The sequence below is a fragment of the Oncorhynchus tshawytscha genome, linkage group LG06 (assembly GCF_018296145.1).
Source record: "Oncorhynchus tshawytscha isolate Ot180627B linkage group LG06, Otsh_v2.0, whole genome shotgun sequence".
Taxonomy (NCBI): domain Eukaryota; kingdom Metazoa; phylum Chordata; class Actinopteri; order Salmoniformes; family Salmonidae; genus Oncorhynchus; species Oncorhynchus tshawytscha.
The window spans coordinates 3,535,727-3,668,050 of NC_056434.1; the positions used below are offsets into that span (position 1 = coordinate 3,535,727).

Consider the following 132,324-nt stretch of genomic DNA (forward strand, 5'->3'; position numbering starts at 1 on the left):
TGCTATCCTATCATTTCACACCAACACTCTGCTATCCTTTCACACCATCACTCTGCTATCCTATCACACCATCACTCTGCTATCCTATCACACCATCACTCTGCTATCGTATCATCTCAAACCATCACTCTGCTATCCTATCATCTCAAACCATCACTCTGCTATCCTATCATCTCAAACCATCACTCTGCTATCCTATCATCTCACACCATCACTCTGCTATCCTATCATCTCACACCATGACTCTGCTATCCTATCATCGCACACCATCACTCTGCTATCCTATCATCGCACACCATCACTCTGATATACTATCAAACCATCACTCTGCTATCCTATCATCTCACACCATCACTCTGCTATCGTATCATCTCACACCATCACTCTGATATCCTATCATCGCACACAATCACTCTGATATACTATCAAACCATCAATCTGCTATCCTATCATCTCACACCATCACTCTGCTATCGTATCATCTCACACCATCACTCTGATTACCTATCACTCCATCACTCTGCTATCCTATCATCTCACACCATCACTCTGCTATCGTATCATCTCAAACCATCACTCTGATATCCTATCACACCATCACTCTGCTATCCTATCATCTCAAACCATCACTCTGCTAACCTATCATCTCACACCATCACTCTGCTATCCTATCATCTCACACCATCACTCTGCTATCCTATCATCTCACACCATCACTCTGATATACTATCAAACCATCACTCTGCTATCCTATCATCTCAAACCATCACTCTGCTAACCTATCATCTCACACCAACACTCTGCTATCCTATCACACCATCACTCTGCCATCCTATCACACCATCACTCTGCTATCCTATCATCTCAAACCATCACTCTGCTAACCTATCATCTCACACCAACACTCTGCTATCCTATCACACCATCACTCTGCTATCCTATCATCTCACACCAACACTCTGCTATCCTATCACACCATCACTCTGCTATCCTATCATCTCAAACCATCACTCTGCTATCCTATCATCTCAAACCATCACTCTGCTATCCTATCATCTCAAACCATCACTCTGCTATCCTATCATCTCACACCATCGCTCTGCTATCCTATCATCTCACACCATCACTCTGCTATCCTATCATCTCACACCATCACTCTGCTATTCTATCATCTCACACCATCACTCTGCCATCCTATCACACCATCACTCTGCTATCCTATCATCTCAAACCATCACTCTGCTATCCTATCATCCCACACCATCCCTCTTCTATCCTATCATCTCACACTTTCACTCTGCTATCCTATCATCTCACACCATCACTCTGCTATCCTATCATCTCAAACCATCACTCTGCTATACTATCATCTCACACCATCACTCTGCTATCCTATCATCTCACACCATAACTCTGCTATCCTATCATCTCACACCATCACTCTGCTATCCTATCATCTCACACCATCACTCTGCTATCCTATCATCTCACACCATCACTCTGCTATCCTATCATCTTATACCATCACTCTGCTATCCTATCATCTCACACATCACTCTGCTGTCCTATCATCTCACACCATCACTCTGCTATCCTATCATCTCACACCATCACTCTGATATACTATCAAACCATCAGTCTGCTATCCTATCATCTCAAACCATCACTCTGCTATCCTATCACACCATCACTCTGCTATCCTATCATCTCAAACCATCACTCTGCTATCCTATCATCTCACACATCACTCTGCTATCCTATCATCTCACACCATCACTCTGCTATCCTATCATCTCACACCATCACTCTGATATACTATCAAACCAACTATCATCTCAAACCATCACTCTGCTATCCTATCACACCATTTCTAAATCTCAAACCATCACTCTGCTATCCTATCATCTCACACCATCACTCTGCTATCCTATCCTCTCAATCCATCACTCTGCTATCCTATCATTTCACACCAACACTCTGCTATCCTATCACACCATCACTCTGCTATCCTATCACACCATCACTCTGCTATCGTATCATCTCAAACCATCACTCTGCTATCCTATCACACCATCACTCTGCTATCCTATCATCTCAAACCATCACTCTGCTATCCTATCATCTCACACCATCACTCTGCTATCCTATCATCTCACACCATCACTCTGCTATCCTATCATCTCACACCATCACTCTGCTATCCTGTCATCTCACACCATCACTCTGCTATCCTATCATCTCACACCATCACTCTGATATACTATCAAACCATCAGTCTGCTATCCTATCATCTCAAACCATCACTCTGATATCCTATCACACCATCACTCTGCTATCCTATCATCTCAAACCATCACTCTGCTATCCTATCATCTCACACCATCACTCTGCTATCCTATCATTTCAAACCATCACTCTGCTATCCTATCATTTCAAACCATCACTCTGCTATCCTATCATTTCACACCATCACTCTGCTATCCTATCACACCATCACTCTGCTATCCTATCACACCATCACTCTGCTATCGTATCATCTCAAACCATCACTCTGCTATCCTATCATCTCAAACCATCACTCTGCTATCCTATCATCTCAAACCATCACTCTGCTATCCTATCATCTCAAACCATCACAACATTCTTAGCTAGCAGAAATAGTTTCATGCTGTTTTGGGATGTCTCAGAGACAGAGGAGTTTGTACATGTGAGGAATAGGCCGACAGTACCGCTGGGCCGTGTCCGCTTGCATCCCTTTCATGGTTATGTGGCTCTAAAAGAGCATCAGTGAAACACAAAGTACACATACCTGTGGAAGGTGTAAGGACAATCAGAGAAATAGCACTTCTCTCCTAGCAGAGGATTACGTTGTGTGACCTGTAACATAAGCAACCCATAAGGCAGTGGTTCCCAACCAGGAGTACTAGGAACCCTGGGGGTACCTGCCCTATCCACAGGGGACACTTAATGGCTCCTCCAGACAGAGGGTACCTGCCCTATCCACAGGGGACACTTAATGGGTCCTCCAGACAGAGGGTACCTGCCCTATCCACAGGGGACACTTAATGGGTCCTCCAGACAGAGTCAAATTCAGTTGATGGTACAGTAACCGAAAAAGGTTGGGAACCACTACCATAAGGTTACAATGAGTTATGTCAACCCACACCAAATCCCCTGCCGTCCCCCCACACCAAACCCCTACCGTCCCCCACACCAAATCCCCTGCTGTCCCCACACACCAAACCCCCTGCCGTCCCCCCACACCAAACCCCCTACCGTCCCCCCACACCAAGCCCCCTTTCGTCCCCACACCAAACCCCCTGCCGTCCCCCCACACCAAACCCCCTACCGTCCCCCCACCCCACACCAAACCCCTGCCGTCCCCCACACCAAGCCCCCTGCCGTCCCCCCACACCAAGCCCCCTGCCGTCCCCCACACCAAGCCCCCTGCTGTCCCCCCACACCAAAGTGGGACGGCAGGGGGCTTGGTGTGGGGGGACGGCTGGGGGCTTGGTGTAGGGGGCATAACTGATTGATTAGGAGAGGAGGGTGCAGCAGGTATTGATTAGGAGAGGAGGGTGCAGTAGGTATTGATTAGGAGAGGAGGGTGCAGTAGGTATTGATTAGGAGAGGAGGGTGAAGTAGGTATTGATTAGGATAGGAGGGTGCAGTAGGTATTGATTAGGAGAGGAGGGTGCAGTAGGTATTGATTAGGAGAGGAGGGTGTAGTAAGTATTGATTAGGAGAGGAGGGTGCAGTAGGTATTGATTAAGAGAGGAGGGTGCAGTAGGTATTGATTAAGAGAGGAGGGTGCAGTAGGTATTGATTAGGTAGTCCCCCCCATCACCTTCCTCCATCTCCATCTTATCTAAGTGGGTCATTTATTTTCGTGTAGAATTGGTTGAGTAAAAGTTTGCCAAGGTCTTGCAGTAATTATCTCCATGGCTGTATCGCTATACCCAGCAGGGGGGCCTTCTTGTGTTCTCTCTATAAAGCATCAGCCCCGTGTTGGAGGGAGCGCCTTAAACATCCCCCCAGTGGATTGGAATCAAGTTGACGCTGCTCTTTGTTTGGAGCAGAGACATATTAGTGTCTTTATTTGGCAGTGCGGAATCGGAGATTGTTGTAATTATTTTGTAGTGGTTGGTTTCTCCCTGTTGGATTGGGAACACCTGGGATGCTTTTAGTGGGAAACCGCGGCGGCATGCCCAGATAGATGGCCGGATGGAGGAGAAGAACTCCACAGGGAGAAAGAAGTATTTTAAAACGGGGTACATACCGTCACATAAAGGTTGAGAAAAACAGCAATATCTTTTAATAGAATGAAAGTCAAAGAGTTCACCATTGGATTCACTTACTGCTTCCAAAACAAAAGCTTTGAATGACGATATAAACACGATGTCATTATTATCTTTGATTATAAAGTTATAAACACGATGTCATTATTATCTTTGATTATAAAGTTATAAACACGATGTCATTATTATCTTTGATTATAAAGTTATTAACACGATGTCATTATTATCTTTGATTATAAAGTTATTAACACGATGTCATTATTATCTTTGATTATAAAGTTATTAACACGATGTCATTATTATCTTTGATTATAAAGTTATTAACACGATGTCATTATTATCTTTGATTATAAAGTTATTAACACGATGTCATTATTATCTTTGATTATAAAGTTATTAACACGATGTCATTATTATCTTTGATTATAAAGTTATTAACACAATGTCATTATTATCTTTGATTATAAAGTTATTAACACGATGTCATTATTATCTTTGATTATAAAGTTAACACGATGTCAATATTATCTTTGATTATAAAGTTAACATGACCACATTCTCTAAATCTAACTGAAAGTTTTGAAGCCCTGGCCAGGATGTGTGTTGATGTCCACGAAGTAGGGTGTGTTTCAAATGGCCACCTATTCCCTACATAGTGCACTACTGGTCATAGGCTCTGGTCTAAAGTAGTGCACTACTGGTCATAGGCTCTGGTCTAAAGTAGTGCACTACTGGTCATAGGCTCTGGTCTAAAGTAGTGCACTACTGGTCATAGGCTCTGGTCTAAAGTAGTGCACTACTGGTCATAGGCTCTGGTCTAAAGTAGTGCACTACTGGTCATAGGCTCTGGTCTAAAGTAGTGCACTGCATAGGGAATAGGGTGCCATTTGGAAAGTACAGATACAGTAATGACCTCAAGAGAGCACATCTCGTTCCGCACCACGGTCCCAATCATAAATTAATATAGTCAACAGTAACATAACTTGGTTAACCCAGAACTAAAATCTTGCAATATTTAGTCAGATGCCTGATGTTTATGTAGTCTATCCACGAGATATTTCAAGTTACACAAACGGGTCATTCCACTGATTCAGTGCCTTTTGAGAAGAAGTGTATCTTTCACATCATTTTAACACATTCATAAAGAGTACATGTTCAACTTGATCAACAAGCATGTTTTCAATCTGAAGGTCAAATAAAACATGACTACAATAGGTGCCAAATAAAGTAACAAGTTGAATGTAACAGAGTTGATGACAGGATAGATGACAGAGTTGATGACAGGATAGATGACAGAGTTGATGACAGAGTTGATGACAGGAAGATGACAGAGTTGATGACAGGATAGATGACAGGGTTGATGACAGGACAGATGACAGGACAGATGACAGGATAGATGACAGAGTTGATGACAGGACAGATGACAGGGTTGATGACAGGGTTGAAGACAGGAATGATGACAGGCTTAATGATTTCTTCTAAAATCAGCCATTAATCCCCTTGTGACAGGAGGACTAGAAGCTTGTATTTAAAGTAATAGGTTCACCACATTAAAACTAGAGGTCAGTTCTAGTAACAGAGGTTGACCTTAAAATGAGGGACAGACGTAAATGAATCACATTAAATAATATTCTTCAGAAATTACTTTGTCAAAGCAACAAAATAAGTAGGGCTTTACAACGATAGTGAAATTTTGAAAAATGATGGGATTAAGAACTGTAAAATCTTCCTAGAAGTGACACAGGGTTGAGGGTCTTTAGTAAGCCTTATTATTATTATTGAATTCTCCATGTGGTTTATATTGAAGGAAACATCATTCAATAGGCTTTTACATTTAATATTGGTGCACAATAAAAGGCACGTTTATTTTTTTTACCCAGGAATGTAATTATTTACAAAAATAAAGTTTAGGTAACCTATAATTAATATCCAAATAAGTCTAAAGTATTTTATCAGCTTAATTTTTCAGTACTTAGTACTCTTTTGAATAGTTTCTGACATTAACGTTGACCTAAATAATAATTTATAATAATTTGTCAGTTAAATATTATTAGTTGTGTGTGTGGGGGGGGTCATTCCTCTGGCTTGTAAAATATGGACGTCGCTGATGCTCTAAACGTGAGGCATTGGAGTCAGGGAATTCTATAGATACAGCCTTCAAGCTTTTGTTTGTAAAATTAGTTTTTTTTTTTTTTTTTTTTACACGACAGTAGATTTGTCACCGTCGATCATTTCTGTAGGCAGATTGTGTGTGTGTAGTTTACTAAAGGTTATAACCTCTCTGGCTCATGTATCAACTCCACTCTACATCTACACAATGAACCGATACTGAGAGAGAGAGAGAGAGAGAGAGAGAGAGAGAGGCTGAAGCGGAGCAGAGATACACACTATTTATAGAACCAACTCTTTTCCTGTCTTCACTTTCTCATCTACCTCTTGGGCCCGCTTGTTACAAAGAGAAAGTATCAAAACGTCTCCATCTTGTTTTGGGTGTGTGGGATTTACTGTAGAATGATACATAGTGATATCTGTGTAACTTTTAGTTTCATTGTGTTACTTTTAATTTATACAACTGTGTCAAACATTACATTGTAGAATAGATTATAGACATTGTGTAAATATCTCACATATTTCATGAGATTGTGTTGGGAGTATAAGACCTTTCTGAAATGATAGGGGAGTGATACGTCTCCTGGTCCTCTGGTCTTTCTCAAGGTTACTTCCTGCCCTGGATCTTGCTATTGTCATTTGAAAGGAAATGTACAACCATATCCCTTTAAATGTTATGCGTTTAGCTCTATCACGACCATGGACCAAAAGCTAATAACGATGTCCTAGTTTTCAGAACAACATTTATCCTCACCTTGGTGGTCTATGCACCACACACGTTTTGTTTAGAGATGAGATTCCAGATGTTTACATATGTCACCTTGTCTCCCCAGCCCAGCAGATGCTCCTCCTATGGCAGGGAGTGAACCGGATGAGAGAGGAGGCAGCAGGACAGTCCATGATGTGGAGCCACCACAGACACAGCTACCCAGGTGAACTAAAGAGTCATAGCCTGGTCCCAGGCCCGGTTTGTGCTATCATGTTTGGTATGACAAGGACAGGCAAGAAGTGACATGATAACACAAAAGAGATTGGTATCCAGGCTAATAGAGTCCTCCTTACAGCCCTCATTAAAACTCAGGTCCCCAAACTACATTCAGAAATATGTAACTAAGACACTTCATATAGCGACCAGACACTAAGACACTTCATATAGCGACCAGACACTAAGACACTTCATATAGCGACCAGACACTAAGACACTTCATATAGCGACCAGACACTAAGACACTTCATATAGCGACCAGACACTAAGACACTTCATATAGCAGACACTAAGACACCAGACACTAAGACACTTCATATAGACCAGACACCAGACACTAAGACACTTCATATAGCGACCAGACACTAAGACACTTCATATAGCGACCAGACACTAAGACACTTCATATAGCGACCAGACACTAAGACACTTCATATAGCGACCAGACACACTAAGACACTTCATATAGCGACCAGACACTAGCGACCAGACACTAAGACACTTCATATAGCGACCAGACACTAAGACACTTCATATAGCGACCAGACACTAAGACACTTCATATAGCGACCAGACACTAAGACACTTCATATAGCGACCAGACACTAAGACACTTCATATAGCGACCAGACACTAAGACACTTCATATAGCGACCAGACACTAAGACACTTCATATAGCGACCAGACACTAAGACACTTCATATAGCGACCAGACACTAAGACACTTCATATAGCGACCAGACACTAAGACACTTCATATAGCGACCAGACACTAAGACACTTCATATAGCGACCAAAAATAGATACTTAAGAGTATCATCACTAGGATATACGGTAGTAAATAGAGGATGTACAGTAATAAATAGAGGATATACAGTAATAAATAGAGGATATACAGTAATAAATAGAGGATATACAGTAATAAATAGAGGATATACAGTAATAAATAGAGGATATACAGTAATAAATAGAGGATATACAGTAATAAATAGAGGATATACAGTAATAAATAGAGGATATACAGTAATAAATAGAGGATATACAGTAATAAATAGAGGATATACAGTAATAAATATATTATATAATGTGGGAAATAGAGTGTCATCACAGTCTTGGATGGACTGTGACCAAAAATCAGACCAATTTCTTTCTTGACTATCCAATTATTAGCCAAATGGGCCCAGGTGCACTATATAGTGAATAGGGTACCATTTGAGTCACTGAAATAATAGAGTATGATAACTGTGCTGCAGGGCTGCATACCAAACAACCAATGAATGCTGCTGCCAATACATGCTCCACTCCCATCCCCCAAAAAACACACAACACATTCATTTAATTAATTTAATTTCAGTCGCCTGCTGGTACAGCAACTCTCTCCGTTTGCTTTAGAGGATGTTGTGTTGTCCACTCCACACACTAGGACAAAAACCAAGAAAGAAAAGTGAGGCTGGAGAAGATGCAGAATCTCTTATTCTATATGCCACATGGCTGGAACTACAAATAAACATCAGAAGGAACACATTTATCAAAGTTCTGTTTAGTTTATTATTTGGTTTTCATTCCAAACATACATTTTCCAATTCTAAGATTGTGTAAAGCAAAAATAAAAAAACAATTTTATATATATAATTTATTAAATAACCTAAATAAATAAATATTACCCTTAAACTGTCCTCCATACATTGGCATACACCTTATAGGCTACTTTTAATTAGTACTTTTAATAACTTTGAATAACTTTAAAAGTACTTTCTCAAAATAAACGTTTTAAAGCTATATCAATTGCACAAAAAAGAGTGAACGGGTTAAGGTTACAGACGTGCAACCCTCCCTCTATTTGCTCATAGTTCAGACAGACAGGTAAACAGACAGGCAGACAGACAGGTAACTAGGAGTGGGAGTGGCTGGCTGAAAAGATCCTCAAGGAAATAGCTCAAAACATTACAAGTTTATTACGGAAATGGCAACGCGATGAATGCCCTTCGCGCAAAGTTAGTTATAGGTTAGGTTATTATCGTAAAGCACCGGGTTACTTGCTGTATAGCACGTTGTGACCACGGCTAATGTAAAAAGGGTTTATAAAATAAATGGTTATTTCGAGGCTATGTCTATTTGAAAATGAATACAAAGTGACCTAAATTAGACTTAAGGGAGATGATTTTTTAAAAATAAAAAACTGATTATTAGATTTGAAATCATGAGGCATAATGTTCCGTGCAAATGGGCCCATATGTATTTTATTTAGGCCTAACGTCAATAACCTCATACTCATCATTCAAATGGGAGATAAAAGAAAGAGACGTGACACACAGTGTTTACTTTTATGCACCGTGACGCAGTAGCCTGTATTTTTGGAAAGCTGCACGTCTTTTCAACAACAACAAACACAGATCTTATTTCGATAGGTATTGAGCCAGGCGCATTTCATGTTAACATGCACTTACGCGTTGCACACTTGATTTAATTTGGGGGGCTATATAGCCGGGCTACTGTCAGTTTGACATGTAGGCCACAATTCATCGCACAGGTGACTTAATGGCAAATTGATACAATCCATCTCGATCCATTGTAAAGCTTAGGGCCTTTCACTGCACTTCAACCGTAAATTATTTGCAGTGTTAGATCCACATCAAAATATTATTTAAATTCCACGAGTAGGCTATTAGAGTTGCCTAAAAAAAAAAAAAAAGAAGTCACCTTCTGAGAGAGCTTTGCAGTGCACTTATTTAGGAGCGCTTAGTGTTCATTGCATTAAGGGGTTTGAAATTCAGGGTTAGCCTCGACCTTGACAAAACGAACTGAGTGGTTCACACTTCAAACAGTATGCTAACTGGTTAAAATCTCTCTGATTTGGAGTAAGAACAAGGGCCAATGAAATATGTGTCCTGTTAGAATAACTAATATTAGGCAAACAGGAGTCGATAAACGTTCTGCGCTGTGCGGGGTTAAGAATGTTGGCCCCACGGCCTTTACATGTGATACGCCGCAGGTGGCGATGTGTCTGTGTATTAGTCATTAACAAAAACAAATATATAAGCTATCCTAATTGCAGTCTATTTGTCTTCATTCATTTGAAGGCTAATGAGAGTCGTAAAGGGCATGTAGACTACTTCTGTGTGGCATTTTAAATAATACCTTATACCAATGTTATTCCAATACTATGCCTAGTGTTTTTCATTCGTAATTTGAACATTTTTGGGGTGTAAGATTACGTAATTGAATTTGGGAAGTTTGCTGTGGGGTATATTGCCCAACATTGGCTGCTGACGGATGTCAGAGAGAGAGAGAGAGAGAGAGCGTAAATAGTTAATGCATTGCATAGCAGCGGACGGCAGCGATTATATAGGACAAACTGCAGAGCGTTAAACCAGTTGTTAGCCTATAGAGGTTATGGTCAAAATGACCGCAATAACCTAAATGACTAAACAAATGTAACCGATTATAAAACGGCCAACATACCAAAGCTTTTCCGATGTCAAGGGGATATTTTTTTGTTTTTATCACCAAAAAGAAGAAGTCCGATTACAATGATTATTTTCTATTTATTAAATGACATTATAGATGATTTATTGCACCCACAACAGAATGCATTATGTTCTCTATGGTGCGCAAATAGCCCGTTTCTAGTAGATTCAAGCTAATTATCACAGCAAATAGGCTAACATCACAGCTTCCTTTCTCACACTGTAGGCTACCACTGTGCCAAACATATAGTCAGATAAACCTGGCAACAAAAAGGCTACAGCAATGGAGAATCGCAGTGATTAAAAGAGAGTTTTCAAGCAAAATGTATTTGATTCACAAATATAATCTAATCCTAAACAAACCCTTGTGATGATTTGCCAGCAGTCCAGAGCAATGAAGGTGGAAACAGGGATGGGATGGGGGTGGGGGTTAAAAATGAATATTCTCTGCAGGGAGAAGCAAAAAAAAATGTAAATACTATCACAACAAATAGGCCTGTACAACGCGTGTCCGTGTGAATAAGCAGTCCAGTTCGGTTCTGTGTAGGTAATGTCTGTGGGTTTCATAAAGGGAAAGGCGACGAATGGACAACTTCGCTTATGTCACGGAATAGCAAATTAGTTCTGTGAATTTAGGGGCTGGACTAAGAGGCAGGGGTTTTACGTAGGCAACTCTTCTGCCCATGTGACCGTCTAGGTCTGGGAGAATCCAAAAGTAGGGGGTATAAAAATAAAATACTCCATTTCTTTTAAAATATAGAAAAATAGTATAAAATGTACAATCATTTTAGCTTGCTTTTGTAATACACTTGTTCCATAAGTCATGTTGTATAATACGCACGGAAATCAAAATCTCAGAAAGATGATTTCTCAGGCAGCATTAAAACCTGACTCTCCCCTTCCCTCGGAAAGTGGTATCGCCACAAGCTCAAATTCTGAGAATTGAGCTCCTCTGATTCTTAGAACTGGGGTTCTTAGAAGTGGTGATGCAAGAAGTTTCTAGGAAAGCAATATCAGGTGATATTTTTTAAACAATTATTTTTTTTCCCTATGTAATTTGGCGCGAAGTTGTACTCTTCGTTGCAGGTGATGGCGTAGTGCTGGCTGTGTTTCTGAATGTGTTTTATAATGTAAATCTAGGTGATTTGAAGGTGTTTTTGGTGGACTGTTTTAGAGCGCACGGTTTTTGCCGGGTGACAGTGCTCTTGACATATCTGTTTCTATAATAATATTCCGCTGTCTTCACTTCACTATACGGCTCTCGGTTCGCCTTCTGTCGGGTTTGACAGTGGAGGCGTTTTGATACTGTAACTGTGCTGATCGCGAAACAGACATGAGATGACGTGGTTATTCTGTTAGATCTGACTTTACTGCTAATAATGAACAAGGGAGTTCAGTGTAACTAAATGCTGCCTTCTTTATTTTAAGCAAAACTTGGTTTAGATCTGACCTGGCTGGATTTTGTGTATTTTGTATTTACTATCAACGGCGTTGCACAGAAAGGATTTCAGTGGTTAATATAACGTGATTCCCATCCGCATAACTAAGTAACTTGCACAGTGTGTTTGGGCTTGTGGCAGATGGGCAGGGGTAGGTGTGTCAGTGTTGTTATACTACATTGTTTTAGATATCCTGACAGTCTTGGAGAAAATAATCACATCTAACATCGGGATCTGGTTGCACGAGATATTGATTGTCTTGTTTCGCAGTGTTCCTGCCCCCCCCCACACACACACACACACACACACACACACACCTCACGGAAATATGGTTTTTAGTTTGTAGCTTTCCACAGCCTAGTTTACGAGTGCAAGTTTGTACCTGCGTGCTATCTGTCTGGAGCCAGGGATGGATGATTTTAGGCAACATGACAGGAAAACGGAACAATGTCGTAGTTATAGTATTTTGAATGGTTAACATATACAATGTTGCAGCATTAGAATGTATTTGTTTGCTAAGCTTCCATGCAAGAAGTCTGATTTAAAAAAATAAAATTAAAAAAAGTAGATTTGAAGTGTAGTTAAGTGTCTGAAAGTAGTACCTTTGAATCTCTTCATCTGTCAATTTGATTTGAAAAGTGAATAACCGAGAAAAAAAATCATTTTTACCAATTGGAAAATACTGAAGCAATAGTCGTAGGTGGGTTGTAGCCTCTGTTGACCGCTGAGAAGAAGTCTGTTTACTTGTGTACATGATTCATTTCGGGTGGTGTCGAGTGTCAGCCTGAGACTCGGCATTGAGTCAGAGTGATAGTACTTGTTCCAATGTGTTATTGAACGGGCTGGCTCAACATACTATTCCACGGGAAGAAACTGTCCTTTTAAAAACATTTGATTACAATGGGTTGGACGGGGGGGAAATGACGTGGTAGTAAGTTAGGATACCGGTTAAAAAGCAGACTGTAGCCTAAACAAACCAACTTTGACAAGTGTTCTCAAAATATGCTCAAGTCTTGTTGTGCGTTGCAATTACATTATGTTATTGCCAGAACACAGCGTTTCCTAACCTCGGTCCTGGGGACATCCCTGTGTGCACGTTTTTATCTTTGCCCTAAAAATAATAACAACATGATGATTCATGAGATGATTTGAATAAACTGAGTAGTGCTAGGAAAAACCCCAAACTTGCACACATTGGGGTCCCCGGGACCGAGTTTGGGAAACACTGCCATAACGCGCTCTCTTGCGCCTGACTACCCGCTATTTATATTGCGGAAGAGCACACGCATACATTTCTAGGCTAGCTTAATATATTGATGACATCTTGTGGTGAATCATATTTAAATATTCATGGAGCAGTTTTGCCCTGTAATCTACTTTTTGATTACATTAAATATTTAAGTGTAGTTGTGTTATTATTGTTAATAATAGTCAATCATTCTGTCTTCTGTCAGTGCACAGTAAAGTTAAATCTGGCAACTTTTGTCTGTCGCATTCATACAAACTTGACATGCTAAAAAAAAAAAAAAAAAAAGTTTCTCTCCATCTCAGATTATGTGTGAATAAATAGTGGTACGGTAGTTCTTTTTTAAATTAACGATATCGCCGGGAAAATGTAACTCTGGAGTGTGTCGTTGATTCGGATGGAAAATGACTTCGAATCCCGACACAGAATGTTCAATACGTCAGAAGTGCCCCGATGATGGCACACGCGTTATCATTTAAAAGACGCACCTCTTTTATCATTTGCCGTAGCCGGTGTGTGAACCAGACAGGTGTATGGTGTAGTATACTGTACTCTTGGGAAGAAGTTTCCAACACCTGGCGTCTTGTATTTCTCTACTTTATACTGTCCTGTTTCCATGCTGAATGTGACAGTGTTGCTACGTGACATTAAATGATAAGCTGCCACCTAACCACGGGCGTTGACTGCCTAACGCAGGGCTAGACTTTCTGAATAAGGGTGCCGGGGCTATCATTCATCCTCGAACATTCACGTTTGTGTGGCAACAATACAGAAATCAAGTGTTCTCCCACTTGCTGAACAGAAAATGTTACTTGAATGCTCCATACTTTATGCTGTTCAATGGCGCTGCCTATTGGCTGCAAACCTCTACTGCAATCAGGGATATGATGAGAAGCGACGAGGGCAATTTCCTATATTAAAATAACCAATATTTTTAAAAGAGCCCGATGCACCCAGCCTTCCTGCCATGCTTTCTCTGGTATATCTTAATATCTCATTAAACCACTGCCTCGGGACCAGGGCTCTCCATACCCTGTAGATGTTGGCTCCAACCCCAGTTGTAACTAACCTGATTTCATTTGATCAATCAGATGTGCTAGATTAGGGTTTGTGCAATAACCTACAGGAGGGTAACTCTCCAGGAACAGGGTTGGAGAGCCCTCCAGGTTGAACCACGTACCACCGGTTCTCTCCTTCAAAATAGCAGGTATTTGATGAATAACCTTGTGTATATCCACGGCACTGACCATGGGGAATTTATTTTGTATTTTTCCAGAGCTCGACAAGATGACTTGCGCAGCAGACAGCTGTATCCAATTCACGCGTCACGCCAGCGACGTGCTGCTGAACCTCAACCGGCTACGGAGCCGGGACATCCTCACAGATGTCACCATCCTGGTCAACAGACAGCAGTTTCGTGCTCACAAGACTGTCCTCATGGCCTGCAGGTGTGTTGACTCCCAAGTCCCAGTATGTCTACCAGTCTGTGTCATCATGCCTTGTCCTTGTCATGCCAAAACAGTGTTTCTGGTGTTGACATACTAGCACAAACAGATCTAGCACCAGGCTCTGTCCCACTTTTGCCCCCCCCCACACACACACACACACACACACTTTCTGTCACGCTTGAACCCTAGTTTTGCATGTTGCTGTTCTGTACTTGGCATGATATTTAAAGTCCCTTTCCTGTCCCTGTCTCTCTCACACACTGTTCTCCATGGAACTTATGCTTACTAGTGTTTTAACGATGCAGCTTTCCTACAACGGCCCGAAGACGTAACATCAAATCAAATCTATTTATAAAGCCCTTCTTACATCAGCTGAAATCTCAATGTGTTGTACAGAAACCCAGACCTAAAAAAATAAATAAAATAAAAAACAGCAAGCAATGCAGGTGTAGAAACATGCGTTTCTTTTCCAAAACACAACGCGAGAGAACGTTCACTAAGTGTGTCGTTGAGGCATAGTGTCAATGTTGATAGGCTGGAAAGGAAGCACTGCTCTCAGATCAGAGTTCTCCCTTTCCAGTCTTACCTTAACCTTGAGAATTATTCCACAATACTGACGATGGATCAGCTCCTAGAGAGATATTACCACCCATGGCTGAAAAGATTGACACGATTTATTCCAATACCCTATAATAATGCACTGAATCAAGACTTGTCACACACATTTGCTGGTTCTACTTGATTTTACTCTTATCTATCCTGATGTCTAGTCACTTTACCCTGCCTTCATGTACATATCTACCTCAAATACCTTATTATTATCTATCCTGATGTCTAGTCACTTTACCCTGCCTTCATGTACATATCTACCTCAAATACCTTATTATTATCTATCCTGATGTCTAGTCACTTTACCCTGCCTTCATGTACATATCTACCTCAAATACCTTATTATTATCTATCCTGATGACTAGTCACTTTACCCTGCCTTCATGTACATCTCTACCTCTAATACCTTATTAAAAATATAAATGCAACATGCAACACTTTCAACGATTTTACTGAGTTCCAGTTCATATTAGGAAATCAGTCAATTGAAATAAATTCATCAGGCCCTAATCTATGGATTTCACATGACTGGGTAGGGGTGCAGCCTTGGCTGGTCCTTGGTGGGCACTGGGGAGCCAGTCCCAGCCAATCAATGAGGTTTTCCCCCCACAAAATGGCTTTTTTACCCGACAGAAATACTCAGTGTATGGCGTCGTGTGAGCGAGTGGCCATCACCTCATGTTTCAGCATGATAATGCACGGCCCCATGTCATAAGGCTCTGTACACAGTTCCTGGAAGCTTAAAAAATGTCCCAGTTCTTCCATGGCCTGCATCCTCACCAGACATGTCACCCATTGAGCATGTTTGGGATGCTCTGGATCACCGTGTACGACAGCGTGTTCCAGTTCCCTCCAATATCCACCAACTTCACACAGCCATTGAAGAGGAGTGGGACAACATTCCACAGGACACATTCAACAGCCTGATCAACTCTATGTGAAGGAGATGTGTTGAGCTGCATGAGGCAAATGGTCACACCAGATACTGACTGGTTTTCTGATCCACGCCCCTACCTTTTTCTAAGGTATCTGTGACCAACAGATGCATATCTGTATTCCCAGTCATGTGAAATCCATAGATTTGTTCCTTAATAGTTGGTGCTATTGCCATATACACCTGTCAAATCCACTCCGATCCCCACATCCACACTTCCAGGATGATTGATTTCTAACTGCCTAGGTTACTCTGAGGCAAAAGGGAAGGAATTCAATGATGCAGAGTGATCATAGTGACATTCATTTATTAATTGTTTTAAAATGTGAGGGAAAAAAGTGTGAAGATGCAACAAAACAATTAGATCATAATTTGAAAAGAAAAGATGCAGCACATATAAAAATTAAAAATATATATATTTTTTAAATGTTAAACTTGACGTTTTTGGCCTTTGTCAATGGCTTTCGTCAAAACAATGACCAACTGAATGCGACCACTACATAGGCCACATGGATAAGGGAAGACAATTAGCGTTGGACATTAGTCACCTGGCGGTGTCAATGAGATGTGTCTATCAATACAAGTAAGAGCCACAGGGTTAAGAGGTACTGTGGTCAATGGCGCCACCTAGTGGGCAACAATTATAGAAACAAATCACAAGAGAACGATCGAATGGAGACCTAGGTGGAAATTAGTGATTTAAAAAAAAATGATCGTGTCAAGTCGTCATGACGGCCAACTCACATGGAAACCGTTGTATCCTGATAAAATGATCATACCGATGATAGTTACACACCTAGCTACGTACATTCCTACTGAAACGCAAAACAAAAACATTTTAAGTGTTTTATAACTTATCTCATGGCTTCTTCCAAGCTTTGGAAATAACATTTGCATACCAGGAAAACAACTTATTTTCTGAATAGTCTTTCAAGTTTTTCAAAAGTACTACTACAGGATAGTTCTGTTTTTTAAAATTTTATTTTATTTTTAAACAAGTTCTCTTAAATCATAAAGTGCAGTTCATTCTTGATCTCCCCTAAATCAGACTATATACAGCCACTCTTGTTAACCTAAATCAGACTATACACAGCCACTCTTGTTAACCTAAATCAGACTATATACAGCCACTCTTGTTAACCTAAATCAGACTCTACACAGCCACTCTTGTTAACCTAAATCAGACTATATACAGCCACTCTTGTTAACCTAAATCAGACTCTACACAGCCACTCTTGTTAACCTAAATCAGACTATATACAGCCACTCTTGTTAACCTAAATCAGACTATATACAGCCACTCTTGTTAACCTAAATCAGACTATATACAGCCACTCTTGTTAACCTAAATCAGACTATATACAGCCACTCTTGTTTATCTATGGTGTTGAACCTCCCTATTTATATTGCCAGAGGCAGTATCCCGGTTCTCATCACAAGGATATTTGAATTTTTGTTAGGTGACGGGTGTCAGGGTTCGAGATGTGTTTTGAAAATAGTTTTTAAATCTGGTTAGAAGTTTGAGTTCAGTTCTTTTGTCGCTAAAGCGTTAACTTGTGTTTTGATCATGTTGACGTCGCATCATAACTTGATTCTAAATGTGTTGTAGAGCAAATTCCTTTGTCCAAAAGGGTAATTGTATGTTTTATCCCCGTTGAAAACCTCTATGCCATTAACACTGTTCCAGAACCTTATTTCACTCCTCTGCCTTGAGACTGGGCTCCCAACCCATGTCTCCTTGAATAGCAAGGCTTGGGGAACGCTTATTACACTCCAAGGAAACATCTTGTAGCTCTGTTTTGAATAGTTAGCCTTATTTCACAAAATAAAATAAAAACATTTCATTATTAAGTCTATTATTAATTCTCCCAATTTCACATATTTCCAACATATATATATTTTCACATTTTATACTTGACAAGTATCTCCCTCATTCCAGCTCTTGGCACTGTGTATACAGATGGTCACGGCTCTGTGTCAATTTCCGTGCGTACTCAAAGCAAACGTTCATATTGATAAATCTCACATTTTTGATTTGATATTATCCCACACATGATTGACGACTACACACGATTGATAAATCAGTCCCCAAGTGTGCAAAGCTCTTAGACTTACCCAAAGGTGATTCTAACTAATGTGTAATAAACTGGGTGGTTCGAGCCCTGTTTTATAACAGCAATAAGGCACCTCGGGGGGGGGTTTGTCGTAAATGACCAAGCACTCCGCGTGGTGTCGTGCCTAAGAACAGCCCTTAGCCGTGATATATTGGCCATATACCACACCGCCCTCGTGCCTTACAGCTTAATTGACAGGGGTGTGAAATACTTATGCAAAATGTGATTTTTATGTATTTAATTTTCAAGAAATGAATTTCATTTCTAAACCATCTTTTGACTTTGTCATCATGAGGTATTGTGTTTTTAGATGGGTGAGAATCCATCTTGAATTCAGGCTGTGGACTAAGTCGAGGGGTGTGAATACTCTGTGACGGTTCTGTAGATCTGACCTGGGGTTTCGCTGGAAGCACATTCCTCTCCTTCTCTTGTAATGGAAAGAAATGGGCATCTGATCATTTATCACTCCAGCATCTCTACCTGTACATGACCATCTGATCATTTATCACTCCAGTATCTCTACCTGTACATGACCATCTGATCATTTATCACTCCAGTATCTCTACCTGTACATGACCATCTGATCATTTATCACTCCAGTATCTCTACCTGCACATGACCATCTGATCATTTATCACTCCAGTATCTCTACCTGTACATGACCATCTGATCATTTATCACTCCAGTGTCTCTACCTGTACATGACCATCTGATCATTTATCACTCCAGTATCTCTACCTGCACATGACCATCTGATCATTTATCACTCCAGTATCTCTACCTGCACATGACCATCTGATCATTTATCACTCCAGTATCTCTACCTGCACATGACCATCTGATCATTTATCACTCCAGTATCTCTACCTGTACATGACCATCTGATCATTTATCACTCCAGTATCTCTACCTGCACATGACCATCTGATCATTTATCACTCCAGTATCTCTACCTGTACATGACCATCTGATCATTTATCACTCCAGTATCTCTACCTACATGACCATCTGATCATTTATCACTCCAGTATCTCTACCTGCACATGACCATCTGATCATTTATCACTCCAGTATCTCTACCTGTACATGACCATCTGATCATTTATCACTCCAGTATCTCTACCTGTACATGACCATCTGATCATTTATCACTCCAGTATCTCTACCTGCACATGACCATCTGATCATTTATCACTCCAGTATCTCTACCTGTACATGACCATCTGATCATTTATCACTCCAGTATCTCTACCTGTACATGACCATCTGATCATTTATCACTCCAGTATCTCTACCTGTACATGACCATCTGATCATTTATCACTCCAGTATCTCTACCTGCACATGACCATCTGATCATTTATCACTCCAGTATCTCTACCTGCACATGACCATCTGATCATTTATCACTCCAGTATCTCTACCTGTACATGACCATCTGATCATTTATCACTCCAGTATCTCTACCTGTACATGACCATCTGATCATTTATCACTCCAGTTCACACCAATATCTCTACCTGTACATGACCATCTGATCATTTATCACTCCAGTGTTAATCTGCTAAAATTGTAATTATTCACCTACCTCCTCATGCCTTTTGCACACAATGTATATATGACTCTCTTTTTTATTTTTTTCTACTGTGTTATTGACTTGTTAATTGTTTATTCCATGTGTAACTCTGTGTTGTCTGTTCACACTGCTATGCTTCATCTTGGCCAGGTCGCAGTTGTAAATGAGAACGTGTTCTCAACTAGCCTACCTGGTTAAATAAAGGTGTTCTCAACTGGCCTACCTGGTTAAATAAAGGTGTTCTCAACTAGCCTACCTGGTTAAATAAAGGTGTTCTCAACTGGCCTACCTGGTTAAATAAAGGTGTTCTCTACTGGCCTACCTGGTTAAATAAAGGTGTTCTCTACTGGCCTACCTGGTTAAATAAAGGTGTTCTCAACTAGCCTACCTGGTTAAATGTGTTCTCAACTAGCCTACCTGGTTAAATAAAGGTGTTCTCAACTAGCCTACCTGGTTAAATAAAGGTGTTCTCAACTAGCCTACCTGGTTAAATAAAGGTGTTCTCAACTAGCCTACCTGGTTAAATAAAGGTGTTCTCAACTAGCCTACCTGGTTAAATAAAGGTGTTCTCAACTAGCCTACCTGGTTAAATAAAGGTGTTCTCAACTAGCCTACCTGGTTAAATAAAGGTGTTCTCAACTGGCCTACCTGGTTAAATAAAGGTGTTCTCTACTGGCCTACCTGGTTAAATAAAGGTGTTCTCAACTGGCCTACCTGGTTAAATAAAGGTGTTCTCAACTGGCCTACCTGGTTAAATAAAGGTGTTCTCAACTGGCCTACCTGGTTAAATAAAGGTGTTCTCAACTGGCCTACCTGGTTAAATAAAGGTGTTCTCTACTGGCCTACCTGGTTAAATAAAGGTGTTCTCTACTGGCCTACCTGGTTAAATAAAGGTGTTCTCAACTGGCCTACCTAGTTAAATAAAGGTGTTCTCAACTGGCCTACCTGGTTAAATAAAGGTGTTCTCAACTGGCCTACCTGGTTAAATAAAGGTGTTCTCAACTAGCCTACCAGGTTAAATAAAGGTGTTCTCAACTAGCCTACCTGGTTAAATAAAGGTGAAATAAAAAAAGTCACTCACAATCGTTCTGAAGTTATCGGCAGAGATAAAACATCTTTATTTAAAAATCTTTTTTTTGCATTTAGCTGAGATCTCCTGTGTGACGGGGAAGGGCGACATGGCATCTAACAGTGTACTGTTCTACAAGTGGTCTGAGACAGATGTTAAATAAGTGTTTTCAGGAGCAACTTTAGGTTTGGTTTAGGGAAACCGCTCTGATGCTCCTACGAACGTTCTAATGCTGAATGTAGCCTTAAGATGCTTTTAGGAAGCAGCTCGGAGAGCTAACGATTGGTCCCCCTGTGTGTCTGTCTCCCATGTCTCCACCCCCCTCCTGTGTGTCTGTCTCCCATGTCCCCCCCTGTGTGTCTGTCTCCCATGTCCCCTCCCCCTGTGTGTCTGTCTCCCATGTCCCCCTCCCCCTGTGTGTCTATCTCCCATGTCCCCCTCCCCCTGTGTGTCTGTCTCCCATGTCCCCCCTGTGTGTCTGCCTCCCATGCCCCCCCTGTGTGTCTGTCTCCCATGCCCCCCTGTCAGTTTCCATGTTGCTGTTATGTACAGCACATGGTATTATATCTTTGTCCTCTCCTCTCCTCTCTCTCTAGTGGGTTGTTCTACACTATATTTACGGACTCCCTGAAGTGTAACCTGAATGCCATCAGTCTGGACCCCAAGGTGGACCCCGAGGGGTTTGCCATCCTCCTGGAGTTCATGTACACTTCTAGACTGACGCTGAAGGAGAGTCTGATCATGGCGATCATGAACACAGCCATCTACCTACAGATGGATCACGTTGTGGACACCTGCCACAGATTCATCAAATCCAGGTACATGGACAGGGAATGGATGTAAAACCATCTATCTTTTTAATTGAAAGGGGGTGGGGGTGTAGAGGGGGGGTTAATCAGAAAGAAGAGGGTCTAAATGTGGTGGAGTCAGATGACTAACCTGTACGCCAGACTCCGGTACAGTTAACAACCGTCTTATTTGCATATTACGACCTGTGAAGAGGCGTGCACAGCGACAATTAGCAAGTGTGGATTTAAAAAAAAAATTTAAATAACCAATTTATCACAAAGTTTGTGTAATGTAAACTCTGGTGTCCGGTGTCCGGTGTCTGCCGTGTTCAGGTTCCGTTGTCTCATCTTTCCTCTTCATCTATCCTCCTCACAGTGACCCTGGCCAGGCCAACAAGCTGCCCAGAGATGAGTTCTTGGTCAGCCCCTTACTTTTACCTCAGGGCGTCCATGCATACCGGCCCCACGATGTGGTCGACAACCTACCCGGCCGCGTCGGCCCCTTCAGAGACGGGAGGCCCTACGGCTCCAGCATGTTCAACGGGGTCAATTCCCCCAGCAACTACCACCTCTACGGTCAGTTCCCCGTCCAGGGGTTCCCTTTCCCTCTCTGCAAGCTGACAGACGCTAAAAACACATTCGCTGACTTCTCTAAAGGCGGGATCCACCACAAGCACTGTTCCCCCCCGGACACGGGCAGCGCCATGAGGGTTGATTACAGCCGAGCGGTGAGCGGGGGCTCGGCCAGCATCCACCATACAGCCAGCTACGTCTCCTCCAGGGAGGAGGAGATGAGGAAGGAGAGCTATGAGGGAGGGGTTAGCCAGACTGGTGGGGTGGGAGGCTCCAGGAAGAGAGGGTTTGCCGCCGCGGCCCACGAGCAGCAGAAGGTGGTTCTGGGTAAGGAGCACGGTCCTCAGACGACAGAGGAAGACATGAGCCAGCAGCACTACCCTCTGGGGATTTCCTCAGCTGGACGGAAGGGCCTGATGAGCAGTCCTCAGAGCCCGCTCAAATCGGACTGCCAGCCTAACTCCCCCACCGAGTCCAGCAGCAGTAAGAACGCAGGCCTCTCCCTCTCCCTGGCCGGCCGGTGTGGTGCCCTGCCCCTACAAGGCAGCCAGGATCCCAAGGCACGCAACTGGAAGAAATACAAGTTTATCGTGCTCAATCAGAGAGCCACCAAGGAGGAGGATGTTGGGCTGCAGGAGCCGGTGGTCTGCTCCCCCCAGCGCCTGGGTCTGCCCCCCTACCTCCACCCCTCAGACTCAGAGCACCTGGACCCGCAGGCCAACACCAAGATCAGTGAGCACGGAGAGGACCTGCCGGTTCCACAGGCCTCCCGACTCCACAGCATCAACAGGTAAGCCCTACAGTCATATCGATAGTAAAACTAAAGCGTAACTGTAGCTCGAATGCTTGATTGTTCCCAATTTGATGTGAGCAACGTCTAGGCCTTTATGGCCTTTTGTCTCTTTGCAATCTCCACATGAAATGAACAGGAAGTGATATTTTTTGTTGTTGCCAGTATCACTTAATAAAACTCTCCAGTTAAGCTGTTTTATCCATCAAACCCAATTCACAAGATTTAAGAGCAAATATAAGTGATAATTCACACTACCCTAGTTAACGGCTTTCCACTGGTCGCCTGCCCGTAGCGTTTCTCTCTCTCCTCCTCTCTTACGGGTTGTGTTGTCGTGTGGAGGAATGATGTCTGACACGCAGCCGTTTGTGTCTCCAGAGCTCTGGAGGGATCACAGAGGAGCGCTGACAGCCACTCCTCTGTCTACATCAGCCACTTAAAGTGCACCTCCTGTGGTGCCCCGCCCCCGCAGCACTCTGAAGTGTGTCCCAACACCCCGGCTTCCTGTTTAGCGGAGGACATGATGTCAGAGTTACACTCGGAGTACTCCGACTCCAGCTGTGGTGAGCACAAGCTGCTTTTTAAACATGGGCTGTGTTCCAAATGACTGCTTGTATAGTGCACTATATAGGAGATATAAGGAAAGTAGTGCACTATATAGGAGATATAAGGAAAGTAGTGCACTATATAGGAGATATAAGGAAAGTAGTGCACTATATAGGACATATAAGGAAAGTAGTGCACTATATAGGGGATAAAAGGAAAGTAGTGCACTATATGAGGAAAGTAGTGTACTATATAGGGGATAAGAGGAAAGTAGTGCACTATATGAGGAAGGTAGTGCACTATATAGGGGATATAAAGAAAGTAGTGCACTATATGAGGAAAGTAGTGCACTATATAGGAGATATAAGAAAAGTAGTGCACTATATTGGAGATATAAGGAAAGTAGTGCACTATATGAGGAAGTAGTGCACTATATAGGAGATATAAGGAAAGTAGTGCACTATATAAGGAAAGTAGTGCACTATATAGGAGATATGAGGAAAGTAGTGCACTATATAGGGGATATAAGGAAAGTAGTGCACTATATAGGAGATATAAGGAAAGTAGTGCACTATATAGGGGATATAAAGAAAGTAGTGCACTATATGAGGAAAGTAGTGCACTATATGAGGAAAGTATTGCACTATATAGGAGATATAAGGAAAGTAGTGCACTATATAGGGGATATGAGGAAAGTAGTGCACTATATAATTAAAGTAGTGCACTATATGAGGAAAGTAGTGCACTATATAGGGGATATGAGGAAAGTAGTGCACTATATAGGGGATATAAGGAAAGCAGTGCACTATATAGGGGATATAAGGAAAGTAGTGCACTATATGAGGAAGGTAGTGCACTATATAGGGGATAAAAGGAAAGTAGTGCACTATATGAGGAAGGTAGTGCACTATATAGGAGATATAAGGAAAGTAGTGCACTATATGAGGAAAAGTAGTGCACTATATAAGGAAAGTAGTGCACTATATAAGGAAAGTAGTGGACTATATAAGGAAAGTAGTGCACTATATAAGGAAAGTAGTGCACTATATAAGGAAAGTAGTGCACTATATAGGGATATGAGGAAAGTAGTGCACTATATAAGGAAAGTAGTGCACTATATAGGGATATGAGGAAAGTAGTGCACTATATGAGGAAAGTAGTGCACTATATAGGGGATATGAGGAAAGTAGTGCACTATAATAAGGAAAGTAGTGGACTATATGAGGAAAGTAGTGCACTATATGAGGAAAGTAGTGCACTATATGAGGAAGGTAGTGCACTATATGAGGAAGGTAGTGCACTATATGAGGAAGTAGTGCACTATATAGGAGATATAAGGAAAGTAGTGCACTATATGAGGAAAGTAGTGCACTATATAGGAGATATAAGGAAAGTAGTGCACTATATAGGAGATATAAGGAAAGTAGTGCACTATATAGGGGATATAAGGAAAGTAGTGCACTATATAAGGAAAGTAGTGCACTATATAAGGAAAGTAGTGCACTATAATAAGGAAAGTAGTGGACTATATGAGGAAAGTAGTGCACTATATGAGGAAAGTAGTGCACTATATAGGAGATATAAGGAAAGTAGTGCACTATATAGGAGATATAAGGAAAGTAGTGCACTATATAGGAGATATAAGGAAAGTAGTGCACTATATAGGAGATATAAGGAAAGTAGTGCACTATATAGGAGATATAAGGAAAGTAGTGCACTATATAGGAGATATAAGGAAAGTAGTGCACTATATAAGGAAAGTAGTGCACTATATAGGGGATATGAGGAAGGTAGTGCAATATATAGGGGATATGAGGAAAGTAGTGCACTATATGAGGAAAGTAGTGCACTATATAGGAGATATGAGGAAGGTAGTGCACTATATAGGGGATATGAGGAAAGTAGTGCACTATATGAGGAAAGTAGTGCACTATATAGGAGATATGAGGAAGGTAGTGCACTATATAGGGGATATGAGGAAGGTAGTGCACTATATAGGGGATATGAGGAAAGTAGTGCACTATATGAGGAAAGTAGTGCACTATATAGGAGATATGAGGATGGTAGTGCACTATATAGGGGATATGAGGAAAGTAGTGCACTATATGAGGAAAGTAGTGCACTATATAGGAGATATAAGGAAAGTAGTGCACTATATAGGATATATAAGGAAAGTAGTGCACTATATTGGAGATATAAGGAAAGTAGTGCACTATATAGGAGATATAAGGAAAGTAGTGCACTATATAGGGGATATGAGGAAGGTAGTGCACTATATAGGGGATATGAGGAAAGTAGTGCACTATATGAGGAAAGTAGTGCACTATATAGGAGATATGAGGAAGGTAGTGCACTATATAGGGGATATGAGGAAAGTAGTGCACTATATGAGGAAAGTAGTGCACTATATAGGAGATATAAGGAAAGTAGTGCACTATATAGGAGATATAAGGAAAGTAGTGCACTATATAGGAGATATAAGGAAAGTAGTGCACTATATAGGAGATATAAGGAAAGTAGTGCACTATATAGGAGATATAAGGAAAGTAGTGCACTATATGAGGAAAGTAGTGCACTATATAGGAGATATGAGGAAAGTAGTGCACTATATAGGAGATATGAGGAAAGTAGTGCACTATATAGGGGATATAAGGAAAGTAGTGCACTATATAGGGGATATGAGGAAAGTAGTGCACTATATGAGGAAGTAGTGCACTATATAGGGGATATAAAGAAAGTAGTGCACTATATGAGGAAAGTAGTGCACTATATAGGAGATATAAGAAAAGTAGTGCACTATATTGGAGATATGAGGAAAGTAGTGCACTATATAGGGGATATAAAGAAAGTAGTGCACTATATGAGGAAAGTAGTGCACTATATGAGGAAAGTATTGCACTATATAGGAGATATAAGGAAAGTAGTGCACTATATGAGGAAAGTAGTGCACTATATGAGGAAAGTAGTGCACTATATAGGGGAAATGAGGAAAGTAGTGCACTATATAATTAAAGTAGTGCACTATATGAGGAAAGTAGTGCACTATATAGGGGATATGAGGAAAGTAGTGCACTATATAGGGGATATAAGGAAAGCAGTGCACTATATAGGGGATATAAGGAAAGTAGTGCACTATATGAGGAAGGTAGTGCACTATATAGGGGATAAAAGGAAAGTAGTGCACTATATGAGGAAGGTAGTGCACTATATAGGAGATATAAGGAAAGTAGTGCACTATATAGGAGATATAAGGAAAGTAGTGCACTATATAGGAGATATAAGGAAAGTAGTGCACTATATAGGAGATATAAGGAAAGTAGTGCACTATATAAGGAAAGTAGTGCACTATATAAGGAAAGTAGTGCACTATAATAAGGAAAGTAGTGGACTATATGAGGAAAGTAGTGCACTATATGAGGAAAGTAGTGCACTATATAGGAGATATAAGGAAAGTAGTGCACTATATAGGAGATATAAGGAAAGTAGTGCACTATATAGGAGATATAAGGAAAGTAGTGCACTATATAGGGGATATGAGGAAGGTAGTGCACTATATAGGGGATATGAGGAAGGTAGTGCACTATATAGGGGATATAAAGAAAGTAGTGCACTATATGAGGAAAGTAGTGCACTATATAGGGGATATGAGGAAAGTAGTGCACTATATAGGATATATAAGGAAAGTAGTGCACTATATTGGAGATATAAGGAAAGTAGTGCACTATATAGGGGATATGAGGAAGGTAGTGCACTATATGAGGAAAGTAGTGCACTATATAGGAGATATGAGGAAGGTAGTGCACTATATAGGGGATATGAGGAAAGTAGTGCACTATATGAGGAAAGTAGTGCACTATATAGGAGATATGAGGAAGGTAGTGCACTATATAGGGGATATGAGGAAAGTAGTGCACTATATGAGGAAAGTAGTGCACTATATAGGGATATGAGGAAAGCAGTGCACTATATGAGGAAAGTAGTGCACTATATAGGAGATATGAGGAAGGTAGTGCACTATATAGGGGATATGAGGAAAGTAGTGCACTATATGAGGAAAGTAGTGCACTATATAGGAGATATAAGGAAAGTAGTGCACTATATAGGCGATATGAGGAAAGTAGTGCACTATATAGGAGATATGAGGAAAGTAGTGCACTATATAGGGGATATAAGGAAAGTAGTGCACTATATAGGGGATATAAAGAAAGTAGTGCACTATATGAGGAACGTAGTGCACTATATAGGATATATAAGGAAAGTAGTGCACTATATTGGAGATATAAGGAAAGTAGTGCACTATATAGGAGATATAAGGAAAGTAGTGCACTATATAGGGGATATGAGGAAGGTAGTGCACTATATACGGGATATGAGGAAAGTAGTGCACTATATAGGAGATATGAGGAAGGTAGGGCACTATATAGGGGATATGAGGAAAGTAGTGCACTATATGAGGAAAGTAGTGCACTATATAGGAGATATAAGGAAAGTAGTGCACTATATGAGGAAAGTAGTGCACTATATAGGGGATATGAGGAAGGTAGTGCACTATATAGGGGATATGAGGAAAGTAGTGCACTATATGAGGAAAGTAGTGCACTATATAGGAGATATAAGGAAAGTAGTGCACTATATAGGGGATATGAGGAAGGTAGTGCACTATATAGGGGATATGAGGAAAGTAGTGCACTATATGAGGAAAGTAGTGCACTATATAGGAGATATGAGGAAAGTAGTGCACTATATAGGAGATATGAGGAAAGTAGTGCACTATATAGGAGATATGAGGAAAGTAGTGCACTATATAGGAGATATAAGGAAAGTAGTGCACTATATAGGGGATATAAAGAAAGTAGTGCACTATATGAGGAAAGTAGTGCACTATATAGGAGATATAAGGAAAGTAGTGCACTATATAGGAGATATAAGGAAAGTAGTGCACTATATAGGAGATATAAGGAAAGTAGTGCACTATATGAGGAAAGTAGTGCACTATATAGGAGATATAAGGAAAGTAGTGCACTATATGAGGAAAGTAGTGCACTATATAGGAGATATAAGGAAAGTAGTGCACTATATGAGGAAAGTAGTGCACTATATAGGAGATATAAGGAAAGTAGTGCACTATATAGGGGATATAAGGAAAGTAGTGCACTATATGAGGAAAGTAGTGCACTATATAGGAGATATAAGGAAAGTAGTGCACTATATGAGGAAGGTAGTGCACTATATAGGGGATATGAGGAAAGTAGTGCACTATATGAGGAAAGTAGTGCACTATATGAGGAAAGTAGTGCACTATATAGGGGATATGAGGAAAGTAGTGCACTATATAGGGGATATGAGGAGAATAGTGCACTATATAGGAGATATAAGGAAAGTAGTGCACTATATGATGAAAGTAGTGCACTATATAGGGGATATGAGGAAAGTAGTGCACTATATAGGAGATATAAGGAAAGTAGTGCACTATATAGGGGATATAAGGAAAGTAGTGCACTATATGAGGAAAGTAGTGCACTATATATATATACATACAGTGGGGCAAAAAAAGTATTTAGTCAGCCAGCAATTGTGCAAGTTCTCCCACTTAAAAAGATGAGAGAGGCCTGTAATTTTCATCATAGGTACACTTCAACTATGACAGACAAAATGAGGGAAAAAAATCCAGAAAAACGCATTGTAGGATTTTTAATGGATTTATTTGCAAATTATGGTGGAAAATAAGTATTTGGTCAATAACAAAAGTTTATCTCAATACTTTGTTATATACCCTTTGTTGGCAATGACAGAGGTCAAACGTTTTCTGTAAGTCTTCACAAGGTTTTGTCCTAACAGTCTTAATGGCCAGTCTCTCTGGCTGCTTATAAAACAGTCCTAATGGCCAGTCTCTCTGGCTGCTTATAAAACAGACCTAATGGCCAGTCTCTCTTAGATGCTTATAAAACAGACCTAATGGCCAGTCTCTCTTAGCTGCTTATAAAACAGACCTAATGGCCAGTCTCTCTTAGCTGCTTATAAAACAGACCTAATGGCCAGTCTCTCTGGCTGCTTATAAAACAGACCTAATGGCCAGTCTCTCTGGCTGCTTATAAAACAGACCTAATGGCCAGTCTCTCTGGCTGCTTATAAAACAGTCCTAATGGCCAGTCTCTCTGGCTGCTTATAAAACAGACCTAATGGCCAGTCTCTCTGGCTGCTTATAAAACAGACCTAATGGCCAGTCTCTCTGGCTGCTTATAAAACATACCTAATGGCCAGTCTCTCTTAGCTGCTTATAAAACAGACCTAATGGCCAGTCTCTCTGGCTGCTTATAAAACAGACCTAATGGCCAGTCTCTCTGGCTGCTTATAAAACAGACCTAATGGCCAGTCTCTCTGGCTGCTTATAAAACAGACCTAATGGCCAGTCTCTCTTAGATGCTTAAAACAGACCTAATGGCCAGTCTCTCTGGCTGCTTATAAAACAGACCTAATGGCCAGTCTCTCTGGCTGCTTATAAAACAGACCTAATGGCCAGTCTCTCTTAGCTGCTTATAAAACAGACCTAATGGCCAGTCTCTCTTAGATGCTTATAAAACAGACCTAATGGCCAGTCTCTCTTAGCTGCTTATAAAACAGTCCTAATGGCCAGTCTCTCTTAGCTGCTTATAAAACAGACCTAATGGCCAGTCTCTCTGGCTGCTTATAAAACAGTCCTAATGGCCAGTCTCTCTGGCTGCTTATAAAACAGTCCTAATGGCCAGTCTCTCTGGCTACTTATAAAACAGACCTAATGGCCAGTCTCTCTGGCTGCTTATAAAACAGTCCTAATGGCCAGTCTCTCTGGCTACTTATAAAACAGACCTAATGGCCAGTCTCTCTGGCTGCTTATAAAACAGACCTAATGGCCAGTCTCTCTGGCTGCTTATAAAACAGACCTAATGGCCAGTCTCTCTGGCTGCTTATAAAACAGACCTAATGGCCAGTCTCTCTTAGATGCTTATAAAACAGACCTAATGGCCAGTCTCTCTGGCTGCTTATAAAACAGACCTAATGGCCAGTCTCTCTGGCTGCTTATAAAACAGACCTAATGGCCAGTCTCTCTTAGCTGCTTATAAAACAGACCTAATGGCCAGTCTCTCTTAGATGCTTATAAAACAGACCTAATGGCCAGTCTCTCTTAGCTGCTTATAAAACAGTCCTAATGGCCAGTCTCTCTTAGCTGCTTATAAAACAGACCTAATGGCCAGTCTCTCTGGCTGCTTATAAAACAGTCCTAATGGCCAGTCTCTCTGGCTGCTTATAAAACAGTCCTAATGGCCAGTCTCTCTGGCTACTTATAAAACAGACCTAATGGCCAGTCTCTCTGGCTGCTTATAAAACAGTCCTAATGGCCAGTCTCTCTGGCTACTTATAAAACAGACCTAATGGCCAGTCTCTCTGGCTGCTTATAAAACAGACCTAATGGCCAGTCTCTCTGGCTGCTTATAAAACAGTCCTAATGGCCAGTCTCTCTTAGCTGCTTATAAAACAGACCTAATGGCCAGTCTCTCTGGCTGCTTATAAAACAGTCCTAATGGCCAGTCTCTCTTAGCTGCTTATAAAACAGTCCTAATCCTGATTGATTGTTTCCGATCTGTCTTACAGAAAATGGTACGTTCTTTTGCAACGAATGTGACTCCAAGTTTGCAGAAGACGAAACCCTGAAGCGCCACGTGCTGCAGGCCCACAGTGACAAGCCATACAAGTGTGACCGTTGTCAGGCTGCTTTTCGCTACAAAGGAAACCTCGCCAGCCACAAGACTGTCCATACAGGTTCATACAGGCTTTCAAGATGGCTTTCTCAATCACTGTGCTTAGTTTATTTTGCTTATTTAGTTTATTTTGCTTACTTAGTTTATTTTGCTTGCAGCCCCCTGGCCACAGATGCTAAATTTGCCAGCTTGCTAAATCCAACACGTAATTTTGATCTGTCAAATAACCCATAAGTCCATTTCAGTAAAGTTTGGTAGCTAACGGTTTGTTCTGTATGTTGTTGCGTTGCAGGAGAGAAGCCGTATCGCTGCAACATCTGTGGTGCTCAGTTCAACAGACCAGCTAACCTCAAGACCCACACTCGTATCCACTCAGGAGAAAAGCCATACAAATGTGAGACGTGCGGAGCTCGATTTGTGCAGGTGAGCCGAGTCTTTCTGTCAGGTTTCAACAAGTTACAGAGGGAATCAATGCAGTTTTTTGTTTGCTACTGCCTGAGGCTGGCACAGTGTGGGTACGACCCCCCCCCACGCTACATGACCCTCTTTCTCAGTTTCCCCCATTAATCTCATACTATTCCTGAAAATAAAATGTAACCCCCCCCAAAATGGCTTGGGATAGATGCTGTGATCACTCACCACCACACCGACCCAGTTGTCTCATAATGTTGTTGTCAGGTTGCCCATCTCCGTGCCCATGTGCTGATCCACACCGGGGAGAAGCCATACCCGTGTGAGATCTGTGGAACGCGCTTCCGTCACCTACAGACGCTGAAGAGTCACCTGCGCATACACACAGGAGAAAAGCCCTATCATGTAAGTACACTGTGTGTGTGTGTGTGTGTGTGTGTGTGTGTGTGTGTGTGTGTGTGTGTGTGTGTGTGTGTGTGTGTGTGCGTGTGTGTGTGTGTGTGTGTGTGTGTGTGTGTGTGTGTGTGTTATACCTGTGTGCGTGTGTGTTGTACCTGTGTGCGTGTGTGTTGTACCTGTGCGCGTGTGTGTTGTACCTGTGAGTGAGAGTAATGTACCTGTGAGTGAGAGTAATGTACCTGTGTGAGTGAGAGTAATGTACCTGTGTGAGTGAGAGTAATGTACCTGTGTGAGTGAGAGTAATGTACCTGTGTGAGTGAGAGTAATGTACCTGTGTGAGTGAGAGTAATGTACCTGTGTGTGTGTGAGTGAGAGTAATGTACCTGTGTGTGTGAGTGAGGGTAATGTACCTGTGTGTGTGTGAGTGAGGGTAATGTACCTGTGTGTGAGAGTAATGTACCTGTGTGTGTGTGAGTGAGGGTAATGTACCTGTGTGTAGGAGTAATGTACCTGTGTGTGTGAGTGAGAGTAATGTACCTGTGTGTGTGTGAGGGTAATGTACCTGAGAGAGTAGTGTGTGTGTTGAAATCCATATGTGTCTGCTATTAAACCAGAGAACATTTTATAGACACAGGACAGAAAACGGAGCAAATAATTGTTCTTATATATTTTTTTCAGTGTGAGAAATGCAACTTGCACTTTCGCCACAAGAGTCAGCTTCGATTGCACCTCAGACAGAAACACGGAGCGATTACCAACACCAAGATTCAGTACCGCACGTCCACCACAGAGCTGCCAACAGACCCGACCAAGGCGTGCTGAACCCGAGCAGGCAGATAGTCTAACAGACGGGCCAATCTTGACCACGGCATTCAATGACCCCCACACCAACGCGTACAATCATCCCAAAATTGTAGTGCCACACTGTGTCGATCGGGTGATGGTGCAGTTACATAGCAGTGTAAGTGCCAATCGAAACGGGTGTCCTCTAACATGTGAACATAGAACCATCTATGGTATCTTAGTCAATTTGATTGTTTCTATATAAAAACTTATAGATATATAATTGTGCTGGGAGTGTTGTTGTTTTTTATATATAAGATTTATTTTGTTGAGAGAGAAGAAAAGGATGTTACATGAATCCAGTTAGAGGATACAGTATTTTATATTAAATCACTTTTCTGAAAAGTATTGACATTTTCGATTGGATGGGTGGTAGTATATTTTTAAGGTAAATGGTATTTCTGGCTGTAATAAAGATCAACAATTTTTCTATACATTTTTTTCTAATTTAGATGTACATGTTAGTCCATGTATATTTGCCCCTTTTCATGTCTAAACAACAAAAACAACAACAACAAACAACAACAATTCTGAACTCAAGAAGGACTGGTGATCTAAGTGGACAGAATGACGCATAATGACATAGTTACTACTCTGACCAATAGTTACCAATCAATGAAGTGGGAAGTAGCGTAATAAATTTGAACTATATCCACTGGGTTGACCTCTGCTGGCAGAGTCCATCTAGAATTAAAATGTTAAAAACAATGCATTTCGAGGTACTGCTTTGGGTATGGACCAAGAAGATATTTTTGCTTCAAAATGTATTTGTATGGATGTGTTAGTTTATTGTTTAAGTAAACGTCTCCAGTTGTCATTGTACTAGAAGCTACAGTAAAACAGGTGTATCAGATGTTGTTTGTACATACACTGTGTACTGAAGGTGCCTTCTCTATGGTGACTGAATTCATTTCTATTCAGCCCAGTTCTGTTTATGAAAAGGTACAACTCAAGGACAGCACTAGTAGTCCTAGTTTTTATTTTGTGTGTGTTTAAAAAATAAAAAAAAAGATTTTAAAAAATTTAAAAACTTTTCACCTTCTTGACATAAATTCATCATTGCTCGAGCTGTAAATCTTCAGGACTTGTTTTAGGATTGGGCTTTTTTTTTCTAGTTTTAAAACTGCATTCAACTTGTTGTACAGTTATAGATGTATGCATGTAAAATAAAGGTATTGCATTTCTATGTATTTAAATAACGAGTGAATTGTATTCATTTTAATAGAAGACTAGCATGTTATGTTACCAGAAACATAGAATGCACATTTTTAATTAATTTGTCATACGCAAGACTATTCTTCAAATGTTACCTAATGTGGTAGACAATTCTTATTTTACAAGTAGCAGATCACAAGGCATCTTGTCAATCGCCAGAAATATTCCTTCAGTGGTTTTCACATCATGGTACCGTATTGAAACAACACTATGGAATTGTATTTCATGTCAAAACCCCCTTAACTGCTGATGTTTCATGAGTTGAATTGAAACAGAGACAAATATACTGAACAAAAAATATGCAACGAGCAACAAATTCAAAGATTTTACTGAGTTACGGTTAATATGAGGAAAATCAGTCAATATAAATAAATTCATTAGGCCCTAATCTATGGATTTCACATGACTGGGAATACAGATATGCATCTGTTGGTCAAAATTAAAAAATGGGCCTCAAGATTTCATCGAGGTATTTTGGTGCATTTAAATTGCCATCGATAAAATGCAACTGTGTTCGTTGCCCGTAACTTATACCTGTCCATACCTGTCCAACGTGGTACACTTTGTTCACAACGTCGACATCAGCATACCGCTCACCCAACATCATACACATGCAGTTGTGAGGCCGGTTGGATTCTAAAATGAGTTGCAGGCGGCTTATGATAGATAAATTAACATTAAATTATCTGGCAACAGCTTTGGTGGACATTCCAGCAATCTACTAACAATACCCCATAATGACAATGCAAAAACAGGTTTTAAGAAATGTATTAAAAATAAAAAACCGAAACTTATTTACATAACTATTCAGACCTTTTGCTATGAGACTTTGAAATTGAGCTCAAGTGCATCCTGTTTCCATTGATCATCCTTGAGATGTTTCTACAACTTGATTGGCATCTATCTGTGGTAAATTAATTTGATTGGACATGATTTGGAAAGGCACACACCTGTCTATATAAGGTCCCACAGTTGACAATGCATGACAGAGCAGAACCCAAGCCATGAGGTTGAAGGAATTGTCTGTAGAGCTCCGAGACAGGATTGTATCGAGGCACAGATCTGGGGTAGGGTACCAAAAAATGTCTTCAGCATTGAAGGTCCCCAAGAACATAGTGACCTCCATCATTCTAAAATGGTAGAAGACTCTTTCTAGATCTGGCCGCCCGGCCAAACTGAGCAACCGGGGGAGAAGGGCCTTGGTCAGGGAGGTGACTCTGACAGAGCTCTAGAGTACTAAGTGAATGTGGATGTGGATGTGAGCATTGTGTGATTCACAAGCCCGCAGGGCCAGACGGATTACCTGGACATGCGCTGACCAACTGGCAAGTGTCTTCACTGACATTTTAAACCTCTCCCTGTCCGAGTCTGTAATACCAACATGTTTTAAGCAGACCACCATAGTGCCAGTGCCCAAGAACACGAAGGTAACCTGCCTATATTACTACTGACGTGGAGCACTCACGTCTGTAGCCATGAAGTGATTTGAAAGGCTGGTCATGGCTCACATCAACACCATTATCCCAGAAACCCCTAGATCCACTCCAATTTTCATACCGCCCCAACAAATCCACAGGAACTCTTTTGCACTCCACACTGCCCTTTCCCACCTGGACAAAAGGAACACCTATGTGGGAATGCTATTCATTGACTACAGCTCAGTGTTCAACACCATAGTGCCCTCAAAGCTCTTCAATAAGCTAAGGACCCTGACACTAAACACCTCCTTCTGCAACCTCTGGATCCTGGACTTCCTGACGGGCCGCCCCCAGATGGTAAGGGTAGGAAACAACACATCCGCCATGCTGATCCTCAACACGGGGGCCCCTCAGGGGTGTGTGCTCAGTCCCTTCCTGGTACTCCCTGTTCACTCATGACTGCACGGCCAGGCACGACTCCAACACCATCATTAAGTTTTCAGATGACAACAGTGGAAGGCCTGATCACCACCAACGACGAGACAGCCTATAGGGAGGAGGTCAGAAACGTGACCATGTGATGCCAGGACAACAACCTCTCCCTCAACGTGATCAAGACAAAGGAGATGATTGTGGACAACAGGAAAAAGAGGACAGAGCACGCCAACATTCTCATCGACGGGGCTGCAGTGGAGCAGGTTGAGAGCTTCATGTTCCTTGGTGTCCACAGCACCAACAAACGAACATGGTCCAAGCACACCTTGACAGTCGTGAAGAGGGCACGACAAAACCTATCCCCCCTCAGGAGACAGAAAGAATTTGGCATGGGTCCACAGATCCTCAAAAGGTTCTACAGCTGCACCATCTACAGCTGCACCATGGTTGCATCACTGCCTGGAGAGGGTAGTGCAAACGCCCCAGTACATCACTGGGGCCAAGCTTCCTGCCATCCAAGACCTCTATATCAGAGGAAGGCCCTAAAAATTGTCAAAGACTCCAGCCACCCTAGTCATAGACTGTTCTCTCTGCTACAGCACGGCAAGCTGTATCAGAGCGCCAAGTCTAAACTTCTAAACATCTTCTACCCCCAAGCCATTAGACTCCTGAACATCTAATCAAATGGCTACCCAGACTATTTGCATTGCCCCCCCCCCCACACTCTCTTTTACACCACTGCTACTCTCTGTTATCATCTATGCATAGTCACTTTAATAACTCTACCTACATGTACCATGCTGTAGTGTCCCTCTAGTTTCATTGATGCTGACCATACTGTAGTGTCCCTCTAGTTTCATTGATGCTGACCATACTGTAGTGTCCCTCTAGTTTCATTGATGCTGACCATACTATAGTGTCCCTCTAGTTTCATTGATGCTGACCATACTATAGTGTCCCTCTAGTTTCATTGATGCTGACCATACTATAGTGTCCCTCTAGTTTCATTGATGCTGACCATACTGTAGTGTCCCTCTAGTTTCATTGATGCTGACCATACTGTAGTGTCCCTCTAGTTTCATTGATGCTGACCATACTATAGTGTCCCTCTAGTTTCATTGATGCTGACCATACTGTAGTGTCCCTCTAGTTTCATTGATGCTGACCATACTGTAGTGTCCCTCTAGTTTCATTGATGCTGACCATACTATAGTGTCCCTCTAGTTTCATTGATGCTGACCATACTGTAGTGTCCCTCTAGTTTCATTGATGCTGACCATACTGTAGTGTCCCTCTAGTTTCATTGATGCTGACCATACTGTAGTGTCCCTCTAGTTTCATTGATGCTGACCATACTATAGTGTCCCTCTAGTTTCATTGATGCTGACCATACTGTAGTGTCCCTCTAGTTTCATTGACGGTTCTCCCTCATGTTAGATTACATTAAATGAAAGATACCTCATTATCAGAGTACACCTCGTCTGATGATGAAATTAATAGGGTATCACGTGTGTTGCAGTCTACCACCAACTAGAAAACAGACAACAAAAGCTTCAGGACTTCAGTCTAATATATGTTACATATTACCATGGGCTGCGTTTAGGCAGCCCAATAATTTTTTTCCACTAATTGGTCTTTTGACCAATCAGCTTTGAAAAAGAGCTAATGTGAAAAGATCAGATGTGATTGGTCAAAAGACCAACTGGTGGAAGAAATATCAGAATTGGGCTGCCTGTCTAAACAAAGCCCATGTGTCATCGAACACATCTAATTCAAGTAACCAGTAATTGTTATTCAAATTGGTGTGATTGAAAGCAGATGGAATCATTGGATGGTGTACCTCATTGGAGATGACATCATCCACAGGCCGAACATTCCAAATTCCACATGATTAGTAGGAGGTAAAAAAATGTACGAACAGCCCCCCCCCCCCTACTGTGACCGTCACCCTCCTATTGGCCAGAGGTATAAGGTGCTTCAGTAAATGCTTTAAAGTACAACCTAAGTTTTTTACATTCATAAAGAAACTAATGTACTTTTTTACTCCATACAATCTCCCTGACATTCATAAGGACTCGTTACATTTTGAGTGCTTAGCAGGACAGGAAAATGATCGAATTCACACACTTATCAAGAAAACATCTTTGGTCATTCCAACTGCCTCTGATCTGGAGGATTCACTAAACACAAATGCTTTAGTTTGTAAATTATGTCTGAGTGCTAGAGTGTGCCCCAGGCTATCAGTAAATTATGTCTGAGTGCTAGAGTGTGCCCCAGGCTATCTGTAAATGTCTGAGTGCTAGAGTGTGCCCCAGGCTATCAGTAAATTATGTCTGGGTGCTAGAGTGTGCCCCAGGCTATCTGTAAATGTCTGGGTGCTAGAGTGTGCCCCAGGCTATCAGTAAATGTCTGGGTGCTAGAGTGTGCCCCAGGCTATCTATAAATTATGTCTGAGTGCTAGAGGTGTGCCCCAGGCTATCTATATATTATGTCTGGGTGCTAGAGTGTGCCCCAGGCTATCAGTAAATGTCTGGGTGCTAGAGTGTGCCCCAGGCTATCTATATATTATGTCTGAGTGCTAGAGTGTGCCCCAGGCTATCTGTAAATGTCTGGGTGCTAGAGTGTGCCCCAGGCTATCTATAAATTATGTCTGAGTGCTAGAGTGTGCCCCAGGCTATCAGTAAATTATGTCTGAGTGCTAGAGTGTGCCCCAGGCTATCTATATATTATGTCTGAGTGCTAGAGTGTGCCCCAGGCTATCTATATATTATGTCTGAGTGCTAGAGTGTGCCCCAGGCTATCTGTAAATGTCTGAGTGGGTGCTAGAGTGCCCCAGGCTATCTATATATTATGTCTGGGTGCTAGAGTGTGCCCCAGGCTATCTATATATTATGTCTGAGTGCTAGAGTGTGCTCCAGGCTATCTGTAAATGTCTGGGTGCTAGAGTGTGCCCCAGGCTATCAGTAAATTATGTCTGGGTGCTAGAGTGTGCCCCAGGCTATCTATATATTATGTCTGGGTGCTAGAGTGTGCCCCAGGCTATCTATATATTATGTCTGGGTGCTAGAGTGTGCCCCAGGCTATCTATATATTATGTCTGGGTGCTAGAGTGTGCCCCAGGCTATCTATATATTATGTCTGGGTGCTAGAGTGTGCCCCAGGCTATCTATATATTATGTCTGGGTGCTAGAGTGTGCCCCAGGCTATCAGTAAATTATGTCTGAGTGCTAGAGTGTGCCCCAGGCTATCTATATATTATGTCTGGGTGCTAGAGTGTGCCCCAGGCTATCAGTAAATTATGTCTGAGTGCTAGAGTGTGCCCCAGGCTATCTGTAAATTATGTCTGAGTGCTAGAGTGTGCCCCAGGCTATCAGTAAATTATGTCTGAGTGCTAGAGTGTGCCCCAGGCTATCTATATATTATGTCTGAGTGCTAGAGTGTGCCCCAGGCTATCTATATATTATGTCTGGGTGCTAGAGTGTGCCCCAGGCTATCAGTAAATTATGTCTGAGTGCTAGAGTGTGCCCCAGGCTATCTGTAAATTATGTCTGAGTGCTAGAGTGTGCCCCAGGCTATCAGTAAATTATGTCTGAGTGCTAGAGTGTGCCCCAGGCTATCTATATATTATGTCTGAGTGCTAGAGTGTGCCCCAGGCTATCTATATATTATGTCTGAGTGCTAGAGTGTGCCCCAGGCTATCTATATATTATGTCTGGGTGCTAGAGTGTGCCCCAGGCTATCTATATATTATGTCTGAGTGCTAGAGTGTGCCCCAGGCTATCTGTAAATGTCTGGGTGCTAGAGTGTGCCCCAGGCTATCTATATATTATGTCTGAGTGCTAGAGTGTGCCCCAGGCTATCAGTAAATGTCTGGGTGCTAGAGTGTGCCCCAGGCTATCAGTAAATTATGTCTGAGTGCTAGAGTGTGCCCCAGGCTATCAGTAAATTATGTCTGAGTGCTAGAGTGTGCCCCAGGCTATCAGTAAATTATGTCTGAGTGCTAGAGTGTGCCCCAGGCTATCAGTAAATTATGTCTGAGTGCTAGAGTGTGCCCCAGGCTATCTGTAAATGTCTGAGTGCTAGAGTGTGCCCCAGGCTATCTATATATTATGTCTGAGTGCTAGAGTGTGCCCCAGGCTATCTATATATTATGTCTGAGTGCTAGAGTGTGCCCCAGGCTATCTATATATTATGTCTGAGTGCTAGAGTGTGCCCCAGGCTATCTATATATTATGTCTGAGTGCTAGAGTGTGCCCCAGGCTATCTATATATTATGTCTGAGTGCTAGAGTGTGCCCCAGGATATCTATATATTATGTCTGAGTGCTAGAGTGTGCCCCAGGCTATCTATATATTATGTCTGAGTGCTAGAGTGTGCCCCAGGCTATCAGTAAATTATGTCTGAGTGCTAGAGTGTGCCCCAGGCTATCTATATATTATGTCTGGGTGCAGAGTGTGCCCCAGGCTATCTATATATTATGTCTGAGTGCTAGAGTGTGCCCCAGGCTATCTATATATTATGTCTGGGTGCTAGAGTGTGCCCCAGGCTATCTATATATTATGTCTGAGTGCTAGAGTGTGCCCCAGGCTATCTATATATTATGTCTGAGTGCTAGAGTGTGCCCCAGGCTATCTATATATTATGTCTGGGTGCTAGAGTGTGCCCCAGGCTATCTGTAAATTATCAAATAAAAAATGAAATTGTACCGTCTGGTTTGCTTAATATAAGGAATATGACATTATTTATACTTTACATTTTGATTCTTAAGTATATTTAAAACCAAACACTTTTAAACTTTCACTCAAGTCATTTTCTATTAATGTACATCACCTGTACTTTTACTCAAGTGTGACATTTCGGTTTATTCCACCTCTGGCTACTAGGTAGATGTTCCTGTTGCATTTGGGTTTATTCCACCTCTGGCTACTAGGTAGATGTTCCTGTTGCCTGGACACAGTAGTGCCTGCCACTAGGTAGATGTTCCTGTTGCCCAGACACAGTAGTGCTTGGCAAGCGGGAGTGAAGGGCGCTGTTTCCCAGTGGGGTTGTTGTTCATGCCCTCCCCATTGAGCCGATGTATCAAGGTGACATCTAGATGGTTATCAATATTAGTTATTTCTTCTGTAGGCTGCCTTCCGACTTGAAATCAAATCAGGGGGGGGGGGATTCCTAATAAACCCCAGGAAGAGTAGCTGCTGCCTTGACATGAACTAATGGGGATCCCTAATAAACCTCAGGAAGAGTAGCTGCTGCCTTGGCAGGAACTAATGGGGATCCATAATAAACCCCAGGAACTAATAGGGATCCATAATAAACCCCAGGAAGAGTAGCTGCTGCCTTGGCAGGAACTCATGGGGATCCATAATAAACCCCAGGAAGAGTAGCTGCTGCCTTGGCAGGAACTCATGGGGATCCTGTTAAACCCCAGGAAGAGTAGCTGCTGCCTTGGCAGGAACTAATGGCGAACCATAATAAACCCCAGGAAGGGTAGCTGCTGCCTTGGCAGGTTAATGGGAATCCCTAATAAACCCCAGGAAGAGTAGCTGCTGCCTTGGCAGGAACTAATGGGGATCCATAATAAACCCCAGGAAGAGTAGCTGCTGTCTTGGCAGGAACTAATGAGGATCCATAATAAACCCCAGGAAGAGTAGCTGCTGCCTTGGCAGGAACTAATGGGGATCCCTAATAAACCCCAGGAAGAGTAGCTGCTGCCTTGGCAGGAACTAATGGGGATCCCTAATAAACCCCAGGAAGAGTAGCTGCTGCCTTGGCAGGAACTAATGGGAATCCTAATAAACCCCAGGAAGAGTAGCTGCTGCCTTGGCAGGAACTAATGGGGATCCTAATAAACCCCAGGAAGAGTAGCTGCTGCCTTGGCAGGAACTAATGGGGATCCCTAATAAACCCCAGGAAGAGTAGCTGCTGCCTTGGCAGGAACTAATGGGGATCCATAATAAACCCCAGGAAGAGTAGCTGCTGCCTTGACAGGAACTAATGGGGATCCCTAATAAACCCCAGGAAGAGTAGCTGCTGCCTTGACAGGAACTAATGGGGATCCATAATAAACCCCAGGAAGAGTAGCTGCTGCCTTGGCAGGAACTAATGGGGATCCCTAATAAACCCCAGGAAGAGTAGCTGCTGCCTTGACAGGAACTAATGGGGATCCCTAATAAACCCCAGGAAGAGTAGCTGCTGCCTTGACAGGAACTAATGGGAATCCATAATAAACCCCAGGAAGAGTAGCTGCTGCCTTGGCAGGAACTAATGGGGATCCCTAATAAACCCCAGGAAGAGTAGCTGCTGCCTTGACAGGAACTAATGGGGATCCCTAATAAACCCCAGGAAGAGTAGCTGCTGCCTTGACAGGAACTAATAGGGGATCCATAATAAATAAATACAAATAAAAAGACTGTATAAAATAATAAATAGAAACGTTAGTGACCATCCCTCAGGCGCATTGTATTCAAACGAGTGGACAATAAGAACAGGATTTAAACAAGGTTTATTTACACATCAAAAATGTGCGATGTAAATAACATGAGTCTTACAAAACTCAAAACTGGTTTTTAGAAAGGAAAAAGAGCAGAGAATATTCTCTTCAGAAGGAGAACATATTCATTCTGGACACCGCTTCTCAAGGACATCAATAAAATAAAAACAGGCAGAAACTGGTCGTTTCTGACATCAGCAGATAGCTGTATAGAACAGAGAAATTAAAGTATTGGAGGTCCAAATGTTTACAAAACAGGAGGGTAAAGCAAAGTGCTGGGAGACCTTAGTCGGTATTTGAGGTAAGTGACACTGCAGCACTGCAATACCAATGTGGCAAAATAAGGTTAAAAAATAGGTTCGACAAGGAACACATCAGGGACTTCTATGCAAACAGATTTAATTTTGATACCCGAATGATTGTTTACACCGAACTAAAACATCTGTCCACCCCCCCCCCCCATGATGTCATGTGCTAAAGCATCATTGCTTCTGCTGCAGTGCCTCCTTGCGAGCAGCGTCCTGTAACAGCTGAGTGTCAACCTCATCTGCAGGCAGTTGGACGTACCGCACCACAGAGCCTCGGATGAAACAGTTCTTCACTGATAACTGGTGACAGAAGATAACAGAACAGGATTAGACAAACAGGCTGGATCGATCACTTTAGAGAGGGGGGAACAACAGGCTGAATTGATCACTTTAGAGAGAGGGGGACAACAGGCTGAATTGATCACTTTAGAGAGAGGGGGGAACAACAGGCTGGATCGATCACTTTAGAGAGGGGGGAACAACAGGCTGGATCGATCACTTTAGAGAGGGGGGAACAACAGGCTGGATCGATCACTTTAGAGAGAGGGGGGAACAACAGGCTGGATCGATCACTTTAGAGAGAGGGGGAACAACAGGCTGGATCGATCAGAGAGAGAGGGGGGACAACAGGCTGAATTGATCACTTTAGAGAGGGGGGGAACAACAGGCTGGATCGATCACTTTAGAGAGGGGGGAACAACAGGCTGGATCGATCACTTTAGAGAGAGGTGGGGGGGAACAACAGGCTGGATCGATCACTTTAGAGAGGGGGGGAACAACAGGCTGGATCGATCACTTTAGAGAGAGGGGGGAACAACAGGCTGAATCGATCACTTTAGAGAGGGGGGAACAACAGGCTGAATTGATCACATTAGAGAGAGGGGGGGACAACAGGCTGAATTGATCACATTAGAGAGAGGGGGGGACAACAGGCTGAATTGATCACATTAGAGAGAGAGGGGGGACAACAGGCTGAATTGATCACATTAGAGAGAGGGGGGACAACAGGCTGAATTGATCACATTAGAGAGAGGGGGGACAACAGGCTGAATTGATCACATTAGAGAGAGGGGGGACAACAGGCTGAATTGATCACATTAAAGAGAGGGGGGACAACAGGCTGAATTGATCACATTAGAGAGAGGGGGGACAACAGGCTGAATTGATCACATTAGAGAGGGGGGACAACAGGCTGAATTGATCACATTAGAGAGGGGGGGACAACAGGCTGAATTGATCACATTAGAGAGGGGGGGAACAACAGGCTGAATTGATCACTTTAGAGAGAGGGGGGGACAACAGGCTGAATTGATCACTTTAGAGAGAGGGGGAAACAGGCTGAATTGATCACTTTAGAGAGAGGGGGGGACACACACAGGAGAACAGTCAATAATCCCTTATTGATTTATTTCACAGCATCATCTGTTCTGAAGATCGTGAGATGGTGATGTGAAGGAAGGAATTGGGGTTTTACAGTGCATCCAGTCAATGTCAGAAGCAGAGCTTTTAGTTAAGGGCTGGTTTCCTAGACACGGATTTAAGCCTAGACCTGGACTACACCTTCTGAAAGTATTCTGAACCCCCCTCACAGTTTGTTACAGCCTTATTCAAAAAGTGAATTTAAAAAATGTTCCACAATCTACACACATAATGACAACGTGAAAACAGGTGTAAAAATTTTCGCAAATGTATTAACTTTAAAAAAAAAAAAAAAAAACTTTATTTACACAGTGCATGTCAGAGCTGAAAACAAGCCACGAGGTTGAAGGAATTGTCCGTAGAGCACTGAGACATGATTGTGTCGAGGCACAGATCTGGGGAAGGGTACCAAAACATTTCTGCAGCATTGAAGGTCCCCAAGAACAGTGGCCTCCATCATTATTAAATGGAAGAAGTTTGGAACCAACAAGACTCTTCCTAGAGCTGATCGCCTGGTCAAACAGGGGAGACGGGCCTTAGTCAGGGAGGTGACCAAGAACCCAATGGTCACTCTGACAGAGCTCCAGAGTTTCTCTGTGGAGATGGGAAAACCTTCCAGAAGGACAACCATTTCTGCAACACTCCACCAATCAGGCCTTTTTGGTAGAGTTGCCAGACGGAAGCAACTCCTCAGTAAAAGGCACACGACAGCCCACTTGGAGTTTGTCAAAAGGCACCTAAAGACTCTCAGACCATGAGAAACAAGATTCTCTGGTCTGATGAAACCAAGATTGAACTCTTTGGCCTGAATGCCAAGTGTCACGTCTGGAGGAAACCTGGCACCATACCTACAGTGAAGCATGGTGGTGACAGCATCATGCTGTGGGGCTGTTTTTCAGCAGCAGGGACTAGTCAGGATCGAGGGAAAGATGAACGGAGCAAAGTACAAAGAGATCCTTGATGAAAAGCTGCTACAGAGCGCTTAGGACTTCAGATTGGGGTGAAGGTTCACCTTCCAACAGGACAACAACCCTAAGTACACAGCCAAGACAACGCAGGAGTGGCTTCGGGACAATTGTCTGAATGTCCTTGAGTGGCCCAGCCACAGAGCCCAGACTTTAACCCGATCGGACATCTCCGGAGAGACCTGAAAAAAGCTGTGCAGCGATGCTCCCCATCCAACCTGACAGAGCTTGAGAGGATCTGCAGAGAAGAATGGGAGAAACTCCCCAAATACAGGTGTTCCAAGCTTGCAGCATCATACCCAAGAAGACTTGAGGCTGTAATCGCTGCCAAAGGTGCTTCAACAAAGTACTGAGTAAATGGTCTGAATACTTATGTAAATGTGATCTGTTTTAATTTGGAATACATTTGCCAAAAATAAAAAATAAAAACTGTTTTTGCTTTGTCATTATGGGGTATTGTGATGTCATTATGGGGTATTGTGATGTCATTATGGGGTATTGTGATGTCATTATGGGGTATTGTGTGTAGATTGATGAGGGGAAAACAAAACAATTTAATCCATTTTTATAATAAGGCTGTAACATAAAATGTGGAAAGTCAAGGGGTCTGAATTACTTACCCAATGCACTGTAAATAGGGTAAATACAGTATGTCTGGGAAACCAGCCCTATATTGTCCAATGTATGGACAGGACAACTCACCATATGTGGATACTTCTCTGGATCCGTGACACTGATGTCCGTCAGTTTAATGTTCAGGTACTGCAAGAGAAAGAACTAGTGAGCACAACGTATTTAAAAAAAAAAAAAGTGATGAATGTAGTTTGGGTTGTCTTCTAGTCTTACCTGATCAACAGAGTGAAGTGTTCCACAGATGCTGAAAATAGACAAAGATGTTGATTTTGCAAGTTACACATCTGTCATCTCAAGCTTTCAAGTGTGAGGTTTTCAGTGCAGGGGGGGCTTCAGGGACTCCATGACAGACAGGTAAGAGACAAGGACATCCCACCCACATAGTGGACACCACCCACTTCATTCAGTGGGACCAAGGACACAGGGTTCTACAGTGGGACCAGGGACACAGGGTTCTACAGTGGGACCAGGGACACAGGGTTCTACAGTGGGACCAGGGACACAGGGTTCTACAGTGGGACCAGGGACACAGGGTTCTACAGTGGGACCAGGGACACAGGGTTCAGTACAGGGACCAGGGACACAGGGTTCTACAGTGGGACCAGGGACACAGGGTTCTACAGTGGGACCAGGGACACAGGGTTCTACAGTGGGACCAGGGACACAGGGTTCTACAGTGGGACCAGGGACACAGGGTTCTACAGTGGGACCAGGGACACAGGGTTCTACAGTGGGACCAGGGACACAGGGTTCTACAGTGGGACCAAGGACACAGGGTTCTACAGTGGGACCAAGGACACAGGGTTCTACAGTGGGACCAAGGACACAGGGTTCTACAGTGGGTTCTACAGTGGGACCAGGGACACAGGGTTCTACAGTGGGACCAGGGACACAGGGTTCTACAGTGGGACCAGGGACACAGGGTTCTACAGTGGGACCAAGGACACAGGGTTCTACAGTGGGACCAAGGACACAGGGTTCTACAGTGGGACTCACATATGCGCCTAAATACTGTTACTGTGCGACCTGGAAGTTTAATTTAGGAGCTCCTAGAAAAATGAAAGTTTCTAGCTTTATCAATACCTTAAATAGCTTTCACTGTGCTCCTGAATGCCTTTGTCTACATCTTCTAGGTATGAAAACACGTTCTCCCAGAGCCCTGTGGCGTGGGCTGACCTTGTGTCACCGGGACTACGGGAAAATGTGTACACTCATTTCTTTGTTTCATTTTAATTGCATGTATAATAACATATTGATTGTGTATTTTGTGTGCTTCTCACAAAATTAATTTCCATTAAAAATGGTATATGGTGTTGTCTGCCTTCGTAGACAAAATTGATTTACACCCATCCTTTACAAAAACAACCCTCAGATGAAGGAAAGTGGATAAGCTAGCCAGCAGATCCGACACCTTACACTACAGGGTCGGACACCGCAGAGCAGGCATGACGATAACTTAAGCCAACGGCCTGTCTGACCCCGTGGTGCAGCTGTAAGCAAGCGTTCAAGTGGATCTCTGTTGTAGTAGAAAGAGGAGGAAGGGAAGCGCTACTAAGGTACACAATAGTACATTTTGGTAGACAGAAGGGGCTCTTTGGTAAAAGGGGTGAATTGTTCATCAAAAAGGAGGACCAAGGCACTCTTCATATAATTAATTAAAATGCCTTTATTAGTATGGCATGTTCAATAGAATGGCCTGGCATGGCCTTCATCAGGGAGTACAAAAAAATAATACAATGTCCTCTTTTGATCAGCTTTTCCAATTGGCCCTAATTGGAAGAGGGAGTGGTTACACAATTGATTGGACACACCTAGTAAGCAATACTATACACATTAAAGGGTGAAATACTGTAGATATGTGATCATAAAAATACAACTCCAAACTAGAAGTATCAGGACACTTCTAACCTTAAATATAGTAAATGTAGATCTGACCCTAAATATGACTGGGAGAAGTGTCAAGAATAAGAAAGCAATATATTCCCTAGTCCACTAGAACACAGCAAAACATGAACAACAGTCTAAACATAGCTGAAGGCAATTGAAAAGCTGTTCAAAAGAGAACATTGTATTATTTCTTTGTTCTCCCTGACGAAGGCCATGCAGCCGAAACACGTCGGTTAAAAAATAACTTTGTTTCTATTGAACATGCCATACTAATAATAAAGGCATTTTAATCAATTATATGAAGAGTGCCTTGGTCCTCCTTTCTTTTTGGGTCTCTGTTGTTGTTGTTGTGTTAGACCAGCTATTCCCAGAGGAGCAGAAAGAATAGCGGAAGCCCCAACACTCCAAGGAGTCGTCACTAGTTGCCACAGCAACAGTCATAAACCCCATCTATTTTTATTTTATTTTTACAATTTCTCTTCTTAAAATGTGACATTAAACCTAAAACACACAGCTAAACTTGAATTAAGACCAAAAATAACATTTTGCATTGCCAATTTTGACTGTGGCAACTAGAGGAAACCACTTCAAGGGGCCAGGGTTCAGGCCTGGAAGCAGTCAATTGTTCCTACATTCTTGCTTTCTGTACTGCAGTTTAACTGACGTCAAGCCCAGAAAGACCATTTTCAGTGATCGCCTCATTGAGAAGACCGATTCGAAAATTGATGACACTTTTGTGCACAGAACATCCATTGAATTATTCTAATAATTGTAACGGAGGCTGATTTTATGGGTATTACGACACCACTGTGGGGCTCTATATATGGTCCATGAATCTCTCTATTTAAAAATTACTCAAATTATGCTGCAAAACATTTCTTAGATGCAAACTGAACAAAAAGGGGAGGGACCTAAAAATAGAAACCCTGTTTTCTTCCCCAATTCTATTATACCTCAATGAATGGACTCCTCGTTTGCTAAATTCAACATATTATACATTACAGTCAGTTATTATCCATGTATCTTCATTACCACAGTATACATGATCCCAATTCTTGCTCCAAGATTCCGACAATTAGCAGAAAAGAAAAACGACAAAAGTAGATCGTACTGGTTTATTGGTACATTGAACCATGTCGGGCGCCATAGTTTTTTAAAAAACGGCTGGAGGCTTCAACAACCACTCAGACTTCACCTAGCTACTGTTGTAGCCTATATATATTTTAATAAAAAATATTTAAAAAATACTTGTTTATTTTTTTGATCAAACGATTTCAGATTTTGTCTAACGAAAACGCGCTATAAAAAAAAAAAAAAGTTAAACGCGTAATTATAAAACAATGGCGTTATGTGAATTCTGCCACTAACTGGCTGGCCACGAACTACATAATATACAAACCTCAAGTCATTTTTGAGCTCCACCACCACGTCCTTCCCCACCAGGGACTTGAAAAAGGAGTAGAAAAGCTGCAACACAGAAATACACATTAACTAGCTACAGCGTTATGAATCATTGATAGCGTTGGTAGTCTGGCATTCCTTGCCCTAACTAGGAGACCAGGGCCGTAAACTTAATGATTTTTATGCAACAATTATTTATAATAATTACCTAGCTAGCTAGGCTCAAAAGTTTGCTAGCTGATAAACGACATGCTCATTCTACAGACATGCTAGCTGGCCTGAAACCGGTCGTATATGTTTGACTTAACGTTATATAGATGCAGTTAACTATGCGAGTTAAATGATAACTATCAACACACTTTGTAACATCGTAAACGAGATAAAAAACGATTACAATATAGCAAACTAAAGCACGCAAGATTGTCACCATTTTCAGTTTTCAGCGCTGCTTCCTCGTCTCAGGTTGATGATGTCACGACGATACCATTTGGTCGGTTTTAAAATACGTCATGATTGTGGAAGAAACATTTGTGATGCGCGCTGACATTTTCATTAATAAAATCTTATTTTACGCAATTTATTTTATTTTTCTCCTTATGTCATAAATGTATGGACCGAGTAGGATAAGTAGGCTAATTAATGTACTTTGTATATCTTCTATGGAGTTACTAAAAGAAGCATAAATTATTATTCTCCAATCCAATGACGTTGCCACTTGATTGTAAATATATCCACACTAATGCAATACTGTTAACATACCAGCAGGTGGTAGCATTTCAAACCAAATCAAATTGTATTTGTCACATGCGCGGAATACAACTAGTGTAGTAGACCTTACCTGTGAAATGCTTACTTACAAGCCTTTAACCAACAATGCAGTTCAATAAATAGAGTTAAGAAAATATCTACTAAATAAACTAAAGTAAATTTATATATTTTTTTATCAATAAAAAGTAACAAGAAAATTACCTGTACCGAGTCAATGTGCAGGGGTGTAGGTTAGTTGAGGTAATTTGTAAAGTGAATATGCATAGGTAATAAACAGTGAGTAGCAGCAGTGTAAAAATAAAATCAATGTAAATAGTTTGGGTGGCCATTTGATTATATGTACAGCAGTCTAATGGCTTGGGGGTAGAAGCTGTTAAGGAGCCTTTTGGTCCTAGACTTGGTGCTCAGGTACCTATTGCTGTGCGGTAGCAGAGAGAACAGTCTATGACTTGGGTGGCTGGAGTCTTATTTTTTAAATATATATAGTGTCAGGAGGCTTGGCCTCAGTGGTGTACTGGGCCGTTCGCACTACCCTCTGTAGCGCCTTACGGTCAGATGCCGAGCAGTTGCCATACCAGGTGGTGATGCAACCGGTCAGGATGCTCTCGATGGTGCAGCTGTAGAACGTTTTTGAGGATCTGGGGACCCCGTGTCAAATCTTTTCAGTCTCTTAAAAAAATATATAATGGATAGTTGGACACTGGGCTGTCGTAAACTGAATAGTAACTGTGTGCAGATAGGCAGGCTTAAAGCAGATGTGATAAATGAATAATCAAATGAAATGAAATGCAGGTCAGTCTGATTCCTTTTAGTTTAATAGTACTGATTTGACCAAACACCAGATACAAGGAACACACATTCAGATTGTTTTCAAAAGTCTTCAAAATGATTCCTATAATCTAAAGAGTTCTTGTGGTGGTCAACGTCTGTGCAAAAACAGAACAATGATACTTTGTATAAGGAGGACTCTACAAAAACAAATCCACGAGACATGAAGACAATTCCTAAAATGTCTTATGGACTTCCAGTAATATAGTCTTAACGAAAATGGAAAAGGAACGACGAGTTTGTACAGAAACATGTTTTTGGGAGAGTCAGTGAGACGAGCCGTGGAGTGACTGGGTGAGACGTTGTATTGAGTTATCATTAGTCACTAGCACCCCCATTCAACATCTCATTTCCAACGTCTAGGACAGGAGCAGACAGTCATTTCACTGAACGGCCCATCTTCGAGGGTTGAGTTGTCTCATGAAGAGCTGGGGGGGACAAGAGAAATGTTTTCAACTACAGAAAGAAAGGCCATGTTGGTTTTCATCAGCCTGTTGTGTTGACTATGTACAGTTTAATGTACATAACCTCTTCCTCTGCGGTATCCTTAGTTTAAAAACATGACCACAGAAGTTATTAGCAACTTGGTTGCCTGATATGTGAACAGAGGGGAGTCTAACCTTCTTTGGGGAGGGGCTGGATGGGCCTTGAAGTTGGGCGGAGTTTGCTGGGCAGCTCCGAGCTGTCTCGGTAGTCTCTGGGCTTAGTAGACGTGGCCTCCGCCTGGCCTGGGCGGGACTTCATGGGCAGAGGCGGCTTATTGGCCGTTAGTACCATGCCCCCCTCGGAGCGTGACGGTTTCACAGGGTTCTTGGTGTAGGACTGGGGATGGAGGGAGGTGAAGGAGGTAGGGCCGGAAGATGGGGGCTTGGTCTCAGAACAGGTGTAAGAGCGGTTACGCGGGGTGGGGACCGGGGGGCGGTCAGGGTCCTGGTCAGAGGGTTTGGGGAAGGAGAAGTAGGGGTCTGGAGCGGTCAGGTGGTCCTTGGAGGACTGAGGGTCTGGTGAGTCTTTAGCTCCTCCTCCACACTTTCCCATGGAGCCGTACAGAGGGTTGTCAAACATCTCTGCTGGCTTCCCGTCCTCACCCCTGGAAGACAGGACACACACACAGGTCATTCAGAGTTCAGCTTCACAGACTCACAATGAGGTATCAATTAATCTCTTCACTCTCAGTACATTGTCTACTCTGTGAGTGAAATAGAAAGCAATATTGTTCAGTCCCAAGTATGCCTAAATAACGTGAATCCACATATTAGAAGTCCTCAACAAATTCCCTCCAATTTAGTGTCGTTCTCCCGGACCCCTGGACTGAAAATATATTTCAAAGGAGTTCAGTCTGTGTTCGAGAAAACCCCAACCTGTCAGAGAGTTCGTAAAACGATAAAAAGCGGTAGATGTTTTTGTGTTTGATTAACGTACACGTTATCCATTGCTTTTCCTGTGGGGCTTCGCACAGTGTTGTGGTCGTAGACAGTCTTCCTGGGAAAGATGGGGGTCTGGTCTTTGCCCCCGTGCCCACCGACACCTCCGGAGCCTGATCTGAGGGACATGCTGTAGCTCCAGCCCCTGTCTGTCACACCTACAGACTTGTAGCCCACCCCCATGTAACTGGGGTTGGTGATATCAATGGGATGAGGAAAAGCGAACCTATTGAACAGGAGAAATAACCAGATGTCCTGATCTCACAATTGAACTGAGATCACAAGATTGTAAAATAGCGATGAGTGAAGAGAGAGACTGCTCACTTGTTGTTGGGATCCACTCCTTTTCCTTTTGGGGCACCAGAATCATCCCTTTCCACTTGGATGAAATCTGAAAAAGCAGGAGTGTGTTTAGCAACAAGAGAAAACATCATTTTGTTGAGACATCAGTGGTACACTATGACATTGGTTCTCAGCGTCTCACCGTATAACTTCTCGGTCTGTTTGCCCCCAGAAGTACGCAGTTGTACTCCCCCTGTCAGGGTGCCTGTCCGCTCGCCGTGGTGCGTCAGCGTCACCTGGAACTCTGTGTAGGAGGACTCTGCCGCTCGCAGAGCCACACAGCCCTCTCCTGTAGGGATGACACCATGTCAGGGAGCAGGAGAAGGAGGAGGAGGAGAGAAGAGCTAGATGAAGACAGAGCTAGATGAAGACAGACAGAGCTAGACGAAGACAGAGCTAGACGAAGACAGAGCTAGACGAAGACAGAGCTAGACGAAGACAGAGCTAGACGATGAAAGACAGAGCTAGACGATGGAAGACAGAGCTAGATGAAGACAGAGCTAGATGAAGACAGACAGAGCTAGACGATGAAAGATAGAGCTAGACGATGAAAGATAGAGCTAGACAAAGACAGAGCTAGATGAAGACAGACAGAGCTAGACGAAGACAGAGCTAGACGATGAAAGATAGAGCTAGACGAAGACAGACAGAGCTAGATGAAGACAGACAGAGCTAGACGAAGACAGACAGAGCTAGATGAAGACAGACAGAGCTAGATGAAGACAGACAGAGCTAGACGATGAAAGACAGAGCTAGACGATGAAAGACAGAGCTAGACAAAGAAAGACAGAGATAGACGATGAAAGACAGAGCTAGATGAAGACAGACAGAGCTAGATGAAGACAGAGCTAGATGAAGACAGACAGAGCTAGATGAAGACAGACAGAGCTAGACGATGAAAGAGCTAGACGATGAAAGACAGAGCTAGATGATGACAGAGCTAGATGATGACAGACAGAGCTAGACGATGAAAGACAGAGCTAGATGATGACAGAGCTAGACGATGAAAGACAGATTTCATCCAAGTGGAAAGGGATGATTCTGGTGCCCTGCTTCTTGACACAATGCCAACTTAACCCGGAAGCCAGCTGCACCAATGTGTCGGAGGAAACATCGTACACCTAGCGACCTGGTCAACGTGCAGTTGGTGGTATACAGACAAAGACAGTCGTAGACAGACGGAGACAGACGGAGCTAGACGGAGGTAGATGAAGACAGAACTAGATGATCAAGAGTCACAAACTTAGACTAGTATTTACACCAGCCCAAATGTGGTCTGTGTCATTCTAACAACGAGTCGTTCCAAACAGACCACAGTTGTCCTTATTTCTCACCATAGGATTCATCACAGTCTGTGGACTTGACACACAGGAGAATGTGCTGATCCAACAGGTACTCCGGGTCTGAGATGATAGGGACGAGCTTTAAAAAGACACGACAGGAGTTCAGACACTCAACAACTCTTTTGCATCAAAAATACACCATATTGTAAGACAATTAGCTTTAGTATTGTACTTGAAAGAAGTGTCAAAATGGCAATTTACCTCAACTTGATTTCCGAACCGAACCTTGATGTTTCCATCAGAGTGATCTTGGTTCTCTCCTTCTGAGCTCTTGACAAATTCTGTGGACAGGATGTGTGCAGTTAGCCTGATCCCAGATCTGTTTGTGCCGTATAGCCAAATCCAGTTTGGCATGACAATGAATAGTAAGAGATTGCAAGACAACTAGACCTGGGACCTTGAGGGATATATACTACGTAGATCTGGGACCTTGGGGGATATATACTACGTAGATCTGGGACCCTGAGGGATATATACTACGTAGATCTGGGACCTTGAGGGATATATACTACATAGATCTGGGACCTTGAGGACTATATACTACGTAGATCTGGGACCTTGAGGACTATATACTACGTAGATCTGGGACCTTGAGGGATATATACTACGTAGATCTGGGACCTTGAGGGATATATACTACGTAGATCTGGGACCTTGAGGGATATATACTACATAGATCTGGGACCTTGAGGACTATACAGTGCCTTGCGAAAGTATTCGGCCCCCTTGAACTTTGCGACATTTAGCCACATTTCAGAACTGAAAACTGCTGTTCACAAATGCTCTCCATCCAACCTCACTGAACTTGAGCTGTTTTGCAAGGAGGAATGGGAAAAAATGTCAGTCTCTCGATGTGCAAAACTGATAGAGACATACCCCAAGCGACTTACAGCTGTAATCGCAGCAAAAGGTGGCGCTACAAAGTATTAACTTAAGGGGGCTGAATAATTTTGCACGCCCAATTTTTCAGTTTTTGATTTGTTAAAAAAGTTTGAAATATCCAATAAATGTCGTTCCACTTCATGATTGTGTCCCACTTGATGTTGATTCTTCACAAAAAAATACAGTTTTATATCTTTATGTTTGAAGCCTGAAATGTGGCAAAAGGTCGCAAAGTTCAAGGGGGCCGAATACTTTCGCAAGGCACTGTATACTACGTAGATCTGGGACCTAGAGGACTATATACTACATAGATCTGGAACCTTGAGGACTATATACTATGTAGATCTGGGACCTTGAGGGATATATACTACGTAGATCTGGGACCTTGAGGGATATATACTACGTAGATCTGGGACCCTGAGGGATATATACTACGTAGCGGGTTTGAGGAGTTAGTAAGGTACCTTTGGTCACCTCTGAGTTTAACTCGGGATAAGCGGTCATACGAAAGTGGCTCGCCTTTTAGCCAGGTACATTTCTATGGCAACGAATCCTTCAGAACTAACCTGCTCCAGGGCAGGCTAACTCAGGGCTAACTCTGTTTATCCTGCATTCAGAACTAACCTGCTCCAGGGCAGGCTAACTCAGGGCTAACTCTGTTTATCCTGTATCCAGAACTAACCTGCTCCAGGGCAGGCTAACTCAGGGCTAACTCTGTTTATCCTGTATCCAGAACTAACCTGCTCCAGGGCAGGCTAACTCAGGGCTAACTCTGTTTATCCTGCATTCAGAACTAACCTGGTCCAGGGCAGGCTAACTCAGGGCTAACTCTGTTTATCCTGCATTCAGAACTAACCTGGTCCAGGGCAGGCTAACTCAGGGCTAACTCTGTTTATCCTGTATCCAGAACTAACCTGCTCCAGGGCAGGCTAACTCAGGGCTAACTCTGTTTATCCTGTATCCAGAACTAACCTGGTCCAGGGCAGGCTAACTCAGGAAATAACGCTGTTTATCCTGCATTCAGAACTAACCTGCTCCAGGGCAGGCTAACTCAGGGCTAACTCTGTTTATCCTGTATCCAGAACTAACCTGGTCCAGGGCAGGCTAACTCAGGGCTAACTCTGTTTATCCTGTATCCAGAACTAACCTGGTCCAGGGCAGGCTAACTCAGGGCTAACTCTGTTTATCCTGCATTCAGAACTAACCTGCTCCAGGGCAGGCTAACTCTGGGCTAACTCTGTTTATCCTGTATCCAGAACTAACCTGGTCCAGGGCAGGCTAACTCAGGGCTAACTCTGTTTATCCTGTATCCAGAACTAACCTGCTCCAGGGCAGGCTAACTCTGTTTATCCTGTATCCAGAACTAACCTGCTCCAGGGCAGGCTAACTCAGGGCTAACTCTGTTTATCCTGTATCCAGAACTAACCTGGTCCAGGGCAGGCTAACTCAGGGCTAACTCTGTTTATCCTGCATTCAGAACTAACCTGGTCCAGGGCAGGCTAACTCAGGGCTAACTCTGTTTATCCTGTATCCAGAACTAACCTGGTCCAGGGCAGGCTAACTCAGGGCTAACTCTGTTTATCCTGTATCCAGAACTAACCTGGTCCAGGGCAGGCTAACTCAGGGCTAACTCTGTTTATCCTGTATCCAGAACTAACCTGGTCCAGGGCAGGCTAACTCAGGGTTAACTCCACTATCCTGAATGAAATGTCTGAGCTGTGAGTTGAGGACCAATGAAATCAGATTCCCACCCTCTCACAAAGATTGTATCATCATCCTCGTCATTTGAGGAAGACAACTGATTAAATATTTTATTCATCAAATCGTTTTGTGTGTAAAAAAAAATAAGAAGAAAAGAATGTTAATTAAAATACCTATCATATAGTAATGATAATTTAGTAATGAAACTGTATATTTTTTTGCACAATTGTATTCTGAAATTTGCAAAAGTCAAATGACAGACGCAACCATAAACATAATCCATAGATGGCTGTTCTCATTCAAGTTAAGACTGGCAGTCATTGCTAGTGTACCCATGAGATTAACAGTCAAACTGCCAGGGTTAGAGGTTCAAACCCCTTCAATGGATTATACTGTATGTCTATAGCCAGAACACAACAAGCTGTACCCATGAGATTAACAGTCAAACTGCCAGGGTTAGAGGTTCAAACCCCTTCAATGGATTATACTGTATGTCTATAGCCAGAACACAACAAGCTGTACCCATGAGATTAACAGTCAAACTGCCAGGGTTAGAGGTTCAAACCCCTTCAATGGATTATACTGTATGTCTATAGCCAGAACACAACAAGCTGTACCCATGAGATTAACAGCCAAACTGCCAGGGTTAGAGGTTCAAACCCCTTCTACAGATTATACTGTATGTCTATAGCCAGAACACAACAAGCTGTACCCATGAGATTAACAGTCCAACTGCCAGGGTTAGAGGTTCAAACCCCTTCAATGGATTATACTGTATGTCTATAGCCAGAACACAACAAGCTGTACCCATGAGATTAACAGTCAAACTGCCAGGGTTAGAGGTTCAAACCCCTTCAATGGATTATACTGTATGTCTATAGCCAGAACACAACAAGCTGTACCCATGAGATTAACAGTCCAACTGCCAGGGTTAGAGGTTCAAACCCCTTCTACAGATTATACTGTATGTCTATAGCCAGAACACAACAAGCTGTACCCATGAGATTAACAGTCCAACTGCCAGGGTTAGAGGTTCAAACCCCTTCTACAGATTATACTGTATGTCTATAGCCAGAACACAACAAGCTGTACCCATGAGATTAACAGCCAAACTGCCAGGGTTAGAGGTTCAAACCCCTTCAATGGATTATACTGTATGTCTATAGCCAGAACACAACAAGCTGTACCCATGAGATTAACAGCCAAACTGCCAGGGTTAGAGGTTCAAACCCCTTCTACAGATTATACTGTATGTCTATAGCCAGAACACAACAAGCTGTACCCATGAGATTAACAGTCCAACTGCCAGGGTTAGAGGTTCAAACCCCTTCTACAGATTATACTGTATGTCTATAGCCAGAACACAACAAGCTGTACCCATGAGATTAACAGCCAAACTGCCAGGGTAGAGGTTCAAACCCCTTCAATGGATTATACTGTATGTCTATAGCCAGAACACAACAAGCTGTACCACAGATAGGAGTGGGAAAATGTGGTTTTGCGTTGTTAAGCACACAAAATAAGATCTAGCAACCTTTCGGTTACTGGCCCAATGCTCTAACCACTAGGCTACCTGCCTCCCTATAAGCACACCGAAGAAGGCATTAACAATTATTAACAAAATAAAGACGACACTTCTAAGAGCCTATTTCACAACATAGTCTGGTGAATTTGCAAGATCACTTTAATTTCATTTTGATTTCTGCACAAATTAAAATGTGGCGCTGACTTGTCTATGAAGTGATGTTTTTGTCTCAACGAAGAGTTCGACCACAGAGTTTCTGAACCCAGAGGCGCAACATCACAAGACTTCTGGGAACGCTTTTGCGAAACAGACCAGGCCGGGGTTTGAGAAGTCAATGAGAGGAGTGAATTTTTTTTTCTTAGTTGTTTAAAAACGTAGATTATTAAGTAGTGGAACTTGTTATGACTCCAACCTCGTGAGCGTGACAAACTGACACGTCAATTTTAGCGAAAAACCTTATATCGAAAGAGTGCCACATGCGCAGTTCGGCGAGAGTCGACCGTTAGACCCGATGGATGACATGTTTCTGTGCCAACGTCGCCATGACATCGCCTACAAGTGTGATCGGGGATTTCTATTGGAGAAGCAGTTTCTGCCTATCTTCATACTGTACCATCTTTGGTATGGTGTTCAACTAGCCCATGTGCAACATGCACACACAGTTACAAGCCCGCTAGAGTTAGTAGCAGACGGACATTATCCACCATCGTAGTATGGATGAAGCCTGATCTGGAATGTGACGCTAACTGATGCTGGCTAGCTTTATAAAACCGCATCCGTAATGGGTCTGCGGTCAAACGACCACCCGTCATCACTGTCAAACGCTCAGGGAGCAGGCCTTTCTAATCGACCTGGCCCGGGTATCCTGGAAGGATATTGACCTCATTCCGTCAGTAGAGGATGCCTGGTTATTTAAAAGTGCTTTCCTCACCATCTTAAATAAGCATGCCCCATTTAAAAAATGTAGAACCAGGAACAGATATATCTCTTGGTTCACTCCAGACCTGTCTTCCCTTGACCAGCACAAAAACATCCTGTGGAGTACTGCATAAGCATCACGACATGCAACGTTTTAGGGAAGTTAGAAACCAATATACACAGGCAGTTAGGAAAGCAAATGCTAGCTTTTTCAAACAGAAATGTGCATCCTGTAGCACAAACTCAAAAAAGTTCTGGGACACTGTAAAGTCCATGGAGAATAAGAGCACCTCCTCCCAGCTGCCCAGTGCACTGTGGCTAGGAAACACTGTCAACACCGATAACTGAGAATTTCAATAAGCATTTTTCTATGGCTGGCCATGCTTTCCACCTGGCTACCCCTACCCCGGTCAACAGCCCTGCGCCCCCCACAGCAACTTGCCCAAGCCTCCCCCATTTTTCCTTCACCCAAATTCAGATAGCTGATGTTCTGAAAGAGCAGCAAAATCTGGACCCCTACAAATCAGCTGGGCTAGACAATCTGGACCCTCTCTTTCTAAAATGATCCACCGAAATTGTTGCAACCCCTATTACTAGCCTGTTCAACCTCTCTTTCGTATCGTCTGAGATTCCCAAAGATTGGAAAGCTGCCGCGGTCATGACACTCCAGACCCAAACTGCTACAGACCTATATCTATCCTACCCTGCCTTTCTAAGGTCTTTGAAAGCCAAGTTAACAAACAGATCACTGACCATTTTTAATCCCACCGTACCTTCTCCGCTATGCAATCTGGTTTCAGAGCTGGTCATGCGTGCACCTCAGCCACGCTAAACGATATCATAACCGCCATCGATAAGAGACAATACTGTGCAGCCGTCTTCATCGACCTGGCCAAGGCTTTCGACTCTGTCAATCACCACATTCTTATCGGCAGACTCAACAGCCTTGGTTCACCAACTACTTATCAGACAGAGTTCAGTGTGTCAAATCGGAGGGCCTGTTGTCCGGACCTATGGCAGTCTCTATGGGGGTGCCACAGGGTTCAATCCTCGGGCCGACTCTTTTCTCTGTATATATCAATGATGTCGCTCTTGCTGCTGGTGATTCTCTGATCCACCTCTACGCAGACAACACCATTCTGTATACTTCTGGCCCTTCTTTGGACATTGTGTTAACTAACCTCCAGATGAGCTTCAAGGCCATACAACTCTCCTTCCGTGGCCTCCAACGGTTCTTAAATGCAAGTAAAACTAAATGCATGCTCTTCAACTGATCGCTGCCCGCACCTGCCCGCCTGTCCAGCATCACTACTCTGGACGGTTCTGACTTAGAATATGTGGACAACTACCTAGGTGTCTGGCTAGACTGTAAACTCTCCTTCCAGACTCACATTAAGCATCTCCAATCCAAAAAATCTAGAATCGGCTTCCTATTCAGCATCAAAGCCTCCTTCACTCATGCTGCCAAACATACCCTCGTAAAACTACTATCCTACCAATCCTTGACTTCTTGACTGTCATCTACAAAATAGCCTCCAACACTCTACTCAGCAAATTGGATGCAGTCTGTGACAGTGCCATCTGTTTTGTCACCAAAGCCCCATATACTACCCACCATTGCGACCTGTTGGTTGGCCCTCGCTACATATTCGTTGCCAAACCCACTGGCTCCAGGTCATCTATAAGTCTTTGCTAGGTAAAGCCCTGCCTTATCTCAGCTCACTGGTCACCATAGCAGCACCCACCCGTAGCACGCGCTCCAGCAGGTATATCTCACTGGTCACCCCCAAAACCAATTCCTCCTTTGGTCGTCTTTCCTTCCAGTTCTCTGCTGCCAATGACTGGAAAGAACTTCAAAAATCACTGAAGCTGGAGACTCATATCTCCCTCACTAGCTTTAAGCACCAGCTGTCAGAGCAGCTCATAGATCACTGCACCTGTACAGAGCCCATCTGTAAATAGCCCATCCAAATACCTCATTCCTATACTGTTATCTATTTGATTTATTTTGCACCCCAGTATCTCTACTTGCACATTCATCTTCTGCACATCTGTCACTCCAGTGTTTAATTGCTAAATTGTAATTATTTCACCACTATGGCCTATTTATTGCCTTTACCTCCCTCCTTCGTTGTCTTACCTCATTTACACACACTGTGTATAGACTTTCTCTATTGTGTTATTGACTGTATGTTTGTTTATTCCATGTGTTGTTGTATGTGCCACACTGCTTTGCTTTATCTTGGCCAGGTCGCACTTTTAATGAGAACTTGTTCTCAACTAGCCTACCTGGTTAATTAAATAAAGGTGAAATAAATAAATACAAAAAATCAGGCTAGTGTGGAGTCACTGTGAGTTAGTCTCCAGTTCAGTTGAAACGCTTGATATGTTTTTAGTGTTATCCTATGATTCACTGACCACTGACCACTGTGGACAGATGGAAAATGGAAGTAGCCTTACTCTCTAAGCAGCTGGAATGGTATTCGATGAAGAACTTGGTCTTGGACTTTGTCATGAGGGTGGCAACACAGTTCATGAACTTGATCCCACCCTGAGACACACTGTTGGGATCTGGAATGAAAAGATAGAAAGATCATTGGAAAGGCAGTTGTCTTTGTCCATAGATTTGCACTCGGTAAAACACGAGAACATCTTCTTCTGAGGGTAGATCATTTCGTAAAATACAGTGATGTCAGACACACGTGCATTAGTCACACAGACAGCACGGTGTAGTTGTTGTGAAGTAAAAAACTATACCGTGCTTGGAGACAAACTGTGATGACACTCCGACTTCAAATGTGGAGAAAACTGGAGAGTGGTCACTGGTCATAATGTCATTGGTGCACCCTACAAGAGCGGTTGCAAAATTATAGAATTGGTAATAACATGAACTAAAATGACACATATTTTGTTCGTTAATTGCAATCAAACAATTATCATGGCAGTAGTCTCACCGTATGACTGACAGAACACATGCACCAAGGGGTAGGACCTCCGTAGAACGCGATCACACCATGATGGTAGATTGTATTTAGTCTGTGAGGGAGAATAATTTATATTTCAGTCGTTCTGAAAAATCAGCATTGGTTTGATGGCAGGCCTATCTAAGACCATGCCATCTTTCTAATAGTGGTTTCAGAGACCCATGTGTGTCCCAAATGGCACCCTTTTCCCTATATAGTGCACTACTTTAGACCAGAGCCCTGTTGCACCCACGACAACTACTGTGATTATTATTATTTGACCATGCTGGTCATTTATGAACATTTGAACATCTTGGCCATGTTCTGTTATAATCTCCACCCGGCACAGCCAGAAGAGGACTGGCCACCCCACATAGCCTGGTTCCTCTCTAGGTTTCTTCCTAGGTTTTGGCCTTTCTAGGGAGTTTTTCCTAGCCACCGTGCTTCTACACCTGCATTGCTTGCTGTTTGGGGTTTTAGGCCGGGTTTCTGTACAGCACTTTGAGATATCAGCTGATGTAAGAAGGGCTATATAAATACATTTGATTTGATTTGGAACCCTATTCCCTATATAGTGCACTACTTTAGACCAGAGCCCTATTCCCTGTATAGTGCACTACTTTAGACCAGAGCCCCTATTCCCTATATAGTACACTACTTTTGACCAAAGCCCTATTCCCTATATAGTGCACTACTTTAGACCAGAGCCCCTATTCCCTATATAGTACACTACTTTAGACCAGAGCCCCATGGGCTATGTATGGAATAGGATGCCATTTGGGACTTCCCCTACAAGGTAAAATAATAAACAGCCAAGCTGTGGACTTGTGCTCTCAGATATCTGCTCATTTCCTCTAAGGTATGAGGGCCACCTGTACCATACAGCATCTCAGGAAACAGACACAGTAAACTTACCCCAGTGGCTTTGGCCTTGGTGTAGGCATATTTCTCACGTGTGTCTCTCTCGAAACGATATGTGGGCGCGAACGTGATCTCCTCCTCATCTGTGATGAGATTAAATAATAAAAAAATAGAGAGAGATGTCAGAATCACCATTATTTGTCAATTACATGTACCAGGAATTTGACCTGGTGAAGTGGTGCTCAGGAACTAGCTAGCCTATAGTTTACTGGTAGGGCTAGCTAGAGTCATGGCTCTGGGGCTAGCTAGCCTATAGTTTACTGGTAGGGCTAGCTAGCCTATAGTTTACTATCTGGTAGGGCTAGCTAGCCTATAGTTTACTATCTGGTAGGGCTAGCTAGCCTATAGTTTACTATCTGGTAGGGCTAGCTAGCCTATAGTTTACTATCTGGTAGGGCTAGCTAGCCTATAGTTTACTATCTGGTAGGGCTAGCTAGCCTATAGTTTACTATCTGGTAGGGCTAGCTAGCCTATAGTTTACTGGTAGGGCTAGCTAGCCTATAGTTTACTGGTAGGGCTAGCTAGCCTATAGTTTACTGGTAGGGCTAGCTAGCCTATAGTTTACTGGTAGGGCTAGCTAGCCTATAGTTTACTATCTGGTAGGGCTAGCTAGCCTATAGTTTACTGGTAGGGCTAGCTAGAGTCATGGCTCTGGGGCTAGCAAGCCTATAGTTTACCAAGGCTATCATGCTGTAGATGTGTTCACTCAATGGCTAGTTGTGCCCATTCAATGACCATGGCTTTGACATAGAAATGCATGACTTTCATCAAAATCACTTATCAATGACCACCAATTTCATCCTCTCATTTTTCCATACACATCATATAGCCTAGTGAAGTTCAATTTACTTTAATCATAGTTAGCTATGACAGAATGTATGTTGCTAGTGGCCATGTCTTACCATAGTGTAGGAATACCTTCCCCTCTCCTTTCTCAATGGTGAGCTGGTCTCTACACAGCAGTTCCTGGTACTGCTGTTGTTTGATCTTGGTCACGATGCTCTCGGCTTCCTGTTAAAGGGAACACAATGCAAAGTAGCTGCTCTCTCTTCCTGCACAGTGATGTCATCAGAACAGCACTGTCTCTATTTAGCCTAACTGCTGCTAGAGAAATAGGGAACATGAACTGCATGCTGGCTTTATCCCAAATGGCACCCTCATCCCTATATTAGTGAACTACTGTAGATCAGGGCCTTTGGTTTAAAAAAAAATAAAAAAAAGTTTTAAAAAGTAGTGCACTCCTCTGGTCCATGTCCTTTACACAACTTGCTTGCTTACGCTTACTTACTTGGTATGTAACAGCACATTCAATAAGCACATGAATACAAATTTAGATGAGCAGTGGTTGAGAGTCGATAAAGCAGTTGAGAGCTGTGTATATCCCCCCCAAGCAGACACCTCGACGGCCCTGAAAGAACTTCATTGGACTCTATGTAAACTGGAAACCACATATCCTGAGGCTGCATTTATTGTAGCTGGGTATTTTAATAAGGCTAATCTGAAAACAAGGCTCCCTACATTTTATCAGCATATCAAATGTGCAACCCAGTCTGGCTAAACTCTGGATCATTGCTACTCTAATTTCCGTGATGCATACAAAGCCCTCCCTCGGCCTCGTTTCGGCAAATCAGACCACGACTCCATTTTGTTGCTCCCAGCCTATAGACAGAAACAAAACAGGAAACGCCTGTGCTCAGGACTGTTCAACACTGGTCCGACCAATCTGATTCCACGCCTCAAGATTGCTTTGATCACGTGGACTGGGATATGTTCCGGATAGCATCGGACAACAACATTGATGTATACACTGATTTGGTGAGGGAGTTTATTAGCAAGTGCATGTGGTACCCACAGTGACTATTAAAACCTTCTCCAACCAGAAACCGTGGATTGATGGCAGCATTTGCCAAAACTGAAAGCGTGAACCACTGCTTTTAATCATGACAAGGTGACCAGAAACATGACCGAATACAAACAGTGTAGCTATTCTCTCTGCAAGGCAATCAAACAAGCTAAGCGTCAGTATAGAGACAAAGTAGAGTCGCAATTCAACAGCTCAGACGCCAGAGGTATGTGGCAGGGTCTACAGTCAATCACAGAGTACAAAAAGAAAACCAGCCCCATCGCGGACACCGATGTCTTGCTCCCAGACAAACTAAACAACTTCTTTGCTCGCTTTGAGGACAATACAGTGCTACTGACACGGGCCGCTACCAAAACCTGCGGGCTCTCCTTCATCGCAGCCAATGTGAGTAAAACATTTAAACGTGTTAACCCTCGCAAGGCTGCCTGCCCAGACGGCATCCCCAGCCGCATCCTCAGAGCATGCGAAGACCAGCTGGCTGGTGTGTTTACGGACATATTCAATCAATCCCTATCCCAGTCTACTGTTCCCACATGCTTCAAGAGGGCCACCATTGTTCCTGTTCCCAAGAAAGCTAAGGTAACTGAGCTAAACGACTATCGCCCCGTAGCACTCACTTCCGTCATCATGAAGTGCTTTGAGAGACTAGTCAAGGACCATATCACCTCCACCCTACCTGACACCCTAGACCCACTCCAATTTGCTTACCGCCCCAATAGGTCCACAGACGATGCAATCACCATCACACTGCACACTGCCCTATCCCATCTGGACAAGAGGAATACCTATGTAAGAATATTGTTCATCGATAACAGCTCAGCATTTAACACCATAGTACCCTCCAAACTCGTCATTAATCACAAGACCCTGGGTCTCGACCCCGCCCTATGCAACTGGGTCCTGGACTTTCTGTCGGGCCGCCCCACAGTGGTGAGGGTAGGAAACAACATATCCACCCAGCTGATCCTCAACACTGGGGCCCCATAAGGGTGTGTGCTCAGCCCTCTCCTGTACTCCCTGTTCACCCACGACTGCGTGGCCAAGCACGCTTCCAACTCAATCATCAAGTTTGCAGACGACACTACATTGGTAGGCTTGATTACCAACAACGACGAGACGGCCTACAAGGAGGAAGTGAGGGCCCTCGGAGTGTGGTGTCAGGAAAATAACCTCTCACGTCAACAAAACAAAGGAGATGATCGTGGACTTTAGGAAACAGCAGAGGGAGCACCCCCCTATCCACATCGACGGGACAGCAGTGGAGAAGGTGGAAAGTTTTAAGTTCCTCAGCGTACACATCACGGACAAACTGAAAAGGTCCACCCACACAGACAGCGTGGTGAAGAAGGCGCAACAGGCTTGTCACCAAAAACACTCACAAACTTTTACAGATGCACAATCGAGAGCATCCTGTCGGGCTGTATCACCGCCTGGTACAGCGGGGACCGAGAGACTGAAAAACAGCTTCTATCTCATGGCCATCAGACTGTTAACCAGGCATCACTAACATTGAGTGGCTGCTGCCAACATACAGACTCAATCTCTAGCCACTTTAATCATTAATAATTGGATGTAATAAATGTATCACTAGTCATTTAAACAATGCAATTTTATATAATGTTCACATACCCTACATTACTAATCTCATATGTATATACTGTACTCTATACCATCTACTGCATCTTGCCATCTTTATGTAATACATGTATCACTAGCCACTTTAAACAATGCCACTTAATATAATGTTTACATACCCTACATTACTCATCTCATATGTATATAGTGTACGGACTGCTCTCGCCTAATTTTCAACCGCAGTCCCTGGGCAGGTTATTAAAAACTATTACAATATAGACAATTATTGAGCAGTGAGCACACGCAGAGCAACATAGGACAAGCAAGACGTAGCATACAGACAGAGCAACATAGAACAAGCAAGACATAGCATACAGACAGAGCAACATAGAACAAGCAAGACATAGCATACAGACAGAGCAACATAGAACAAGCAAGACATAGCATACAGACAGAGCAACATAGAACAAGCAAGAAGTAGCATACAGACAGAGCAACATAGAACAAAAAGCAACAAGACAAAATTCATAAAAGCAACAAAGTGTTTCCACACCTCACAAGCTACAGACAACAGACAACATGGAAAGCGGCAACACACAGCTAGAGATTATGATCACACATCTGATTGACCTTTAGCCATGTATTCATACATTTTGTGAAAGTGTGATATGTGGTGCAGTTATGTGTGTCTGATGGGGGTGATGAAGTTGTTGAGAGTTGTTGATAGCCGATAGAGCAGTTGAGAGTTGTTGATAGTCGATAGAGCAGATGAGAGTTGTTGATAGAGCAGTTGAGAGTTGTTGATAGTCGATAGAGCAGATGAGAGTTGTTGATAGTCGATAGAGCAGTTGAGAGTTGTTGATAGAGCAGTTGAGAGTTGTTGATAGTCGATAGAGCAGTTGAGAGTTGTTGATAGAGCAGTTGAGAGTTGTTGATAGTCGATAGAGCAGATGAGAGTTGTTGATAGAGCAGTTGAGAGTTGTTGATAGTCGATAGAGCAGTTGAGAGTTGTTGATAGTCGATAGAGCAGTTGAGAGTTGTTGATAGTCGATAGAGCAGATGAGAGTTGTTGATACTGTAGCAACCTTAACTCAACACAGCCTCTTTAAAAGGTTCAGATCTCTTAGCATAACGGTTAAGGTTGAGTTGACAGTCGCTGGACCCAGGTTAGAGTCCCGGTGAGGCTATCCCCCCAAATTTCATTACAATACAATCTCCACATCCAGCGTTTACTGCTATGCTAGTTCAACTTACTGTGGATGGCAATTCAATTCGATAATTCAGATCCCCAAGCCAGAACAGATGAGTGAATCGATGTGTGATGTCAAAAGGATTCAGTTTCTTATCTCCAAGATTCAAGAAACGTAGGATGCTGACGTAATTTTGGTTGCGTCTGGTAAGAGAAATAAATGTTGAGAAAATAAATGTCTTGCTTTCAAGTACTTGAGATATGAAGAGATATGGTATCTTCTTTTCTCACGTTTAGCTATTTTTGCAATATGCAGACTCATATCTTTGTGTTCCTTATTTCATCAAACAGAAATTAACAGAACCAGTTAAAGGCTATTCAAGAAATAGAACAAACAGGCCACAAATAACAACAGACATCCTAAATAATACTGGAGCATAAAACAACCACCCCCTTACAAAAACTTGTAAGAGTTTAGAGGCATTTTGAGGAGATGCTAAATATTCTGATATTGTGTCAGTGGAATAAATACACTCTTTTTTTGATTTAGCTCCATTTTGCTTTCAATATAAACTGGTTTCTAGGGGTCAGAACTATTTAAAATGCTTGAGGATTCTTACATTCTGATGATATAATTTGTCAGCCATTTTTTAATCCCTGTAGCTCACCTGAGCTTCTTCTCGCTCCCCGAAGTCAGGTGACTGTTGACGAAGCCAAAGGAAGTACCGTTGAACATGAAGGACACGCCCACTGCACCCTTATTTCCTGGAACATAAAGGAAAAACAACATGGATGTGATGTTAGGCCTCTCTACTGTTTGTGCCTTTCATCGTCTCGGTTGTTAATAAAAAGAAGGCCAGTTTCCCAGACACAGATTAAGTTTAGTCTTGAACTAAGAAAGCAATTTCATTGGAGAATCTTCATTGCACATGCATTTTAAACCAGAACTAGGTTTCATCTGTGTCTGGGAAATTGGGCCAAAGAGTGTGCAGTGAATTGGTGGGTCTGCAGTGAATTGATGGGTCTGCAGTGAGTGGATGAGTCTGCAGTGGGTGGATGGGTCTGCAGTGAGTGGATGAGTCTGCAGTGAGTGGATGAGTCTGCAGTGAGTGGATGAGTCTGCAGTGAGTGGATGGGTCTGCAGTGAGTTGGTGGGTCTGCAGTGAATTGATAGTTCTGCAGTGGGTGGATGGGTCTGCAGTGAATTGATGGGTCTGTAGTGAGTTGGTGGGTCTGCAGTGAATTGATGGGTCTGCAGTGAGTGGATGGGTCTGCAGTGAGTTGGTGGGTCTGCAGTGAATTGATGGGTCTGCAGTGAGTTGGTGGGTCTGCAGTGAATTGATGGGTCTGCAGTGAATTGATGGGTCTGCAGTGAATTGATGGGTCTGCAGTGAGTGGATGTGTCTGCAGTGAATTGGTGGGTCTGCAGTGAATTGATGGGTCTGCAGTGGGTGGATGGGTCTGCAGTAAATTGATGGGTCTGCAGTGAATTGATGGGTCTGCAGTGAGTGGATGAGTCTGCAGTGGGTGGATGGGTCTGCAGTGAGTGGATGAGTCTGCAGTGAGTGGATGGGTCTGCAGTGAGTGGATGAGTCTGCAGTGAGTGGATGAGTCTGCAGTGGGTGGATGATTCTGCAGTGAGCTGATAGGTCTGTAGTGAGATGATGGGATTTACCCAGTGCATTGGCGATCCCTGTTTTAACGCTGTCTGAAAAGATGTGTGAGATTCTGTTTTCGTGCTCTGGCTTGGCTAGCACAACGATGCGGATGTTCCATAGGGTTTGGATGGCTATCTGAACAAAATACAACACATAATAATTACAATAAAACACATATTAATATTTTTTATTTTTATGGTGAATTCTATTACAATCTGACAGTCACTGTCATTTGTTTTAATGTAATGTCCCAAGGCTTAATTGCAACCACATATACAGTCATCTCAGGTGGATGAGATTAGTTGTAATGTGTAACCTACCTAATACCAGTGTAGAAATCAGGAGTAAGTAACTATACTTTAAGGGGAGGTTTCCCGGACTCAGATTAAGCCTTGTCCTCAGATTAAACCTTGTCCTCAGATTAAGCCTTGTCCTCAGATTAAACCTTGTCCTCAGATTAAACCTTGTCCTCAGATTAAGCCTTGTCCTCAGATTAAGCCCTATCCTCAGATTAAGCCCTATCCTCAGATTAAGCCCTAGATTAAGCCTTGTCTTCAGATTAAGCCCTATCCTCAGATTAAGCCCTATCCTCAGATTAAGCCTTGTCCTCAGATTAAGCCCTATCATCAGATTAAGCCCTATCCTCAGATTAAGCCCTATCCGAAGATTAAGCCTTGTCCTCAGATTAAGCCCTATCCTCAGATTAAACCCTATCCTCAGATTAAGCCCTATCCTCAGATTAAGCCCTATCCTCAGATTAAGCCCTATCCTCAGATTAAGCCCTATCCTCAGATTAAGCCTTGTCCTCAGATTAAGCCTTGTCCTCAGATTAAGCCCTATCCTCAGATTAAGCCCTATCCTCAGATTAAGCCCTATCCTCAGATTAAGCCCTATACTCAGATTAAGCCCTATCCTCAGATTAAGCCCTATCCTCAGATTAAGCCTTGTCCTCAGATTAAGCCCTATCCTCAGATTAAGCCTTGTCCTCAGATTAAGCCCTATCCTCAGATTAAACCCTATCCTCAGATTAAGCCCTATCCTCAGATTAAGCCCTATCCTCAGATTAAGCCCTATCCTCAGATTAAGCCCTATCCTCAGATTAAGCCCTATCCTCAGATTAAACCTTGTCCTCAGATTAAGCCTTGTCCTCAGATTAAGCCCTATCCTCAGATTAAGCCCTATCCTCAGATTAAGCCCTATCCTCAGATTAAGCCCTATACTCAGATTAAGCCCTATCCTCAGATTAAGCCCTATCCTCAGATTAAGCCTTGTCCTCAGATTAAGCCCTATCCTCAGATTAAGCCCTATCCTCAGATTAAGCCTAGCAAAGTCAATGGAAAATCTAAATTGAAAGTGCTTTGTAGTCCAGGACTAGGCTTAATATGTGTCCTGGAAACTGGCACTGAGTGTTGAGATAGTAACTGACTTGTTTGAAGCTGATGTTGGTGGTTCCTCTCAAGGCACTCTTCAGTGTGTCTATCCACTCCTTCTCCCCCAAGGGATCTTCCTGAGTCCCGATCACATAGATGTCATGAGGAATGTGGTCGGCCGTGTCGTCCCTGGTCTTGCCCTGACCCTTACACTGGAACCAGGATGCTATGCTGTGGGGGGGACTGGCATTACCTGGAGGAAGAGGTCATTATCAATCAATCAATTGTTTAATTGTCCCAATCAATCAATGTGTAATTAGCTGTTGAGTTCTTGAGCAAAATAATTATCGACTGAGCGGAAGTAGCAATATCGATATCGAACAATATTGATACTAATTGATAAAAAAAAGTATTTATTATCAACAAATTGATGCACTGGGTAGATTGTTCTATGTATTTTAGTAAATGTAGTCATCGAAGGCGGCCATTTTACCCATGTTCCAGGTACCAACGAACACAGTGATCATATCTGGCTCAGGCTTGTCCGAGTGTTTGTTCTTCATCTGCTGAAGGAGTTGACAGAACCCTTCTCTTTTCTGGTGACGCACGCGCACGCGCACGCGCACACGCACACACACACACACACACACACACACACACACACACACACACACACACACACACACACACACACACACACACACACACACATCAGAAAGATGACCACACAGTTTACATGAAGCCATAGCTTGGTGGTACGTGTACAAGGCCTTCAGAAAGTATTCTCACCTTTTTTACACATTTTGTTGTGTTACAGCCTGAATTCAATATGGATTAAATAGTGTTTTAAATTTTTTTTTTTTTACACACAATAGGCCAGTAAGTCAAAGTGGATTTATGTTTTTTGAAATTTTTATAAATGAAAAGCTGAAATGTTTTGTATCAATAAGTATTCAACCCTTTTGTTTAAATAAGTTAAAAATATTTTAAATTGCAATAATAATGTTCAACATGATTTTTGAATGATTACATCATCTCTGTCCCACACCCATACAATTATCTGTAAGGTCCCTCAGTCGAGCAGTGAATTTCAAACACAGATTCAACCACAAAGACCAGGTTTTCCAAAGCCTCACAAAGAAGGACACCTATTGGTAGATGGGTATAACATTTTTTTTTTAAAGCAGACATTGAATATCCCTTTGTGCAGGCTGTAGTTATTAATTACACTTTGGATGGTGCATCAATACACCAAGTCACTACAAAGATACAGGCGTCCTTTCTAACTCAGTTGCCGGAGAGGAAGGAAACTGCTCAGGGATTTCAACATGAGGCCAATGGTGACTTTAAAACTGAGGACTGATCAACAACATTGTAGTTACTCCACAATACTAACCTAATTGACAGAGTGAAAAGAAGGAAGCCAATACGTTAAAACAAATTCTTCCAAAACATGCATCCTGTTTGCAACAAGGCGCTAAAGTAATACTGCAACAAACGTGACAAAGAATTTAACTTTTTGTCCTGAATACAAAGTGTTATGTTTGGGGCAAATCCAACACAACACATTACTGAATACCACTCTTCATATTTTCAAGCGTAGTGGTGGCTGCATCATGTTATGGGTATGGCTATAGTCGTTAAGGCCTGGGGAGTTTTTCAGGATAAAAAAGATACAGAATGGAGATACTGTAAGCACAGGCAAAATCCCAAAGGAAAACCTGGTTCAGTCTGCTTGCCAACAGACACTGGAGATGAATTCACCTTTCAGCAGGTCAATAACCTAAATCACAAGGCCAGATCTACACTGGAGTTGCTTACCAAGAAGACAGTGAATGTTCCTGATGGCCGAGTTACAGTTTTGACTTAAATCTACTTGAAAATCTATGGCAAGACCTAAAAATGGTGTGAATACTTATGTAAATGAGATATTTATGTGATAAATGTTCAATAAATTTGCAAAAGAATCTACAAACAATTCTAAAAATCAATTTAATCCCTTTTAAATTCAGTCTGTAAAACAGCAAAATGTGGAATAAGTCAAGGAAGGCACTATAGTTCCTCTGAGGTATACCTTTGTATCGTCGAAGACAAACTCTTTCCTCAGAGTCTTCTCCTTCTCGGTCTCCACCACGATCACCAGTTTGGCAACTTTCTGGGATTTCACCAGCTGTAAAACTACACATGACATAGATTTAAGGCTACGTCCACAAGTGTCTTAGATTACTTCCCAAATGATACCCTTTTCCCTTTTATATGGCACTACTCTTGACCAGGGCTGTCGTTACACGATGCAATTTACATGACGACATTTTTAGTTGTTTTGCAAATGAGTTGCTTCTTGACTGCTTCGTGAAACACTCCCCTGCGTAAGCAACTCATCTGCAACCAATGAAACGTTTCAACTTTGTGCAACTAGTTGCAAGCAACAGCCAATCAAAACAAACACTTTTGACACATGATCCAATCGAAAGGTTCAGAATTCTGACCCAGTTGTCATGTCAACACAGCTGTCGGTGCTGCACAAGCACAACCAGCGATCAGCTTGACAGAACGGAGACTAGCACAACAGGACATGTAGGGACCACGCAGCCGTCATACCGTTCAGGAAGGAGACGCGTTCTGTCTCCTAGAGATGAACGTACTTTGGTGCGAAAAGTGCAAATCAATCCCAGAACAACAGCAAAGGACCTTGTGAAGATGCTGGAGGAAACAGGTACAAAAGTATCTATATCCACAGTAAAACAAGTCCTATATCGACATAACCTGAAAGGCCGCTCAGCAAGGAAGAAGCCACTGCTCCAAAACCGCCATAAAAAAACAGACTACGGTTTGCAACTGCACATAGGGACAAAGACCATAGAGAAATGTCCTCTGATCTGATGAAACAAAAATAGAACTGCTTGGCCATAATGACCATCGTTATGTTTGGAGGAAAAAGGCGGAGGCCTGCGAGCCCGAAGAACACCATCCCAACCATGAAGCACGGGGGTGGCAGCATCATGTTGTGGGGGTGCTTTGCTGCAGGAGGGACTGGTGCACTTCACAAAATAGATGGCGTCATGAGGAAGGAAAATGATGTGGATATATTGAAGCAACATCTCAAGACATCAGTTAAAGCAGGAAGTTAAAGCTTGGTCGAAGATGGGTCTTCCAATTGGACAATGACCCCAAGCATACTTCCAAAGTTGTGGCAAAATGGCTTAAGGACAACAAAGTCAAGGTATTGGAGAGGCCATCACAAAGCCCTGACCTCAATCCCATAGAACATTTGTGGGTAGAACTGAAAAAGCGTGTGCAAGCAAGGAGGCCCACAAACCTGACTCAGTTAGACCAGCTCTGTCAGGAGGAATGGGCCAACATTCACCCAACTTATTGTGGGAAGCTTGAGGAAGGCTACCCGAAACGTTTGACCCAAGTTAAACAATTTAAAGGCAATGCTACCAAATACTAATTGAGTGTATGTAAACTTCTGACCCACTGTGATGAAAGAAATATAAGCTGAAATAAATAATTCTCTCTACTGTTATTCTGACATTTCACATTCTTCAATTAAAGTGTTGATCCTAACTGACCTAAGACAGGGAATGTCTACTTGGATTAAATGTCAGGAACTGTGAAAAACTGAGTTTAAATGTATTTGGCTAAGGTGTATCTAAACTTCTGACTTCAACTGTAGCTGTGTTGTTGGTTTTTTTCAATCTAATTTTGGTGTTTTCAATCTAATGTAATGCATCAGATGACATGGGGTGAGTTTAGAATTCTCAAATAAGCAGCTTCAATTTGATTGGCTATTGCATGCAATTTTAATGGCGTTTGAGTAACTTCATGTAACAGCAAAATTGCTTGAGATTATGCCACTTGCAACTGCAACTAAAATTGCATGAAAGTTGCTTCGTGTAACCCCAGTCTAAGGCCTAGATACAGTCCAGAATGTAAACCCAGTCTAAAGCCTAGATACAGCCCAGAATGTAACCCCAGTCTAAAGCCTAGATACAGTCCAGAATGTAAACCCAGTCTAAAGCCTAGATACAGTCCAGAATGTAGACCCAGTCTAAGGCCTAGATACAGTCCAGAATGTGACCCCAGTCTAAAGCCTAGATACAGTCCAGAATGTAAACCCAGTCTAAGGCCTAGATACAGTCCAGAATGTGACCCCAGTCTAAAGCCTAGATACAGTCCAGAATGTACACGCAGTCTAAGGCCTAGATACAGCCCAGAATGTAAACCCAGTCTAAAGCCTAGATACAGCCCAGAATGTAACCCCAGTCTAAGGCCAGGATACAGAATGTAAACCCCAGTCTAAGGCCTAGATACAGAATGTAAACCCCAGTCTAAGGCCAAGATACAGAATGTAACCCCAGTCTAAGGCCAAGATACAGAATGTAACCCCAGTCTAAGGCCTAGATACAGAATGTAACCCCAGTCTAAGGCCTAGATACAGAATGTAACCCCAGTCTAAGGACTAGATATAGCCCAGAATGTAACCCCAGTCTAAGGCCTAGATACAGACCAGAATGTAAACCCAGTCTAAGGCCTAGATACAGCCCAGAATGTAACCCCAGTCTAAGGCCTAGATACAGTCCAGAATGTAACCCCAGTCTAAGGCCTATATACAGAATGTAACCCCAGTCTAAGGCCTAGATACAGTCCAGAATGTAACCCCAGTCTAAGGCCTAGATACAGAATGTAACCCCAGTCTAAGGCCTAGATACAGCCCAGAATGTAACCCCAGTCTAAGGCCTAGATACAGAATGTAAACCCAGTCTAAGGCCTAGATACAGAATGTAACCCCAGTTTAAGGCCTAGATACAGAATGTAACCCCAGTCTAAGGCCTAGATACAGTCCAGAATGTAACCCCAGTCTAAGGCCTAGACACAGCCCAGAATGTAACCCCAGTCTAAGGCCTAGATACAGCATGTAACCCCAGTCTAAGGGCTAAATACAGTCAAGAATGTAACCCCAGTCTAAGGCCTAGATACAGCTGAGAATGTAACCCCAGTCTAAGGCCTAGATACAGTCCAGAATGTAATCCCAGTCTAAGGCCTAGATACAGTCCAGAATGTAATCCCAGTCTAAGGCCTAGATACAGTCCAGAATGTAACCCCAGTCTAAGGCCTAGATACAGCTCAGAATGTAAACCCAGTCTAAGGCCTAGATACAGAATGTAACCCCAGTCTAAGGCCTAGATACAGTCCAGAATGTAACCCCAGTCTAAGGCCTAGATACAGCCCAGAATGTAACCCAGTCTAAGGCCTAGACACAGCCCAGAATGCAACCCCAGTCTAAGGCCTAGATACAGCCCAGAATGTAAACCCAGTCTAAGGCCTAGACACAGCCCAGAATGCAACCCCAGTCTAAGGCCTAGATACAGCCCAGAATGTAAACCCAGTCTAAGGCCTAGATACAGCCCAGAATGCAACCCCAGTCTAAGGCCTAGATACAGAATGTAAACCTAGTCTAAGGCCTAGATACAGTCCAGAATGTAAAAACAAAAATAGAAAGACTATTTACTATTATGGGAGGAATAAAGTACTTACTTTTATTGTGTACAAAATATTTATCTTCTGGTCCGTCTTTATATTTCTTGAAGTAGATCTTCCCAGTTTCCACATCCACCTTGATGAACATCTTGTTTGTGAGACCAAGCAACTCTGATTTGACCTGTAAAAGAAGACCACAACCTCATAAATTCACAAAAGGAACTATGTTCCTTGTTCAATTAAACCGTGCAAAGACAATTTGGAGTTTACCCTAATTGATAATAGAGATTATTTTATTTATTTTTTGTTTCAGATAAATTTCATAATCCGCTATGCCTTTGATATTCAATATGTGGTAACATTGTTATCATGAAACACAATGATATTTTTTTATATTTTTTTTGGGGCTGCAGTATCTCATTTTGTTCAACTTACTTCAAATGTAATAGGTGGTATTAGAGACTTCCTGTGGCTTCCATCATATCCTACCGACTCAAACAGAGCAGCTTTGGCCTGTGGAAAAAAAAGGAAACTACAGTATGTGAAAAGGAAGCATTACTCCTTTTGAGTGGCTACTGCCAACACACTGTCAATGACACTGACTCTACTCCAGCCACTTTAATCATGGGAATTGATGGGAAATTATGTAAATATATCACTAGCCACTTTAAACAATGCTACCTTATATAATGTTACTTACCCTACATTGTTCATCTCATATGCATACGTTGATACTGTACTCTATATCATCGACTGCATCCTTATGTAATACATGTATCACTAGCCACTTTAACTATGCCACTTGGTTTACATACTTATCTCATATGTATATACTGTACTCGATATCATCTACTGTATCTTGCCTATGCTGCTCTGTACCATCACTCATTCATATATCCTTATGTACATATTCTTTATCCCCTTACACTGTGTTATAAGACAGTAGTTTTTTTGGAATTGTTAGTTAGATTACTTGCTCGTTATTACTGCATTGTCGGAACTAGAAGCACAAGCATTTCGCTACACTCGCATTAACATCTGCTAACCATGTGTATGTGACAAATAACATTTGATTTGATTTGATTTGATTTAACTGTTTCTGGTTTCTGTTTCTGGTTTTGGTCAAAGTGTAACAAGAAAGACGTTATGACGTATGAGAGATCATCTACAGCAGGGTCAGTTAGTGATTGATAGAAATAGTAAATGAACAAGCTATTGCTAATGTTGCTAACGTTGAAAAAAAAATAATTCTAAAATCAAATGTCAGAATAAGATGGCGTCCCAAATGGCAAACACATTCCCTATATAGTGACCTACTTATGACCAGAGATCTATGGGCCCTGATCGAAAGTAGTGCACTATTTAGAGAATGGGACAGGCCCTAAGTTTAAAATAGTGTTAAACATTACTTTATCCTCGATGGAGTAGAGCAGTTTGGTCATTTGTTCCAGCCTGAATGACACAGCCTGACCTGAATCTGCTGACACCTAGAAGATAAAAGCATAAACGTGAATTCAACATAAACCAAGAATTAGGGCAGAGGCAGCCTTCAGCGCGTCACATAGGAAATATCATTAAAAACACAAAGGACTTGATAATATAAATACTGTACACTAGACCAGATATATAAATACTGTACACTAGACCAGAGATATAAATACTGTACACTAGACCAGAGATAATATAAATACTGTACACTAGACCAGAGATATAAATACTGTACACTAGACCAGAGATATAAATACTGTACACTAGACCAGAGATATAAATACTGTACACTAGACCAGAGATATAAATACTGTACACTAGACCAGAGATATAAATACTGTACACTAGACCAGAGATGATATAAATACTGTACACTAGACCAGAGATATAAATACAGCACACTAGACCAGAGATATAAATACTGTACACTAGACCAGAGATGATATAAATACTGTACACTAGACCAGAGATGATATAAATACTGTATACTAGACCAGAGATATAAATACTGTACACTAGACCAGAGATATAAATACTGTACACTAGACCAGAGATATAAATACTGTACACTAGACCAGAGATATAAATACTGTACACTAGACCAGAGATATAAATACTGTACACTAGACCAGAGATATAAATACTGTACACTAGACCAGAGATATAAATACTGTACACTAGACCAGAGATATAAATACTGTACACTAGACCAGAGATATAAATACTGTACACTAGACCAGAGATAATATAAATACTGTACACTAGACCAGAGATAATATAAATACTGTACACTAGACCAGAGATATAAATACTGTACACTAGACCAGAGATATAAATACTGTACACTAGACCAGAGATAATATAAATACTGTACACTAGACCAGAGATATAAATACTGTACACTAGACCAGAGATAATATAAATACTGTACACTAGACCAGAGATATAAATACTGTACACTAGACCAGAGATATAAATACTGTACACTAGACCAGAGATATAAATACTGTACACTAGACCAGAGATATAAATACTGTACACTAGACCAGAGATAATATAAATACTGTACACTAGACCAGAGATATAAATACTGTACACTAGACCAGAGATATAAATACTGTACACTAGACCAGAGATATAAATACTGTACACTAGACCAGAGATATAAATACTGTACACTAGACCAGAGATAATATAAATACTGTACACTAGATCAGAGATAATATAAATACTGTACACTAGACCAGAGATGACAGTAAAACTAAACAGAAGTGTCTGATAAATGGTTAATAATAGCCACCTGTTACCATGCAGCATCTATATACCTACAATCAGATAGCATTATTACTCATTTTACAGAAAGACAAAGACCCTCTAGTCGAGAATGGATCCTCATACCGACCTGTCTCCTTACTGAATACTGATGTTAAAATAAAACCATCTTGAATGCAGCTCATACTGTCCCATCTCCTTACTGAATACTGATGTTAAAATAATACCATCTTGAATGCAGCTCATACTGTCCCATCTCCTTACTGAATACTGATGTTAAAATAAAACCAGCTTGAATGCAGATCATACTGTCCCATCTCCTTACTGAATACTGATGTTAAAATAAAACCATCTTGAATGCAGCTAAATACTGTCCCATCTCCTTACTGAATACTGATGTTAAAATAAAACCATCTTGAATGCAGCTCATACTGTCCCATCTATAAATACTGAATACTGATGTTAAAATAAAACCATCTTGAATGCAGCTAAATACTGTCCCATCTCCTTACTGAATACTGATGTTAAAATAAAACCATCTTGAATGCAGCTCATACTGTCCCATCTCCTTACTGAATACTGATGTTAAAATAAAACCAGCTTGAATGCAGATCATACTGTCCCATCTCCTTACTGAATACTGATGTTAAAATAAAACCATCTTGAATGCAGATCATACTGTCCCATCTCCTTACTGAATACTGATGTTAAAATAAAACCATCTTGAATGCAGATCATACTGTCCCATCTCCTTACTGAATACTGATGTTAAAATAATACCATCTTGAATGCAGATCATACTGTCCCATCTCCTTACTGAATACTGATGTTAAAATAAAACCATCTTGAATGCAGCTCATACTGTCCCATCTCCTTACTGAATACTGATGTTAAAATAAAACCATCTTGAATGCAGATCATACTGTCCCATCTCCTTACTGAATACTGATGTTAAAATAAAACCATCTTGAATGCAGCTCATACTGTCCCATCTCCTTACTGAATACTGATGTTAAAATAATACCATCTTGAATGCAGCTCATACTGTCCCATCTCCTTACTGAATGTTGACGTTAAAATAATGGCTAATATAAGGTTGATTATAATAACAACCCACCTGACTTCTCATTCGGCCGACCCCTGGGGACAGCTGTTGGTCTAGAAGCCTCTGGAAGGCCTCCAGAGTGGGCAGGGTACGGGAGATCTCACTGACAACACAGGAGCACCAGAAATGTAAATTCAACCGAAAATACTTAATTCATCCCACAAAGGTTAGGGTTCATCAAATGTTGTTTTCCACAGTTGGAGTCAATCAATTCCATTTCTATTCAGTTCATTTCCATGAATTGACCCCAACCCTGCGGTTAAACAGTGAAGTGCTTTAAATGTTGCAGATATATACAGTGGGGTCCAAAATTATAATAATGACTGTATAAAATAAATAATTAAAATACTGGGCTGTATTTTATGCTCCCCCCCAAAAATTGGTAAATTATCTTATTTTCTATTAATGCAAATTGCTCAGAAAATGTTATCAAATGAAATCAAGCTTTATTTATACAGCACATTTCAGACAGAATACAACACAATATCCCTTACAGGAAAAAAGACAAACTGAACAACTAAAAAGCACCCAAAAGGAAAAGCAAAGCTAAAAATATGTATTTCAAGATCTCTTTTAAATATGTCCACAGTTTCAGCCGCCCTCAGGGTCTCTGGCTGGGAGCATAGTAACTAAAGGCTGGGGGCATAGTAACTAAAGGCTGGGGGCATAGTAACTAAAGGCTGGGGGCATAGTAACTAAAGGCTGGGGCATAGTAACTAAAGGCTGGGGGCATAGTAACTAAAGACTGGGGTAAAGTAACTAAAGGCTGGGGGCATAGTAACTAAAGGCTGGGGGCATAGTAACTAAAGGCTGGGGGCATAGTAACTAAAGGCTGGGGGCATAGTAACTAAAGGCTGGGGGCATAGTAACTAAAGGCTGGGGGCATAGTAACTAAAGGCTGGGGGCATAGTAACTAAAGGCTGGGGGCATAGTAACTAAAGACTGGGGCATAGTAACTAAAGGCTGGGGGCATAGTAACTAAAGGCTGGGGGCATAGTAACATAATAGTAACTAAAGACTGGGGGCATAGTAACTAAAGGCTGGGGTAATAGTAACTAAAGGCTGGGGGCATAGTAACTAAAGGCTGGGGGCATAGTAACTAAAGGCTGGGGTAATAGTAACTAAAGGCTGGGGCATAGTAACTAAAGGCTGGGGGCATAGTAACTAAAGTAACTAAAGACTGGGGGCATAGTAACTAAAGACTGGGGCATAGTAACTAAAGGCTGGGGGCATAGTAACTAAAGGCTGGGGGCATAGTAACTAAAGGCTGGGGGCATAGTAACTAAAGGCTGGGGGCATAGTAACTAAAGGCTGGGGGCATAGTAACTAAAGGCTGGGGGCATAGTAACTAAAGGCTGGGGGCATAGTAACTAAAGACTGGGGCATAGTAACTAAAGGCTGGGGGGCATAGTAACTAAAGACTGGGGGCATAGTAACTAAAGGCTGGGGGCATAGTAACTAAAGGCTGGGGGCATAGTAACTAAAGGCTGGGGGCATAGTAACTAAAGGCTGGGGGCATAGTAACTAAAGGCTGGGGGCATAGTAACTAAAGTAACTGGGGGCATAGTAACTAAAGGCTGGGGGCATAGTAACTAAAGACTGGGGTAATAGTAACTAAAGGCTGGGGGCATAGTAACTAAAGCTGGGGGCATAGTAACTAAAGGCTGGGGGCATAGTAACTAAAGGCTGGGGGCATAGTAACTAAAGGCTGGGGGCATAGTAACTAAAGACTGGGGGCATAGTAACTAAAGACTGGGGGCATAGTAACTAAAGGTTGGGGGCATAGTAACTAAAGACTGGGGGCATAGTAACTAAAGGCTGGGGGCATAGTAACTAAAGACTGGGGGCATAGTAACTAAAGACTGGGGGCATAGTAACTAAAGGCTGGGAGCATAGTAACTAAAGGCTGGGGGCATAGTAACTAAAGGCTGGGGGCATAGTAACTAAAGACTGGGGGCATAGTAACTAAAGGCTGGGGGCATAGTAACTAAAGGCTGGGGGCATAGTAACTAAAGGGGCATAGTAACTAAAGGCTGGGGGCATAGTAACTAAAGGCTAGGGGCATAGTAACTAAAGACTGGGGGCATAGTAACTAAAGATTGGGGCATAGTAACTAAAGGTTAGGGGCATAGTAACTAAAGGCTGGGGGCATAGTAACTAAAGGCTGGGGGCATAGTAACTAAAGGCTGGGGGCATAGTAACTAAAGGCTGGGGGCATAGTAACTAAAGGCTGGGGGCATAGTAACTAAAGGCTGGGGGCATAGTAACTAAAGGCTGGGGGCATAGTAACTAAAGACTGGGGGCATAGTAACTAAAGACTGGGGGCATAGTAACTAAAGGCTGGGGGCATAGTAACTAAAGACTGGGGGCATTGTAACTAGAGGCTGGGGGCATAGTAACTAAAGACTGGGGGCATAGTAACTAGAGGCTGGGGGCATAGTAACTAAAGACTGGGGGCATAGTAACTAAAGACTGGGGGCATAGTAACTAAAGGCTGGGGTAATAGTAACTAAAGGGGGGCATAGTAACTAAAGACTGGGGGCATAGGGGCATAGTAACTAAAGGCTAGGGGCATAGTAATAGAGTAACTAAAGGCTGGGGGCATAGTAACTAAAGGCTAGGGGCATAGTAACTAGAGACTGGGGCATAGTAACTAAAGACTGGGGGCATAGTAACTAGAGGCTGGGGGCATAGTAACTAAAGACTGGGGGCATAGTAACTAAAGGCTGGGGGCATAGTAACTAAAGACTGGGGGCATAGTAACTAGAGGCTGGGGGCATAGTAAAGAACATAGTAACTAAAGACTGGGGGCATAGTAACTAAAGGCTGGGGTAATAGTAACTAAAGGCTGGGGGCATAGTAACTAAAGACTGGGGGCATAGTAACTAAAGGCTGGGGGCATAGTAACTAAAGGCTAGGGGCATAGTAACTAGAGACTGGGGGCATAGTAACTAAAGATTGGGGGCATAGTAACTAAAGGCTAGGGGCATAGTAACTAAAGGCTGGGGGCATAGTAACTAAAGGCTGGGGGCATAGTAACTAAAGGCTAGGGGCATAGTAACTAAAGGCTGGGGGCATAGTAACTAAAGGCTGGGGGCATAGTAACTAAAGATTGGGGGCATAGTAACTAAAGGCTAGGGGCATAGTAACTAGAGACTGGGGGCATAGTAACTAAAGGCTGGGGACATATTAACTAAAGGCTGGGGGCATAGTAACTAAAGGCTGGGGGCATAGTAACTAAAGGCTGGGGGCATAGTAACTAGAGGCTGGGGGCATAGTAACTAAAGACTGGGGTAATAGTAACTAAAGGCTGGGGGCATAGTAACTAAAGACTGGGGTAATAGTAACTAAAGACTGGGGGCATAGTAACTAAAGGCTGGGGGCATAGTAACTAAAGACTGGGGGCATAGTAACTAAAGGCTGGGGGCATAGTAACTAGAGGCTGGGGTCATAGTAACTAAAGACTGGGGGCATAGTAACTAAAGACTGGGGGCATAGTAACTAAAGGCTGGGGGCATAGTAACTAAAGGCTGGGGACATAGTAACTAAATACTGGGGTAATAGTAACTAAAGGCTGGGGGCATAGTAACTAGAGGCTGGGGGCATAGTAACTACAGGCTGGGGGCATAGTAACTAAAGGCTGGGGGCATAGTAACTAGAGGCTGGGGGCATAGTAACTAGAGACTGGGGGCATAGTAACTAGAGGCATAGTAACTAAAGGCTGGGGGCATAGTAACTAAAGACTGGGGGCATAGTAACTAAAGACTGGGGTAATAGTAACTAAAGGCTGGGGGCATAGTAACTAGAGGCTGGGGGCATAGTAACTACAGGCTGGGGGCATAGTAACTAAAGGCTGGGGTTATAGTAACTAGAGGCTGGGGCATAGTAACTACAGGCTGGGGGCATAGTAACTAAAGGCTGGGGGCATAGTAACTAGAGGCTGGGGGCATAGTAACTAAAGACTGGGGGCATAGTAACTAAAGACTGGGGGCATAGTAACTAAAGGCTGGGGACATAGTAACTAAATACTGGGGGCATAGTAACTAAAGACTGGGGGCATAGTAACTAAAGGCTGGGGGCATAGTAACTAAAGGCTGGGGGCATAGTAACTAGAGGCTGGGGACATAGTAACTAGAGGCTGGGGGCATAGTAACTAAAGAAGCATAGTAACTAAAGGCTGGGGGCATAGTAACTAAAGGCTGGGGGCATAGTAACTAAAGGCTGGGGGCATAGTAACTAAAGGCTGGGGGCATAGTAACTAAAGGCTGGGGGCATAGTAACTAAAGGCTGGGGGCATAGTAACTAAAGGCTGGAGCATAGTAACTAAAGGCTGGGGGCATAGTAACTAAAGGCTGGGGGCATAGTAACTAGAGGCTGGGGGCATAGTAACTACAGTCTGGGGGCATAGTAACTAAAGTCTGGGGGCATAGTAACTAGAGGCTGGGGGCATAGTAACTAAGGCTGGGGGCATAGTAACTAAAGACTGGGGGCATAGTAACTAAAGGCTGGGGGCATAGTAACTAAAGGCTAGGGGCATAGTAACTAGAGACTGGGGGCATAGTAACTAAAGATTGGGGGCATAGTAACTAAAGGCTAGGGGCATAGTAACTAAAGGCTGGGGGCATAGTAACTAAAGGCTGGGGGCATAGTAACTAAAGGCTGGGGGCATAGTAACTAAAGGCTGGGGGCATAGTAACTAAAGGCTGGGGGCATAGTAACTAAAGGCTGGGGGCATAGTAACTAAAGATTGGGGGCATAGTAACTAAAGGCTAGGGGCATAGTAACTAGAGACTGGGGGCATAGTAACTAAAGGCTGGGGACATAGTAACTAAAGGCTGGGGACATAGTAACTAAATACTGGGGGCATAGTAACTAAAGGCTGGGGGCATAGTAACTAAAGGCTGGGGGCATAGTAACTAAAGGTTGGGGGCATAGTAACTAAAGACTGGGGGCATAGTAACTAGAGGTTGGGGGCATAGTAACTAAAGACTGGGGGCATAGTAACTAGGCGGGGGCATAGTAACTAAAGACTGGGGGCATAGTAACTAAAGACTGGGGGCATAGTAACTAAAGGCTGGGAGCATAGTAACTAAAGGCTGGGGGCATAGTAACTAAAGGCTGGGGGCATAGTAACTAAAGACTGGGGGCATAGTAACTAAAGGCTGGGGGCATAGTAACTAAAGGCTGGGGGCATAGTAACTAAAGACTGGGGGCATAGTAACTAAAGGCTGGGGGCATAGTAACTAAAGGCTAGTGGCATAGTAACTAAAGACTGGGGGCATAGTAACTAAAGATTGGGGGCATAGTAACTAAAGGTTAGGGGCATAGTAACTAAAGGCTGGGGGCATAGTAACTAAAGGCTGGGGCATAGTAACTAAAGGCTGGGGGCATAGTAACTAAAGGCTGGGGGCATAGTAACTAAAGGCTGGGGGCATAGTAATAAAGGCTGGGGGCATAGTAACTAGAGACTGGGGGCATAGTAACTAAAGACTGGGGGCATAGTAACTAAGGCTGGGGCATAGCTAAAGACTGGGGGCATTGTAACTAGAGGCTGGGGGCATAGTAACTAAAGACTGGGGGCATAGTAACTAAAGGCTGGGGGCATAGTAACTAAAGACTGGGGGCATAGTAACTAAAGACTGGGGGCATAGTAACTAAAGGCTGGGGCATAGTAACTAAAGGCTGGGGGCATAGTAAAGACTAAAGGCTGGGGCATAGTAACTAAAGGCTAGGGGCATAGTAACTAGAGACTGGGGCATAGTAACTAAAGATTGGGGGCATAGTAACTAAAGGCTAGGGGCATAGTAACTAGAGACTGGGGGCATAGTAACTAAAGACTGGGGGCATAGTAACTAAAGTAACTAAAGACTGGGGGCATAGTAACTAAAGGCTGGGGGCATAGTAACTAAAGACTGGGGGCATAGTAACTAGAGGCTGGGGGCATAGTAACTAAAGACTGGGGGCATAGTAACTAAAGACTGGGGGCATAGTAACTAAAGGCTGGGGGCATAGTAACTAAAGGCTGGGGGCATAGTAACTAAAGGCTGGGGGCATAGTAACTAAAGATTGGGGGCATAGTAACTAAAGGCTAGGGGCATAGTAACTAGAAGGCATAGTAACTAAAGGCTGGGGACATATTAACTAAAGGCTGGGGGCATAGTAACTAAAGGCTGGGGGCATAGTAACTAAAGGCTGGGGGCATAGTAACTAGAGGCTGGGGGCATAGTAACTAAAGACTGGGTAATAGTAACTAAAGGCTGGGGGCATAGTAACTAAAGACTGGGGTAATAGTAACTAAAGACTGGGGGCATAGTAACTAAAGGCTGGGGGCATAGTAACTAAAGACTGGGGGCATAGTAACTAAAGGCTGGGGGCATAGTAACTAGAGGCTGGGGTCATAGTAACTAAAGACTGGGGGCATAGTAACTAAAGACTGGGGCATAGTAACTAAAGGCTGGGGGCATAGTAACTAAAGGCTGGGGACATAGTAACTAAATACTGGGGTAATAGTAACTAAAGGCTGGGGGCATAGTAACTAAAGGCTGGGGGCATAGTAACTAAAGGCTGGGGGCATAGTAACTAAAGGCTGGGGGCATAGTAACTAGAGGCTGGGGGCATAGTAAAGAGACTGGGGGCATAGTAACTAAAGGCTAGTAACTAAAGGGGCATAGTAACTAAAGACTGGGGGCATAGTAACTAAAGACTGGGGTAATAGTAACTAAAGGCTGGGGCATAGTAACTAGAGGCTGGGGGCATAGTAACTACAGGCTGGGGGCATAGTAACTAAAGGCTGGGGTTATAGTAACTAGAGGCTGGGGGCATAGTAACTACAGGCTGGGGGCATAGTAACTAAAGGCTGGGGCATAGTAACTAGAGGCTGGGGGCATAGTAACTAAAGACTGGGGGCATAGTAACTAAAGACTGGGGGCATAGTAAACTGGGGACATAGGCTGGGGGCATAGTAACTAAAGACTGGGGCATAGTAACTAAAGGCTGGGGGCATAGTAACTAAAGGCTGGGGGCATAGTAAGGCTGGGGAAAGTAACTAGAGGCTGGGGGCATAGTAACTAAAGACTGGGGGCATAGTAACTAAAGGCTGGGGGCATAGTAACTAAAGGCTGGGGGCATAGTAACTAAAGGCTGGGGGCATAGTAACTAAAGGCTGGGGGCATAGTAACTAAAGGCTGGGGGCATAGTAACTAAAGGCTGGGGGCATAGTAACTAAAGGCTGGGAGCATAGTAACTAAAGGCTGGGGGCATAGTAACTAAAGGCTGGGGGCATAGTAACTAGAGGCTGGGGGCATAGTAACTACAGTCTGGGGGCATAGTAACTAAAGTCTGGGGGCATAGTAACTAGAGGCTGGGGGCATAGTAACTAGAGGCTGGGGGCATAGTAACTAAAGACTGGGGGCATAGTAACTAAAGGCTGGGGGCAGGCTAGGGGCATAGTAACTAGAGACTGGGGGCATAGTAACTAAAGATTGGGGGGTAACTAGGGGCATAGTAACTAAAGGCTGGGGGCATAGTAACTAAAGGCTGGGGGCATAGTAACTAAAGGCTAGGGGCATAGTAACTAAAGGCTGGGGGCATAGTAACTAAAGGCTGGGGGCATAGTAACTAAAGGCTGGGGGCATAGTAACTAAAGATTGGGGCATAGTAACTAAAGGCTAGGGGCATAGTAACTAGAGACTGGGGGCATAGTAACTAAAGGCTGGGGACATAGTAACTAAAGGCTGGGGACATAGTAACTAAATACTGGGGGCATAGTAACTAAAGGCTGGGGGCATAGTAACTAAAGGCTGGGGACATAGTAACTAAATACTGGGGACATAGTAACTAAAGACTGGGGGCATAGTAACTAAAGGCTGGGGACATAGTAACTAAATACTGGGGACATAGTAACTAAAGGCTGGGGGCATAGTAACTAAAGACTGGGGTAATAGTAACTAAAGGCTGGGGGCATAATAACTAAATGCTGGGGGCATAGTAACTAGAGACTGGGGGCATAGTAACTAAAGGCTGGGGGCATAGTAACTAAAGGCTGGGGGCATAGTAACTAAAGGCTGGGGGCATAGTAACTAAAGGCTGGGGGCATAGTAACTAAAGATTGGGGGCATAGTAACTAAAGGCTAGGGGCATAGTAACTAGAGACTGGGGGCATAGTAACTAAAGGATGGGGGCATAGTAACTAAAGGCTGGGGGCATAGTAACTAAATGCTGGGGGCATAGTAACTAAAGGCTGGGGGCATAGTAACTAAAGTGACTAACCTAAAAATGTTTTTTTTGTAAAAATACTTACTGTATAAATTAAGTAGTTTAGTATTTGGTCCCATATTCCTAGCACTCAATCACTACATCAAGCTTGTGATGCCTCAAACTTGTTGGAAGCATTTGCAGTTAGTTTTGGTTGTGTTTCAGATTATTTTGTGCCCAATATCAATTCATGGTAAATAATGTATTGTGTTATTTTGGAGTCACTTTTAAATAAGAATATAATATGTTTGTAAACACTTCTACATGAATGTGGATGATGCAATGATTACAGATAATCCTGAATGAATTGATGAGTGTAAAAGTTAAAGAGGGGCAAAGATCATATCTCCAAGACATGGTAACCTCCCCTGTTATTGGTAATGGTGAGAGGTTAGATCATACCTCCAAGACATGCTAACCTCCCCTGTTAATGGTAATGTAGTCATTGTGTGGTAAAAATATGTGAGCAAATAGTAAACTTTTGATGACTTTGTATATAAGAATATTTAGGGCTGTCAATAATTTTGACCCCTAACCTTCTTGAGAAAAAAACAAAAACAAAACAAAATCTCTTTCTCTGAGCAAAAGTATAAAATATTATAATTTCCCCATTTTTTTTGTTGTTGTTGATGCATTCAATATAACTCTGTTTTTTTATGATTTATTTTATACAGTCATCACTGTTAATCTTTATCAAGAGTGTCAATAAAAACGACTTATGTTGCTTCAACCACATCGCGACCAGGGTATCCAGCCAATCAGTGGTCTCCACAGCAAGTGTGTCAACAATCTGGGACACCACTGTAGCTAGCTATTGTCTGTACCTGTTAAGATGTTTGCAAATTCCCATAATGAGCTTTTTCAGACGGGGAAAGTTGGGATTCCCATTCTGGGCTTGCTCAGCATCGAGACAGAGTGAGGTGTGGAAGTATTCCTGGATGGATTGTTGGTGCTCTTCTGGCAGGCTGGAAGACAATGAATTAGCAGTCAGTGTGATTCGTTTTGTTGATGCCTAACTAAAAGATTGGCAGCTGGGTAACACAATGCAACACGTCGTCAGTAACACAATACTACTGAAGACACTCAATCAGCATTTTGCAGCTCATAGTAGAATGAGAAGTGTCTCAGTGTATTAAATCAAATTTATTTATAAAGCCCTTCTTACATCAGCTGATATCTCAAAGTGCTGTACAGAAACCCAGCCTAAAACCCCAAACAGCAAGCAACGCAGGTGTAGAAGCACGATGGCTAGGAAAAACTCCCAAGAAAGGCCAAAACCTATCAAGTCAAAAAAGCTGATCTAAGATACATTTTTGCCTGATCAATAATGAATAAGATTACTTCGATAGGGTGGCACCTGATCTCAGATCAACACCCTGAGAAGATTTTGTGGTCCCAAATGAGCATACTTAGACATGTCCAACTGTTGCAGCCTCTGTAGGTATGTGTCTCTCAGGGAAGCACAGGCGAGCTCTGAAGTCTGTGACTCTCCCCCATGGGTCTCTTTACTGCCATTGGCTGACAGACCTCCTGAGATGTTCCTGGGTGGTAGCTGAGGTGGGTATTTAGCTGGATCTGGAGACGAACAACCACAACAGTCAAACGGTTAGACATAATGAAAGTTATCAGTGTCATACCCCTGTGTAGTACTTGAATTACTACTACTTAACTAACAGCACCTACAGTCACCTTTACTCCTGTTAACATGTATATATATCTACCTCAATGATTCCAGTGCTCCTGTTGATAATGTATATTCAGGGTTTCAAAACCTTTGACTGGTACTGAACAGTATATACATGTTAACAGGAGTACTGGAGTCATTGAGGTAGATACAGTGGGGCAAAAAAAGTATTTAGTCAGCCACCAATTGTGCAAGTTCTCCCACTTAAAAAGATGAGAGAGGCCTGTAATTTTCATCATAGGTACACTTCAACTATGACAGACAAAATTAGAAAAAAAATCCAGAAAATAACATTGTAGGATTTTTAATGAATTTATTTGCAAATTACAGTGGAAAATAAGTATTTAAGTAAAAGGTTTTGACACCCTGACTCATTCAAGGGTTTTTCATAATTTGGACTACTTTCTAGATTGTAGAAAAGTAGTGAAGACATCAAAACTATGAAATAATACATATGGAATCATGCAGTAACCAAAAAAGTGTTAACTTTTTATGGCTGCAGGGGCAGTATTGAGTAGCTTGGGTGAAAAGGTGCCCATTGTAAACGGCCAGCTCCTCAGTTTCAGTTGCTAATATATGCATATTATTATTAGTATTGGATAGAAAACACTCTGAAGTTTCTAAAACTGTTTGAATTACGTCTGTGAGTATAACAGAACTCATATTGCAGGCAAAAACCTGAGAAATTCCACTTCCTGTTTGTATTTTTTCTGGGGGTGGCAGAATTTCAACCAAGCTCTCATTGAAATTACAGCGGGATATGGATGAGTTTTCACTTCCTACGCCTTCCACTAGATGTCAACAGTCAATAGAACTTTGTCTGATGACTCTAATGTGAAGGGGGGTTGAATGAGACAGGAAATAGTCACCACATTTCACCAGGTGCGTTCACAGATGAAGGACCTGCGTTCCACCGCTCATCTGAAGTCATTCTAATTCTCCGGTTGGAACGTTATTCAAGATGTATGTAAACAACATTCTAAAGATTGATTCAGTACATCGTTTGACATGTTTCTACTGACTGTTAAGGAACTTTTGGACATTTCGTCACGTTATAGTGGACGCGCTTTGTAACTTTGGAATTGTTTACCAAACGCGCTAACCAAAGTAGCTAATTGGACATAAATAACGGACATTTTCGAACAAATCAAGCATTTATTGTGGACCTGGGATTCCTAGGACTGCATTCTGATGAAGTTCATCAAAGGTAAGGAAACATTTATCATGTATTTTCTGGTTTCTGTTGACTCCAACATGGAGGCTAATTTGGCTTCTGTTCTGAGCGCCCTCTCAGATTATTGCATGGGTTGGTTTTTTCCGTAAACCTTTTTTGAAATCTGACACAGCGGTTGCATTAAGGAGAGGTATATCTATAATTCCATGTGTATAACTTGTATTATCATCTACATTTATGATGAGTATTTCTGTTGAAACGATGTGGCTATGCAAAATCACTTGATGTTTTTGGAACAAGTGAATCTAATAAACCAAAGTAAACTCAGATTTTTTTATATAAATATGAACTTTATCAAACAAAACATGCATGTAATTGTGTAACATGAAGTCCTATGAGTGTCATCTGATGAAGATAATTAAAGGTTAGTGATTCATTTTATCTTTATTTCAGCTTTTTGTGAATGCTATATTTTGCTGGAAAATGGCTGTGCTTATTGTGGTTTGGTGGAGACCTAACATAATAGTTCGACGAGCAGGTGTCCACATACTTTTGGTCATGTAGCCTGCGGCTATGGAACCCTGACCTGTTCACCGGATGTGCTACCTGTCCCAGACCTGCTGTTTTCAACTCTCTAGAGACAGCAGGAGCGGTAGAGATACTCTGAATGATCGGCTATGAAAAGCCAACTGACATTTACTCCTGAGGTGCTGACTTGTTGCACCCTCGACAACTACTGTGATTATTATTATTTGACCATGCTGGTTATTTATGAACATTTGAACATCTTGGCTATGTTCTGTTATAATCTCCACCCGGCACAGCCAGAAGAGGACTGGCCACCCCTCAGAGCCTGGTTCCTCTCTAGGTTTCTTCCTAGGTTTTGGCCTTTCTAGGGAGTTTTTCCTAGCCACCGTGCTTCTACACCTACATTGCTTGCTGGTTGGGGTTTTAGGCTGGGTTTCTGCACAGCACTTTGTGACATCGGCTGATGTAAGGGCTTTATAAATACATTTGATTTGATTTAGTGTATCTACCTTAACTGTTTTGGATTGTATGTAATCTGATTATTAAAAAACCAAACTCAGTTACATTATCAGCTAAAAAATATTGTAATCAGTTTACAGATTACACAACTAGATGATTACTTCTTGGATTACTTTTACATTTTAGAAAGTCACGTTTTCTTAATGACATTCAATTCAGCATCAGAAACAAAAGGTGCACGTTTAAGTTAGTTCCACCTGAGTCCGACCACAAGTCAGAGATCGCTATGATGACACGACAAATGTGTTCGATAGATCGTTTTGTCTTCTTCTATTGCCTCTTCGGGGAAAAGTAAACCCACATTTATCTTACTGATTACAATTTTGGACAGGTATTAGAGGTTTCAAGGTTTCAAATTTCAAAGTATATAGAAGGAAATGCAAGCTATATACAGGCTCAGGGCCACCACCATAATTACAGTGTGCAGGGTTCCGGGAGTTATTGAGGTACAGTAGAAGTTGGCTATACAACATAAACAGATCTGGGACCAACAAGCTACCTTGGATTAGGTCAGATCTGGGACCAACAAGCTACCTTGGATTAGGTCAGATCTGGGACCAACAAGCTACCTTGGATTAGGTCAGATCTGGGACCAACAAACTACCTTGGATTAGGTCAGATCTGGGACCAACAAGCTACCTTGGATTAGGTCAGATCTGGGACCAACAAACTACCTTGGATTAGGTCAGATCCAAGCTACCTTGGGTTAGCTCAGCTGTAGCAAAACATAATACGAGAGAATGGCTAAATCACAAATGAAACCACACTCCCTAGATAGTGCACTACTTTTGACCAGGTCCCATAGGGTACCCTTTGAAACACAGAAAGATAATAAACAGGTTATTATCTGACCTGGCTCCTCCTCTGGCTCCTCCTCTTTCTGAACAGGGAACTGCAGGTGTGTAGCCAGACCCATGTTGGGACTGTAGTACGTCTCCACCAGGTCAGCCAGCACAGAGAAGAACCGGATAGGGACACCCTCAGAGGCCTGGAGACAGAGACAGAGAAACAACAAACACTGGCTAGTGGCACACACTACTGAGTCTAGAAATGACATCAGTCACAGGCTAGGAGTCTAGAGAGCACAACATCGGTCAAAGGCTAGAACTCTAGAGAGCACAAAATCAGTCACAGGCTAGAACTCTAGAGAGCACAACATCGGTCAAAGGCTAGAACTCTAGAGAGCACAACATCAGTCACAGGCTAGAACTCTAGAGAGCACAACATCAGTCACAGGCTAGGAGTCTAGAGAGCACAACATCAGTCACAGGCTAGGAGTCTAGAGAGCACAACATCAGTCACAGGCTAGGAGTCTAGAGAGCACAACATCAGTCACAGGCTACGAGTCTAGAGAGCACAACATCAGTCACAGGCTAGAACTCTAGAGAGCACAACATCGGTCAAAGGCTAGAACTCTAGAGAGCACAACATCAGTCACAGGCTAGAACTCTAGAGAGCACAACATCAGTCACAGGCTAGAACTCTAGAGAGCACAACATCAGTCACAGGCTAGAACTCTAGAGAGCACAACATCAGTCACAGGCTAGGAGTCTAGAGAGCACAACATCAGTCACAGGCTAGGAGTCTAGAGAGCACAACATCAGTCACAGGCTAGGAGTCTAGAGAGCACAACATCAGTCACAGGCTACGAGTCTAGAGAGCACAACATCAGTCACAGGCTAGAACTCTAGAGAGCACAACATCAGTTACAGGCTAGGAGTCTAGAGAGCACGCACAACATCAGTCACAGGCTAGAACTCTAGAGAGCACAACATCAGTCACAGACTAGAACTCTAAAGAGCACAACATCAGCAAGACAATAACACTACAGAGCACCACATCAAGACAAGTACACTACAGAGCACAACAGGAAGACACAGGCTAGTAGCCTTTCTTCTCATGTCTCTACTTGGTGCTTAATTTACGGTGCTGGTATAGATATTTATGGTGCTGGTGTCATGACGTTGGCCTGGGGGTAGGTTTATGACAGTCATAAATACCTCTTCCCCCCTTTTTCCTCTCTCTACCCTACTGATGTTACATTTGCAAACCCCTTGGTTAACATAGAGATTCTGGGAACATCAGAAGGTGGGGGGAAATGAACTATATTCTGGTAATCCGAACAACTGAACATATCCGGTGGTATTTAATGAATATGATGTCAGTTCGGTTGTCATCTGAGACATTCTCATCAATGATAAGATGACATAAACTCTACAGTGGAAAGTCTACACATCAGAGTTATCGGATTGACATGGAATTGTTGTTCAATTTAAATGTTTGAATATGAAATGTTTCGTGATGGGATGAAATGTGATTTTAGCTTCTAAAATGTGAGATTTGGGTTTTCATAAGATAGGGCTCTGCTCAATCAGTGGCCCGCCCCTGTGAAGGGACATGGGCTATAAAACTTTTCAAACACGCCCTCCTCTCCCTTCCTATATAAGCCCTAGACGACAATATAACCTCCTGTTCCGAGGACGTGAGGACGACGGTCCGATGTCAGAATGGTTCTGATAATAACTACAGAACGAAGCCAACATCAGCGTGAGCTTTGGTTGCGAATGGTATGAACTTTGAACTCTTATTCACTACAGAAGTGATACCTCCTAGCTGTTGAGTTAGCAACAGCCGCTGCAAATGAGGGTTAGGAAGGAACAGACAGAGTATCCCGTCTACCACACAACGACGTTACTACAACTTCTCCAATTAACATCCAGAGACATTCTTCAAAGGACTCGGTTGGGCAACACGGCCTTCCATCTACCACCAACCTACCGAAGCGCAGCTCAGAGTAAATATTTATTGCATTTTCCTTTTCCAAATGGGCGGTAATTGAGGATGCATAAGATACTGTATTCACGATAGCACAGCTTCACCCTTTGTTCCTCAGTCTTCCTGCTCTTTCACTTTCACCCAGCCCTTTTCTTTTGTGTAACAAGCTGTCATATCTTTTCTGCCCGCCAGGGACGTTTTCCTTTATGACGTAATTTGTAATCAAGTTATGATTTAATTATGTGTATGTATAATTCTGTGTGATTAGTTAGGCATTTAGTAAATAAATAATTAAACCCAATTTTGTATTGCTGATTCAAATTGTTAGCCAGGGTTCGTGCAGATAACTAAGAATTTACAACTTTCAGATGAGACTGAATTAAGATGACGTTTAATATTGACTGCTATTGATGTGAAATATTACTAGGTCTTTAAGAGTTTATTCGTAAGATAACAGCTCTATAAATATTATTTTGTGGTGCCCCGACTCTCTAGTTAATTACATTTACATGATTAGCTCAATCAGGTAATATTAATTACGGAGAAATTATTTTATAGAATAGCATGTCATATCACTTAATCCGGCATAGCCAAAGACACGACACTGGTATAGATATTTCTGGTGCAGGTATAGATCTTTCTGGTGCTGATATCGATATTTATGGTGTAGGTATAAATATTTATGGTGCAGGTATAGATATTTATGGTGCAGGTATAGATATTTCTGGTGCAGGTAAACATATTTCTGGTGCAGGTATGGATATTTCTGGTGCAGGTATATATATTTCTGGTGCTGGTATGGATATTTCTGGTGCTGGTATAGATATTTATGGTGCAGGTCTAGATATTTCTGGTGCAGGTATAGATATTTCTGGTGCAGGTATGGATATTTCTGGTGCTGGTATAGATATTTATGGTGCAAGTATAGATAATTATGGTGCAGGTATAGATATTTCTGGTGCAGGTATGGATATTTCTGGTGCTGGTATAGATATTTCTAGTGCTGGTATAGATATTTATGGTGCAAGTATAGATATTTATGGTGCAGGTATAGATATTTCTGGTGCAGGTATAGATCTTTCTGGTGCAGGTATAGATCTTTCTGGTGCTGGTATAGATATTTATGGTGCAGGTATAGATATTTCTGGTGCAGGTATAGATCTTTCTGGTGCTGGTATAGATATTTATGGTGCAGGTATAGATCTTTCTGGTGCAGGTATAGATATTTATGGTGCTGGTATAGATATTTATGGTGCTGGTATAGATATTTATGGTGCAGGTCTAGATATTTCTGGTGCAGGTATAGATATTTCTGGTGCAGGTATAGATATTTATGGTGCAGGTATAGATCTTTCTGGTGCTGGTATAGATCTTTCTGGTGCAGGTATATATATTTCTGGTGCTGGTATGGATATTTCTGGTGCTGGTATAGATATTTATGGTGCAGGTCTAGATATTTCTGGTGCAGGTATAGATATTTATGGTGCAGGTATGGATATTTCTGGTGCTGGTATAGATATTTATGGTGCAAGTATAGATAATTATGGTGCAGGTATAGATATTTCTGGTGCAGGTATGGATATTTCTGGTGCTGGTATAGATATTTCTGGTGCTGGTATAGATATTTATGGTGCAAGTATAGATATTTATGGTGCAGGTATAGATATTTCTGGTGCAGGTATAGATCTTTCTGGTGCAGGTATAGATCTTTCTGGTGCTGGTATAGATATTTATGGTGCAGGTATAGATATTTCTGGTGCAGGTATAGATCTTTCTGGTGCTGGTATAGATATTTATGGTGCAGGTATAGATCTTTCTGGTGCTGGTATAGATATTTATGGTGCAGGTATAGATATTTATGGTGCAGGTATAGATCTTTCTGGTGCTGGTATAGATCTTTCTGGTGCTGGTATAGATATTTATGGTGCAAGTATAGATATTTATGGTGCAGGTATAGATATTTATGGTGCAGGTATGGATATTTCTGGTGCTGGTATAGATATTTCTGGTGCTGGTATAGATATTTATGGTGCAAGTATAGATATTTATGGTGCAGGTATAGATATTTCTGGTGCAAGTATAGATCTTTCTGGTGCAGGTATAGATCTTTCTGGTGCTGGTATAGATATTTATGGTGCAGGTATAGATAATTCTGGTGCTGGTATAGATATATATGGTGCTGGTATAGATATTTCTGGTGCAGGTATAGATCTTTCTGGTGCAGGTATAGATATTTATGGTGCAGGTATAGATATTTCTGGTGCTGGTATAGATATTTATGGTGCTGGTATAGATATTTCTGGTGCAGGTATAGATCTTTCTGGTGCAGGTATAGATATTTATGGTGCTGGTATAGATATTTCTGGTGCAGGTATAGATCTTTATGGTGCTGGTATAGATATTTCTGGTGCTGGTATAGATCTTTATGGTGCTGGTATAGATCTTTCTGGTGCTGGTATAGATATTTATGGTGCTGGTATAGATATTTCTGGTGCAAGTATAGATATTTATGGTGCAGGTATAGATATTTATGGTGCAGGTATGGATATTTCTGGTGCTGGTATAGATATTTCTGGTGCTGGTATAGATATTTATGGTGCAAGTATAGATATTTATGGTGCAGGTATAGATATTTCTGGTGCAAGTATAGATCTTTCTGGTGCAGGTATAGATCTTTCTGGTGCTGGTATAGATATTTATGGTGCAGGTATAGATAATTCTGGTGCTGGTATAGATATATATGGTGCTGGTATAGATATTTCTGGTGCAGGTATAGATCTTTCTGGTGCAGGTATAGATATTTCTGGTGCAGGTATAGATATTTATGGTGCAGGTATAGATCTTTCTGGTGCTGGTATAGATCTTTCTGGTGCAGGTATAGATCTTTCTGGTGCTGGTATAGATATTTATGGTGCTGGTATAGATATTTCTGGTGCAGGTATAGATCTTTATGGTGCTGGTATAGATATTTCTGGTGCTGGTATAGATCTTTATGGTGCTGGTATAGATCTTTCTGGTGCTGGTATAGATATTTATGGTGCTGGTATAGATATTTCTGGTGCTGGTATAGATATTTCTGGTGCAGGTATAGATCTTTATGGTGCTGGTATAGATATTTCTGGTGCTGGTATAGATATTTCTGGTGCTGGTATAGATCTTTATGGTGCTGATATAGATATTTCTGGTGCAGGTATAGATATTTCTGGTGCAGGTATAGATATTTATGGTGCTGGTATAGATATTTATGGTGCTGGTATAGATATTTATGGTGCTGGTATAGATATTTCTGGTGCTGGTATACATCAGTGTAGCAACACAAGAGCAAGATCTTAGAGAGCTTTACTGTTGCATGTTTCAGGAGACTTTAGGTCATGTTGTTCTGAATGACAGGTTTTCCTTCTATCACGATCATACAGCGGACACACTGTTATAAAGGACTTTGTACTGTTAGGCTACATTCCAAGGGCGTATTAACGACCAAGTCACCTGTTTTTTTTTATAGCCCCTTTCACTGCAACTGTGGATGTTGTTTTTCTTTGTGAAGTTTCCGTTCTTTTCTGTTAAGCACCACGAGATGAACGTTGTGGCTTGTCATACGCCCACGCTAGGGGATCATTCAAAACCTCCTGCAACTGAAAGAGGAAGAAGCTATTGATCAACATTAGCAGAGTGGCCTGTAGGAACTACAAGTACACTTCAACATTAGCAGAGTAGCCTGTAGGAACTACAAGTACACTTCAACATTAGCAGAGTAGCCTGTAGGAACTACAAGTACCCTTCAACATTAGCAGAGTGGCCTGTAGGAAATACAAGTACCCTTCAACATTAGTAGAGTGGCCTGTAGGAACTACAAGTACCCTTCAACATTAGCAGAGTAGCCTGTAGGAACTACAAATACCCTTCAACATTAGTAGAGTAGCCTATAGGAACTACAAGTACCCTTCAACATTAGCAGAGTAGCCTGTAGGAACTACAAGTATCTTTCAGCATTAGCAGAGTAGCCTGTAGGAACTACAAGTACCCTTCAACATTAGCAGAGTGGCCTGTAGGAACTACAAGTACCCTTCAACATTAGCAGAGTGGCCTGTAGGAACTACAAATACCCTTCAACATTAGTAGAGTAGCCTATAGGAACTACAAGTACCCTTCAACATTAGCAGAGTAGCCTGTAGGAACTACAAGTATCTTTCAGCATTAGCAGAGTAGCCTGTAGGAACTACAAGTACCCTTCAACATTAGCAGAGTAGCCTGTAGGAACTACAAGTACCCTTCAACATTAGCAGAGTGGCCTGTAGGAACTACAAGTACCCTTCAACATTAGTAGAGTAGCCTGTAGGAACTACAAGTACCCTTCAACATTAGCAGAGTAGCCTGTAGGAACTACAAGTATCTTTCAGCATTAGCAGAGTAGCTTGTTAGGAATTGCAGTACCATTCAGCATTAGCAGAGTAGCCTGTAGGAACTACAAGTACCCTTCAACATTAGCAGAGTAGCCTGTAGGAACTACAAGTACCCTTCAACATTAGCAGAGTAGCCTGTAGGAACTACAAGTACACTTCAACATTAGCAGAGTAGCCTGTAGGAACTACAAGTACCCTTCAACATTAGTAGAGTAGCCTGTAGGAACTACAAGTATCTTTCAGCATTAGCAGAGTAGCTTGTTAGGAATTGCAGTACCATTCAGCATTAGCAGAGTAGCCTGTAGGAACTACAAGTATCTTTCAGCATTAGCAGAGTAGCCTGTTAGGAATTGCAGTACCCTTCAACATTAGCAGAGTAGCCTGTATGATCTACAGTACCCTTCATTTCTGTGTATAGGGCAAGTTAAAACTCAAGAACTTGTAAATCAGCATTGATGACTTTCATGCTTTCCAGCTACAATAGATAAATGAATAACTAATCTAATCTATCTAACTGTGTACTGTAGTATGGTCTCCAGGTTTGGAATATTCTGACTGCCACAGTAATAAGGGAATGTATAGTAATGTATAATAACCAAATTTATTAAAATCTCAACCTCTGCCTCTGGGTGACAGAGAGAGCAGAGAGGATGGAGCTACACCCGTTGTGCTGTACACACCTTTAATTGAATAGAGACTGTAGTGTACAGTCTGTTAATTGAATAGAGACTGTAGTGTACAGTCTGTTTATTGAATAGAGACTGTAGTGTGCAGTCTGTTTATTGAATAGAGACTGTAGTGTACAGTCTGTTTATTGAATAGAGACTGTAGTGTACAGTCTGTTTATTGAATAGAGACTGTAGCGTGCAGTCTGTTTATTGAATAGAGACTGTAGTGTACAGTCTGTTAATTGAATAGAGACTGTAGCGTGCTGTCTGTTTATTGAATAGAGACTGTAGTGTACAGTCTGTTAATTGAATAGAGACTGTGGTGTACAGTCCGTTAATTGAATAGAGACTGTAGTGTACAGTCTGTTTATTGAATAGAGACTGTAGTGTACAGTCTGTTTATTGAATAGAGACTGTGGTGTACAGTCTGTTAATTGAATAGAGACTGTAGTGTACAGTCTGTTAATTGAATAGAGACTGTAGTGTACAGTCTGTTTATTGAATAGAGACTGTAGTGTACAGTCTGTTTATTGAATAGAGACTGTAGTGTGCAGTCTGTTTATTGAATAGAGACTGTAGTGTACAGTCTGTTTATTGAATAGAGACTGTAGTGTACAGTCTGTTTATTGAATAGAGACTGTAGCGTGCAGTCTGTTTATTGAATAGAGACTGTAGTGTACAGTCTGTTAATTGAATAGAGACTGTGGTGTACAGTCTGTTAATTGAATAGAGACTGTGGTGTACAGTCTGTATATTGAATAGAGACTGTAGTGTACAGTCTGTTTATTGAATAGAGAATGTGGTGTACAGTCTGTTTATTGAATAGAGACTGTAGTGTACAGTCTGTTTATTGAATAGAGACTGTAGCGTGCAGTCTGTTTATTGAATAGAGACTGTAGTGTACAGTCTGTTTATTAAATATAGACTGTGGTGTACAGTCTGTTTATTGAATAGAGACTGTTGTGCACAGTCTGTTTATTGAATAGAGACTAGTGTACAGTCTGTTTATTGAATAGACTGTGGTGTACAGTCTGTTAATTGAATAGAGACTGTAGTGTACAGTCTGTTTATTGAATAGAGACTATTGTGTACAGTCTGTTTATTGAATAGAGACTATTGTGTACAGTCTGTTTATTGAATAGAGACTGTAGCGTGCAGTCTGTTTATTGAATAGAGACTGTAGCGTGCAGTCTGTTTATTGAATAGAGACTGTAGCATACAGTCTGTTTATTGAATAGAGACTGTAGCGTACAGTCTGTTTATTGAATAGAGACTGTAGCGTACAGTCTGTTTATTGAATAGAGACTGTAGTGTGCAGTCTGTTTATTGAATAGAGACTGTGGTGTACAGTCTGTTTATTGAATAGAGACGGTGGTGTACAGTCTGTTAATTGAATAGAGACTGTGGTGTACAGTCTGTTTATTGAATAGAGACTGTGGTGTACAGTCTGTTTATTGAATAGAGACGGTGGTGTACAGTCTGTTAATTGAATAGAGACTGTGTGTACAGTCTGTTAATTGAATAGAGACTGTAGTGTAGTCTGTTAATTGAATAGAGACTGTGGTGTACAGTCTGTTATTGAATAGAGACTGTGGTGTACAGTCTGTTAATTGAATAGAGACTGTGGTGTACAGTCTGTTTATTGAATAGAGACTGTGGTGTACAGTCTGTTTATTGAATAGAGACTGTGGTGTACAGTCTGTTTATTGAATAGAGACGGTGGTGTACAGTCTGTTAATTGAATAGAGACTGTGTGTACAGTCTGTTAATTGAATAGAGACTGTAGTGTAGTCTGTTAATTGAATAGAGACTGTGGTGTACAGTCTGTTAATTGAATAGAGACTGTGGTGTACAGTCTGTTAATTGAATAGAGACTGTGGTGTACAGTCTGTTAATTGAATAGAGACTGTGGTGTACAGTCTGTTAATTGAATAGAGACTGTGGTGTACAGTCTGTTTATTGACTAGAGACTGTGGTGTACAGTCTGTTAATTGAATAGAGACTGTGGTGTACAGTCTGTTAATTGAATAGAGACTGTGGTGTACAGTCTGTTAATTGAATAGAGACTGTGTGTACAGTCTGTTAATTGAATAGAGACTGTGTGTACAGTCTGTTAATTGAATAGAGACTGTAGTGTGCAGTCTGTTTATTGAATAGAGACTGTAGCGTACAGTCTGTTTATTGAATAGAGACTGTAGCGTACAGTCTGTTTATTGAATAGAGACTGTAGTGTGCAGTCTGTTTATTGAATAGAGACTGTGGTGTACAGTCTGTTTATTGAATAGAGACGGTGGTGTACAGTCTGTTAATTGAATAGAGACTGTGTGTACAGTCTGTTAATTGAATAGAGACTGTAGTGTAGTCTGTTAATTGAATAGAGACTGTGGTGTACAGTCTGTTAATTGAATAGAGACTGTGGTGTACAGTCTGTTTATTGAATAGAGACTGTGGTGTACAGTCTGTTATTGAATAGAGACTGTGGTGTACAGTCTGTTTATTGAATAGAGACTGTGGTGTACAGTCTGTTAATTGAATAGAGGACAGGAGCAGTGTAACTCATTTCCAGCCCAAGAACGTGACAGTTGATATCAAGTGTCTAGTTTTACAGAGCTCTCACATTTTAGCCCTGACTTGAATTGGCCCAAACACGGTGCAAACAATACAAGGCGATTTTGTGCAATGCATAAATAACCCTAATAGGTTACACAATATTCACAGTAAAATGCTAAATTCCAGAACTTTCCCACCACATGTGGCCTGTCTTCATTTCTGAAGGCATTGAAAGCAAAAGCAGAAGTTGCCTGATGCATGAGAAATTGAGAAATGGCTCTTAAAATACCCCTTAACACCCAACACCTGGAAGTGGACTACAACAATAAACAGTCTGTCATCATGAATTGCTTTGAGAGACTAGTCAAGGATCATATCACCTCCACCTTACCGGCCACCCAAGACCCACTTCAGTTTGCCCCCCGCCCCAACAGGTGCACATACGACACAATCGTCATCATACTTCACACTGCCCTATCCCATCTGGACAAGAGGAATACCTGTGTAAGAATGCTGTTCGTTTATTTAACCAGGTAGGCCAGTTGAGAACAAGTTCTCATTTACAACTGCAACCTGGCCAAGATAAAGCAAAGCAGTTTGACACATACAACAACCCAGAGTTACAGATGGAATAAACAAACATACAGTCAATAACACAGTAGAAAAAGAAAGAAAAAGACTGTTTACATTGTGTGCAGATGAGGTAAGATAAGGGAGTTAAGGCAATAAATAGGCCATGGTGGCGAAGTAATACAATACAATTATACCATGCAGTACAATACAGCAATTAAACACTGGAATGGTTGATGTGCAGAAGATGACTGCGCAAGTAGAGATACTGGGGTGCAAAGGAGCAAGATAAATAAATAAATAAATACAGTATGGGGATGTGGTAGATAGATGGGCTGTTTACAGATGGGCTATGTACAGGTGCAGTTATCTGTGAGCTGCTATGACAGCTGGTGCTTAAAGTTAGTGAGGGGGATATAAGTCTCCAACTTCAGTGATTTTTGCAGTTCGTTCCAGTCATTGGCAGCAGAGAACTGGAAGGAAAGGCGACCAAAGGAGGAATTGGCTTTGGGGGTGACCAGTGAGATATACCTGCTGGAGTGTGTGCTATGAGTGGGTGCTGCTCTGGTGACCAGTGAGTTGAGATAAGGCGGGGCTTTACCTAGCAGAGACTTGTAGATAACCTGTAGCCAGTGGGTTTGGCGACTAGTATGAAGCGAGGGCCAATCAACGAGAGCATACAGGTCGCAGTGGTGGGTAGTGTATGGGGCTTTGGTGACAAACTGATGGCACTGTGATAGACTGCATCCAATTTCTTGAGTAGAGTGTTGGAGGCTATTTTATAGATGACATCGCCGAAGTCGAAGATCGGTAGGATGGTCAGTTTTACGAGGGTATGTTTGGCAGCATGAGTGAAGGATGCTTTGTTGCGATATAGGAAGCCGATACTAGATTTAATTTTGGATTGTAGATGCTTAATGTGAGTCTGGAAGGAGAGTTTACAGTCTAACCAGAAACCTAGGTATTTGTAGTTGTCCACGTATTCTAAATCAGAGCCGTCCAGAGTAGTGATGCTGGACGGGCGGGCAGGTGCGGGCAGCGATCGGTTGAAGAGCATGTATTTAGTTTTACTTGCATTTAAGAGCCGTTGGAGGCCATGGAAGGAGAGTTGTATGGCATTGAAGCCCGTCTGGAGGTTAGTTAACACAGTGTCCAAATAGGGGCCAGAAGTATAGAGACTGGTGTCATCTGCGTAGAGGTGGATCAGAGACTCACCAGCAGCAAGAGCGACATCATTGATGTATAGATCTTTTTTACATGGCACATATTGCACTTTTACTTTCTTCTTCAACACTTTGTTTTTAAACCAAATTGAACATATTTCATTATTTATTTAAGGCTAAATTAGAGAGAGGCATGCGTAGCCGAGTGAACATATGGGTCCAGTGAGTGGTTGGGCTGGCTGGGGACACAGCGATTCAGATAGTTAGCAGGCCGATGCTAACAAGCTAGCAGTCAGTAGGCTGGGGCAGTAAGCTAGCAGTTGAATGATGAAAATGTTCTGAGTTTGCGGTAGGAATCCGGGGATAAGGAGAGAAAAAAATAGGTCCGTTGTGATCTGGTTTGAGTCACGTTGTACGAACTGGCGAGAGCTTTCCGAGCTAAAGGTTAGCTGATGACCGCGAGTTCGGAGGTAAATAGAAATATTTTTGAAAAAAAAACAGATCCACGCCACATTGGGTGAGGCGGGTTGCAGGAGAGAATTTAGAAGTTGAGGTTTAGGAAAATATTATAAAAAGTAATGTGAAGAAAAATATATACAAATATATGTACAAGGGACATGACAGGACAAATACAAAGATGTCTGACTGCTATGCCATCTTGGATGGAGGCTGAAGAAACTTGGCTTGTCACCCAAAACCCTGACAAAATTTTACAGATGCTCAATCGAGAGCATCTTGTCAGGCTGTATCACAGCCTGGTACGGCAACTGCACCGTCCTCAACCGCAAGGCTCTAAACGGGGGCAAACTACCTGCCCTCCAGGACACCTACACCACCCGATGTCACAGGAAGGCCAAAAAGATCGTCAAGGACAACATCTACCCGAGCCACTGCCTGTTCACACCGCTACCACCCAGAAGGCGAGGTCAGTACAGGTGCATCAAAGCTGGGACAGAGAGACTGAAGAACAGCTTCTGTCTCAAGGCCATCAGACTGCTAAACAACAATCACTAACTCAGAGAGGCTGCTGCCTACATTGAGATCCAATCACTGGCCACTTTAATAAATGGATCATTAGTCACTTTAAATAATGTCACATTAATAATGTTTACATATCTTACAAAACTCATATCATATGTATATACTGTATTTTATACCATCTATTGCACCTTGCCTATGTTGATCGGCCATCGCTCATCCATATATTTATATGTACATATTCTCTTTCACCCCTTTAGATTTGTGTGTATTAGGTAGTTGTTGGGGAACTGTTAGATTACTTCTTAGATATTACATGAAAATACCAAATAATACCATTAAATGCTGTGTAGGGGGATCCACTCCCAAAACAGGGTGCAGAATATATATTGTGGAGCTGTCTGACTGACCTGGACAGAGAGTTTCCTCTCCTCATTGGGTAGGATCCTGTAGGTATACACACAGTTCTGGAACCTGGAAATAGGAAAGATGGGTTATCATAATACAGTTTACAGAGATGTCTTGATCTGGCGGTCTGGTTCTTGAGAAGCGGTCTGGGTTTTGAGAAGCAGTCTGGGTCTTGAGAAGCTGTCTGGGTCTTGAGAAGCCGACTGGGTCTTGAGAAGCCGTCTGGGTCTTGAGAAGCCGTCTGGGTCTTGAGAAGCCGTCTGGGTCTTGAGAAGCCAACTTTGTCTTGAGAAGCCGTCTGGATTTTGGGAGGCGGTCTGGGTCTTGAGAAGCTGTCTGGGTCTTGAGAAGCCGTCTGGGTCTTGAGAAGCCGTCTGGGTCTTGAGAAGCCGACTGGGTCTTGAGAAGTCGACTGGGTCTTAAGATGCGGTCTGGGTCTTGAGAAGTGGTCTGGGACTTGAGAAGTGTTCTGGGTCTTGAGAAGCCGTCTGGGTCTTGAGAAGCGGTCTGGATCTTGAGAAGCGGTATGGATCTTGAGAAGCGGTCTGTTTCTTGAGAAGCCAACTGGGTCTTGAGAAGCCGTCTGGGTCTTGAGAAGCGGTCTGGGTCTTGAGAAGCCGTCTGTTTCTTGAGAAGCCAACTGGGTCTTGAGAAGCCGTCTGGGTCTTGAGAAGCGGTCTGGGTCTTGAGTCTTGAGAAGCCAACTGGGTCTTGAGAAGCCATCTGGGTCTTGAGAGGCGGTCTGGATCTTGAGGAGCCGTCTGGGTCTTGAGAAGCCGACTGGATCTTGAGGAGCCGTCTGGGTCTTGAGAAGCCGACTGGATCTTGAGGAGCGGTCTGGGTCTTGAGAAGCGGTCTGGGTCTTGAGGAGCGGTCTGGGTCTTGAGAAGCAGACTGGGTATGGGTCAAGAGGTTGGGTCTGGGTTTCTGGTTTAAAGTAACTGACGTCTCACAGCAGCGTGTGACAGGTGCAGTAATGACAGATGGCATGCACTCAAACACTTCCGTTGGTCTTTGTGTACAATGGAAAAGAGTACATGACCATTTATTTTGTTTAGCAATTATTCTAATAAAAGCTCAGAGCGACACAGAGATGTGTGAGTTGTACGACGGAGTCTACCCAGCTTTACAGCACGACTGTATGTGCCGATGAGTTGTTCGCTGCAGTCAGCAGGTGTACTTTTAAAATAGTTCTACGTTACATAGAGTCCCTGCTATAGATAGATAGATATATATATATATAACTGCATGCAACAATGACAGTATTCTAGACAGTTTCTCTGGTTAATCAAAGTCTTGAGCAAAACATTTTTAAATTCCCAACCGATGTACTTGATTTATGTCATGATGTAAGGAAACAGAAAGTCAACATCACACTGTTCTGCTATACATCCCAAACGCTGTCATTAGGCAGAGTTGCGCTCTACACTGCACTGCAGGAGAATATGTCATCCGAAATAATATACAAGTAGGTATTTGACGGTTTCAGATTGAAATCGCTCTCAAAAATAAACTGTGTGATTAGCGTTGAGCATTGTTTGGCCAGATTTAAAAAGTCGTATTTTAAAATCAGCTCTTCCTACTCCAAGCTACTTTGATCTGTGCATTGCAGAGTCAAGACTTCAAAATCATCTTCCTTCCTCAATTTGAACTTTGTACAACAGCATTTGTAGTTTAGCTGTCAAATATTTCCTTGTCTGTCTCTCTCTGCATACGAAGAGGTATAAAGGAACGAGTTCTCAACATAATCTTCCTTCCTCAATTTGATCTTTCCAACAGAATATTGGACTGTTAAACTGTCAGTTTATTATATATATTTTTATATATATATATAATTATATATATAAATATATATTTATATATAGAGAGTTCAGAGTTCAGTACACTAGAGAGTTCAGTTCTCTACTGAAAACAGTCAGCTAAACAGAGTTCAGTTCTACAGACAGAGTTCAGTTCTCTATAATATATATATATTATATATATATATATATATATATATATATATATATATATATATATATATATATATATATATTTTTTGAAGATGGACATTTTACTTACAGAACACAGAGGGCGTAGGCACCCTGTATGGACTCACTGTCCCGGAGGAGGAAGCTCCCATCCTTAGCTGCTTTGGAGAGCAGATCCTCAGCCTTAGACCGGGTGATATTACCATGGTGCCATGGCTGGTACGACGTAGACATCCTGGTTCTTCAGAGTTCAGTCTACTTCAGCTAGAGAGTTCAGTTCTCTACTGAAAACACTCAGCTACAGACAGAGTTCAGTTCTCTACTGAAAACACTCAGCTACAGACAGAGTTCAGTTCTCTACTGAAAACACTCAGCTACAGACATGTTTCTCACAGTCTTCTCTCTTGCTCTCTCCCTTACTCTCTGTTTCTCTCTTACTCTCTCTCTCTCTCTTCCTGTTAGTGAGTCGAAAGCTGTAAAAAGGAAGCTGCTACAAACATGGCTGTGAACTTCCTCATTTGAGAAGTTAGAAAGAGAGAGGAGGGCCAGAGAGAGAGCTGAACCACTACCACCACAGACACACACACACACACACACACACTGCTGGTCACAGACCTTTGTCACACTGTTGTAATAGTTACCCAAGGCTAAAACTATCTTTCCACCACTGTCATGTTGAACTGTCTGATAGAAAACATACATTTAGTGGCCTGTGTTTTAGCCTGTGAGAGGTTAGAATATACATGTTTCATCTGTTAGGGATGCATCCCAAATGGCACCCTATGCCCTACGGGATCTAAAGTAGTGCACTATATAGGGAATAGGGTGCCACAGGGCTCTGGTCTAAAGTAGTGCACTATATAGGGAATAGGGTGCCACAGGGCTCTGGTCTAAAGTAGTGCACTATATAGTCAATAGGGTTCCATTTGGAACTCACACCCCTGGTCTGAAAAGTCATGCGAAGGTTCCATGTATGTGGGTGTAGGGTATGTGGTTTTTGTTATCACATCTGACACATCTGTATCAGCGCTGTTAGCATTAGGCTAATGTAGAGGAAGATATGCTGCTTTGAATATTTTCAGGAAACCCAATAAACCATCTGGTTAGGATTCTAGTACAGTGCAGGTTGGCTGGGAAATAGACTCAAGGTCTAAGTTCTAGGCCTAGCCACCAGTTATTACACTTACTTTACAGAGAGAGCCAACTGGTTCCTACTGGTTAACACTGGTCTCTACTGGTTCCTACTGGTTACCACTGGTCTCTACTGGTTCCTACTGGTCACCACTGGTCTCTACTGGTCTCTACTGGTTCCTACTGGTCACTACTGGTCACTACTGGTCTCTACTGGTTCCTACTGGTCACTACTGGTTCCTACTGGTCACTACTGGTCTCTACTGGTCACTACTGGTCTCTACTGGTTCCTACTGGTCACCACTGGTCACTACTGGTTACCACTGGTCTCTACTGGTCTCTACTGGTCACCACTGGTCTCTACTGGTTCCTACTGGTCACTACTGGTCTCTACTGGTCACTACTGGTTACTACTGGTCACCACTGGTCTCTACTGGTCACTACTGGTTACTACTGGTCACTACTGGTTACTACTGGTCACAACTGGTCTCTACTGGTCACTACTGGTTACTACTGGTCACTACTGGTTACTACTGGTCACTACTGGTCCCTACTGGTCACTACTGGTTACCACTGGTCACCACTGGTCACTACTGGTTCCTACTGGTCACTACTGGTCACTACTGGTCACCACTGGTTCCTACTGGTCACCACTGGTCACTACTGGTCACTACTGGTTCCTACTGGTCACCACTGGTCTCTACTGGTTCCTACTGGTCACCACTGGTTCCTACTGGTCACCACTTGTCACTACTGGTCTCTACTGGCTCCTACTGGTCACCACTTGTCACTACTGGTCTCTACTGGCTCCTACTGGCTCCTACTGGTCACTACTGGTTCCTACTGGTCACTACTGGTTCCTACTGGTCACCACTGGTCACTACTGGTCTCTACTGGCTCCTACTGGTCACTACTGGTTCCTACTGGTCACTACTGGTTCCTACTGGTCACCACTGGTGACTACTGGTTCCTACTGGTTACTACTGGTCACCACTGGTCACTACTGGTTCCTACTGGATCCTACTGGTCACCACTGGTTCCTACTGGTCACCAATGGTCTCTACTGGTTCCTACTGGTCACCACTGGTTCCTACTGGTCACCACTGGTCTCTACTGGTTCCTACTGGTTCCTACTGGTCACTACTGGTTACTGCTGGTCACCACTGGTTACTACTGGTCACTACTGGTTCCTACTGTTCACTACTGGTTCCTACTGTTCACTACTGGTTCCTACTGGTCACCACTGGTCACTACTGGTTCCTACTGGTCACCACTGGTTACCACTGGTCACTACATATTCCTACTGGTTCCTACTGGTTCCTACTGGTCACTACTGGTTACTACTGGTTCCTACTGGTCACTACTGGTTCCTACTGGTCACCACTGGTCACTACTGGTTCCTACTGGTCACTACTGGTCACTACTGGTCACCACTGGTCTCTACTGGTTCCTACTGGTCACCACTGGTTTCTACTGGTTCCTACTGGTCAACACTGGTCTCTACTGGTTCCTACTGGTCACTACTGGTCTCTACTGGTCACTACTGGTTACTACTGGTCACTACTGGTTACTACTGGTCACCACTGGTTACTACTGGTCACTACTGGTTACTACTGGTCACTACTGGTTACTACTGGTCACTACTGGTCTCTACTGGTCACTACTGGTTACTACTGGTCACCACTGGTCTCTACTGGTTACTACTGGTCACCACTGGTTCCTACTGGTCACCACTGGTCACTACTGGTTCCTACTGGTTACCACTGGTCTCTACTGGTTCCTACTGGTCACCACTGGTCTCTACTGGTTACCACTGGTCACTACTGGTCTCTACTGGCTCCTACTGGTCACCACTTGTCACTACTGGTCTCTACTGGCTCCTACTGGCTCCTACTGGTCACTACTGGTTCCTACTGGTCACTACTGGTTCCTACTGGTCACCACTGGTCACTACTGGTCTCTACTGGCTCCTACTGGTCACTACTGGTTACCACTGGTCACTACTGGTCTCTACTGGCTCCTACTGGTTACCACTGGTCTCTACTGGTTCCTACTGGTCACCACTGGTCTCTACTGGTCACTACTGGTCACCACTGGTCTCTACTGGTTCCTACTGGTCACCACTGGTTCCTACTGGTTACCACTGGTCTCTACTGGTTCCTACTGGTCACCACTGGTCTCTACTGGTCACTACTGGTCTCTACTGGTTCCTACTGGTTCCTACTGGTCACTACTGGTTACTGCTGGTCACCACTGGTTACTACTGGTCACTACTGGTTCCTACTGTTCACTACTGGTTCCTACTGTTCACTACTGGTTCCTACTGGTCACCACTGGTCACTACTGGTTCCTACTGGTCACCACTGGTTACCACTGGTCACTACATATTCCTACTGGTTCCTACTGGTTCCTACTGGTCACTACTGGTTACTACTGGTTCCTACTGGTCACTACTGGTTCCTACTGGTCACCACTGGTCACTACTGGTTCCTACTGGTCACTACTGGTCACTACTGGTCACCACTGGTCTCTACTGGTTCCTACTGGTCACCACTGGTTTCTACTGGTTCCTACTGGTCAATACTGGTCACTACTGGTTCCTACTGGTCACTACTGGTTCCTACTGGTCACCACTGGTCACTACTGGTTCCTACTAGTCACTACTGGTTCCTACTGGTCACCACTGGTCACTACTGGTTCCTACTGGTCACTAATGGTCACTACTGGTTCCTACTGGTCACTACTAGTTCCTACCGTTTCCTACTGGTCACTACTGGTTCCTACTGGTTCCTACTTGTCACTACTGGTTACTACTGGTCACTACTGGTCACTACTGGTCCCTACTGGTTCCTACTGGTCACTACTGGTTCCTACTGGTTCCTATTGGTCACTACAGGTCACTACTGGTCACTACTGGTTACTACATACACATGACCTGAAAAGATATCCCAGTCTGAGTCACATAACCTGAAAAGAGAACCCAGTCTGAGTCACATGACCTGAAAAGAGAACCCACAGTCTGAGTCACATGACCTGAAAGGATAACCCACAGTCTGAGTCACATGATCTACAAAATGAGGTGTTACTGAGGTTTCTATCCTGTCTGTGTATGAGTCTCAAATGTCACCCTACATTTCCCCTACCTCATTTCCCCTACCTCATTTCCCCCTACCTCATTTCCCCCTACCTCATTTCCCCCTACCTCATTTCCACCTACCTCATTTCCCCCTACCTCATTTCCACCTACCTCATTTCCACCTACCTCATCCCCATATAGTTTTTTTCCCCAGACCCTTTTCTGCTCTTTTGCACACCAGTATCACTACTTGCACATCACCATCTGCTCATCTGCTCATCTATCACTCCAGTGTTCATTTGCTAAATTGTAATTACTTCACGTGTGTAACTCTGTGTTGTCTGTTCACACTGCTTTGCTTTATCTTGGCCAGGTCGCAGTTGTAAATGAGAACTTCTTCTGAACTGGCCTACCTGGTTAAATAAAGGTGAAATAAAGGTGAAATAAATAAATAAAATAAAATAAATATAACGCACCACTTTTGACCAGGGCCTGAGTTAATTAAGCAATTAACATCCCATCATGCTTAGAGTCATGAATAAAAATGTTGGGCAGGCCATTATATGTAAACCATATGCTATGGCCGTCTCAGTCACCAGATCTGAACCTTGTTTGAACGGGAGATTCTGGAGCGGCGTCGGAGACAGTGTTTTCCACCAATCACAAAACACAAACTAATGGCATTTCTGGTCCCCAGATAGGAGCTCCAGACCCTGTAGAATCTATGCCAATGTGCATTGAATCTGTTCTGGCTGCTCACGGTGGCCCAACGCCCTTATTAACACACTGTATGTGGGTGTTTATTTGGGCAGTTACCCGTATATCTAGAAGAGGACAGCCTGAGGGTTGCAGTGGAGACCTAACAACGTTATGTATTAGTGTGATGCAACTCAAGTACAGTTACTTAATAACCACTGAAACAAGCTTCCCTATTCTTGATGCAAATCACATCGTTATTTAACCACTGAAACAGGCTTTTCTAACCTCAGCCTACACTGTACAATGTATGCACTATATGTGACAGACTATATCACTATAGAGGACATACAGTATATAATTATAGGAGACATATATCACTATAGGGGACATATATCACTATAGAGACATATATCACTATAGAGACATATATCACTATAGAGGACATATATCCCTGTGCGGACATATATCACTATAGGGGACATATATCACTATAGAGACATATATCACTATAGAGACATATATCACTATAGGGGACATATATCACTATAGAGGACATACCGTATATAAACTATAGGAGACATATCACTATAGGAGAAATATATAACTATAGGGGACATATATCACTATAGAGACATATATCACTATAGAGGACATACAGTATATAACTATAGGAGACATATATCACTATAGGGGACATATATCACTATAGAGGACATACCGTATACAACTATATGAGACATATCACTATAGGATAAATATATCACTATAGGGGACATATATCACTATAGAGAAATATATAACTATAGGGGGCATATAGCACTATAGGATAAATATATATAACTATAGGGGACATATATCACTATAGGGGACATATATCACTATAGAGGACATACAGTATATAACTATAGGAGACATATCACTATAGGAGAAATATATAACTATAGGGGACATATATCACTATAGGGGACATATATTACTATAGAGACATATATCACTATAGAGGACATACTGTATATCACTATAGGAGACATATATCACTGTAGAGACATATATCACTATATAGACATATATCACTATAAAGGACAAATATCACTATAAAGGACATATATCACTATATAGACATATATCACTATAAAGGACATATATCACCATAGAGAACATATATCACTATAGGGGACATATATCACTATAGAGGACATACCGTATATAACTATAGGAGACATATCACTATAGGAGAAATATATAACTATAAGGGACATATATCACTATAGAGACATATATCACTATAGAGGACATACAGTATATAACTATAGGAGACATATATCACTATATGGGACATATATCACTATAGGAGAAATATATAACTATAGGGGACATATATCACTATAGGGGACATATATCACTATAGGGGACATATATCACTATAGAGAAATATATAACTATAGGGGACATATAGCACTATAGGATACATATATATATAACTATAGGGGACATATATCACTATAGGGGACATATATCACTATAGAGGACATACAGTATATAACTATAGGAGACATATCACTATAGGAGTAATATATAACTATAGGGGACATATATCACTATAGGGGACATATATTACTATAGAGACATATATCACTATAGATGACATATAGTATATAACTATAGGAGACATATATCACTATAAGAGAAATATATAACTATACTGGACATATAGCACAATAGGGGACAAAAATACAATATCACTATAGAGACATATATCACTATAGAGACATTTATCACTATGGAGACATATATCACTATAGAGACATACAGTATATAACTATAGGGGACATATATCACTATAGAGGACATACAGTATATAACTATAGGGGACATATATCACTATAGAGGACATACAGTATATAACTATAGGGGACATATATCACTATAGAGGACATACAGTATATAACTATAGGGGACATATATCACTATAGAGGACATATATCACTATAGGGGACATATATCACTATAAGGGACATATATCACTATAGGGGACATATATCACTATAGGGGACATATATCACTATAGAGGATATACAGCATATAACTATAGGGGACATATATCACTATAGGGGACATATATCACTATAAGGGACATATATCACTATAGAGACATATATCACTATGGAGGGCATGTATCACTATAGAGGACATATATCACTATAGGGGACATATATCACTATAGAGGACATACAGCATATAACTATAGGGGACATATATCACTATAGGGGACATATATCACTATAAGGGACATATATCACTATAGAGACATATATCACTATAGAGGACATATATCACTATAGGGGACATATATCACTATAGAGGACATACAGCATATAACTATAGGGGACATATATCACTATAGGGGACATATATCACTATAAGGGACATATATCACTATAGAGACATATATCACTATCGAGTCATATATCACTATAGAGACATATATCACTATAGAGGACATATATCACTATAGAGGACATATATCACTATAGGGGACATATATCACTATAGAGGACATACAGCATATAACTATAGGGGACATATATCACTATAGGGGACATATATCACTATAAGGGACATATATCACTATAGAGACATATATCACTATCGAGACATATATCACTATAGAGGACATACTGTATATCACTATAGAGACATGTATCACTATAAGGGACATATATCACTATAAAGGACATATATCACCATAGAGAACATATATCACTATAGGGGACATATATCACTATAGAGGACATACAGCATATAACTATAGGGGACATATATCACTATAGGGGACATATATCACTATAAGGGACATATATCACTATAGAGACATATATCACTATAGAGGACATATATCACTATAGAGGACATATATCACTATAGAGGACATACAGCATATAACTATAGGGGACATATATCACTATAGGGGACATATATCACTATAAGGGACATATATCACTATAGAGACATATATCACTATAGAGGACATATATCACTATAGGGGACATATATCACTATAGAGGACATACAGCATATAACTATAGGGGACATATATCACTATAGGGACATATATCACTATAAGGGACATATATCACTATAGAGACATATATCACTATCGAGTCATATAGCACTATAGAGACATATATCACTATAGAGGACATATATCACTATAGAGGACATATATCACTATAGGGGACATATATCACTATAGAGGACATACAGCATATAACTATAGGGGACATATATCACTATAGGGACATATATCACTATAAGGGACATATATCACTATAGAGACATATATCACTATCGAGACATATATCACTATAGAGGACATACTGTATATCACTATAGAGACATGTATCACTATAAGGGACATATATCACTATAGAGACATATATCACTATAGAGGACATACTGTATATCACTATAGAGACATGTATCACTATAGGGGACATATATCACTATAGAGGACATACTGTATATCACTATAGAGACATATATCACTATAGGCGACATATATCACTATAGGGGACATATATCACTATAAGGGACATATATCACTATAGAGACATATATCACTATCGAGACATATATCACTATAGAGACATATATCACTATAGAGGACATATATCACTATAGAGGACATATATCACTATAGGGGACATATATCACTATAGAGGACATACAGCATATAACTATAGGGGACATATATCACTATAGGGGACATATATCACTATAAGGGACATATATCACTATAGAGACATATATCACTACCGAGACATATATCACTATAGAGGACATACTGTATATCACTATAGAGACATATATCACTATAAGGGACATATATCACTATAGAGACATATATCACTATCGAGACATATATCACTATGGAGACATATATCACTATAGAGGACATACTGTATATCACTATAGAGACATATATCACTATAGGTGACATATATCACTATAGGAGACATATATCACTATATGGGACATATATCACTATAGAGACATATAGCACTATCGAGACATATATCACTATAGAGGACATATATCACTATAGGGGACATATATCACTATAGAGGACATACAGCATATAACTATAGGGGACATATATCACTATAGGGGACATATATCACTATAAGGGACATATATCACTATAGAGACATATATCACTATCGAGACATATATCACTATCGAGACATATATCACTATAGAGGACATACTGTATATCACTATAGAGACATGTATCACTATAAGGGACATATATCACTATAGAGACATATATCACTATCGAGACATATATCACTATAGAGACATATATCACTATAGAGGACGTATTGTATATCACTATAGAGACATCACTATAGGGGACATATAGCACAATAGGGGACAACCATACAATGGATTTTTAACGGATTAACAGATTTTTAAGTTATTAATTTACAATCCCAAAGTAAAGATACAGTATTAGTGAATAAATATGAAAAAGGTGATAACAGATAACAGTAAGCCCAGTCTGTGTACTTCATCTGACATGGCCATAGTATGTACCTTACCTTACTATGTAGCTACCTTACTATGTGGAACCCAGTCTGTGTACTTTATCTGACATGGCCATAGTATGTAGCTACCTTACTGCAGGTACTGAAATATCTTACAATATCATTATCTGGGCCTGCGGAGCAATTACAATGTATTGAACAAACAGACTTGCAAACTCAAATCAGAACATGTCGGTATTTGACAGTTCAGATTGAAATCCCTCCTGATAACAACAGTGTGTTTAGCGTTGATCATTGTTTTGTCTGATTTAAAGGTCTTGTTTTAATCAGCTCTTCCTACTCCAAACTACAAAATGCTGATAACGGAAATGCCAAAACATAGGATTGCATAAATTATCGAAAACAATGTTGCAATATTATTTTGTGTGAATGGCTCCATGTTTGGTATAGGATTTACAATGTTAAGGAATTATTACACGTGAACAATATATACAGTACACACGTACATTTGGTATAGGATTTAAATCAAATCAAATCAAATCAAATCAAATTTTATTTGTCACATACACATGGTTAGCAGATGTTAATGCGAGTGTAGCGAAATGCTTGTGCTTCTAGTTCCGACAATGCAGTAATAACCAACAAGTAATCTAACTAACAATTCCAAAAAAACTACTGTCTTATACACAGTATAAGGGGATAAAGAATATGTACATAAGGATATATGAATGAGTGATGGTACAGAGCAGCATAGGCAAGATACAGTAGATGATATCGAGTACAGTATATACATATGAGATAAGTATGTAAACCAATATAATAATAATAATATATACAGTACACACGTACATTTGTTTATTACAAATTAACAAGATTTTTAGAAATGATTTGTATATGTTGGGGTGACAGAAACATTGAATACCTTTTCTAATTAGTGAGAATACGATTTTATTACACAACATGTGCTTATACAACAGGTGGTTTGGCATTCCCATTGTTAGCCTATCCTGTCCACGATATACAACAGGTGGTTTGGCAATCCCATTGTTAGCCTATCCTGTCCACGATATACAACAGGTGGTTTGGCATTCCCATTGTTAGCCTATCCTGTCCACGATATACAACAGGTGGTTTGGCATTCCCATTGTTAGCCTATCCTGTCCACGATATACAACAGGTGGTTTGGCATTCCCATTGTTAGCCTATCCTGTCCACGATATACAACAGGTGGTTTGGCATTCCCATTGTTAGCCTATCCTGTCCATGATATACAACAGGTGGTTTGGCATTCCCATTGTTAGCCTATCCTGTCCACGATATACAACAGGTGGTTTGGCATTCCCATTGTTAGCCTATCCTGTCCACGATATACAACAGGTGGTTTGGCAATCCCATTGTTAGCCTATCCTGTCCACGATATACAACAGGTGGTTTGGCATTCCCATTGTTAGCCTATCCTGTCCACGATATACAACAGGTGGTTTGGCAATCCCATTGTTAGCCTATCCTGTCCACGATATACAACAGGTGGTTTGGCATTCCCATTGTTAGCCTATCCTGTCCACGATATACAACAGGTGGTTTGGCATTCCCATTGTTAGCCTATCCTGTCCACGATATACAACAGGTGGTTTGGCAATCCCATTGTTAGCCTATCCTGTCCACGATATACAACAGGTACTTTCATAAAAAGTGTCATGGTCGCAGTTGGTATTAAATAGAACGTTGCGGCACCGCCTGCCTCGGGGGACAACGACACATGGTCACCTTGGTTACCGAATTGGCTCACAGCAAAAACGTGCCATTTTTCAAACACAATTTTCTTGTTGTCTAGCAGCCAGGTGAGTGAGTGAGTGCTAGCTAGCTACCTACCATTCCAGAACATTCAAGCCAGACCCAGTAAATGTAATTTACATAATTTGTGATTAAGAAATATCAAACTGTCAGGGCGACAAAGCAAACCCAGGCAAGACATCACGTAAACAAACCTGGTCTAGACATCACGTAAACAAACCTGGGCATCAGTAAACAAACATCACGTAAACAAACCCAGGCTAGACATCATGTAAACAAACCCAGGCTAGACATCGAGTAAACAAACCCAGGCTAGACATCAGAACCGTCCAGAGTTTCCTATCGTTCCACAAAAGCTGCGGCTCTGCAAGGGGAACAACTACGTCAAGGTCTCAGAGAGAGTGACGTCACAGATTGAAACGTTATTAGCTCGCCACATCACACCGGTTGAAACATTATTAGCTCGCCACATCACACCGGTTGAATTATTATTAGCCACATCACACCGCTTGAAATGTTATTAGCTCGCCACATCACACCGGTTGAAATGTTATTAGCTCGCCACATCACACCGGTTGAAATGTTATTAGCTCGCCACATCACACCGCTTGAAATGTTATTAGCTCGCCACATCACACCGGTTGAAACGTTATTAGCTCCCCATATCACACCGGTAGCATTTGCGTGCATCATAATTACATGGAGAAATCTTACCTGCCATTTGTAAACAACGCTGTTGTTCTAGAATTTTCTACAATTTGAATCACTTTGAAGTGAATTCATCTTTCATCCAAACATTTCGAGATATATTAAACCAGATAATTAAAACAAAAATCCATTAAACTGTTTGGCCTAATGGTGAAATCCCTGAATGGTTTCCTTCCTCTCTGGCAACTGAGTTAGGAAGGACATCTGTATCTTTGTAATGACTAGGTGTATTGATACACCATCCAAAGTGTAATTAATAACTTCACCAGGTACAAAGGGAATGTTAACATGTGCTTTTATTTAAAAAAAAATGTTTGTTACATTTACACCTTTTTCTCCCCAATTAGTAGTTGCAGTCTTTTCTCATTGCTGAAACACTGTAGACCTGGCAACCGTGTCAGCATGCACTGAGCCCAACCTGCCACAGGAGTCACTAGTGCACAATGGGACAAGGACATCGCTGCCGACCAAACACTCCCCTAACCCGGACGACGCTGGGCCAATTGTGCCATAGGTCTCTCGGTCACAGCCGGCTGGAGCCTGGACTCAAACCCAGAATCTCTAGTGGCACAGCTAGCATTGCGATGCAGTGTCTTAGACCACTGCGCCACTTGGGAGGCTTGCTTTTTATTTTACCCATGAACTAATAGGTGCCCTTATTTGTGAGGCATTAGAAAACTTTCCTGGTCTTTGTGGTTGAATCTGTGTTTGAAATTCACTGATCAACTGAGGGACCTGACAGTCCACCTGGTCATGTTGCTGATGCATTTTCCGCAGTTCTGCCTATGGAACCCTGACCTGTTCACCGGACCTTATACCTTATCCCAGACCTGCACACAGGTGCACACAGGTGCACACAGATGTAGTCCATGCAACTTATTATGTGACATGTTAAGCACATTTTTAAATTTTTACGACCAAACTTATATCGGCTTGCCATAACAAAAGGGTTAAATACTCTTATACAGTTGTAGGGCCCGATAAAATCAGTTTTACATTTTGTTTAATACTGTTTTCCCTGTTTAGTTTTTTCGGGTTTCTGAGTTATTCTATATATATATATTATTATTTTTTTAATAGAAATACTACAATTGGAGGCAGAGTTGCAAAGAAAAGGCCGTATCTCAAACTGGCCAATGAAAAGACAAGATTAAGATGGGCAAAATAACACAGACACTGGACAGAGGAACTCTGCCTAGACAACCAGTATCCCATCCAGTAGCTCTGGACAGGCTGATCAGTAGGCTCTGGACAGGCTGATCAGTAGGCTCTGGACAGGCTGATCATTAGGCTCTGGACAGGCTGATCATTAGGCTCTGGACGGGCTGATCATTAGGCTCTGGACAGGCTGATCAGTAGGCTCTGGACAGGCTGATCATTAGGCTCTGGACAGGCTGATCATTAGGCTCTGGACAGGCTGATCAGTAGGCTCTGGACAGGCTGATCATTAGGCTCTGGACAGGCTGATCATTAGGCTCTGGACAGGCTGATCAGTAGGCTCTGGACAGGCTGATCATTAGGCTCTGGACAGGCTGATCATTAGGCTCTGGACAGGCTGATCAGTAGGCTCTGGACAGGCTGATCATTAGGCTCTGGACAGGCTGATCATTAGGCTCTGGACAGGCTGATCATTAGGCTCTGGACAGGCTGATCAGTAGGCTCTGGACAGGCTGATCATTAGGCTGTATTACAGCTGTCTCTATATCTCCCCTTAAAACGTTCTTCCTCAATATACATAATAGGCTACATTGATTTAGCATTATCCTACAATGTAGGCCTATACGCATTTTTGATATCCTGCGGAACGGATTTGAAGATAAAGCAAGGTTTTTAAATATGTTTTTTAGGGAAAGGAGAAATGTGATTTGCTTTAAGTGTCTGAGTGAAATGCGCTGCTTTGATTGATGGGTCCTTTGGGTATCCGTGTTATGAGTTTGCTCATTCTCTATATGTCCAATCAGGAAGCTTTCTGAAAACAGGCCTGTCTAGACCGCAGCTCTTTAATCAGACCTGTGGGCGGCGAGCGTCATGACGGTCAGCATGTACGATCGAGGGCTGAAGACAGGTCTGTCTAGACCGCAGCTCTTTAATCAGACCTGTGGGCGGCGAGCGTCATGACGGTCAGCATGTACGATCGAGGGCTGAAGACAGGTCTGTCTGACCGCAGCTCTTTAATCAGAGGCCTGACGGTCAGCATGTACGATCGAGGGCTGAAGACAGGTCTGTCTAGACCGCAGCTCTTTAATCAGACCTGTGGGCGGCGAGCGTCATGACGGTCAGCATGTACGATCGAGGGCTGAAGACAGGTCTGTCTAGACCGCAGCTCTTTAATCAGACCTGTGGGCGGCGAGCGTCATGACGGTCAGCATGTACGATCGAGGGCTGAAGACAGCTCTGCTTTTCCTCTCTTGTTGAAATGAAAAGAATGAAACATAGAATCTCCGTTCGAGATTCATCCTAGAAGATTATCCTGATATTTTCAGTAGCAGATTATTTTCTCCAGTACCGTCAGTGTATGATTATATTTAGGCTTGCCGTTCTCTCTCTCGCCACTTTCAACATTATAATTATGTTGAACAACATAGCCTAATGCCACTGAGAATGACTACAGCAGCCTATACTTTGTGAGTAGCTGACCATTGACTCAATAGATTTAAAAATATATATACTGTATATATACTGTATATTTTAGGGGGGGGTAACTTCGACATTTGCGGGGGTCCAGAGAAACTATGCCACGACAGTGATGCTGGGGGTAATAATCACAATATCGTAGTAATATAGTGCTTATGTCACTAATATCTACCAGTAACAGTAGGCTATAACCACCTGATCAATGGATTACGCTTCATCTGATCTGCGTCTGGGAAACGGGCCCTTAAAGCCTACATGTTGTTGTTGCTGGTCGTTTGTTTCATGATCTGACAGTAGATCTTGTCTCTCAGGGCCTCGTCCTTAGTGGCTGGGTCAAAGATCTGGTCTGTCAACTCTAGAGGACTCTGTATCTGCCTGGTGGGGTATAGTCTCCCATGTACTTCAGGATAGGTACACACAGGTCGTGGAAAGGAAGGAACACATCTCTGAAAACAGTATTAAAACCATCCAGGATAGGTAAATGACGGGCAAGAAAAGGAACTGAAACATCTCTGAAAACAGTCTGTCAAATACTGTGCATGCCAATCAGGCCCACCATCCAACCATGAGAGAAGGGGTGAGTCTGTGATCCAGTCACGAGAGAAGAGGTGGGGTCTGTGATCCAACCACGAGAGAAGAGGTGGGGTCTGTGATCCAATCACGAGAGAAGAGGTGATTCTGTGATCCAACCATGAGAGAAGAGATGAGTCTGTGATCCAACCACGAGAGAAGAGGTGGGGTCTGTGATCCTGGGCTCTTCAACCTTTAAGGATATGGAACCAACCTTGATGTAACGTTGGTATGAAGGATCGGGAGACAGGCGCAGGAATGCGTAAAGTCCACATTACAGCGCGCCGTGTAAAGACACAGGGACGAAGACCAAACAAACACGTAACAAAAACACAGGGTTGAAACCCAAAACAAAAGGAGTACCTCGAGTACCTCAAATAAATAACACACACATACAATGATTTACGCACGGGATGAGACCCATAATCATCTGCGCAATCCACAAGGGCACGAAAGCCCAAAGCACACAGCACAGGTACTCACACGCACCAACGGACATTGGAACAATAATCAAACAAGACCATGGAAACCAAAGGGCACATAAATACAAATGGTGATCAGTGGGAATTGGGGACAGGTGACAGGTGACAGGTGACTGGGAACAGGTGAACAGGGGACAGGTGAATAGGGGACAGGTGAACAGGGGACAGGTGAACAGGGGACAGGTGAACAGGGGACAGGTGAACAGGGAACAGGTGTACAGGGGAGAGGTGAACAGGGGACAGGTGCACAGGGGACAGGTGTACAGGGAACAGGTAAATAGGGGACAGGTGAACAGGGGACAGGTGAATAGGGGACAGGTAAATAGGGGACAGGTAAACAGGGGGCAGGTGAATAGGGGACAGGTAAACAGGGGACAGGTGAACAGGGGACAGGTGCATAGGGGACAGGTAAACAGGGGACAGGTGAATAGGGGACAGGTGAACAGGGAACAGGTGTACAGGGGAGAGGTGAACAGGGGACAGGTGACTGGGGACAGGTGCACAGGGGACAGGTGAACAGGGGACAGGTAAACGGGGACAGGTGAACAGGGGACAGCTGAACAGGGGACAGGAAAATAGGGGACAGGTGAAACAGGGGACAGATGAACAGGGGACAGGGGACAGGTGGACATGGGACAGGTGCCTAGGGGACAGGTGTACAGTGGACAGGTAAATAGGGGACAGGTGAACAGGGGACAGTGGTGGGGGGGCTGTGCTTTGGCAAAGTGGGTGGGGTTATATCCTTCCTGTTTGGCTCTGTCCGGGGGTGTCCTCGGATGGGGCCACAGTGTCTCCTGACCCCTCCTGTCTCAGCCTCCAGTATTTATGCTGCAGTAGTTAGTGTCAGGGGGCTAGGGTCAGTTTGTTATATCTGGAGTACTTCTCCTGTCCTATTCGGTGTCCTGTGTGAATCTAAGTGTGCATTCTCTAATTCTCTCCTTCTCTCTTTCTTTCTCTCTCTCGGAGGACCTGAGCCCTAGGACCATGCCCCAGGACTACCTGACATGATGACTCCTTGCTGTCCCCAGCCCACCTGGCCGTGCTGCTGCTCCAGTTTCAACTGTTCTGCCTTATTATTATTCGACCATGCTGGTCATTTATGAACATTTGAACATCTTGGCCATGTTCTGTTATAATCTCCACCCGGCACAGCCAGAAGAGGACTGGCCACCCCACATATGCTGTCTCTAATTCTCTCTTTCTTTCTCTCTCTCGGAGGACCTGAGCCCTAGGACCATGCCCCAGGACTACCTGAGATGATGACTCCTTGCTGTCCCCAGTCCATCTGACCGTGCTGCTGCTCCAGTTTCAACTGTTCTGCCTTATTATTATACGACCATGCTGGTCATTTATGAACATTTGAACATCTTGGCCATGTTCTGTTATAATCTCCACCGGAACACAGCCAGAAGAGGACTGGCCACCCCTCATAGCCTGGTTTCTCTCCAGGTTTCTTCCTAGGTTTTGGCCTTTCTAGGGAGTTTTTCCTAGCCACCGTGCTACACCTGCATTGCTTGCTGTTTGGGGTTTTAGGCTGGATTTCTGTACAGCACTTTGAGAAATCAGCTGATGTACGAAGGGCTATATAAATAAATTTGATTTGATTTGATTTGACAGGTGAACAGGGGACAGGTGAACAGGGGACAGGTAAACAGGGGATAGGTGAACAGGGGACAGGTGAACAGCGGACAGGTGAACATGGGACAGGTGAACAGGGAGAGGTGAACAGGGGACAGGCGAACAGGGAGAGGTGAACAGGGGACAGGTGAACAGGGGACAGGTGAATAGGGGACAGGTGCATAGGGGACAGGTAAACAGGGGACAGGTGAACAGGGGACAGGTGACAGGGGACAGGTGAACAGGGGAGAGGTGAACAGGGGACAGGTGAACAGGGGAGAGGTGAACAGGGGACAGGTGAACAGGGAGAGGTGAACAGGGGACAGGTGAACAGGGGACAGGGGACATATCTTTGTCCCCAGTCCACCTGGCCATGCTGCTGCTCCAGTTTCAACTTCCACCTGACTGTGCTGCTGCTCCAGTTTCAACTGTTCTGCCTTATTATTATTGGACCATGCTGGTCATTTATGAACATTTGAACATCTTGGCCATGTTCTGTTATAATCTCCACCCGGCACAGCCAGAAGAGGACTGGCCACCCCACATATGCTCTCTCTAATTCTCTCTTTCTTTCTCTCTCTCGGAGGACCTGAGCCCTAGGACCATGCCCCAGGACTACCTGACATGATGACTCCTTGCTGTCCCCAGTCCACCTGACCGTGCTGCTGCTCCAGTTTCAACTGTTCTGCCTTATTATTATTCAACCATACTGGTCATTTATGAACATTTGAACATCTTGGCCATGTTCTGTTATAATCTCCACCCGGCACAGCCAGAAGAGGACTGGCCACCCCACATAGCCTGGTTCCTCTCTAGGTTTCTTCCTAGGTTTTGGCCTTTCTAGGGAGTTTTTCCTAGCCACCGTGCTTCTACACCTGCATTGCTTGCTGTTTGGGGTTTTAGGCTGGGTTTCTGTACAGCACTTTGAGATATCAGCTGATGTATGAAGGGCTATATAAATAAATTTGATTTGATTTGATTTGATTTGACAGGTGAACAGGGAGAGGTGAACAGGGGAGAGGTGAACAGGGGACAGGTGTGCGTGAGGAAAGTTCCGGAGGGATCCGTGACACGTGATAACAAAAGGTGATGTATCCTCTTATCCAGACAGCACTTATTCCATATCTTTGCACAAATTCCATATATTTGAATTTATTCCATATATTTGCACTTATTCCATACCTTTGCACTTATTCCATATATTTGCACTTATTCCATATCTTTGCACTTATTCCATATCTTTGCACTTATTCCATATCTTTGCACTTATTCCATATCTTTGCACTTATTCCATACCTTTGCACTTATTCCATATATTTGCACTTATTCCATAGATTTGCACTTATTCCATATATTTGCACTTATTCCATATATTTGCACTTATTCCATATCTTTACACTTATTCCATATATTTGCACTTATTCCATATCTACAGCTCGGCATTTAACACCATAGTACCCTCCAAGCTCGTCATCAAGCTCGAGACCCTGGGTCTCGACCCCGCCCTGTGCAACTGGGTACTGGACTTCCTGACGGGCCGCCCCCAGGTGGTGAGGGTAGGCAACAACATCTCCACCCCGCTGATCCTCAACACTGGGGCCCCACAAGGGTGCGTTCTGAGCCCTCTCCTGTACTCCCTGTTCACCCATGACTGCGTGGCCACGCACGCCTCCAACTCAATCATCAAGTTTGCGGACGACACAACAGTGGTAGGCTTGATTACCAACAACGACAAGATGGCCTACAGGGAGGAGGTGAGGGCCCTCGGAGTGTGGTGTCAGGAAAATAACCTCTCACTCAACGTCAAGAAAACAAAGGAGATGATTGTGGACTTCAGGAAACAGCAGAGGGAACACCCCCCCATCCACACCGATGGAACAGTAGTGGAGAAGGTAGTAAGTTTTAAGTTCCTCGGCATACACATCACAGACAAACTGAATTGGTCCACTCACACAGACAGCATCGTGAAGAAGGCGCAGCAGCGCCTCTTCAACCTCAGGAGGCTGAAGAAATTCGGCTTGTCACCAAAAGCACTCACAAACTTCTACAGATGCACAATCGAGAGCATCCTGGCGGGCTGTATCACCGCCTGGTATGGCAACTGCACCGCCCTCAACCGTAAGGCTCTCCAGAGGGTAGTGAGGTCTGCACAACGCATCACCGGGGCAAACTACCTGCCCTCCAGGACACCTACACCACCCGATGTTACAGGAAGACCATAAAGATCATCAAGGACAACAACCACCCGAGCCACTGCCTGTTCACCCCGCTATCATCCAGAAGGCGAGGTCAGTACAGGTGCATCAAAGCTGGGACCGAGAGACTGAAAAACAGCTTCTATCTCAAGGCCATCAGACTGTTAAACAGCCACCACTAACATTGAGTGGCTGCTGCCAACACACTGACTCAACTCCAGTCACTTTAATAATGGGAATTGATGGGAAATGATGTAAATATATCACTAGCCACTTTAAACAATGCTACCTAATATAATGTTTACATACCCTACATTATTCATCTCATATGCATACGTATATACTGTACTCTATATCATCTACTGCATCCTTATGTAATTACATGTATCACTAGCCACTTAACTATGCCACTTTGTTTACATACTCATCTCATATGTATATACTGTACTCGATATCATCTACTGTATCTTGCCTATGCTGCTCTGTACCATCACTCACTCATATATCCTTATGTACATATTCTTTATCCCCTTACGCTGTGTATAAGACAGTAGTTTTGGAATTGTTAGTTAGATTACTTGTTGGTTATTACTGCATTGTCGGAACTAGAAGCACAAGCATTTCGCTACACTCGCATTAACATCTGCTAACCATGTGTATGTGACAAATACATTTGATTTGATTTGATTTGATACCTTTGCACTTATTCCATATCTTTGCACTTATTCCATATATTTGCACATATTCCATATATTTGCACTTATTCCATTTCTTTGCACTTATTCCATATCTTTGCACTTATTCCATATCTTTTTAATCTTCCGTCGGCTCTACTGTTCATGACACCTTGGTTTGGATAGAAATGTAGGTAAGGATTTCAGTGAAGGACAGGGTAAGTCGCTCTGAATAAGAATGCTAAAGGACTACAAATGTAATGTTCATGTGATCCCAAAGATGGTCTTGAAGATAATGTTGAAGTCATCTGTCAGTGAGAAGGTAGTACATCAATTATTAAAGTTCAGAGTTCCCCATCAGCCTTTTAAGAAGGGGCTCCCTGATTGGCTCCATGGAATTGACCCACAGCCTCTCAGGGGCCACGTTCTCAGAGATCACCTGACGGTTCACATCCTTGATGGGCTGCCTGGAGGGACAGACAGAATCACATAACTTTTAAGAACTGTTATAATTGCAATGTTTTCCAATATACATTACATGTGTTAGTTCCAGTCCATATACAGTAGATCTATATGGACATATCTACATTCTATACCATATAGATCTATGGTAGTAGAACTGTTACCTGAAGCATTGGTAGGAGAACATTTTGAGGGACACCGGGGCTAGGGATAGATGTATGGAACCTGTTACCTGAAGTACTCGTAGGAGAACTCTTTAATCTGATCATTTGAGGAACATAAGGATAGATCTTCTCATCTGAAGTACTCGTAGGAGAACTCTTTAATCTGATCCTTTGAGAAACATAAGGATAGATCTTCTTCTCTGAAGTACTCGTAGGAGAACTCTTTAATCTGATCATTTGAGGAACATAAGGATAGATCTTCTCATCTGAAGTACTCGTAGGAGAACTCTTGGAGGGACAAGGGGGCCATACTCTCCACATTGCCTGTCTCCTTCTGATTGGCTGCCATGATGCTCTTCGTCTGGTCAGGTGACAGATTCAGAAGACTCTGTAAAACAGTTGAGTCATTTCGCTAGAGCCACTTACAGTCAACGGATTCAACGGATTCAACCAAAGAAGGTTGAACAACCACAGATAAAAATCATTGCCAGTTAAACCTTGACACTAGCCACCAATCAGAGCTAGTGAGGAAAAGGATTGATGTGTAAGAGTTGCAACATCCCTGAGTTCACAGAAACCATTTCAGAAACATACGGACTATGTGTTCATACCATGACTTCATTGGTGGGTTTAGTGAGAGTGGGCAGGACTATGTGTTCATACCATGACTTCATTGGTGGGTTTAGTGAGAGTGGGCAGGACTATGTGTTCCTACCATGACTTCATTGGTGGGTTTAGTGAGAGTGGGCAGGACTATGTGTTCATACCATGACTTCATTGGTGGGTTTAGTGAGAGTGGGCAGGACTATGTGTTCCTACCATGACTTCATTGGTGGGTTTAGTGAGAGTGGGCAGGACTATGTGTTCATACCATGACTTCATTGGGCTGAAGAAATTTGGCTTGTCACCAAAAAGCACTCACAAACTTCTACAGATGCACAATCGAGAGCATCCTGGCGGGCTGTATCACCGCCTGGTATGGCAACTGCACCGCCCTCAACCGTAAGGCTCTCCAGAGGGTAGTGAGGTCTGCACAACGCATCACCGGGGGCAAACTACCTGCCCTCCAGGACACCTACACCACCCGATGCTACAGGAAGGCCATAAAAATCATCAAGGACATCAACCACCCGAGCCACTGCCTGTTCACCCCGCTGTCATCCAGAAGGCGAGGTCAGTACAGGTGCATCAAAGCTGGGACCGAGAGACTGAAAAACAGCTTCTATCTCAAGGCCATCAGACTGTTAAACAGCCACCACTAACATTGAGTGGCTACTGCCAACACACTGTCAATGACACTGACTCTACTCCAGCCACTTTAATAATGGGAATTGATGGGAAATGATGTAAATATATCACTAGCCACTTTAAACAATGCTACCTTATATAATGTTACTTACCCTACATTATACATCTCATATGCATACGTAGATACTGTACTCTATATCATCGACTGCATCCTTATGTAATACATATATCACTAGCCACTTTAACTATGCCACTTGGTTTACATACTCATCTCATATGTATATACTGTACTCGATATCATCTACTGTATCTTGCCTATGCTGCTCTGTACCATCACTCATTCATATATCCTTATGTACATATTCTTTATCACCTTACACTGTGTATAAGACAGTAGTTTTTTGGAATTGTTAGTTAGATTACGTGTTCGTTATTACTGCATTGTCGGAACTAGAAGCACAAGCATTTCGCTACACTCGCATTAACATCTGCTAACCATGTGTATGTGACAAATAAAATTTGATTTGATTTGATTTGGTGGGTTTAGTGAGAGTGGGCAGGACCAGGATAGCGTCGGTGGGTACCGCCCCTGTCTTACTGGTGCGTTCGTTCTTGCCCTTGATCCAGCCGCGGCCGACAGTCAGCTCATCGTCTTTAATGAGGACTATCAGCTCTCATTTCTTAAAGCTCAGAAACGTAGGGTTATCTAGAGAGAGAGAGCGAGAGAGAGAGAGAGAGAGAGAGAGAGAGAGAGAGAGAGATGGGGGCGAGAGAGGGATGGGGGAGAGAGAGAGGGAGAGATGGAGAGAGCGGGAGAGAGATGGGGCGAGAGAGGGAGAGATGGAGAGAGAGAGGGAGAGATGGAGAGAGATGGGGTATGAGAGGGAAAGAGAGGTAGAGAGAGAGGGGGATGAGAGGGGGTGAGAGAGGGGTGAGAGGGGGGTGAGAGGGGGGGTGAGAGAAAGAGAGACAAAATGGGGGAGAGAGAATAAGAGATAGAGATAGTAATGAATACAGGTGAAATACTACTCGTTTCAGTATACTTAGAAACACACACAATGGCAAGAAACAGTATGTGAACCTTTTGGAAATACTGAATACATCATTTAAACATTCACAGTGTAGGTTGGAAAACGTATCTAAACCCATAGGCTAATGACTTCTCCAAAAGCTTATTGGAGTCAGGTGTCAGCTAACCTGGAGTCCAATCAATGAGACCAGATTGGAGATGTTGGTTAGAGCTGCCCTGCCCTATAAAAAACACTCACAAAATGTGTGTTTGCTGTTCACCAGAAGCATTGTTTGATGTGAACCCTGCCTTGAACAAAAGAGATCTCAGAAGACCTAAGATTAAGAATTGTTGACTTGCATAAAGCTGGAAAGGATTACAAAACTATCTCTAAAAGCCTTGATGTTCATCAGTTGACAATAAGATAAATTGTCTAAAAATTGAGAAAGTTCAGCACGTTTTTCCAACCAGGCATTTGTCTATGGAATAGCCTTCCCTTGGAGATCAAGCACATTTAAAAAGTTAAAGTTTTCATTTGGACAAGGTTGTCTAAGTAAGAGAAACAACTCCACTGCCCCCTAGTGCTGGTCCGGTGTATTTATTTGAAGGATCGTAATGATGTGCAATGAATAGATTGTTTTAATGTGAAATGAATACGGTTGATTTTTTTAAAGGTTAGGGACACGTGCAGTGAATAGTGACACTTTTTAGGACGTCAATATAAATTAATATATTTATGGTTGTTTGTAATTTTGTCTCGTCTTTTAATCAATGTGTTATTGTTTTACCATCAATGGCCACTTTAGAAATATGTGTTTTAGTAAATACCTTCATGTGATTTCCTCTGGGTCCACATTGTGTATTTTGTGGTATGTCTGTTGCCCTAAATTTAAATTCAACAGGACAACGACACAAAACAGTAAATCAACAACGGAATGGCTTAAACAGAAGAAGATATGGCTTCTGGAATGGCCCAGTCCTGACCTCAACCTGATGCGGTGACATGACCTCGACCTGATGCGGTGACATGACCTCGAGAGCGGTTCACACCAGACATCTCAAGAATATTGATGAACTGAAAGAGTTTTGTCGAGGAACGGTCTAAAATTCCTCCTGACCGTTGTGCCGATCTGATCCACAACTACAGAAAATGTTTGGTTGAGGTTATTGCTGCCAAAGGAGGGTCAACCAGTTATTAAATCCAAGGGTTCACATACTTTTCCCACCCTGCACTGTGAATGTTTACACATGAAAATGTATGTGTTATTAGTTTAAGCAGACTGTGTTTTGTCTATTATTGTGGCTTAGATGAAGATCAGGTAAACATTTCTTTGACCAATTTATGCAGAAATCCAGGTAATTACAAAGGGTTAACATACTACTTCATGTGTATGTCAGAAGTTTGGACACACCTACTCATTCATCAAGGCAAAGGGTGGCTACTTTGAAGAACATCAAATATATTTTGATTGTGTAACACTTTCTGTGTTATTTCATAGTGT

The 132,324-nt window shown here is 42.4% G+C and overlaps 3 protein-coding genes and 1 long non-coding RNA gene across 4 annotated transcripts; 1 reads left to right on the forward strand and 3 right to left on the reverse strand.

The window, feature by feature from the left end:
- The first annotated feature begins 11,805 nt into the window (after positions 1-11,805).
- LOC121846647 (B-cell lymphoma 6 protein homolog) lies at positions 11,806-34,574 on the forward strand. The gene is made up of 9 exons (XM_042322848.1): positions 11,806-11,877; positions 14,822-14,993; positions 21,892-22,113; positions 22,460-23,446; positions 23,825-24,009; positions 31,622-31,789; positions 32,021-32,151; positions 32,407-32,544; positions 33,217-34,574. The coding sequence occupies exons 1-9, from the start codon at positions 11,847-11,849 to the stop codon at positions 33,358-33,360; spliced, it is 2,178 nt and encodes a 725-aa protein (XP_042178782.1). The 5' UTR covers positions 11,806-11,846; the 3' UTR covers positions 33,361-34,574.
- An 8,360-nt stretch (positions 34,575-42,934) lies between these two features.
- Positions 42,935-50,071, reverse strand: smx5. The gene is made up of 5 exons (XM_024422188.2): positions 49,980-50,071; positions 49,551-49,618; positions 46,478-46,508; positions 46,334-46,393; positions 42,935-43,547 (listed from the first exon to the last, which is right to left on the reverse strand). Exons 1-5 carry the CDS (start codon positions 49,980-49,982, stop codon positions 43,422-43,424), a joined length of 288 nt encoding a protein of 95 aa, XP_024277956.2. The 5' UTR covers positions 49,983-50,071; the 3' UTR covers positions 42,935-43,421.
- Positions 50,072-51,117: 1,046 nt separating this feature from the next.
- LOC112251275 (phosphatidylinositol 3,4,5-trisphosphate 5-phosphatase 1) lies at positions 51,118-108,061 on the reverse strand. Its single transcript, XM_042322849.1, has 27 exons — positions 107,904-108,061; positions 105,845-105,908; positions 93,183-93,318; positions 89,835-90,000; positions 89,250-89,390; positions 80,185-80,275; positions 77,717-77,794; positions 76,743-76,820; positions 76,365-76,488; positions 72,898-73,001; positions 71,317-71,419; positions 70,880-71,076; positions 69,471-69,588; positions 68,464-68,560; positions 67,861-67,999; positions 64,070-64,178; positions 63,162-63,250; positions 62,238-62,319; positions 62,041-62,130; positions 61,744-61,854; positions 54,459-54,538; positions 54,249-54,336; positions 53,057-53,203; positions 52,897-52,963; positions 52,571-52,798; positions 51,769-52,238; positions 51,118-51,576 (listed from the first exon to the last, which is right to left on the reverse strand). Exons 1-27 carry the CDS (start codon positions 108,044-108,046, stop codon positions 51,527-51,529), a joined length of 3,390 nt encoding a protein of 1,129 aa, XP_042178783.1. The 5' UTR covers positions 108,047-108,061; the 3' UTR covers positions 51,118-51,526.
- Positions 55,340-59,213, reverse strand: LOC121846648. The gene is made up of 3 exons (XR_006083553.1): positions 56,171-59,213; positions 55,938-56,111; positions 55,340-55,705 (listed from the first exon to the last, which is right to left on the reverse strand). It is a non-coding gene; the product is annotated as an uncharacterized LOC121846648 (long non-coding RNA).
- Positions 108,062-132,324: the final 24,263 nt, after the last annotated feature.

Excerpts from the sequence above, each read along its gene's own strand:
- LOC121846647 (XM_042322848.1), top strand. The coding sequence starts at position 11,847 with ATGCAAGAAGTTTCTAGGAAAGCAATATCAG. Across the intron at positions 14,994-21,891 it reads ACTGTCCTCATGGCCTGCAG|TGGGTTGTTCTACACTATAT; the intron begins GTGTGTTGACTC and ends CTCTCTCTCTAG. Across the intron at positions 32,152-32,406 it reads GCGGAGCTCGATTTGTGCAG|GTTGCCCATCTCCGTGCCCA; the intron begins GTGAGCCGAGTC and ends TGTTGTTGTCAG.
- smx5 (XM_024422188.2), bottom strand. Across the intron at positions 46,509-49,550 it reads GAGCTCAAAAATGACTTGAG|CATCTGTGGAACACTTCACT; the intron begins GTTTGTATATTA and ends GTCTATTTTCAG. Across the intron at positions 43,548-46,333 it reads CAGAGAAGTATCCACATATG|TTATCAGTGAAGAACTGTTT; the intron begins GTGAGTTGTCCT and ends TTCTGTCACCAG.
- LOC112251275 (XM_042322849.1), bottom strand. The coding sequence starts at position 108,046 with ATGTCTACGTCGTACCAGCCATGGCACCATGGTAATATCACCCGGTCT. Across the intron at positions 77,795-80,184 it reads TCGGCCGAATGAGAAGTCAG|GTGTCAGCAGATTCAGGTCA; the intron begins GTGGGTTGTTAT and ends TTTATCTTCTAG. Across the intron at positions 62,131-62,237 it reads TGTGTTCTGTCAGTCATACG|GGTGCACCAATGACATTATG; the intron begins GTGAGACTACTG and ends CCGCTCTTGTAG.